The sequence below is a fragment of the Watersipora subatra genome, chromosome 6, assembly GCF_963576615.1.
Source record: "Watersipora subatra chromosome 6, tzWatSuba1.1, whole genome shotgun sequence".
Lineage (NCBI taxonomy): Eukaryota > Metazoa > Bryozoa > Gymnolaemata > Cheilostomatida > Watersiporidae > Watersipora > Watersipora subatra.
In genome coordinates, this window is record NC_088713.1 from 30,286,077 (window position 1) to 30,429,981 (window position 143,905).

The 143,905-nt window shown below is 35.7% G+C and overlaps 2 protein-coding genes across 5 annotated transcripts; one reads left to right on the forward strand and one right to left on the reverse strand.

Annotated features, from left to right (window-relative positions):
- Positions 1 to 9,729: 9,729 nt before the first annotated feature.
- LOC137398520 (alpha-1,3-mannosyl-glycoprotein 4-beta-N-acetylglucosaminyltransferase A-like) lies at positions 9,730 to 93,127 on the reverse strand. Its single transcript, XM_068084639.1, has 14 exons — positions 93,046 to 93,127; positions 72,346 to 72,583; positions 61,127 to 61,262; positions 57,477 to 57,619; positions 54,654 to 54,837; positions 49,336 to 49,449; positions 45,168 to 45,243; positions 40,792 to 40,900; positions 39,616 to 39,734; positions 27,596 to 27,700; positions 21,421 to 21,635; positions 18,688 to 18,827; positions 13,855 to 14,003; positions 9,730 to 10,745 (listed from the first exon to the last, which is right to left on the reverse strand). Exons 2-14 carry the CDS (start codon positions 72,488 to 72,490, stop codon positions 10,728 to 10,730), a joined length of 1,653 nt encoding a protein of 550 aa, XP_067940740.1. The 5' UTR covers positions 72,491 to 72,583; positions 93,046 to 93,127; the 3' UTR covers positions 9,730 to 10,727.
- Positions 93,128 to 114,475: 21,348 nt separating this feature from the next.
- Positions 114,476 to 136,919, forward strand: LOC137398518 (zinc finger protein OZF-like). Of its 4 annotated transcripts, none has more exons than XM_068084636.1 (7): positions 114,476 to 114,582; positions 116,783 to 116,930; positions 119,867 to 119,938; positions 120,726 to 120,794; positions 122,399 to 122,590; positions 122,871 to 122,933; positions 135,384 to 136,919. In XM_068084636.1, the coding sequence occupies exons 2-7, from the start codon at positions 116,783 to 116,785 to the stop codon at positions 136,106 to 136,108; spliced, it is 1,269 nt and encodes a 422-aa protein (XP_067940737.1). In that variant the 5' UTR covers positions 114,476 to 114,582; the 3' UTR covers positions 136,109 to 136,919. The 4 variants fall into 4 exon arrangements, with proteins under 4 accessions (XP_067940737.1, XP_067940735.1, XP_067940738.1 ...); XM_068084634.1 differs by lacking the exon at positions 114,476 to 114,582 and adding an exon at positions 114,765 to 114,851; XM_068084637.1 differs by lacking the exons at positions 114,476 to 114,582; positions 135,384 to 136,919 and adding exons at positions 114,765 to 114,851; positions 132,420 to 133,542.
- Positions 136,920 to 143,905: the final 6,986 nt, after the last annotated feature.

Genomic DNA, 143,905 nt, shown 5'->3' on the forward strand with positions numbered 1-143,905 from the left:
TATGAATAAGCAGAGGCAGAAAATATGTCTTAACACATACTACAGTTAAAGAAAGATATTTACGATATTTAATCGCCTTGTAGCCTTCTTGAGTACTCATAAGGAATCTTACAGCACTCAAACTAAACTGATAAAAATGAGACGCAATGACGACTTACTTTTACATAATGAATTTCAGGCCTGTCACACAATTTATTTCATGTCTATAGCCTGATCAACACAGCTAAGGAACCTTTTTGCTTTAGTCAGGACGTAATCACAAAGTGTGATATTTCCCAATTACAGTGATACGATTTATTGCAGCCAATCACGAGCAAGATAACAAATATGGAGACAAAAACGCAGTGTAATGTTTCTATTTACTAGCATTACGAAAGTAATTTAAACAGTCGGTGCATAAAGTTATCTATCACTTTCTTGATCCTGATGATACAATGTATTGTTTGTATCGTACAAAAACGATAACCCCAGAGGCTTATTGGTATTTAGCCTGTCCTTCATTATCTGTGGCATCGCCCTTCAGTACGACTGCCTACATTGATAGTGATAGAAGAAAGATACTTCTTACTAAGAGAACTGAATCACTAACAGCAATTATAAGAAACATTGATTTGCTCTAAACTTGTACAGGCGCAGCAGTTCGTTCAGCAGTAGAAGAGAGACTTCATTATTACAGAGAGCTGTACCACTAACAGTAATTAGTATTATTAACTACAAGTTACAGGAAACATGGACTGTTTTGTTACTACATGCACGGTATGTCAGTATGTGAATATGAATATACGTGTATATTTTTTCCATAAATACAAACAAATAAATATACTTACATTAATATTTATATTTTCTTTGCATTATGTTTGTATTTGCATAATAAAATGAACAACTATTTATGCAACACAAAAGATCTGAATCGGTATTTAAATCGGATTATTTTTCGATGAGAATCAGTATATCGGATCAGTATCTGAATTAACTGATGAATTTAGAATCGGGGCATTTCTACCAGGGTTGCACGATAGCTCGATAGTCGATTTCGATAGTCGATGGTTGTCTTTATCGATATGAATATGTTGCCTATGTTTAGCCTATCGAAACATCCGAAACAAATATATCGTTATTGAATAATGAAAAATAATATAACCCGATAGTTATTGCCCTCGGATAGCTCGAACACATGGTTAACTCGAACGGATTTGTTTGGTTCGTTCCCACGCAATGACAAATTGCTTTAGATAACTCGACCTCAAATTGGTTAACTCGAACAGTTTTTTGCCCAACAGCAGCTAGAAATCTGGACCGAGGATGCTGATGAGCCTCCACTGTACGAGGTTGGAGATCTAGTCGGCTTGGTCCAAGAGAGAAGACGCAAAGAACAAAATGAGAAACTTTGCCCGAAGTTTGTGGGCCCTTATCGAATAATCGAGGTAAGGCCTAACCGCACTTACAAGCTATAGAACGAAACGGTCAAGAGTCGCTCCAAAATGAAAGCCGGTTGAAGCCATTCATAGAATGCCCGGAAGAGGTAGGCCAGGCTCCGCTCATCCCGGAACCTGTTGGCCAACCTAACGTGAAAGGTGCTAGGAAGCATAGAGAAAAGAAAGCGCCTGACCCGCTTTTCAGCCTGAAGGATTTTCCTCCACTGATACCGGAAATTGAAGATGGACCGGTAGCCAAACCAACACCACCTGTAGAAGCAACAGTGAAGCCTACTATCTTGGAAGAAAGACCAAGGCGGTCACTGAAGCACTACATGGTAAATTATGGGAGTAAGTGATGGATCGTTTCCATTACTAGGGGTGTGATCGTCTCACACGCCCTCGATGTGTTATAGATTAGTAGAAATTTTGTGCATACTCAGTAGCTTGTTCTTATACTTTATTATATTATTATCACCATGCCCAAAGAACTGAAGGAACCAAAATCCATTCAGCGTGGTCTCACCTCCAAAGTTGCTGCCAAAGAAGAAAGACTCCAGAGAGCATCAAAGGATACTTCAACCCACTGACTCTAATCTTTTATGCGCATTATTATTATTGTTACTCTTACTGTTGTATATTATCTCGATTTAAAATGCCTTTTTTTTAATTAAGTCATTTAAAGAAAGGGGCTGTGTAATGGATTTATAGCATACATTGTCTCTGCAATATGTTGGCCATTTTTGTTTGGCTGAGCGTTTTGCCTTCTTCATGACAAACCACCGGTAGACTGAAATTACAAAATGATGAATCATGTTGTTTGCTAAGATTGGTGGTCAACTTGGTATTTCTGCTGACTCCGGAACTACAGCCTACACGTGAAAGGATAATGATTGGGACAAATATATAGAGACTTTAAGTTTATTGGTCTACCATTTATATTTAGAAGGTATATAATAATGTGTTACCTTATTTTTACTCAGTATTTCTCCTGCTCTTATCTGAATATCATTCTAAGTCATAATCTATATTCAAGGTATGTCTTAGGTAGGTCTGCACATGCAAAGGTAGGTCTTAGTCTGAATTAGTAAATAAAAGGAATTATAACCTGTGAAATTAAGCTTGTTGTTATATCTATCAATCTAAATTGTGGATAAGAGATTTAAGTCACATGCTATGCTATTCTAGGCTGTAACGGCTTATCACTGAACAGCGTTAGTCTATCAATATCTGAGTTTGTACAACTTTCCATAGTCATCATATCACTATGTCAAGTTGATTATCCTATGTCAATTGATTGTCTCAATTACATAGGACTACGTTATTGAAGTGGCAATTATAACACGAAAGTTATCCTTTCGGGGTTATGGGGTTACACTAGTACTGTTCATCACAGTTTAGTGTAGTTATCTAGGCCTATTTAAATATTAGGGTTAATATTAATCTGACAGCATTTAAACTATAGCCCGTGAGTTCTTGAAGGTGTATTAATACGTAGGTATTAGGAAAAATCTTTCACACTATGTCTTGGGTACCTGAGGTCTGAAGGTTCTGTCCTCCATTGCAGATTAGGATGTCACTTGATACATAAAATCGATAATGGCTCGTTTTGTAACGCTTGAAAAGCTCTCAACTACGACAATAATATGAAGTGCCTTTGCTTCACCAGTTTTCTGTTAGTAAATGCACAAACCCAGCTCTAAATGACCTTTAGTCCCACTTCATACTGTGAGAACAGCAGGATTAGGTAACTATGTAACCTACTATGTAGCTGTAAGATACAGCCTTGTTTGAAAAATAAATTTCTCGCTTATAAAATTGTTGCTCTTGTGAATTTAGCCAATAGCCATAAATTTTAAATTTATGAATTACTTATTAAAATAATCTTCATTTTGTTCTGATTTTAAATATGTAAACCAAACGGCTGTAAAAATGTTTTTGAATAAATATGTAGGCCAAAGTCTGAATATTTCCATTTTTTAATAGTTGAAGATAATAATCTGTACAGCTATGATCATACTACATACATCTTTATTAGCTCATTTCAAATCATACAAGTATATTACTTACCGTACTTATATTTTGTCTGGTGCGTATAACTCTGCTTTTAATGTAAGCTAGCTTTTTGGGACAGGTAATTTTTTTGGGACAGGCAATTTTTTGGGATAGGCAATTTTTTGGGACGGGCAATTTTTTTGGGACGGGCAATTTTTTTGGGACGGGCTATGTTTTTACTGAAGTCAAACCTCTTATGATAGCCCATGCTGATACTTGCATATTTTTGGGACGGGCTATGTTTTTACTGAAGTCAAACCTCTTATGATAGCCCATGCTGATACTTGCATATTTTTGGGACGGGCAATGTTTTTACTGAAGTCAAACCTCTTATGATAGCCCATGCTGATACTTGCATATTTTTGGGACGGGCAATGTTTTTACTGAAGTCAAACCTCTTATGATAGCCCATGCTGATACTTGCATATTTTTGGGACGGGCTATGTTTTTACTGAAGTCAAACCTCTTATGATAGCCCATGCTGATACTTGCATATTTTTGCATAAAATTCAAGTATCAAAATTTATACTTTTATTTACAGCTCTGAAAGAGAAAGAAGGTGAAAGAGAAGATGTTACTAAAAACTTACCAAAATGCTTTTTGTTTGGATTTGTCTCCACTGCCGGATATGTTAACTCATTTTACTAAGATTATTAAATACAAAACACTGAATGGTTTAAACCTCTTCATACATCACTGATAGGTTTCAATACTCAAGTAACATATATCTACAACAAGGGGATTTCGTTTTGGACTTACCAAAGGATGTACTCAATAATTGTATTGCTGATAATTTTAATCTTTTGACAAAAGAAATAAGATGTAGGCCTAAATTTAGAAGTTTCGGAATATTTTTCAAATTTATAACTTTAGCAGCTATAATTTTTTCCTTTATGACATGACAATCCCCTTTTATTTATTTATTTTTTTCTGGTACTGTACATGTATGTAAAAAAAAATTCTATAAAGTAGATAATGAACTCCTCAATCTAGCTATCTTCTATCTCTATCTATATATATATTTCTCAAAGTCCGTGAGTCGTCTGTTGGAAATCCGGCTATAGCTATTATTAGAACAGCTGAGCTGGACAACAATACAGACTCAAAGTCATGGCTTACAGTCATTGGAAGCCTAACCTTATTAACTAGCCTAGTGGAGTTTTCCATTGGCAAAATGCCAGGCTACTAGCTTGAGAGGTACAGTTGTTTAACAAAGTTTTAAAACCTTTTCAGTTGTTTTTATTTTTCTCCTAATTTATTTCAACTACACAAAACACTTCTCTCATGATATGTACTTTGAAAGTTAGAATGCCAAATGTTGTTATATGTTAAATACAAATCAATTTTCTGTCCAAAGACTCTTCTATTACACGGGCAACGCCGGGTGGCGCAGCTAGTTTATATATATATTTCAAAGTACGTCTGTCTGCATTACGGCTATAGCTATTATTAGAATAACTGTGGCTGGACAACAATGCTGATGTAACGTCATGGAGTACAGTCAATAGAAGCCTAGCAGCTCACGAGTTTTCCATTGACAATGTGCCCGGCTAATAGCCTGAAAGTTACAGTTGTTTGACAAAGATTTAAAACCTGTAGTTGTTTTTAATGGACTAAAATCATATAATTGTTAACCAAATAATGTGTCATTGTAATCATAGCAAAACAGACTATATTTATCCATTACTAGCTAATCATTTTATATTTGCATTCAAACACCTTTACATTTTTATTTGTCCTCCTAATTTATTTCAACGAAGCACTTCTTTCAAGTCATGAAGTTTGAAAGAGGAAATTTCATGAGGAAATGATTTTATTATTATAAAATCATTTCCTCATGATATGAAGTTTGAAAGTTACAGTTGTTTGACAAAGTTTGAAAACCTTTACAGTTGTTTATATTTCCTTTTAATTTATTTCAAATACAAAAAACACTTCTATCATGTTATGTACTTTGAAAGTTAGAATGGGAAATGTTATTATAAGTTAAATACAAATCAATTTTCTGTCCAGACTATTTATTACCCAGGCAACGCCGGGTACCACAGCTAGCAAAAACTATTTATGGATTTTTTGACTGAAACTTTGCATTCGGAGGTTTGACTGTAACTCTGCATACAGAGGTTTGACTGTAACTCTGCATGCAGAGGTTTGACTGTAACACTGCATTCAGAGGTTTGACTGTAACTCTGCATTCAGAGGTTTGACGGTAACTCTGCATACAGAGCTTTGATTGTACCACACTGCAGAAATGTAAACTAAGGAAGTACTTTGTACTTTGTACACCTTCAGTTGTTTCATAGCAATAATTTCATATTATATGATAACTGATATTTGTAACTAAGTGTTATAACGCAACTGTGCATTCGGTCTATTCGCATATTCTTACTGAAGTTCGACAGACAATTACTATCATTTACTGTCAATCTCAGATTCAAAACTGCTTCTGCAAAGAACATTTGTACGCTGCACTGTATGAGTATTATATATTGTATATATGTACATATATGTATGCATTGTATGTGTATTATAAACAGTGAAGCAGATGGAGGCAAAATTCATGATTTTCTAAAAATATAAAAGTTAAAATGTGAAGAAACTGGAGCATCAACCCGGCAGCACTTTGTACTTTGGTATATGTACAGTAGATCCTTGGTACATGTACAGTAGATCCTCGGTACATGTACAGTAGATTCTTGGTATATGTACATGTACCAATAGATCATTGGTACATGTACAGTAGATCCTTGGTACATATACAGTAGATCCTTGGTACATGTACATTAGATCCTTGATATATGTACAGTACATCCTTGGTTTATGTACAGTAGATCCTTGGTACATGTACCATAGATCCTTGGTACATGTACAGTAGATTCTTGGTACATGTACAGTAGATCCTTGGTATATGTACAATAGATCCTTGGTACATGTACAGTAGATCCTTGGTACATGTACAGTAGATCCTCGGTACATGTACAGTAGATCCTCGGTACATGTACAGTAGATTCTCGGTATATGTACAGTAGATCCTTGGTACATGTACAGTAGATCCTTGGTATATGTACAATAGATCCTTGGTACATGTACAGTAGATCCTTGGTACATGTACAGTAGATCCTCGGTACATGTACAGTAGATCCTCGGTACATGTACAGTAGATTCTCGGTATATGTACAGTAGATCCTTGGTACATGTACAGTAGATCCTCGGTACATGTACAGTAGATTCTTGGTATATGTACAGTAGATCCTTGGTATATGTACAGTAGATCCTTGGTACATGTACTGTAGATCCTTGGTACATGTACAGTAGATCCTTAGTACATGTACAGTAGATCCTTGGTACATATACTGTAGATCCTTGGTACATGTACAGTAGATCCTTAGTACATGTACAGTAGATCCTTGGTATATGTACAATAGATCCTTGGTACATGTACAGTAGATCCTTGGTACATGTACAGTAGATCCTCGGTACATGTACAGTAGATCCTCGGTACATGTACAGTAGATTCTTGGTACATGTACAGTAGATCCTTGGTACATGTACAGTAGATCCTCGGTACATGTACAGTAGATCCTCGGTACATGTACAGTAGATCCTTAGTACATGTACAGTAGATCCTTGGTATATGTACAATAGATCCTTGGTACATGTACAGTAGATCCTTGGTACATGTACAGTAGATCCTTGGTACATGTACCATAGATCCTTGGTACATGTACAGTAGATTCTTGGTACATGTACAGTAGATCCTTGGTATATGTACAATAGATCCTTGGTACATGTACAGTAGATCCTTGGTACATGTACAGTAGATCCTCGGTACATGTACAGTAGATCCTCGGTACATGTACAGTAGATTCTCGGTATATGTACAGTAGATCCTTGGTACATGTACAGTAGATCCTCGGTACATGTACAGTAGATTCTTGGTATATGTACAGTAGATCCTTGGTATATGTACAGTAGATCCTCGGTACATGTACATTAGATCCTTGGTATATGTACAGTACATCCTTGGTTTATGTACAGTAGATCCTTGGTACATGTACCATAGATCCTTGGTACATGTACAGTAGATTCTTGGTATATGTACAGTAGATCCTTGGTACATGTACAGTAGATCCTCGGTACATGTACAGTAGATCCTCGGTACATGTACAGTAGATCCTCGGTACATGTACAATAGATCCTCGGTACATGTACAGTAGATCCTTGGGACATGTACAGTAGATTCTTGGTATATGTACAGTAGACCCTTGATACATGTACGGTAGACCCTTGATACATGTACAGTAGATCCTTGGTACAAGTACAGTAGATCCTTGGTACATGTACACTAGATCCTCAATTTTATGACGGTTGCAATTTACGACTTTCCATGGTTACCCCGCACCTCATGAGAAATATAAAATAACTTGAAATGCATTTCCGTCTTGCACTGTCTAGCATCGTGAGAAACGTAACCAATTGCAAACTAGTTGACATTGCACAGCGGATAGATACGCTGTGATGGTAGTGCACAGCGGATGGATACGCTGTGCACTACCACACAACGGATGGATACGCTGTGCACTACCACACAGCAGATGGATACGCTGTGCACCACCACACAGCGGATGGATACGCTGTGCACTACCACACAGCGGATGGATACGCTGTGCACCACCACACAGCGGATGGATACGCTGTGCACCACCACACAGCGGATGGATACGCTGTGCACTACCACACAGCGGATGGATACGCTGTGCACCACCACACAGCAGATGGATACGCTGTGCACTACCACACAGCAGATGGATACGCTGTGCACCACCACACAGCGGATGGATACGCTGTGCACTACCACACAGCGGATAGATACGCTGTGCACTACCACACAACGGATGGATACGCTGTGCACTACCACACAGCGGATGGATACGCTGTGCACTACCACACAGCGGATGGATACGCTGTGCACCACCACACAGCGGATGGATACGCTGTGCACTACCACACAGCGGATAGATACGCTGTGCACTACCACACAGCGGATGGATACGCTGTGCACTACCACACAGCGGATGGATACGCTGTGCACCACCAAACAGCGGATGGATATGCTGTGCACTACCACACAGCGGAAAGATACGCTGTGCACTACCACACAACAGATGGATACGCTGTGCACTACCATACAGCGGATGGATACGCTGTGCACTACCACACAGCGGATGGATACGCTGTGCACCACCACACAGCGGATGGATACGCTGTGCACTACCACACAACGGAAAGATACGCTGTGCACTACCACACAACGGATGGATACACTGTGCACTACCACACAGCGGATGGATACGCTGTGCACTACCACACAGCGGATGGATACGCTGTGTGGTGGCGCTTAGTTAGGAAGACTGAGTCACATAGTTTCACCGTTACGCCATTTTGGTTGTGCTTGGCCATTCTTTTTTCTTTCGTGTTTTATCATTTTTGCGAACCTTTTGCCATTTGTTATGGCTCCAAAACGGAAGCCAAATTTTTCATGAAATGGCCAAAAAGGCCATTTTCATGGAAGTCAAATTAAAAATTATCAAGCGATGGAAAAACTTTACAGTATTTACAGTACAATGTACTTTACTGTACTTTGCAGTACTTTATTCGTGGTGTTCCGATTTACCCTGAAATTCGAATTACATTTACATGTGTAAGAATGGATCAACGACGCAAGCCGGTGGCACCCTTTGTACTATTTTTTTCTGACAAGAGATTCATTCTTGCCGAAAGGATAGACAACCAAATTTTGTTAGAAATATTAAAATATAGTTTCAACTTATCTTCCATACAGTGGCAATTTAATTTGCTCGATATAACCACGTGAAATTTGTCTGAGACACTACAACGTAATACGACATCACTCCTAACTTTTACCAAGTTAACTAAAGCAGCTGCCTACTTCAAATCTTAGTAATTAGCCTCTCCACTTTCTAGCTAGTGTTTTCCCCACTTCTTTGTAAATGGCGTCTCCATCTTGGTAATTGTCTTCTCCCCATCTTAGCAATTATTTTCTCCACATCTTAGCCCTTGCCCTTTCCATATCTTAGCATATGCTCTCTCTACATCTTAGCAACTGCTTTTTTGATATATTAGGAATTGCCCTTCTCTGATTCTTAGAAATTTCTTTCTATATGCCTGTTACCAACTGTCTACCAACCGCCTGTCCAACAGCATGATTAAACAGCAAGAATTGACAAAACATAAATCATCAGCCCAACGAACGTATTATTGCAAAAATATTTATAATAGGAAATGAAAACTTTGAAACTAACATGAAAATGTAACGAGAAGGATGTCAAAGGAAGTGAAAAACAGCAGTTACGCTATCAGCTAACACAAACACAAACAAAAACTTGCACCATTTCATGCAGCAGTGAAAATTACTTGAACTTTTCAACTTTGATGCAATGGAAACAATCAAACCATCACAAAAACAATCATATATAAATAAAATTTTAATGGAAATTTTGCAGAAAGGAAAGATGTAATGACCCGCTATAACCAATATAACCAGCGCCCCAATACCACACTGTGTGCCTTAATTATCACTCATCAGCATTAATGAAGGAATCATGCAGTTTAATCTTTGCAAATCATGGCACAAACAAAACAAACACTAGAAACAGGTGTGTAATTGGAAAACAGAAAATGTCTATCACTAGTTATGGTCATCAATGATTATCAATTGATACGAAAATTGCAATATGACTATTGAAATCAGATGATATACAGCATAGCGAAGCCCTAATAAAAATGTGTATTACTAGTATTTAATACTCTATGTGTCAGGAATATACAGTGAATAGCATTACCTGCGACACCTCACTAACTTTGAATGGGCCAAATTACCTGGCAAATGACTGGAATGAATTGGAGTCGTTCCACATAACATAAAAATATAAAGATTGACTCTCGCGGATAACAGTCCCCTCAAGGCCACTTATTTCTAACAACACATGGAAACTAATATTAATTTTAATTCACTTGCAACAAAATGCATCGGCAATGATCGTAACTTCTGAGTATTTCGGCTGTGAACTCCGATATATAGAAAGATAACAGTTGAAAGAGCTGCCCACGTCGTATGTAGGTGTAATCAGAGAACTGAGATGTAGAGAAGGTAATGCAGAGAAGAAAGAGGTTGGGAGAGAACAGGAATCCTTCCTTGAATAGATGAGCTGAATGGGCAGAGACCCAGCTGCCATGTCACGTTGCGAACCACAGCTACAACCAATAAGTCATAAGTAAATTTGAGAAAAGCTGATCGCTACAGGCAGTTGGACTGAAGAACTCGATGCGCAGAGCAGCGAACAAACAATTTTTATTGATACTGTTCAAGTTTTAAAAAGTGAAGCAGTTTTATCACATGGCAGAGCAGCCTGACGGCAGCGGAGCCTGAAGGCAGCGGAGCCTGAAGGCAGCAGAGCCTGAAGGCGGCGAAGCCTGAAGGCAGCGGAGCCTGACGGCAGCTAATTACAAGCAGTTCAACCTCTGTACCAGAAACCACTATCTCTAGATTCTAGAAGCTAAAGTTTCAAAAATAAATTGTTACAATTTTGAAGCCATTCTGATTGTTACGATTCTGATTGTTACGATTCTGATTGTTACGATTCTGATTGTTACGATTCTGATTGTTACGATTCGGATTGTTACGATTCTGATTGCTACGATTCTGATTGTTACGATTCGGATTGTTACGATTCTGATTGTTACGATTCTGATTGTTACGATTCTGATTGTTACGATTCTGATTGTTACGATTCTGATTGTTACGATTCGGATTGTTACGATTCGGATTGTTACGATTCTGATTGTTACGATTCTGATTGTTACGATTCGGATTGTTACGATTCTGATTGTTACGATTCTGATTGTTACGATTCTGATTGTTACGATTCTGATTGTTACGATTCTGATTGTTACGATTCTGATTTTTACGATTCTGATTGTTACGATTCTGATTGTTACGATTCGGATTGTTACGATTCGGATTGCTCCGATTCTGATTGTTACGATTCGGATTGTTACGATTCTGAATGTTACGATTCTGATTGTTACGATTCTGATTGTTACGATTCTGATTGTTACGATTCGGATTGTTACGATTCGGATTGTTACGATTCGGATTGTTACGATTCTGATTGTTACGATTCTGATTGTTACGATTCTGATTGTTACGATTCTGATTGTTACGATTCTGATTTTTACGATTCTGATTGTTACGATTCTGATTGTTACGATTCTGATTGTTACGATTCTGATTGCTACGATTCTGATTGTTACGATTCTGATTGTTACGATTCTGATTGTTACGACTCTGATTGTTACGACTCTGATTGTTACGATTCTGATTGTTACGATTCTGATTGTTACGATTCTGATTGTTACGATTCTGATTGCTACGATTCTGATTGTTACGATTCTGATTGTTACGATTTTGATTGTTACGATTCGGATTGTTACGATTCGGATTGTTACGATTCGGATTGTTACGATTCTGATTGTTACGATTCTGATTGTTACGATTCGGATTGTTACGATTCTGATTGTTACGATTCTGATTGTTACGATTCTGATTGTTACGATTCTGATTGTTACGATTCTGATTGTTACGATTCTGATTGTTACGATTCTGATTGTTACGACTCTGATTGTTACGATTCTGATTGTTACGATTTTAGTATAAATAATGAAATAATTATGATTTGTTCCACAACTTCAAGCATTTTTACAAAGATATATATTACAAAGCGTATATTGAGGGAGTAGATAATATATAAAGTACATTGACGATTTTGTAAACAATCTAGGAGAGGCTAGGCTGGCGAATGTACTGCTTCTGTAACAATTCGTAACTAAGCCTTGTTTCTTTAGATTTCTGGTATATAAATATCTTGTGTGTATTATTGCAGCAAAATATAAAAATACAAAAGTAGCTTACTTAATGCATTGTGCCAAAAAATATAGTCAGTATTTCACACAACCAACAGTAGAAAACTAAGGTTGGTAACCAGGCGGCAATGTCAGATTTCCTTCGCTAATCTCGGGGTTTAATGTTTCGAACTGTTGTTTGGGGAAACAAAAAGGTCTACAATCATTTGTTCAAACTGTGACTTATTCGAGGTCAAACTATGACTTATTCGAGGTCAACTGTGACTTATTCGAGGTCAAACTGTGACTTATTCGAGGTCAAACTGTGACTTATTCGAGGTCAAACTGTGACTTATTCAAGGTCAAACATGATTAAGAACTGAGATTTGACTGATCTCTGTTAATGAAGTCTTAAATTTCCAATAGCCAGCATCCGTTGGACCAGCACTATCAGGCGGTGAAACTTACTTTATAGTTTTGTTTCGGCTTGGTCTAATCGTCTAGTCGTAATCTGATCATGTAACCCATTCTTGGTGAATAATTTCTGCAGCATTTTTCGATTATCACAGGTGACCAACAGGCTCGTCCTGTTTATCAGACAATGATATGTACTCCTTCGAGCTAAGGTTAAAAAATTGAACAAATTTTCATGGTAGGTTAAAAGATATCAGTGACAGCAGTACGATGACGATGAAATAGACGCGCAAGAACAATAGACATGGTTTTATTGAGTGCGTGAAGTATATTTGTGAAAATATTTCGACGAATAAGGTTGCATGAAAGTGTAAAGAGAAACCATCTCTCACATTTACGTCCCACTTGAGCCGTTTTGAAAAGAGAATCCAAACTACGGCGGTCTCGCGTGGCTGCGATTAACTGTTCGTTTTTAAATGTAAGGACAACGTCAGAGAAATAAAGAGATTCCAATCTACGACGGCTTTTCGTTTCTGATCTTTTAAGAGCTTGTAATCACATTTCCACATATTTGGCACCTACAGCACAACAGAGTAAGACATGGTGAATCTTTTGATACCAAATAACTGTAATGTGAATTTTGTTGCAAGTCAACCTTTAAGTTTCCAATAGCCAGCATCCGTTTGACCAACACTATCGGGCGGTGAAACAAAACGATTGTTGGAATACTTTCTACTCCATAAAAACCATGCTCATCGACGACGGAGTACATTAGGTCCAAGATTTGACCAAAGGTTTTACACAGACGAAATACTCTTCTATTGACTTACATATGTGAACCTACTTGTAGGTCAACCATAGGATTGTAAATCAATCAATGGTTTTGAGCAATTAGCTTGAGTTCCTAAGTTAGATATTTTAGGAGAGCCATTACATCTTTTGTATATGTATACATTCTTACCATGTTCTGTTAAAATTCATCACTACGCTATGGAAGATTGACAAGAGGAGACCGTATTTACTTTGCTTGGCATCAATAGCCACTCACCTCACTTATTATAAGCCAGTTCTGGCTCTCTACATGATTCATTATGCGGGCTGCTGTGATGAGCCCAAAGTTAGAGGGAATCACTCCCTCGGCTATAGTATATATGACATCATCATCGGCTTCCCTCTTCCCACTCGTGTTGAAGTATTCTATCAAATAACAAACAACTGTCTCAACATACGATGTTTAAAGGTTGACTTGCAACAAAATTCACATTACAGTTATTTGGTATCATAAGGTTCACCATGTCTTACTCTATTGTGTTGTAGGTGCAAAATATATGGAAATGTGATTACAAGCTCTTAAAAGCAAAAAACAAACATTTAATCGCAGCCACACGAGACCGCCGTAGTTTGGATTCGCTTTCCATAATGGCTCAAATGTGACGTAGTTGTTACAGGATGGCTTCTGTTTACACTTTCATGCAACCTCATTCATCGAAATATTTTCACAAATATACTTCACGCATTCAAAAAAAACCATGTCTATTGTTCTTACGCGTCTGTTTTATCGTCATTGTAATGCTGTCACTTTTCAGCACTGATATCTTATAACTTACCGTAAAAAATCGTTAAACTTTTTAACCTTAGCTCAAAAGAGTACATATCTTTGTCTGATAATCATGACGAGCCTGTTGGTCACCTGTGATAATCAAAAAGTGCTGCAAAAATTATTTGCGAAGTATCGGGTCACATGATCAGATTATAACTTGACGATTGAATAATGCCGAAACAAAACTGTAAAGTAGCGAGCATCTATATTTAATACGGGGACTTCGGTAAAACCCGAAGTGTTTGTCATAAACTAGTGCTACGATGTTTTATAGTGAGCTTTTTATTGGCCTTTCAGTACACCTAAGAACATCGCGTGACAAGACGATAACCACACTGTAATGACTACGTCAGATTATTCAACAGATTCCAATCTACAGCGGCTTTTCGTTTTTGAGCTTTCAAGGGCTTGTAATCACGTTTTCATGTATTTGGCACCTACAACACAGCAGAGTAAGACATGGTGAATCTTTTGATACCAAATAAATGTAATGTGAATTTTGTTGCAAGTCAACCTTTAACGTCTATCCACGAGTGGTTACTCTCGGTTAAAGGAGGTAATAACTTATGACCTCTACAAAAGGTGTTTAAGAGATGGCATGTTGCTCTGGAGTTTGACTGAATCGTACAGTAAAAACTTATCACATATTTTGCGTTTGTTAGCTTGTTTAAAATTAATTCAGACCAATCTAACTTACAGCTGACCTTAAAGAGCCATTCGTGTTAAAAATTAAAAGAACTTATCAGAAAGTTATCAGTTATTTTTCTATCATTTGAGATTTTTGTTGTTTTCACATGACTGACTACAAGGAAGTTTCAAGATTAAAATTGAAAAAACTTCATCGCGATAAAAATGTTCAGAAGAAATGGACTTCTCTAAAAATGCTGTCACTAGTGGCACTTCCTGTTTGTCCTTCTCATTAAGATATCAGCTAATGCATTCAAGTTGCAATATTAAACGTCTCTATGTACTTATTCTTATTCATTATTGTTGGAATAAAACTGATATTATAGCCTTTCAGGTGAATAAAGAGTTAGTTTAAAGGTTTAGCTAGAAATTGTGCCCCCTTGTGTTTCCCTCTAAATGCTCTACAAAACTCCAATGCCGATAAGATCGAATATTTATCACATATAAACAATATGCATGACTACTAACTTATAATTTTGGAGAAGTCTGGGAAGGCATCTTTTGTTTATTTTTCCCAAAGCATGAATATGAAACCAATCAAACTTTAGTTTTGGAACATTTTGTAAACAACACATAATCAAACAAATATTGTCTACAACTAATATTTAATGAATTTTACTTGGAGCTTTGTGATTGGTCAGCTAGGAGGAAATGATGTTTTCCCACTTCACTTCAAAGCAAACTTTTATTTTCATTGCCATAAATTATGAACTATTATATTTTATTATTAGTTACACATACATGTACATATTATATATACTGGCTGAATGTCTGGTATTGTTTGGGCAATAAAAGTCTTTGCACAGAAAGCTTATTTTTATATAAAATATGCAACATTTATTATTCTAACTTTTAAACTTCATACCATGAGAAAAGGGTTTTGTGTACAGTTCAAATAAATTAACATAAAAATGAAACAACTATAGAGGTGTATAAATGAAACAACTATAGAGGTGTATGAATGTAACAACTGTAGAGGTGTAATAATGAAACAACTGTAGAGGTGTATAAATGAAACAACTGTAGAGGTGTATAAATGTAACAACTGTAGAGGTGTATAAATGTAACAACTGTAGAGGTGTATAAATGTAACAACTATAGAGGTGTATGAATGTAACAACTGTAGAGGTGTATAAATGAAACAACTGTAGAGGTGTATAAATGAAACAACTGTAGAGGTGTATAAATGTAACAACTGTAGAGGTGTATAAATGTAACAACTGTAGAGGTGTATAAATGTAACAACTGTAGAGGTGTATAAATGTAACAACTATAGAGGTGTATAAATGTAACAACTGTAGAGGTGTATAAATGAAACAACTGTAGAGGTGTATAAATGAAACAACTGTAGAGGTGTATAAATGAAACAACTGTAGAGGTGTATAAATGAAACAACTGCAGAGGTGTATAAATGAAACAACTGTAGAGGTGTATAAATGTAACAATTGTAGAGGTGTATAAATGTAACAACTGTAGAGGTGTATAAATGTAACAACTGTAGAGGTGTATAAATGTAACAACTGTAGAGGTGTATAAATGTAACAACTGTAGAGGTGTATAAATGTAACAACTGTAAAGGTGTATAAATGTAACAACTGTAGAGGTGTATAAATGTAACAACTATAGAGGTGTATAAATGTAACAACTGTAGAGGTGTATAAATGAAACAACTGTAGAGGTGTATAAATGTAACAACTATAGAAGTGTATAAATGTAACAACTGTAGAGGTGTATAAATGAAACAACTGTAGAGGTGTATAAATGAAACAACTGTAGAGGTGTATAAATGAAACAACTGTAGAGGTGTATAAATGAAACAACTGTAGTGGTGGATCAATGAAACAACTGTAGAGGTGTATAAATGAAACAACTGTAGAGGTGTATAAATGTAACAACTGTAGAGGTGTATAAATGTAACAACTGTAAAGGTGTATAAATGTAACAACTGTAGAGGTGTATAAATGTAACAACTATAGAGGTGTATAAATGTAACAACTGTAGAGGTGTATAAATGTAACAACTATAGAGGTGTATAAATGTAACAACTGTAGAGGTGTATAAATGTAACAACTATAGAGGTGTATAAATGTAACAACTGTAGAGGTGTATAAATGTAACAACTGTAGATGTGTATAAATGAAACAACTGTAGAGGTGTATAAATGAATCAACTGTAAAGGTGTATAAATAAGAAATATCAGCAAGTAATGGCTAGATGGTCTATTCTACTACAATGGTTACAATGATTTGATACTGATACAATTAATACGAACTGAGAAAACAAAATAAAATCATAAAATATGCTGAATTAACAAAAACAATTAGCGTGTAGATAGAAAACACAGAGGAATTCCTACTCAAGAAAATACAATTGTCCATGTGAAAAGTATTAGCCTTTACAGATTTAGCGATCAAACCTTAGGAATAACCAAAAATAGCAGTGTAATAACACATTTGAAATTGAAATGGCACATTTGAAAATTACAAATTAGTAAAAAAAATTAGCTTTTAAAAATATCAAGCACAAAAGGTAATATTAATAAATAAAAAGTGCAGATTTAGGGTGAAAAGGATATAGAGTGTACGTAAGAGCAATGGGAATGATAAGAACGGCTTAGCCTTGGGCTACGTATTACGGCTACAGCCTTGGGTGCGTAGTGTCACAACTGGTCCGTTGTGTCACAACGATGAACATGTCACCAAAAGGTCAACAAAAGGTCACTAAAAGATAACAGCCCTGTCTGTGCAAGTTGATATACAGTGGAACCTCGGCGTTCAACCATAATTCGTTCGGAATTGGTGATTGAGTACCAGTTTATTCGCAAACCAAAACATATTTTCTCCGTAAGAAACAATCTTAAGTATTTTAATCTGGTTTGACAAAAAATACCTGATATATTAGAAGAATAGGTTTTTTGTTATTACTAAGAGCAACACAAAGATGTTTGAAACTGGCAAATATTACAGCAAACAAACTGTCTCCGTCTGTTTACTGTTTACTCCGTTACCGATCCGAGTTAAATGGACACTTACTAAATGATTGAGAAAGGCTGACGAGTGCGTATCGGCTCGACTCAGCTCATTTCTTTCTCACCATTATCCTGCTTGACTCAGCAAATTCGAATGCTGAAAATTGGTTCGAATTCAGATGAATATTCTACTTGAATTTTTTGGCCGAGCACTGCATGGTTCGAGTGAAGAGGAGGTCGACCGGCAAAGAGAAGGTCGACCGGCAAAGAGGAGGTCGACCGGCAAAGAGGAGGTCGACCGGCAAAGAGGTCGACCGGCAAAGAGGAGGTCGACCGGCACAGAGGAGGTCGACCGGCAAAGAGGAGGTCGACGGCAAAGAGGAGGTCAAGCGATAAAAAGGTCGAGCAATAAAGAAGAGCTCGGCTGAGTTTCACTGTAAACTTAGGCTTGTAAAATTCATGCTCTAATTACACTCCTTAAATTATCATAAATAATACACTGTAGACAATTGCAGGGAAATTTGCAACACAACTTTGCATTTCACGACGAAAATCACCAATAAGATCTACAAAAGTAAAAATGAACCAATAAGACCAATAAGCACCATTAAAGTAAAACAACTTACGAAAGCCAACAAAACCACTATTGTCCAACAGGAAGCTGTCCTTAGGTCTAGGAGCTTTGCCAAACACGGGCATAAATTCTAGAGACGAGTTGCCCAGTCGGTCATCTTTATGCTGCCTGTCCCCGCTGACTATTTTATAACTACAACAGACACGTATAGATTCAAAGACTTTTGATTGGCTAACCAAGATGCATCAGATGACTAAGATACCTGTAGACACCTAAGACACCTGTAGACACCTAAGACACTTGTACTGGGAGTAAGTGCTCTGACATCGCATCCTGAATCGCTGTTTCTCTAGAATGGTATGACTGATATAATATCGAAAAGAATCGGTACGTTTGCTTTTCTATGTTTCCAAGAATCTGTCACTTTAACCTCAAAAATATTGAAACTGTCCATTACAGTTGACAAGAGTAACTTTCACAGGACAACAGTAGTTGTAGTAGTATAGGTAGTTAGCAACAAACTACACCAGGTTAAAAAACCTTGACACCTCGATGCTGTTAACTAATCTAGAAAGTGACATGTATCACAGGTCTATCACACATGTCATTTGCTGTGTCATATATAAAATGCGTCACTTGTCAACTGCGTCACATGCCAAATGTCTCAAATGTCTCACATGTCATATGCTGAATGTGTCACAGATCAAATGTATCACACGTCAAATACTGTACAGGATGAATTTATTCGCGGAGTTACATTTCGCGAAAATTGTCTTTTCATGCAAGTTCGCGGATGAATTTATTAGCGGCTGAAAACTGCCACTCTCTAGGAAAAGTTAACTCTATTACGACTAGCAATAGAGTTAACCTTACACATGCGCGACTACGCGCATTGCGCGTTTTGTTTTCTATTTAGCTTACAACTATGGGTGGATCGTGCTAAGCTATAAATTTTTTGCTGCGTTCAGAGGTTTTCACGAATATTCATAGATTTGGAGGCCTTTGATGAACCAACAATTTGTGGTAAGTAATGAGTTTTTCACATTTACTAAATTAGTTGAATTTTACTTTGGTTCTTCGGTAAAACGCAATATTTATTTTTCCATCCCTACCGCTTCATTATTTGTTTTAGTGTGAGAGAGAAATTTTTCATCATACACGAAAGAACAATGAATGCAAGGGTGGTAGATGTCATTCTTAAAAGGTCACCAATCATTCAGGGAGGTCTTGAAATTGAAGTAGAAGTGGCCACAGCTTCTAACGAGGAGAATATATCTGTTTTAAAAAAGAAACAAAAATGCCTTTACGAGCACAAATCTTTGGCCAACCGGCAGAACTTTACAATAGTAAGCCACGAGGAGAGTTCTGATGATAACTTCCTTACCAGTCATGTAGTAGCGAGAGAATCGCCTTTAACATCTACCCAAGAAAGTGACAGAGCTGCTATTACCAAAATAACTAGTCAGAGAGCACCATTACATGCTAGTATTCACTTATCAAGAGTACCAGTTTAATTTTATTGCTAGATAACCACCATAATGACTAAACTGTTTATATTTACTCCATTCATCGTTTGTAAAATTTTATTTGTATTTGAAATATTTTATTTGTACACTCAAGTTTGTAATAAATTATAATATATCTATACATGAAATAAAATATATAATCTAATCATGTTTGCTGCAGCGATATCAATGAGTTGTTGTCGATGAAGGGGTCTAGGTTGACTGGTTGCTTCTCTGCCAATATTCCTGCCTTGACGAATATTATATTACTACTTGTCTCTAGTTTTTGTACTCGGATTAGGTTGTTTCATTCTCAATCTGCAGTAAACACAAAAAAGAAAAAAATATTAACAAGCGTCAAGGAAGTACAAAAACAATAGCTGAAGTATTTAATGAAGGCGATCAGTTTTTAAACAAAAAAATTAACTAATGCAGTTAATTATGGAAAAACCTATCTGCACTGCAAATCAATTACATACCATAATGTCCAGATCAGAATCATGATCGTCCTCAACTTCGGTATTAGAGATTGATGGAGTTGATTTCAATGTAAAAAGACTAGGAGAGATTTTTTGCGATGACGAAGCCATGCCGAATAACTTGTGAAAACCTTGAATAATTTTGTAAAGTGATGCAATGGCAATAAAACTCGAAGCCTGGCGATGATTTTAAAGAAGTTTTGGAGCTCGGCTACGTTTAGTACTTCTGCCTAGTGGCTATTTTGCGATGACGCGATTCTGCATATCTTGTGACAACCTTGAATAATTTTGTAAAGAAAAGTGATGCATTGGCAATGGTGTTAGCTCAAAGCCCAGGCAATGATTTTAAAAATGTTTTGAAACTCAACTACGTTTAGTACTTATATTAAAAACCAGCCTAGCGGCTAGTTTGTAATTTGATGCAGTAGTTATTCTCCCTTGTGATTAAAAATAGAACTAATTATTCACGGAATTTTATAATTCGCGGAGTTGCCTGTTCGCGAAATCGCGAATTTTTATAACCAACGAATATTTTCATCCTGTACGGTATGTCAAATGTCAAATATGTCATACATCAACTGTGTCACATGTCAAATATGTCACATGTCAAATGTATGACCTGTCAAATATGTCACATGTCAAATGTATGACCTGTCAAATATGTCACATATCAAATGTATGACCTGTCAAATATGTCACATGTCAAATGTATGACATGTCAAATATGTCACATGTCAAATGTATGACATGTCAAATATGTCACATGTCAAATGTATGACATGTCAAATATGTCACGCGTACCTTTTTATACTGACAGGCTGATTAAAGTTGATCATCATGTAATCATTAGGCTGAGGATTGAGGGCCCAGAATACTGATTTGCCCTCGTAGCACTTGGCCAGAGTATACTGTTGATATGCTTTGAGCGAACTGTTGACAGATGCTGGCGGGTTCGGGTGAGCAAATATAACAGGATCGGTCTGACCTGCAGCACCCTTCTTATTAAAGTCTTTATCCTACAAGTAGAACAGAGTGTATCAAGGTCTGATAAAGGCCTTAGTTCCTTTCTAGTATTCATATCGTATAAGATAAACACTCCATCATGCAACTACCGCATCTAGACCAGCTACAGGCGGTCTCTAGACAAATCGCTACATTTCTTGAAGCTGTCTGTTCTTTTGAGGATCACCCGGTGGGGTTTGAACTAAAAACGTCTCATACCCTATGGGCAATATTATTCACGAGTTACATTTCACGCAATTTGTCTTTTTATGCATTTTTGTGAACTATTTTATTCGCGGAAGAGAACACATGCGAATAAATTAATTGTTAATAATAATAAATCATTGTCAATGTCATCAACTTGAGTGTTAGATGCTTTGGCGGTGATTTCACAGAGAAAAACTGAAGAAAAATTCTGAAGAAATTGTGACAGCTTTGAGTAATTTTGTGAAAGATTGTGCTGCATTAGCCGCAATTCTAATCCTCTGCAACGGGTTTAGTTTGCAATCCGCTACAAAAGAGTTTAGTACTCAACTATATTTTCTGATTACGCCTAGCAACTAGTTTTCAATTTTGTGTTGTAGCTATTTTCTCTGTTTTTCAAAGAAGCCAACAATTCTAATTATTCCCAGACTAACATTTTGCGGAACTGTCTGCTTGGGAATTCCCGAATTTTTAGTTTCGTTAAACAATATCATCCTGCAGGATATGCGCGATGAATACAGTCAAGAAACAAAGCTAAGCCGTATTCTGTTGTGAATATGATGCACACCAATCCTTACACGAACAGCTTATGCTGAAGGTAAATACGGAAAGTCTTAACATGGAAGAAATAAAATTTGGATGCACCAAGTTTATACGGATTGAGAAACTGAACTGATTAATCACATATTAAGACATATTAAATATTCAGACAGAGATCGCCGCTAGTGACATTAAGTTGCTAAGACTTTAAGGTTAGACATGAGCTCTAGTATGTTCAGCATGTTCAGCGTGTTCAGCGTGTTCAGCGTGTTCAGCATCACAAAGTAATGCTTAAGCAACAAGATTAAAGATAGACATTATTTGAGCTTGGCAACGAAACAGAGCTGTATTGTATTTCACTGAGGCTCAGTTCAAAGCGAGAAAATATCACACATGGTCTAGAAACTACAACTTTGACTCTATTACCAATTAGATTATTGTCATAAAATAATAGAATATATTATTATACAATATTACAATATTAGCATGATTATTATTTGTTATTATTATTGCAGATGAAGTAGACCTTATCACAAATAATACTGTATCTTTTTTAGCAACTTTAAAAAGAGGGAATGAGTTGTGGCCTCTAAAAGAATTAATTATTAATTTAATTTTAATCCAAATTAATTTTTTTCAGAGACTTAAATAAACATTCGTAAACGCTAATATTTGGGGCACGTAGGCTGTCATACCTTTTAAACCGCAAGGTCTATGAACAGATAATTTGATAACAAATTAAACAGCATCAAATTTTACATCAAGCGATGCCATAAAACAAGTCAAACCTTTTTTCGTCCTTTCTGTTGCTACGTGAATAGTAAGTTAAGCATGTTTCGAGTCGGATGAATCACTATTACTATAGCATTATTATTATTGTTAACAATAATCACTGTCACTGGGACTATTACTCAATAGATAATCATGAAAAGTCGATTGAATTACTATCAGTAGTATCAGACCTACTTAGCTGTAAAGAGTCTGACACAGCTGGTCGTTGCAAAGCAGGAATTGTGATAAAAAACTAGTTTTTTATAACAAAGCATCGCGGACACGTCGGAAAAGTTTGCAGCTGTCAAACTTTCCCGATGCTTCGCCAAGCATTGACGACTGCCTTTCAAATGTGAACCATTTCGGCGATAGTAATTCGCGGTCATGGATCGCGTGATTTATTCATATCCGTTTAAAATAGTCGCTGCGGGACTAGTTTTTGTTCTCACATGCGGAAAAAAAGAGGTTTCTTCGCAAAAATTTAAAAAGATAAATGTCACGAAGTATTTCCTGATGCAAACACAGATGGGTTTGTTAGGGTTTGTGAACATGGTTATCATCGACGATCACTGAAGTATTGCGGCATCAATGTCGAGATACAGCGATATAGTGTGAAACAGCCTTTAGGCCATTTCCATGGCATAAAGATGCCGCATCACACGGGTGTTGCGGTTCCAAACAACGACCTTGTATCATGACAGAATGAGAGAGACAGCTGTTTCCATGATGTCATTGCATCACCATATGGGGGTGTGTCGTTATAATATCTACTATATAAATGGCAATCGTTGTCTGTCTATCTGTCCGCTTTATAGAGTACCGTACTTTTCGGACTATTAGCCACTACTTTTTCCCGATGGTTTGTGAGCCATGCGGCTTATATAAGGGCGCGGCTATTCTGTGGTTTTTTCTTTCACCGCTAGGGCGCATTAGCGGGAATATCCGGTTAGTACACGCCTCTTTACATAACCTACTATTCATCGTAGGGATGGACGATAAATACTGATATGCTAATAATATTGTATCTTTTGGAGTTGTCTTCTCAATATATCGAGTTACCAATAACTCCCCAATATGAGTCGTATAAATAGATTATAGAGCGGTCTTTTCTTTTTCGATTCGGTCGTACGGAGCAAACTTAATTAATATGAGTAAGTAGTAAAATTAAATTAGTAGTAAATATTAGTAGTGAATTAAATAAAATTTACTAAACATTAAATAAATTAATGAGTAGTAAATCTACTATATAAACGACAATCGTTGTCTGTTTGCTTGATTGAGTGTCCGCCTTATAGAGTACAGTATTTTTCAAACTATTAGCCGCTACTAGGTATCTAGGGCGCATTAACAGGAATCTCCGGTTAGTACACATCTCTATTATACATAACCTATTCATCATTTGCCGTTTTCACACAAAAATGACGTAATAAATACAACTCTATGGCTTTCTTTTAGCTTCATGACATGCGATACTTTTTTGTCCTCGACATATTAGGGCTAATTTGTTTTCGGCAAAACGATATCGACAATAGACTCTCTCGATATTAGAATTTGGCGATTGAATTTTATTAACTCTATGAAACACGATGCCATTTTTGTGAACCTCTATTTCTGGCTTATCTTAAGGTTCAAGTGCTAAATCATTGTTAAGGTCATTACTTTTTACGCAGGCAATTGTATTATCTCGAGTAGGAATAGCATTTACATTCTTTCACCTTCGATCGGACAAAGACACTACAGTATTTTCTTTTTACATAACAGATCGTCGTACCAGTATGTCATATTCAGAGTTTTGATGGATAGCTGTTGGTGAAACTGTAACTTTTTTATACACTCAATTCTATGCAAGAATTGTTATTATTAATTCAACATATTCACGAATTTTATTTTGTTTTCTCAGTTCGTATTAATTGTATCATTACTGAACCATCTCATATTGTATTCGTAGAAATGCAGACTCAATTTAGCTATTACTTGCTAATTATTTTACTGTTACATCTAAATCTTTTTATAGTCATTTTATTTTTAAAATTTATTTGACCTGCACGAAACATTTTTTCCATGATAGGAAGTTTAAAAGTTGTTTGATAAAGTAAGTTTGAAACCTTCACAGTTGTTTTAGGTAGAATGGCAAATGTTGTTGTTTGTTAAATACAATTCAATTTTCTGTTCAGTTTTTTTTATTACCCGGGCAATGCTGGGTTGTACAGCTAAATGTATTAGCTTACACACCTTTCCTGTTAAATCTAACCAATTAGTTTTTCGTAGTTAATTTCACATTTTACAACAAACATTTGTAAGATTACTGTAAGATTTATCGTGTAGGATTGCAAGTATCAGTTATTCTCCACTCTCTTATATTTACACACATTTACATACTTTGAGAAATATATATATATAGATATATAAATTTAAATTCTGTTATTACATTTATAAACTTCTTATGACTTTTGAAATTTATAATATAAGTTTTTTAAAGTTTGTTTCATCGTTGTTATTATTTCAACTTACATTCTTTTAAACATAAATTGAGTATCGTGTTTGAAGTTAAAACATTATTCATTTTCCTATCACTGTTATTATTACTTGATTAGCTTCCAATCTTCATTATTAATATTATTCTTTTATTCAACCATTTTTGGCAGACATTGTTCTAATAAAATTTCAACTACAAAATACTATGATATTCTGTCATATTTTTAGTATCATTGTATTCAAAGAAGTGATGGATAGTTTCTGGTGGACAGAAACTATCCCGTTTCATCTGTTAGTATCTTTATTATTGTTTGATACTTTATTATTTATCATTACCGTATCATCTTTTATTGTAATTGTTGCAAAACCGACTTAATTTAGCTATTTCTTGCTAATTATTTGAAATTTACATCTAATCCCTTTTACAATTGTTTTATTTTTTTTTAATTTATTAGACTGGCAGAAAACCTTATCCTCATGATATGAAGTTTGAAAGTTACAGTTGTTTGACAAAGTTTGATAAACTTTACAGTTGTTTTTATTTTCTCTTAAATTATTTCAACTACACAAAACACTTTTCTCATGATAGGCTACGTATCATGTTTTCTCATGTTACCTATGTAGTTTGAATGTTAGAATGGCAAATGTTGTTATATATGTTAAATACGATAGATTTTCTGTGCAAAAACTTTTTTATTACCCGGGTACAAGTACAGCTTATGGTGTAAAATGTTTAAAAAATACTTTACCAAAGTTGTTTTCTCGCCTTGAAGCGGATTAAAATTTACATTATTTTATGTTAATGGGAAAAATTGTTTCAGATCTCGAACTTCTGGAACTGATTATGTTCGAGAACTGAGGTTCCACTATACGTTGTCGAAAGATATAGATCACTGAAAGGTTTGAAATTTTAAATTTACATTGGTTTAAAAACCTTTACAGTTGTTTTATTTATTTTTAAATCAGTTGTCCTGCCCAAAACCTTTTCCCCATGATATGATGTTTAGAAGTTGTAGTTGTTTGGAAAAGTTTGAAAACCTTTACAGTTGTTATATTTTCTCTCTTAATTTATTTCAACTACACAAAACACTTCTTTCATGATATGTAGTTTGAAAGTTAGAATGGCAAATGTTGTTATATGTTAAATATAAATCAATTTTGTGTGCAAAGACTCTTTTTACTACCCGGGCAATGCCGGGTAGGACAGCTAGGCTTGGGGCCGTGGCGTCACGGGATGCGCGGGAGACCTTTTTCACCCCGAGTACAGCGAGAGTCTCCAGGCGCGGCTTTCTGGATGAACGAGTTGGCGAGTGCGAGGCGATTGATTGCAAAGCGATAAAGTGCTAGGCGAATGATTGCGAGTACGAGGCGATTGGTTGCGAGACGATTGGTTGCAAGTGCAAGGTGATTGATTGCATGGCGAGTGGGAGGTGATTGCAAGGCCAGTGCGAGGCGATTGATTGTGAGGCGACTGATTGCGAGTGCGAACCGATTGATTGCGAGGTGAGTGCAAGAGCGCGATTGTCAACTGCTCGGCGGGTAAAGACTGGTCAGGCGAGACGGGGGCTCAGCAGCAGAAGTGCGCGATCGTCAACTGCAAATATAGACGGGTATGAACGGATGCATGAATCTAGAGACATGAATCTAAAATATTTACTAGATTTTACACACATCTAGCTGTAAGACACATTGCAGATTTCCATTGTTCTCCCCAACATCGACATGTATATGTGCATACATACTCTGATCAGGACAATTTCAGTAGACTGCATATTTGGAGTTGTTTGACAGTATGAAAGACAACTCTCAATAAACCTTATGCTGCACGTTAATCTGCTCTTGTAGGCGGGTAATGCAGCTAGTGTCGCTCTATAAAAACTTTGTGTAAATGACGTCTGCGTCAGCAGCCGATAACGAATAGCGTGTGAGATTCAGCTTAACAACTTACCTCAACTTAACAACTTACCTCAACTTAACAACTTACTTTCAGCTTTTGGACTTTTCCAGTTAGCGAGGAATAGTAGCCATCGTGTTGAAACAAAGATGGCCGGAATCGCTTGCGTACTTTCGATAAGTCAGTACAAGATTTCTAAAACGTAGAATAAAGAATGAATGAGAGACATCGGTGAAAACTAAAGGGAAAAATCAACGGGAAATTGCCAGCACTGAGGATGCCAGCGCTGAGGATGCCAGCGCTGAGGATGCCAGCGCTGAGGATGCCAGCGCTGAGGATGCCAGCGCTGAGGATGCCAGCGCTGAGGATGCCAGCGCTGAGGATGAAGAAATGCTACTAGCTACATACTACTACTAGCTACATACTACTACTACTACTACTACTACTACTACTACTAGCTATGCGCTTATCAGATGAACTTGCACAAAATATCAAAATATTTTATTAGAAAGTATCAGTATTTTTCTATCATTTGCGATTGTTTTTTCTATGTTTAAGGTTTCTATGTTTAAGGTTTCTATGTTTAAGGTTTCTATGTTTAAGGTTTCTATGTTTAAGGTTTCTATGTTTAAGGTTTCTATGTTTAAGGTTTCTATGTTTAAGGTTTCTATGTTTAAGGTTTCTATGTTTAAGGTTTCTATGTTTAAGGTTTCCATGTTTAAGGTAGTCAGACTGTCGGATGTTTCAAGATTAACACTGACAAAACTTGATCACACCCTAATCACAACTATAGACGCCCTAATCACACCCTAATCATACCCTAATCACAACTATAGACCGCCTAATCACACCCTAATCACACCCTAATCACACTGTCGCTTGAATTTGAGCTGCTTTAACCACAACAAATTTTTCTCGATTTTATTCTCGAAACATCCTGGCAGTCAGACCTCAATTATAACAGCAGAACGCAAATGATAGAATAATATTGATAATTTCCGAAAAAATCTATTAAGATTTTGTGCAAACTGGTTATCAAAGGATAGAAAAATGTGGACATAGGTTCATTGAACAAAAAGTATTAATACTAAAAACAAGCTGATCTGATATCATTTACCAGATTTGGTGCACGATATTTCGCTATAGGAAAGTCCGAATTAGCGCTCAAGCTAAGCAGTCGAAAGCAAAACCCGGTAAGTGACCTGTATGACGTTTATGTATGAAACCAAAATGTATGAAACCTAGATATATATACATATTAGGTGAATGGCTGAATGCACAGGCAAGAAAAAGGTTTTTGCATCAAAAATGTATTTTTAATCAACATTTGCAGTCGTTCAAAATTTAAAACAGCTTATAAACAGTGGCAGGTAATATAGTTGCCATTGACTAAGTCTCTTTACTCAATGAACTTGATTAAGTTAAACGACTTACTATAATAAGAGCCATGCTTATAATTGGCTTTATAATTGTTAGATTACACGTCATGATCTCTCATGCAATCATGATCTTCAAGCGTGCTAGTAGTAACCAATAATATTTTGCAAACTTTTTAAGCTTATGTATATAACCAGTGTATAATTATGTGCACAATTATTCCATAGTATGATAACTAGGCCGTGAGAGGTTGTGGATAGACACGCAAATCGGACAAGCAAAATCGGTGTTACGAGTTCAATTCAAATCCGAAGCATTTTTTCGTTCAATAAAACTATCGCTACAAATGGACAAACGAACAACAGAAATGTATATATACATATGCAGATATAAAATATATATATATACAAAAAAACTAAAAACGTTTTAGGTATTAAAATTATGCCAACAATCCATTTATAGAAAAATTAGGGGATTCAAATCCACAAGACAATAAAGGGACGTCAGATAGGAGGAATCTGGCTAATCATATTGGAGCAAGACTGACGCCTAAAAAAAGTGGCTGTGAGGGCTGCCATATACACTTACATATATGTATATTATTATATAATGGATTAATAATAATATTATTACATTAGATTACTGCTATTGGTCAAATAAATTAAATGAGACAGCACTCGATGCTAGAATAAGTAGAGTTGATGAGTTAGCGAACATATAAGCAAGCGTATGTTTCGTCAGCAAGAGAAATCTCTAGCGCTACAGAAAATCAAGTGTAACTAATCGACCAATAGAGAATGGTGATTATTTTTGGTGAGTCCAATCTTCAAATTTATTTATAAGCGTTATGGTGAGACTAGTCATATTTTGGACCTCTAAAAGGGTTAATCATGTCATGTTTTAAAAAAATTGGTCAAAAATTATAAACATTTTCTATCATTTAAGACTTCGTTTGTTGTTTTGTTGATCCGTTCGGCACAAAGTTTTCAAGATTAAAATCGTCAAAACTTGATCACAATTCAAACCGAGAAGAAAAATATGTCTCAGAAAATGACGTCATAAAATATTCTGGGAACCAGATCTCCTAAAACAGCAAACAAAATCTTAAAAGTTAGGAAAAATATCTATTCTTTCTGATAAAATATTTGTCATTTTGATGTGAGTGACCCTTTCACCCTTTGAGCCCTCTATGTAAGGAAGGAAAAGGAAGTTAAAGGAAGTTGTCTCTATGTACCCTTTAAAGGAAGGTGTCTCTATGTACCTTTTAAAGGAAGTTGCTCTATGTACCCCTTAAAGGATGGTGTCTCTATGTACTCTTTAATGGAAGTTGTCTCTATGTACCCTTTAAAGGAAGTTGTTTCTATGTACCCTTTAAAGGGAGGTGTCTCTATGTACCCTTAAATGGAAATTGTCTCTATGTACCCTTTAAAGGAAGGTGTCTCTATGTACCCTTTAAAAGAAGATGTCTCTATTTACCCTTTAAAAGAAGGTGTCTCTATGTACCCTTTAATGAAAGTTGTCTCTATGTACTCTTTAATGAAAGTTGTCTCTATGTACCCTTTAAAGGGAGGTGTCTCTATGTACCCTTTAATGGAAATTGTCTCTATGTACCCTTTAAAGGGAGGTGTCTCTATGTACCCCTTAAAAGAAGTTATCTCTATGTACCCTTTAAAGGAAGTTGTCTCTATGTACCCTTTAAAGGAAGTTGTCTCTATGTACCCTTTAAAGGAAGGTGTCTCTATGTACCCTTTAAAGGAAGGTGCCTCTATGTACCCTTTAAAGGAAGGTGTCTCTATGTACCCTTAAAGGGAGGTTTGTGTAAGTGACAGAGTTTAATTCCACAAAAATCCTTACAAGGCTGACAATTTTAATTCCCTAATCGAACATTTTAGCGTCTCTGCCTTTTTCAGCAAAGAGCTGCAGAACAATGTAAACACCAATTATTGCTGTCAATAGCTATTAATGATCTACTCAATTAATCAAAATAGTCTATTATCCTAAGAGTTTGTAGAACTTTGTCTAGGATAACCCAAGATTTTTCTCAAAATACAAATAAATATACAGTCACACATGGAGAACTCAAACTTCACAGGACCGAGCAAAAGTGTCCAAGTTATCAGAGCGTTCAAGTTATCAAAGCACTGTCGCAAGCCCATGTATTTATTAAGAGATACATGTACATATACAAACTATATATAAATCAAAAGCATAGATTGCCTGATCTAAAGGTATGTGGTTTTCTAGCAAATCATCGCTACCAGCAAATGTCTTTCAAATGTGACTTGGTCACATTATTTTTGACAGCATGCTAGAAGGTTTTGGAAATACTTCACTCATCGACCCTCTTATACGAAACACTAATTTTGGAATTGAGCTAAATCTCGCAAAACCTATGCAATTTTTAAGAATTCCTCAAGATTCAGCTTGTCACAAACAAACACATTTGGCCAATTATTTAGAAGCGAATCTTAAAAGTTGAAATTCAAACTTGACAATAATAAGAATAAGAATGTTAAAGAATTGCGGATGGGTTAGTCTGACAAATAGAGACACACAAGCAAGCGAAAGGAGACAACCTCTAAAAGTCACCCCTGTTCCATTTTCGATTAATAACAAACAGCCTGAGAGTGTTTATAACTCCGACAGGAAGTGAACCAAGTGGTGCTTGTACAGATCAACTAGTTGAAGGTACACTGACAGCTGACAGGTCTAATTTACATTTTATTATAACAGTATTTTTCATTTCATAGCAATGATATTTATATTAGAAGAGCAAAAGACAGATTGTAGGATTTTTTTATTTTCCAAAATATTTCATGTTTTAAAATAAAAACAGGCTTTCGAGCTATTGGCTTTGAAAAAAAGAAATTTTTTTCTGAAACATAAACATATGAATCACCGATGTCAACACTATGGATTAGCAAATGTTTGAAATCGAGACAAATTGACTTCTGTTGGTCACTGTTTATGCATCATGACAGGCTTTTTAGAAGATTACAAACAGTCTGGACAATGAAAACTAAGAACATCAAAAATGTAATCAACACGAATAATACTTCCTGTGTTATAAGTTAACAGTTTTACTTAAGACAGAAGCCTGGTTAAAAGTTTGCCATCTGATAGCATCAAATTTTCTGCTCATGCGGAGCAAGGTCGAAGCAGATTACACCGTGGAAAAAATTTCTATATCATATTTACTCGTCCCACATTAATCTTTGGGTGGTCATTTTAGGATTACACCAATCAACTTGCGCGTTTCATCTTGTAGAGTGTGCCAGCACCATAGAGTTATCTTCCCCTAGAGTGATAACAACACGAGCATTTCCAGTTCCAACAAGGAGCGTTTAGACCACACCCTTTTTTGTGCTAGTCAGTCGTAGTGATTGACTAGATCAATAACATCAGCCATGAGAAGGGTTAAACAAGGATCATGAATTTCCAGTTAAGATAGTAATTAATGCTCATATTAAAGAAATGATGATTACAGTTTATTACTCTAATATATGCTTATTATTTAAAGCAATTCCATACCTACATGACTTGCAAAGGCACTGAATAGATAGTGTTAAGTAATTGGGTTAATGCAATCAGTTACTCATAGATAAGATAGATAGTCATACTGGGGTTGTATTACAGTAGTGTGATGGGAAGCTAATTGACTGCCATCAACTATGAGCTGTACTACCCGGCGTTGCCCGAGTAATAAAAAAGTCTTTGGACAGAAAATTTATTTTTTATATAACATACCGTATACAACATTTACCATTTTAACTTTTAAACTTCATATCATGAGAAAATAGTTTTAAGCAGTTCAAATGAATTAAGAGGAAAAAGAAAACAACTCTAAAGGTTTTCAAGCCTTTTCAAACAGCTACGATTTTTAAATTTCATATTATGAAAGAAGTGTTTTGTTGAAATAAATTAGGAAGAAAAATAAAACTGTAAATGTATTAAATGTAAAATAACTAGCAAGTAATGGCTAAACATAAACTGTTTAGCTACGATAACAAAAAAATTTAATAAATAAGGTAATAAAAAAGTCTATTTTATTTTTATATAGTTATAATTTAGAATAATCAAGTATAATTTATTTGTATTAAACATATAACAACATTTGCCACTCTAACTTTCAAACTTTTTGCTTTCTTACATCAAGCAATGAAACTGCAAATGTGTTTAAATGTAAAATAATTAGCAAGTAATGCTAAATATAATCTGTTTAGCTATGATTACATATACAATAAAAAATTATTGTAATCATAGCTAATTTTTATTACTTTATTTAATAATAATTTAATTTAATTTAATAATTAATCAATAAAGTAATTCACAATTACTTTTTTATTACTTTATTTAATAAATAAAGTAATAAAAAGTTTATTTTATTTTTAAATAATTATAATTTAGTATAATTAAGTATAATTTATTTTTATTTAACATATAACAACATTTGCAACTTTAACTTTCAAACTACATATTATGAGAAGCGTTTTGTGTAATTGAAATAAATAAAGAGAAGAGAGAAAATAAAAACGACTGTAAATGTTTTCAAGCTTTTTCAAACAACTACAACTTTTAACTTTCATATCATGAAGTTTTTTTGTTGAAATGAATTAGGAAGAAAAATGAAACTGCAAATGTGTTTAAATGTAAATGTGAAATAATTAGCAAGTAATGGCTAAATATAATCTGTTTAGCTATGATTACAATAAAAAATTATCTAATAAATAAAGTAATAAAAAAGTCTATTTTATTTTTAAATAATTATAATTTAGTATAATTAAGTATAATTTATTTTTATCTAACATATAACAACATTTGCCAGTCTAACTTTCAAATTTTTTGCTTGCTTACATCAAGCAAAGATGTCCACTAACTAGTGGACATCTTTGCTTCAAGCTAGTCTATGTATTTGATTGATATGTATTGAAATCTAATATTACATGCAAGGGGTGTTTGTGAACTGAGGTGTCAATGAATCATTATATCACCATACAATGTCAATACTTTCAGTTGATGGCAGTCAATTAGCTTCCTATCACACCAATGTAATACAACCCCAGTATGACTATCTATCTTATCTATGAGTAACCAAAGATATACTGCCCCCCATGTGTGGGGGCTGTATATCATTGGAGTAACTGATTGCATTAACTCACTTACTTAACACTATCTATTCAGTGCCTTTGCAATGCATGTAGGTATTGAATTGATTTAAATAATAAGCATATATTAAAGTAATAAACTATAATCATCATTTCTTTAATATGAGCATTAATTACTATCTTAATTGGAAATTCATGATCCTTGTTTAACCCTTCTCATGGCCTCTCATGGCTGATGTTATTGATCTAGTCAGTCACTACGACTGACTAGCACAAAAAAGGGGCGTGGCCTAAACGCTCCTTGTTGGCACTGGAAACGATCGTGTTGTTAAAGGCACTGTTATCACTCTAAGGGAAGATAACTCTATGGCCAGCACTAATGTCCGCTTTTACATAAATAGGAAATTTAAAATATTGTTTGCAAAAATTAGTGTTGAAATTTATGGACAGTTTTGGAATAAATCAGCTAAAAACCTGAGCAGTTTTAGGATAGCACAGTTGATCCAATTTCCCCGAACCTTCAATTGTCTGCATGATTTTTCGATGTCGATGCGTTTGTACAAAGTATGAAAAATGTTTGAGTGATAGGTAACATCGTGACAACTAGCCGGCATGACCCAGTTTAGTTGTCTGGTTTCTGTCTTGCCAGTGTTTACAAGCGATTCTATAAGAATTAGCGTCATTACTTTGAATTTATACCTGAACTTTTAAGATGTTCAGACATGACCCAGTCTGTATTAGTCGGAACAAATGAGGGTCGACTGTATATACGGTCGACTGTATTTAGCGTAGCTGGTGTTTTCAGTAATTATTTTGCAAAGATCGCAAATCTTTGTCCATTTTCACGACTTAAAAATGTTGGCAACACCTAGTATTCAGTCAAAAGCTATTATTGAAACCACAATTGAAGATGTTATGTGTTCTTGATAATCTATTATGTAACTTCGCTATGAAAAGCTTTTATAGGCTTAGTACCTAAACAAAAACATGGATCACGGAGCAAACATATCCATCCACCATTTTATCACAATAAATTTAAGATATTGGGTTATAATTTTGTCAAAAAACAAACCATGTAGTTTTCTTTTTACTTGCAACTCGCAACATAATATCGCCGTTTCCAAATCTTTCAAATTTCAGTTTAGGATGAAAAGGAAAATTGCAAACAGTGACCTACAGGTATTTCTGCTAGTGAACCTCTTCATCCGTGGGCCTCAGCTATTTCTGATAACTATCTTTTTATATTCATATAAACTTTAGATTAAAGCTCTAAGCTATATAAACTTTAGATTAAAGCTCTAGGCTATATAAACTTTAGATTAAAGCTCTAGGCTATATAAACTTTAGATTAAAGCTCTAGGCTATATAAACTATAGATTAAAGCTCTAAGCTATATAAACTTTAGATTAAAGCTCTAGGCTATATAAACTTTAGATTAAAGCTCTAGGCTATATAAACTTTGGATTAAAGCTCTAGGCTATATAAACTTTAGATTAAAGCTCTAGGCTATATCAACTTTAGATTAAAGCTCTAAGCTATATAAACTTTAGATTAAAGCTCTAACTATATAAACTTTAGATTAAAGCTCTAAGCCATATAAACTTTAGATTAAAGCTCTAGGCTATATCAACTTTAGATTAAAGCTCTAGGCTATATAAACTTTAGATTAAAGCTCTAAGCTATATAAACTTTAGATTAAAGCTCTAGGCTATATAAACTTTAGATTAAAGCTCTAAGCTATATAAACTTTAGATTAAAGCTCTAGGCTATATAAACTTTAGATTAAAGCTCTAGGCTATATAAACTTTAGATTAAAGCTCTAGGCTATATAAACTTTAGATTAAAGCTCTAGGCTATATAAACTTTAGATTAAAGCTCTAAGCTATATAAACTTTAGATTAAAGCTCTAGGCTATATAAACTTTAGATTAAAGCTCTAACTATATAAACTTTAGATTAAAGCTCTTAGCTATATAAACTTTAGATTAAAGCTCTAGGCTATATAAACTTTAGATTAAAGCTCTAGGCTATATCAACTTTAGATTAAAGCTCTAGGCTATATAAACTTTAGATTAAAGCTCCAAGCTATATAAACTTTAGATTAAAGCTCTAGGCTATATAAACTTTAGATTAAAGCTCTAGGCTATATCAACTTTAGATTAAAGCTCTAGGCTATATAAACTTTAGATTAAAGCTCTAGGCTATATAAACTTTAGATTAAAGCTCTAAGCTATATAAACTTTAGATTAAAGCTCTAAGCTATATAAACTTTAGATTAAAGCTCTAGGCTATATAAACTTTAGATTAAAGCTCTAGGCTATATCAACTTTAGATTAAAGCTTTAGGCTATATCAAAATATATGCTCAATAATAGCTCTAACTTCACAGCAAAAATAACGAGTACGCGTCAGCAAAAATAACGAGTACGCATCAGCAAAAATAACGAGTATACGTCAGCAAAGATTTTATGTTTTCAGCATGGATTAATCCAGTAAGAACGAGCAACAAAATTCAATAGTGAAAGAGTTAGTCTTTGAGCATTAATTAGTTAAGCTTTAACTAAGAAAGCTAGTGAAGGTAAGAAAGTGTCTGGACATGAAGGAGGCTAAGACTAGATGAAAGGAAGTGACAAGAAAAAACATGCTAAAAGTATTTGCTGCCTTACTACTTGAACTAACACACTAATAGAGGTTCTCGGCAGCATAAAATGTGACCTTTTGCACTTTTAGCTTGTCTATTCTGCATTGCATAAAGACCAACCAATAAAAAGCGTTAGACGATATACACTCTCCTTACTGGTTTCAGTGGGTAGGGTATTCCCTGAACGAAAGAACAAGCAGCCATCTACAGTCATTCACAGCAATGCATGTTATTTTAATACAAAAAGACTAAACTGATAATACGGGTGATAGTAACAAAAAAGTGCAGCGACAATATGTGCGCTATTTAACAAGTCGAGGCAGCGGCTTGAGCTTGAGGACTTACGGTATAGTTCTGATGATTGTGTATATACATATATACACATTGTATATGATTGTATATGATTGTGTATGATTGTATATATATAGGGCCTATATTCAGAAAGAACTCGTAGACTGCCAACCAAATAACGTAAGCTTGAAAGATCTTAAAGATTGACTTGCAACAAAATTCACATTACAGCTATTTAGTATCAAAAGATTCACCATGGGTATTGCTGTGAATGACTGTATACTACAGTCATTCACAGCAATGCATGTTATTTTAATACAAAAAGACTAAACTGATAATACGGGTGATAGTAACAAAAAAGTGCAGCGACAATATGTGCGCTATTTAACAAGTCGAGGCAGCGGCTTGAGCTTGAGGACTTACGGTATAGTTCTGATGATTGTGTATATATATATATACACATTGTATATGATTGTATATGATTGTGTATGATTGTATATATATAGGGCCTATATTCAGAAAGAACTCGTAGACTGCCAACCAAATAACGTAAGCTTGAAAGATCTTAAAGATTGACTTGCAACAAAATTCACATTACAGCTATTTAGTATCAAAAGATTCACCATGGGTATTGCTGTGAATGACTGTATACTACAGTCATTCACAGCAATGCATGTTATTTTAATACAAAAAGACTAAACTGATAATACGGGTGATAGTAACAAAAAAGTGCAGCGACAATATGTGCGCTATTTAACAAGTCGAGGCAGCGGCTTGAGCTTGAGGACTTACGGTATAGTTCTGATGATTGTGTATATATATATATATATATACATTGTATATGATTGTATATGATTGTGTATGATTGTATATATATAGGGCCTATATTCAGAAAGAACTCGTAGACTGCCAACCAAATAACGTAAGCTTGAAAGATCTTAAAGATTGACTTGCAACAAAATTCACATTACAGCTATTTAGTATCAAAAGATTCACCATGTCTTACTCTGTTGTGTTGTAGGTGCCACATATGTGGAAATGTGATTACAAGCTCTTAAAAGCTCAAAAAGGAAAAGCAGCCATAGATTTGAAATTTGAAAGCCACCAAATGAAATTTGGTTATCGCCTTGTCATGTGATGCTCTCTGTTGAATTGAAAGGGCAATAAAAAGCTCAATATAAAACTTATCGTAGCACTAGTTTATGACAAACACTTCGGGTTTTACTGAAGACCCCATATCAGATATAGATGTTCGCTACTTTACAGTTTGGTTTCTGTTTGGTTTAATCGGCAAGTCGTAATCTGATCATGCGACCCAATACTTCGCAAATAATTTCTGCAGCACTTTTCGATTATCACAAGTGACCAACAGGCTCGTCATGATTATCAGACAATGATATGTACTCCTTCAAGCTAAGGCTAAAAAATTAAACGAATTTTTATGGTAAGTTATAAGATATCTCTGCTAAAAGTCACAGCATTACAATGACGATAAAACAGACGCGTAAGAGCAATAGACATGGTTTTATTGAATGCGTGAAGTATATTTGTGAAAATATTTCGACGAATAAGGTTGTATGAAAGTGTAAACAGAAACCATCTCTCACAACTGCGTCACACTTGAGCCGTTTTGGAAAGAGAATCCAAACTACAGCGGTCTCATGTGGCTGCGATTAACTGTTCGTTTTTGAGCTTTTAAGAGCTTGTAATCACATTTCCACATATTTTGCACCTACAACACAATAGAGTAAGACATGGTGAATCTTTTCATATCAAATAACTGTAATGTGAATTTTGTTTCAAGTCAACCTTTAAAGTGAAGCGTTGGATTGTGTTAGGAAACAAAGTGTTTGATGTCCTACAAGCCTTTCCATCAGAATAACAAAAAACGCTAAGGTTTTTCCTACTAGTTATATGGATAATATTTTTAATCTTGCTCCAAATAGCAGCAAATTTACTAGATGACTTGCAACATGTTTAATTCGGAGTCAATATATACATGTACAATGACTTGCAGCATGTTTAATTCGAAGTCAATATATACATGTACAATGACTTGCAGCATGTTTAATTCGAAGTCAATATATACATGTACAATGACTAGGATCAATAATCTCTATAAAGCCGTAAATAAAACAGCCTCATATTTTTCGCTAATCTGTTAGGAAATGACTCGAGGGTCTATAACCAGAGTGTATTAGAAAACCAAGCAGCATAAAAAAAGAGCAGAGACTATCCGTAAAGTGAAATTACAATTATAAATTTGAATTAAAAAACCTACCATTGTAAATCAGGATAAAATCATCACACCTCCTATTCGTAGAATATCTATTACATTAAATTCCATTGGTAGAATATCTATTATATTAAATCCTATTGGTAGAATATTTGCTATATGAAATATATATTATCTATTGTCTCATTTTTAGTTCACACCAAGTCTTAAATCCATTAAAAGTACATTCTATAGTATAGAGTAACAGTAGGAGGATAATTCCTAAAATTTTCTCAAAACATTGATTTAGGGTAAAAAATATTAAAAATAAACACTAGCGAGCGCTCACAAAGAGAACTAGAAATGTACAAGGAAACCTTTCACTTATCTATTGTTGACCTACATGTAACTTACATTCACCATCTACTTATTCAAACATCTGCACGATGGACGATGGGACTTGAGTGTTCCGACTCGACTTACCCCGTGACACTCCTGCACCCAGAAATAGTTGTCAAGAAGCCAGTCCACAGGCTTATGCTTGTAAAACATAAGGACAAATGTGACAAACTTTGGCAGAGTCTCAGTTCTGAACATCTTCCCTGTAATAAAAATCTTCCCTGTAGCAAGTAAAATATGAAGTTATCATCTCTACTTTTAAACGGACACATAGGCTAAGCTCCAACCATTTTTCTTTTGAAGTATGCTAAGCTTTTGTTTATTTTTTGGAAAAAAGAAATTACAGGTGCAAGACACTAATCGCTTGACTAGTGCAAGTCAAGCGACACCGATTTTCCTACCGACACATTCCATACGGCATCTGGTGACATCCATGAGGCATCTGGTATGGAACAAACGATCCCACATGTCGCTAAAGTGGTGAGCCATAGCGAAAGAGTTAGCTAGCAAACTGTTTCGAACTTTAGTTAATTCGAGATCATATTCTGTCTCCTAACTATTACTCTAAGCACAAAAGGAAAGAAAACTCTTTAATATGGGGTAAATATAACTGGGCCACATGGCCATAACAAGAGGATAACTCCAACATATAGTTACATCTGGGAGGGTAACTATAAATTATAATGACTTTACTGAGCACTACAGACCACTTTTGCACTTTGAAACGGCAATAGACAACTCCTGTGCAAATAGTGGCAAAACGGCTGAGTTTGCTGCTGAATCGTGTCACTGATGATTTCTGGCCCAGCTGATGATATCTAGCAAGAACAAAGAGCTGATGAAAGATTGAGTAAACTGTGCATACCTTGTCAGCATTTATTTGTAACGGTGCCCGGTCTAGTGTGCTCTGAGAGATCATCAGGTGTGCTGATAAGGCAGAGAGAATGAGTATGCGCACAATAATTCTATTACTACTGAAGGTAAAATAATAGAGCAGGAAGTAACTAGTCAGGAAGTCAAACACAATTGCCGCGGGTTTGATCCTTGTATGGTGTAATCTTCTTTTTCAACTCCAACTTCTCACAGACGGACAGCTCTTATTATAGTAAAGATTATATCAAAAATTCTGAGTTTGATGCCTCAGAGAAATATTTTAGCAAAGAGATTAGCAGGCATCACTTTAGAGACCTTAGAAGAGTTGTCTACCCTTGTCTGCAAGGTTGGGCAAACACTCAAAAGCTGTGAACAGACGAGACTAACCTATGAAACCGAGCTGAGAGAATTCGAGAAGCTCCCAGCGGTCTTGCGATGAGGCATACTTTTTCATTTGAGCGATATACTGCGGCTTGGCTGTGATGTCATCTTCCAGCTAAAAGAGCAGAGTTGCCGGTTACTAATTAATACAGTCATGCGCTCAAGTATCGGATTGTCTACAATAATCTAGTTTTTCTGAAAGATATAAAAGATTTTAATTTGCCTTAAAAAATGACAACATACAATACTTACTACCATCTTAATGCTCGTGCTATCTCTATCTCTAAGTCTTTAGGAGCACTACTATGGCTGGTACATTGCTAAGCACCATGAAATGTAAATATTTTTTTCCTAAATGCCGCTTTAAGAAATGAGTGTTTTAACTGTCAAAAATCACTGAATCTGTACTGCTAGTAATCTGTACTGCTAGTAATCTGTACTGCTAGTAATCTGTACTGCTAGTAATTTGTACTGATAGTAATCCGTACTATTAGTAATCCGTACTGCTAGTAATCCGTACTGCTAGTAATCCGTAATGCTAGTAATCCGCACTACTAGTAATCTGTACTACTAGTAATCTGTACTGCTAGTAATCTGTACTGCTAGTAATCTGTACTGCTAGTAATCTGTACTGCTAGTAATCTGTACTACTAGTAATCTGTACTGCTAGTAATCTGTACTGCCAGTAATCTGTACTGCCAGTAATCTGTACTGCCAGTAATCTGTACTGCCAGTAATCTGTACTGCTAGTAATCTGTACTGCCAATAATCTGTACTGCCAGTAATCTGTACTGCCAGTCATCTGTACTGCCAGTAATCTGTACTGCCAGTAATCTGTACTGCCAGTAATCTGTACTGCCAGTAATCTGTACTGCTAGTAATTTGTACTGCTAGTAATCTGTACTGCTAGTAATCCGTACTGCTAGTAATCCGTACTGCTAATAATCCGTACTGCTAGTAATCCGTAATGCTAGTAATCCGCACTACTAGTAATCTGTACTACTAGTAATCTGTACTGCTAGTAATCTGTACTGCTAGTAATCTGTACTGCTAGTAATCTGTACTGCTAGTAATCTGTACTGCTAGTAATCTGTACTGCTAGTAATCTGTACTGCTAGTAATCTGTACTGCTAGTAATCTGTACTACTAGTAATCTGTACTGCTAGTAATCTGTACTGCCAGTAATCTGTACTGCCAGTAATCTGTACTGCCAGTAATCTGTACTGCCAGTAATCTGTACTGCCAGTAATCTGTACTGCTAGTAATTTGTACTGCTAGTAATCTGTACTGCTAGTAATCCGTACTGCTAGTAATCCGTACTGCTAGTAATCCGTACTGCTAGTAATCCGTAATGCTAGTAATCCGCACTACTAGTAATCTGTACTACTAGTAATCTGTACTGCTAGTAATCTGTACTGCTAGTAATCTGTACTGCTAGTAATCTGTACTGCTAGTAATCTGTACTGCTAGTAATCTGTACTGCTAGTAATCTGTACTGCTAGTAATCTGTACTGCCAGTAATCTGTACTGCCAGTAATCTGTACTGCCAGTAATCTGTACTGCCAGTAATCTGTACTGCCAGTAATCTGTACTGCCAGTCATCTGTACTTCCAGTAATCTGTACTTCCAGTAATCTGTACTGCCAGTAATCTGTACTGCCAGTAATCTGTACAGCTAGAAATTTGTACTGCTAGTAATCTGTACTGCTAGTAATCTGTACTGCTAGTAATCTGTACTGCTAGTAATCTGTAGTGCTAGTAATCTGTACTGCCAGTAATCTGTACAGCTAGAAATTTGTACTGCTAGTAATCTGTACTGCTAGTAATCTGTACTGCTAGTAATCTGTACTGCTAGTAATCTGTACTGCTAGTAATCTGTACTGCTAGTAATATGTACTGCTAGTAATCTCTCCTGCTAGTAGTCTGTACTGCTAGTAATCTGTAGTGCTAGTAATCTGTACTGCTAGTAATCTGTACTGCTAGTAATATGTACTGCTAGTAATCTCTCCTGCTAGTAGTCTGTACTGCTAGTAATATGTACTGCTAGTAATCTGTACTCCTAGTAATCTGTACTGCAAGTAATCTGTACTGCTAGTAATCTGTACTGCTAGTAATCTGTACTGCTAGTAATCTGTACTGCTAGTAATCTGTACTGCTAGTAGTCTGTACTGCTAGTAATCTGTACTGCTAGTAGTCTGTACTGCTAGTAGTCTGTACTGCTAGTAATCTGTACTGCTAGCAATCTGTACTGCTAGCAATATGTACTGCTAGTAATCTGTACTGCTAGTAGTCTGTACTGCTAGTAATATGTACTGCTAGTAATCTGTACTGCTAGTAATCTGTACTGCTAGTAATCTCTCCTGCTAGTAGTCTGTACTGCTAGTAATATGTACTGCTAGTAATCTGTACTGCTAGTAATCTGTACTGCTAGTAATCTGTACTGCTAGTAATCTGTACTCCTAGTAATCTGTACTGCTAGTAATCTGTACTGCTAGTAATCTGTACTGCTAGTAATCTGTACTGCTAGTAATCTGTACTGCCAGTAATCTGTACTGCTAGTAGTCTGTACTGCTAGTAATCTGTACTGCTAGCAATCTGTACTGCTAGCAATATGTACTGCTAGTAATCTGTACTGCTAGTAATCTGTACTGCTAGTAATCCGTACTACTAGTAATCTGTACTGCTAGTAATCTGTACTGCTAGTAGTCTGTACTGCTAGTAATATGTACTGCTAGTAATCTGTACTGCTAGTAATCTGTGCTGCTAGTAATCTCTCCTGCTAGTAGTCTGTACTGCTAGTAATCTGTACTGCTAGTAATCTGTACTGCTAGCAATATGTACTGCTAGTAATCTGTACTGCTAGTAGTCTGTACTGCTAGTAATATGTACTGCTAGTAATCTGTACTGCTAGTAATCTGTACTGCTAGTAATCTGTAGTGCTAGTAATTTGTACTGCTAGTAATCTGTACTGCTAGTAATTTGTACTGCTAGTAATCTGTACTGCTAGTAATCTGTACTGCTAGTAATCTGTACTGCCAGTAATCTGTACTGCCAGTAATCTGTAATGCTAGTAATCTGTACTGCTAGTAATCTGTACTGCTAGTAATCTGTACTGCTAGTAATCTGTACTGCTAGTAGTCTGTACTGCTAGTAGTCTGTATTGCTAGTAATCTGTATTGCTAGTAATCTGTATTGCTAGTAATCTGTACTGCTAGTAATATGTACTGCTAGTAATGTACTGCTAGTAATCTGTACTGCTAGTAATCTGTACTGCTAGTAATCTGTACTGCTAGTAATCTGTACTGCTAGTAATCCGTACTGCTAGTAATCCGTACTGCTAGTAATCCGTACTGCTAGTAATCTGTACTACTAGTAATCTGTACTGCTAGTAACTTGTACTGATAGTAATCCGTACTGCTAGTAATCCGTACTGCTAGTAATCCGTACTGCTAGTAATCCGTACTGCTAGTAATTCGTACTGCTAGTAATCCATACTGCTAGTAATCCGTACTGCTAGTAATCCGTACTGCTAGTAATCCATACTGCTAGTAATCCATACTGCTAGTAATATGTACTGCTAGTAATCTGTACTGCTAGTAATCCGTACTGCTAGTAATCCGTACTGCTAGTAATCCGTACTGCTAGTAATCCGTACTGCTAGTAATCCGTACTGCTAGTAATCCGTACTGCTAGTAATATGTACTGCTAGTAATCTGTACTGCTAGTAATCCGTACTGCTAGTAATCTGTACTGCTAGTAATCCGTACTGCTAGTAATCCGTACAGCTAGTAATCCGTACTGCTAGTAATAGTACGGATTGTTTCTGCATTTATCTTACAGGCTTCAAAATCCTGCGTAAACTATGCCCAGAATATTTGTAGTTATCCTCCCTCACATATGACAAATATTTTCTATTTCGTGACACCAACATACTACATCCATCATCAAATGTTTCAGTTTATAAACTTTCTGTTACTACAACGTACAATTCACTATCCCGACTCCTCTGCAGTACTATTAGATTACCAGCCTTTTAAAACATTTGGTTAACTCACTCAACTCCTCGTTTGTCTTTTTATTTCGTTTTTTGCTCTTGGTACGTAATGAAAAACATTTTTGTTGTTGATTACGGAAAGTCGTTGTTGTATGCTTATGGAAAGTACATACATCATCATCTTGTCACTTGAACACTTGTTTTCTATTAAGCGCCTCAAGCATTTGACAATTAACAAACTTTTCATAAAACATTTAGTCATCAAAACAGGGTACAAAATAAAAAGAGGTTCGTTCAGCACTTTTTTCCTTCCAACTTAAAACTTATCTTCAGGTTACAAAAGCTCTGATTAGACTCGCTTACTTTTTAATACACAAGCTTATCCTCACCTGCACATACAGCTCCCCAATATGACTGCAGTATAACATCATAAATGCATAGTCTAAATTTTGCTTGGTCCTCCACCTGCAAACACAGATACCTCCCGTACTGTGAGAAGAATTTGGGAGAACTGAGGATAAAATATTTTGGTAAGAATGGCAAAGGTTAGAAATGATTTTACTGACAGTTCTGTGGAGTCAATGACAGTTCTATGGAGTCTATGACAGTTCTATGGAGTCTATGACAGTTCTATGGAGTCTATGACAGTTCTATGGAGTCAAGCAGATAACAAGCATCAATGCATTAGAAAAACTTGAATCGCCATTATGTTCAGTTTGACCAAAACACTGACACCACTCTCTAATGTAATAATATAGTTATTAAAAACTTTTGAATCCAAATGTTGAATAGTTTTACAAGCAGAAATCTGATTAGATCACTGTTTTACAATTTTCTTTTTCATCTATTCTGAACTGGAAGCAAAGAAAATTGGAATCTACGATTTTATTCTGAGTAAATTCTGAGCAAAAAGCAAACTGATTAGTTTTTGTTTGGCAAAATGATAACTCAATTGTTAACTACGTTAACATTGTTCATTGCACAATTAACAAATTTAATTGTTAACAAATTTCAATGAACATTTGGGAGTCATGGATTAACATTAGTGGTAAAAAGAAAACTAACTGGTTCATTTTTTTGCAATATAATAACCAATACCCTAAATTTATTGTGGCAAAAATTTGTGTTGATCTGTTAACTCTCTAATTCTTAATTATCATTGATCAAGATCATTGTTAACATCATTGTTAACTCTGTTAACAATGATCCTATGTAAGTACTCAGGCCAGTATAAAGGATTTCCGTACGGAAATAGTTAAACTAGCAGCCGACAGGTAAAAGTTAGGATCCCAAATGTTATTCAGTGAGACTAAATTGTCATCTGTTGATTGGTGACATGTCTTCAATTTGGACCTCAATTTTAAAAATTAACAGTTGAGCCTTTGAAGATCATTCGCGATAATAATTTAGTTGAAATTGAAAAGTGGACGTATTAGAGTCTCTAGCAAAATAGAATATATATAATATAATAGTACATAATACAATATAATAGCACTATACAAAATGGCAGGCTTCTACATGAATTTGAAAAAACCCTGACATTGTTACTCAGCGGAAATGCCAACTAGACTCAATCAGAACAAGAGAAAGAAGAGAGCAACTCCCAAAATCTATTCGTTGGTAGCTAACATGTTGAATATAACTCAAAGCTCATATCGTATCGCTAAATTTTGAATTGTATTCAGTACTTGAAACTATAAATTTATACAAAAGGGCCGTTTGCATGACATGACCATACATGACCGTTTGCATTTCAATAGCTGACATAACCGCCAAGTGCTCGCCAAGTATTCCTTTCTATTTCTGCCAACCAAAAAATGAGAGAACAACTCCGAAAAATACTACAACAGTCAGATACCCTAGGACACTTATGTATTCGCGTCATCTAACTTTCGCATTTTCGCGGTGTCATCCTCTCGCGAAAATTTCATGAGCGAAACTAAACTATCATAATGAACGAGCGATAACGCGAAATTAAATAGCTTTGTTCATTGATATCCACAATAAAATCTTCATATTAGAAATGCAGACAATTTTCGTCTGTGATTGGGCTCAATGGGAAATTTCTGGTAAACTCATTATAGCTAATACACCGACTGAGCAGCATGGCAAAGCAAATTAAGATGATATCAGTTTAGTCACTGAATTTGTAACTGATGAGGATGAAAGTCTGGTAGGTGAAGTCATAAAATTGAAGAATAATTATTTTAATGATGAATTTTATTGCCAACCAAAAAAATATCAACCCTCACCAGGTCCAACCACATTATACAGTTTTGGTTGTGAACAGACACATTAAAGACAGTGCTGCTACTTTAATTATCTGTATAATCACAAAAATCTAAATATTGATTAGCTATAATGTCATCAACAACTAATTACCTGTTTTATGACTCGAGCATGGTAGTTAATGAACTCACAGAAAGATGTTCGTTTTTAGATTAGAAATTCTCAAACAAAAGTTTAAAATTGCTTCGTTGTTTTAGGCTGATTTTATAGCGAAATCTTCGGACAACACAGTCAATCTCATAAAACTCGTAAAGACCGTGGGTTATGTGGTCAACGAATAATAAAATCAGGTTACCACGCAATTGCTGAGAAAGTCCCAAAATGCTTTTATAGCAGTGGCCCCTAGAAAACGCATAAATGCGTTTATGGCAGCGAAAGGGTTATACAGTTTTGGTTGTGAAGTTGGTTGTTACCTATCTATTTTCTTCTTCTTGGGATTCGAGTGTGAAAGTCACGGCGGGAGGGACCTAGACATCGTTGATAGTCCAAGAAACAAATGGCAGCAAGTGATCAAATTGAATTATCGATCTCACCCACACATTTCAACCTGCGGTTTACAAATACGAACTAGTCCCAAATTGAATTTTTTTTCTTATTAGCAAACTGGACCTGAGGAATACAATCTGTTTTTTCCACTGCATCTATTTTCACATCGCTATATTTTCGCACTCATCAGAGCCGCGAAATTAAGTTGCAACGAAATTTTACTCTGTGTGCTACTCACGAAACTAAATACTAGCGAAATAAATGTGTCCTAGGGTAAGTGAATAATGATTTTTGAGTGCAAAAAACCGGAATGGAACTCGGTAACGGTTTTTTGACAGATTACTTGAACTAGAAAATAAACCACCATTTGATACCGAGTTCTGTTCGAGTTGCTGTGCAACATCAAAGGATTCATAATAGTTTATGTATCGGATGATTCTGGTGTTCTTGTTGAGCAGAAGCTAAAGAATGCTTGGTATGCATGCAGGGTTGGCTTGGTTTAAACCAATGGGTTAAACCGAGTGGTTTAAACCAGCCCGAAAAAAACCGGTTTTTATAGTTTTTTCAGTTTTTTCATTATTTTTTGTGAAAAACATAATATTTTAAGCTCCTAGTGGCTCATGTGCGGTAGAAATGCAATTATATGTAATTATCAGCTGTGGAAGTTTATTTAGGACACAGTAATAAATTGATGGCAGAGCTCAAGTTGAAACTACATGAAATCCTAGCACAACAATGAATCAGTGAATTTCATTTTCAATTGGTTTTATCAAGTGATATGATGATCTCTTTACTGATGAAATATAAAATCCATGTGAAATATATTAATCCAATCATCGTCTCTAATAATGTATGAATACTTTCTCAAGTCTGGCCAGTGAGAAAGGATTACTTATAATTAGAAATTAAAACAATAAAATCCTTTTGGGCAAAAGCTTCAAGTTTGCAAACTAATATTTCATTTATTGGGCACAAGCCAAAATAGTTGGACTGTTAGAATTTAGTTTATCAAGTTTTTGCTCTTTGAAAAGTTAAAGTTGTGCCTCAAACTTCCAACATGTCTTTCAAGCCGGATCCCGTTTGGCAGTTTTTCACTCAAACTGCAAAAGGCAAAGGTTTTAAGGCAAAATGTAGTAGGTGTGCTGTCGAAACGCGAGGTCACGCAGATAGGCTTAAAGCTCACGTAGCAAAATGTCAAGCTGAAAACACCAATTTAGACAGTGATGCTAGTATTCAGGTGATAGAAGTTGAGTCATCTGCCACTTCTCCAAACATTAGCAATGCATCTGCATTATGCTCTGCTCTACACTACCACACGACTAATCACTGGGATTAAAGTTGCTACTCATACATAGAGCTGCATGTAAAATATTCACTTTATGTGACAAGATTTTTGCTCTGTATTTCATCGATCATGTTTGATTTAAGACTCATTCTGAAATTCCATGTTTTCTCTCTTTTTTCCCTTAATAACTCCCACAGTACCATCTTTAACAGATGATTCTACATATGTATGTTCAATACTCAATCATGCAGCTATAGTAAGTGATGTTAATTAGACTTAAAATTGCAAAAACCTTGGTAAAATTATAAAAACCATAAAAACCGGTTTAAATCATAAAAACCGGTTTAAACCAAAAAAACCTGGTTTTTTCATAAAAACCGTGGTTTTTTCCAACCCTGTATGCATGGGAATCCAATGCTGTTGGCTGACAGCATTGCGCATGGGAATGATATATATTAACAAAAACATATGCAGCCAACGTGCAGTCAAAAACCTACTTTGCACGTGTAGCATCATCTCCCCATTTCTCAGGCAAATGGTCAAGATCAGGGTACCACTTGGCAGGTGGGAGGATAACTTCCAAGTCTCCCTCTTTTATTTGTGATGAGAATCTAAAGCAAAATTACTTGGAGATGAATAAAGAATAATAAATTGAAATACATTAGTCATTTTTTGTATATACAGTATATTAATTATATATAATATGAATATATATTGATATATAATAAGTCAAGTTTGCTGAACGCTCAACTTGTACAATAGACAACCACAACAGGTAAACAAATGTGTAAAATGTACTTGCCACTACATTAGCCTGTGATCCAACAATGATTTTGGATGTATAAGATCTTCAGTTACTTTAAGGAAATTAACTACCAGCACAGCTTTAAAGGAACCATAACTCCTACATCAGCGCATTAAGCCACATTGATTGGCTAATGGTAGGATAGAACTGTTCTTAAGGATGAAATAACGCCCTGTTATTAACGTCACCTCATGACCCTTTTCAATATAAAAATATTAACTAGCGACTCCAGGATATTTATTTTCGCTTTGGTATTAAGTTGGTTCAATAATGAATTACTTGCAAACTCACGGACATTTTCTCTTAAGACTTAAATCAACATTATTATCATGAATCAACCACTTATACATACAGTTATGCTATTAATGTTTAGCACTTCTTGAGAATTCCTATTGTTCAATAGGCTCCAAATATGGCTTGTTGAAAATGATATCATCAACTACCCATCAAATCCAATTGTATCAATCTATACATCTACTTGAACCCTACAAAACGTTCTGTCTGATGACGTATAGTTCTCATCTGCGGTGCTGACCTGCCAAATTAAAGCCAAATCTTTGAGTGACTGAGAAGTTGCCTGCTTCCGAGATATCCTTGATTTTTGTAATAGGATTATAGTAGAAATGAAACAATGTGATGCCCTGAGTTATACGCCATGCAGACGTATAACCTCGCAGACGTTGTGTAGACAGCGATGGAGTTTTAAAGTTTTTATTGGCTGTAAAACGCCCACTGCCATGCCGCACATATTGTAAAGACTTGGTTCCAGTATAACCAAATTGAACTGCTCAGTCACCCGACCTTATTCCTATAGAGGATTAAGGACATAGTCAGCAGAAACAAGCCAGAATCTGACAGATGAAAGAGTCCATCTTCAGAGCCTAGATTATTGGCTCCAAAACCTTGTTGAGAGCATGCTGTGCTCCTAGAGAGGTAGAATACAATCCTTCAACGTATGATATTCTCTTCTAACCCAAACAGCCTTTTTCAAAGCCACGGCTGATGCCAAGTAGTTTGTTCTTATCTGTCCGATAAAATTAAATACAAACTTCCGTATGTCAGAAGTTGTCCATGACTGTAGTTGTTGCATTAAATACATTATTGCACTATTAAATTCATTAAATGAACTATTAAATTCATTAAATGAACTATTAAATTAATTAAATGAACTATTTTGCGAATAAAGTATTTAAAAATGATTTGAAAAAGATTCTCTGTATCATAAGCTTCACCATGGCGCTCTATGGGTCAATTTAAGGTGGCTCTATGGGTCAATTTAAGGTGGCTCTATGGGTCAATTTAAGGTGGCTCTATGGGTCAATTTAAGGTGGCTCTATGGGTCAATTTAAGGTGGCTCTATGGGTCAATTTAAGGTGGTTCTATGGGTCAATTTAAGGTGGCTCTATGGGTCAATTTAAGGTGGCTCTATGGGTCAATTTAAGGTGGCTATGGGTCAATTTAAGGTGGCTCTATGGGTCAATTTAAGGTGGTTCTATGGGTCAATTTAAGGTGGCTCTATGGGTCAATTTAAGGTGGTTCTATGGGTCAATTTAAGGTGGCTCTATGGGTCAATTCAAGGTGGTTCTATGGGTCAATTTAAGGTGGCTCTATGGGTCAATTTAAGGTGGCTCTATGGGTCAATTTAAGGTGGCTCTATGGGTCAATTTAAGGTGGCTCTATGGGTCAATTTAAGGTAGCTCTATGGGTAAATTCAAGGTGGCTCTATGGGTCAATTTAAGGTGGCTCTATGGGTCAATTTAAGGTAGCTCTATGGGTAAATTCAAGGTGGCTCTATGGGTCAATTTAAGGTGGTTCTATGGGTCAATTTAAGGTGGCTCTATGGGTCAATTTAAGGTGGCTCTATGGGTCAATTTAAGGTGGCTCTATGGGTCAATTTAAGGTGGCTCTATGGGTCAATTCAAGGTGGCTCTATGGGTCAATTTAAGGTGGCTCTATGGGTCAATTTAAGGTGGCTATATGGGTCAATTTAAGGTGGCTCTATGGGTCAATTTAAGGTGGCTCTATGGGTCAATTTAAGGTGGTTCTATGGGTCAATTTAAGGTGGTTCTATGGGTCAATTTAAGGTGACTCTATGGGTCAATTTAAGGTTGATGTTTAATGCGTTCAAATAGAAGTGAAGTTCAATTAGAGGTTTTCACGGTAGTTTAGTTTTTCTTCATTACTTGTTCATTGAATAATTCAAAAGTTAAAACCTCTCCCTATGCGCATGAGAGCTAACAGCCAATAGCATGACGGCATAATCCCGTGTTTAGAATGTCACAGCACATCATAACTTGATAAAAGATATCTGAGACCAAGTAAGTTGTGGTCAATATACAATAGATACTAGAAACACGACAGAAGTTTTGTTCTGTTCAGAAGGTCGATGGGTCATGTTGAAGGTTCTTACTACGTGTTATGCAATGTCCTGACTATCACTATGTTTCCATGACTCGCTTAATCTGCATGATTCACATAATTGAACGATCCATCCAGCAAGTTGAGTTACTTAGCAATCAAGTGTTTCAATGAACACCTGGTGATGTGGATTTAACACCAGTACTTGACCCCGTAAGTCAAGTATTAATGACTCCATAAATAGCTAAGCAGTCTTGTCAGCTTAGCTTAGCAGCGATCGTTTGGAACGTTGGCCATTGAGACTGCTGAAATCAAAATAAAAACGACTGAAGCATGAAAATGTTTTTAATGTAATAGCCAACGATATTCTAATGCGCATTAATCGCTAGTACCGTTTCCATGATTCGCAAGCACGATGGATTCGATAGAGTTTTGCGGATCACAAAACTCGCTTAGCTTGCGAATTTATGCGGATAGCTTGCGGATTTATGTCGTTTCCATGACGCGGATATCTTGCGGATTGGCTCTAGTTTGCGAATTATGCGGGTCATGGAAACGCAGTGTATTCTGCTCAAGCTAAATACGAAACCGCTGTTCAGTTCAAATCTCAAGTGCAGCTGCCATTGACATCCAGCAGCGGTCAGTGCTTCCCAGATCAATATCAGTAATAAGCTGGCAGTAGGTACTGTATACCGGTCAAATAAGTAAAACCTCTAATTGAACGCCATGGCACTCTATTTTTCAACTCTTCCCCTAGAGTGGCGCTTTATTAGAGGTGACGGTCGAATAAAGGGAAGTGTTGTATTTTTCAAACACCCCGTAAGAATGCTGAGAAGATAAATTCAATCCTTTCACAGTGAATCGAATGTCCTTTTCCTTCAGGCGCTGCAACATTAACCATTTTGAATGCAAGAAATTTGTTGATTTACCTCCAGCTTGCTGTAGACCATTAAATAAATATACACGAGGAGGCTGATACATGTCTCTGCCAGTTGATATCTATAGCCTACAATTAACCTGTGAGGATCTTTCATTTTCTGACTATAAAGAGTTACAAGCTGAACTGAGCCCTAATACGAACACTCAAAGTAAACTAGCCTTCAATTCCTAAACCCTCTTCAGAGCCAACATCTGTACAAAGAGTTCAGTTCATATTTACCCTTACTTGAGCAAGAACCAGCCTTAAATTACCCTCAACACTTTCTCTATACTCATGCTTTGTCCACAAACTAAAGACATACATCAGGTTTTTGTTGATTAAAAACAATAGAGTTGAAATATATTAGGTTTCAATTTCAAATTTGAGCTACTCACAAATTCTGAATAAAAATGATGTATAGAGTTTCTTAATTCAGGTGATTTTAAACATTGCAACCATAAATGAAGCAGCATATGTCATACTTTTTAGGGGGTTGCTATAATTTTGCGCTCAGCCACTAATATAAAAAAGTACGTGCAAAAACCCCCATTTTAGCTGTGTAGAAGTGTAGGAGTTAATAGACAGGCCTGCAGTAGTTAATAGACAGGTCTGTAGTAGTTAATAGACAGGTCTGTAGGAGTTATTAGACAGGTCTGAAGGAGTTATTAGACAGGTCTGTATGAGTTGATAGACAGGTCTGTGGTAGTTAATAGACAGGGCTGTAGGAGTTAATAGACAGGTCTGTAGTAGTGAATCGACAGGTATGTTGTAGTTAATAGACAGGTCTGTAGGAGTTAATAGACAGGTCTGTAGGAGTTAATAGACAGGTCCGTATGAATTGATAGACAGGTCTGTATGAGTTGATAGACAGGTCTGTATGAGTTGATAGACAGGTCTGTAGGAGTTAATAGACAGGTCCGTATGAGTTGATAGACAGGTCTGTATGAGTTGATAGACAGGTATGTATGAGTTGATAGACAGGTCTGTATGAGTTATTATACAGGTTTGTAGTAGTTAATAGACAGGTCTGTAGGAGTTAATAGACAGGTCTGTAGGAGTGATTATACAACTAAGAACTGGAGGGACCAGAATGTGGTTTATATCAATGCTAAAACCTGGTCTCATTTTACTAGTTGGATGAATAGAATTGGCTAGGCAATCACTGTGTTTGAAATGGATTTAGAGTTGCTTTCGTTCCAATCATAGAAATCCAAATGCATTTGACGCCATTTGTTTTACTAAACTTTTTACTTTACTAAACCTGTGCAAAGGTAGATACTGTGAGGGTACCATTCGACTCATTGAAACACTCACTGCTGATGCATCCGAATCGCTAATACTCGGTTAAGCTCTCCCTAGTGGAGGTAGATCAGGTAGATCAGGCATCCTGGCTAAGTGAGTACAGCTAGCTGCCAACACATGAATTAAAAAGTGACGTTGACCCAAATCGCGTCTAGTTTAACAAGTTTTGTTTTGATGGATACATCGCGTGCCTGGGAAAGATCTATAGTGCTACTCTCGTTGAAATGGTAAGGAAATGGTAGATGTGTCCATGAGTTTAAACGCTGCGAATTCACCACCAGCAGGCAACTCCGAGCCTATTCGAAGCATGAAAAAACAATGCTACACTACCAAGTAGCTAGTACCAAGTCGAACGACTCCACATGAATTAATGGTTATCAGCGGCAGCAACTGCTGCCTAAGACATGGTGTCAGCATCTAGAAAAGCTTACTTCTCCGAGACTTCTGCAACAATTTCATCGTAGATGGACTCGTTGAAAGGCTCAGCGACCATGACCACTATCACCGTCTTGGATCGCTCATCCTTGGACATCTGAGTGAAGAGGGAGGTGAGTGTGCTGATAAGGTAGTCTTCCTTCTCCCTATGCACATGGGGTACTGCTAACACCATGTCAGCTACAACACATGGGGTACTGCTAACACCAAGTCAGCTGCAACATATGGGGTACTGCTAACACCATGTCAGCTACAACATATGGGGTACTGCTAACACCATGTCAGCTACAACATATGGGGTACTGCTAACACCATGTCAGCTACAACACATGGGGTACTGCTAACACCATGTCAGCTGCAAGGTATGGGGTACTGCTAACACCATGTCAGCTACAACATATGGGGTACTGCTAACACCATGTCAGCTACAACACATGGGGTACTGCTAACACCATGTCAGCTGCAAGGTATGGGGTACTGCTAACACCATGTCAGCTACAACATATGGGGTACTGCTAACACCATGTCAGCTACAACATATGGGGTACTGCTAATACCATGTCAGCTGCAAGGTATGGGGTACTGCTAACACCATGTCAGCTACAACATATGGGGTACTGCTAACACCATGTCAGCTACAACACATGGGGTACTGCTAATACCATGTCAGCTGCAACATATGGGGTACTGCTAACACCATGTCAGCTACAATACATGATAAGGCACTGCTAAAACCATGTCAGCTGCAACATATGGGGTACTGCTAACACCATGTCAGCTACACATGGGGTACTGCTAACACCATGTCAGCTACAACACATAGGGTACTGCTAACACCATGTCAGCTGCAAGGTATGGGGTACTGCTAACACCATGTCAGCTACAACATATGGGGTACTGCTAACACCATGTCAGCTACAACACATGGGGTACTGCTAATACCATGTCAGCTGCAACATATGGGGTACTGCTAACACCATGTCAGCTACAATACATGATAAGGCACTGCTAAAACCATGTCAGCTGCAACATATGGGGTACTGCTAACACCATGTCAGCTACAACACATGAGGTACTGCTAACACCATGTCAGCTACACATGGGGTACTGCTAACACCATGTCAGCTACAACACATGAGGTACTGCTAACACCATGTCAGCTACACATGGGGTACTGCTAACACCATGTCAGCTACAACACATGATAAGGTACTGCTAACACCATGTCAGCTGCAATAAATGGGGTACTGCTAACACCGTGTCAGCTACAACACATGATAAGGTACTGCTAACACCATGTCAGCTACAACATATGATAAGGTATTGCTAACACTAGTATATAACTAGTTGATAATATATTGCGGTTTACATATAACTAGAGCTTCACGATTTCCAAAAGTAACCAGGCGATTCGATAGACTGATTGTATTAATAGATTGCAAATAGACGGTTCGTGATACATCGCGATATTGCTATGATTGATTGATTGATTGATATTGCTATGATTATCATAGCAATATCATACATTGCTATGATTTTGTAAAAGAAAAACTTGTAAATTTTTGTTAATACTTTTTGCATGTTTTAACATAAAAAGTAATTGTTTTGTGTTGGTGATGATTAGAAGCATGTATTTAATGAATGCCCCATGTGTGTGCGTAGCAGGCCATGGGATCAGCTTATTATAAGACTAGAAGGCCCATGCATTTTAGTTTCAGTATCGCTCATTCTGAAAATCATTAGTTGTGAGATAAATCGCCATTACATGATTATATCGTTTATACGTTTGGCGATATCTTTCTAAATGATGCGCTTTTCCAACCTTCTATCTTAAAGATCCGCACCAAACAATTAAATCGCCATATTGTAAAGATCTAACTGGCTGTAACACGGCCTAAACTGACGAAGATAGAGATAGTAATAGAGAATGACTGTATATTTGTTCACACGTTTATCTCTGAGGCAGTCAGGCGGCTATCATGACTGTCTATACTTGTGAACTCATTGTGTCATGTCCAGCTGAGCAGTCAGCTAGAAGCGAGTCCAAAAGCAGCAAGAAAATTAAAAACATGAGAATGAAACTTATAATGTAATAATAATAATTAAATTTAGTGAAATGTAAGATTAAAATTTATTTCAAGTGTGTATATACTAAGCTAAGTTCGTTTAAATTAAATTTAAAGTTTATCGTGTTACGTAGTTACGTGTTACGTAGTGTGGCAACAGAGTGTTGCTAACGTAGTGTGGCAACAGAGCCAAATGTGTTGCTGTCAGGTCTCTCTCCCACCAGCGTTAGTCGCTACCGTCAGTCTCAAATGTACGACCTTCAGACTGTACGGTACATAATAATGTTACATTGCAGATCATAACCGCTAGATGGATATTTGTTACTTTGTGAGGATAGGCGACTATCCTACACTACATTCCAATTGTTCATCAAAACAATTGAAACATGTTTTTCCTATGTAATATCCTGTGTTTAGGTGTTAATTCCTAGACTGGATGAAGATTAATTTGTATTTAGTTGTTATATAAAGGATAACTAGGTGAATGCTCGGCGTTGCACTGGAAATAAAAAACGTGGCTTATAAACAGTGGCAGGTAATGTAGTTGCCATTGGCTATGCTGACTAATTAGCCAACTGACCTTGAACTTAACAAAGTAAGATGACAGGTTTATATCCTACCCCCTACCTAACAAGATATCTCGAGTCAACCAACCGCGGTAGAATTTGCAAAATGCAAATAAGCGTTGTAGTAGACCCTCCCACAGAGGAAATAGAGTTTACAACTGGTCTAGAGAGTAAAAAGGTTACAAACCGTTGTGCTTAAAATGACCTAGGCTTCTGTGAGGCATCAGAGCACGAGGATCCTTGTGTATATGGGGCATCAGTTTGAAGAGGTTAGGAACTAAGTCTATTGCTTGAGAAGAGTTAATGCTATGTATGGGATCACTCTCATGTCTGTAAGCAGAGGCACTGACCAGGTTAGTTACTAGTGGAATAAGAAAGGGTCATGTCCTCTCTCCTAAGTGTTACATCCACAGTAGTATGTATTGGAGTCTTCCGGAAAACTTTGTAAATAACAAACAGAAGCAAATCAAATGAATTTACATATAAAGCAACAATTGGATGCTTGTAGCGCTTCCAGGAACTTGTACTTCTAACTATAAAACAACAACACTCAGGAACACGCACAATTACAACAAACTTTCGGAGTGGTACATTCTATTATTATATATTGTATTATTATATAGTGTATACTCTTGACAATTACAGGCACCTTTCTATTTTTCCATTTGTTGTCCACTGAAAAAATGACAGAGAGTCTATAGAAATACCTGAAACCTTAGCAAGCAGTCTGACACCTATCATGCATGAGACACGCTTAACAGGTGTCAGACATGCTTGGCAGGTCCTAAAGGAATGACTGCACACACAAATTACACGCCTGAAATACCCAATTCGCCTTTCCAAAGCAACCAATGTCACCAAAAACAAACAATTGCCAATATATACATTTCTTAAATAAGTTTCATCAGCTGCCAGCAAGAGCTGATTTCATTTGGAAGTCGCTTTCGTCCTCACTTGGACACGCCCTCACTTAGACACGCCCTCACTTAGACAGGTCCTCACTTAGACAGGCCCTCACTTAGACAGGCCCTCACTTAGGCACACCCTCACTTAGACACACCCTCACTTGACACACCCTCACTTAGACACACCCTCACTTAGACAGGCACTCACTTAGACACACCCTCACTTAGACAGGCCCTCACTTAGACAGGCCCTCACTTAGGCACACCCTCACTTAGACACACCCTCACTTAGACACACCCTCACTTAGACAGGCCATCACTTAGACAGGCCCTCAGTTAGACAGGCCCTCACTTAAACACACCCTTACTTAGACAGGCCCTCACTTAGACAGGCCCTCACTTAAGCCTGGTTCCCATATCGATTGCGAGACTCCGGCGGTAACATGCGCAGCAAAACGCTTGCGACGCTAGGCTTGGCGACAACTGTTCACATAAAAGCCACATCGTTAATAATATCATAAACATAATTGCGTAATCAAATAAAATGTTCCCTTGCCATGCCGTTTCTCTAATGGTGACCTTCACCCGTACAGTGCATTTCGGGAAGGTTTTGCCTGCGCGTTTGCGAAATTTGAACAGCGCTCAACTATTGCGGTGCCGCCGGCAACTACCGGCGGTCTTCGGCGGTACCCGGCGCATACGTTCCCATTTAATCGCTAATAGCCTTCGGTGCTGTGCGACGTATATGAGAACCAGGCTTTAGACAGGCTCTCACTTATACAGGCCCTCACTTATACAGGCCCTCACTTATACAGGCCCTCACTTATACAGGCCCTCACTTAGACAGGCCCACACTTAGACAGGCCCACACTTAGACAGGCCCTCACTTGGACACGCCCTCACTTAGACACGCCCTCAATTAAACAACTATCTATATAGGAACAAAGATATACTCCTAGCCAATTCATAGCCACTGGTAGAAATTGGAACTGCGCAAAAAATTCAGTAGGTATTTATATGAATTCAGACCTCCATATTTTCTTTAGTTTTATTGATTTAAAGAAGCCGAATAATTTTTATATTTGGCTGATTTTTATCATTAACAAGCACGAGACTAAAAGACTATAGGCAAAAATATATGACCGCAACCAGAAGACCAAATGTTACAAAGGTTACTGTTGATAACTCATCAGCGATATTTAATATTTTGTCTATACTCCAATATAGGAAATGAGCAGTATAGGAGTATAGCAGTATAAGAAATGATGTCATAGCCTTCAAGGACTGAGGCCAATTCTCATTGGTTAATGTATTTGTCAAGGGAATGTATCATTTATCAGCGTATGGTGTGTAGTCACAGCAAATATTTGCACTTTTCGTAAACTATGCATTTCACCAGAGCATGCAGTCAGGCCTTACAATACTCAACATATATTTAATTATTCAAATTGCACTGATTAGATTAATTTAATTAATTAAACTAATAACTATAACAGCGAATTTGGAGTTGTGCGCACGTTGAGTACTGCGCAAAAAGTGTTTCAATAGACATTCCCATGATGAATATTAAAACTTGAATCGAAAACATATTTGAGAATTTAAAAGAATTTTATTGTCTCTTTCAGCTACTAAAATGATGCTCATCAATTGTGATTGGCTATCGACATCAAACAGTTCGATAGCGACGAAACAGCTTTGTAACGACTAAAAGCCAGCATTATTTTATCTTTCTCATATACTCCATGTTTCCGTCACGCGGTCAATCAGCAAGTTTGAATCGTCCATGAAATGGAAGCGGCGAAACCCGCAATTCGAGCGGGTTCTGTTACGCTCAAACTGTCATCGAATGGTTCATGATTGTGAAAGATGGAAATGGTACTTACGAATGATGCGCAAGTGAATGCCGCACAAGCTATTCCATTTTATACATTTTTCACACTTCACTCGTTCTTGTTTCAATTTGAGTAGTTCTGAATGCTCCATGAGTAGTTCTGCTGAGTTATGACTTACGACTTATGCTGCAGATACCCCTATCTTTTGTAACGCTTGTCACTCGGTAACCCCAAATGCACACAACTCCAAATCATCAACATAATAGACGCATAGTGATTAGGTGGCCTACTACATGGTGGCCTACTAGTAGGTGGCCTACTAGTGATTCACTCTTTTTGACACCTATCATATTCCCAAAGTGTTCCAACACTAATTAGCAACTTATCATTGACATGCTTAAAGGTTGACTTGCAACAAAATTCACATTACAGTTATTTGGTATCAAAAGATTCACCATGTCTTACTCTGTTGTGTTGTAGGTGCCAAATATGTGGACATGTGATTACAAGCTCTTAACAGCTCAAAAACGAAAAGCCGCCGTAGATTGAAATCTCTTTATTTATCTGACGTTGTCATTACAGTTTGGTTATCGTCTTGTCACATGATGTTCTCACATGTATTGAAAGGCCAATAAAAAGCTCACTATAAAACATATCGTAGCATATCGTCATTGACAGCATTACAATGACGATAAAACAGACGTGTAAGAACAATAGACATGGTTTTATTGAACGCGTGAAGTATATTTGTGAAAATATTTCAACAAATGAGGTTGCATGCAAGTGTAAACAGAAACCATCCTGTAACAACTATGTCTCATTTGAACCGTTTTGGAAAGCGAATCCAAACTACGGCGGTTTCGTGTGGCTGCGATTAACTGTTCGTTTTTTAGCTTTTAAGAGCTTGTAATCACATTTCCATATATTTTGCACCTACAACACAACGGAGTAAGACATGGTGAATCTTATGATACCAAATAACTGTAATGTGAATTTTGTTGCAAGTCAACCTTTAAAGGGCTAACAAGCATGGCTCATCCAAAGTGGGCAAGCGATTAATTGACCTCCTCGTCAACAAGGAAAACGTAGAGTATACTCACACATGCTTTTCCTGTTCGTTCTCAGTTTGAGCCTGCTGCAAGCGGTCTCGGAGACTCTTCAACTCATAGTCCCTCTCTATAAGTTTTCCATTAACAAACTCGAGTTTGCTCTGCAACCTCTGTAGCGCCTGTGGATCTATGGAAAACAGACAACTCCAATGATAATGTATTTTGTACACATAGTTTTTGTTAAAGGTCGCTCGTGTCAAACTTTGTGTAGTTATGTGTAGATGCAAGGGTAAATATTTTTCTATCATTTGAGTTTGTTGGTTTAAGTGATCTGACTACCAAGATGCTTCAGGATTAAAATCGATAAAACTAAGTCACAGTTAAAACGCTTAGAAGAAAAATAGTTCTCCAAAAAAACAGCCAATAGTCATACTCCCTGTTTGTCCTTTTCATTATGACATCGGCTAATGCAATCGAATTGCAATGTTATGCGTCTCTGTTGACAGAATTGATTTTATATTTGCTTATAGTTGTTAAACTAAAACTGCAAATATAGCTTCAAACAAATGTTTTCAATGATTTAAAGATAGTTTGGTTAGAAATTGTCCAATTGTTTTTTCTAAATGCTGAATAAACATATAAGTACCCGATGGTGAGGAGAACATATACCATAAACCATCACTTATAAACCATACGTAGGACTATTGACGTCGCTATTCACGTAAATACCTTCGCGAATTACGCAGTTTAAAAGTAATAAATTTTAAAGGTTTAAACTTTAAAGGTCTAAACTTTAAACTTAAAACCCATTTTCCCCGTAAGAAACAATGTTAAAGGTTGATTTGCAACAAAATCCTCTAATTGAACGCCACCTCTATTTGAACGCCACCTCTATTTGAACGCCACCTCTATTTGAACGCCACCTTTATTTGAACACCACCTCTATTTGAACGCCACCTTTATTTGACCGCCACCGTGAGAGTAGGGGTGAAAAATAGAGCGCCGCCTTCCATTTAAACGCCACCTTCATTTGACCGCCACTTTGACAATCATTGATCTTTACGAGCCCATTATATCAAGGGATCAGAAGAAAAGAGCCCACAAAATCGTATTAAAGGTTTACTTACAACAAAATTCACATTACAGTTATTTGGTATCAAAAGATTCACCTTGCCTTACTCTGCTGTATTGCAGGTGAAAAATATGTGGAAACGTGATTACAAGCTCTTAAAAGCTAATAAACGAACAGTTAATTGCAGCCATCACGAAAACGCCGTAGATTGGAATCCCTTTCAAAAACCGCTCAAATGGAAAGTATATAAAAACGATGGCTTCTGTTTACACTTCCACGCAACCTTATTCATCGAAAAATTTTCAAAAATATACTTCACGCATTCAATTAAACCCTGTCTATTGTCCTTACACGTCTATTTAATCATCATTGTAATGCTGTCACTTTGAGCACTGATATCTCAAAACTTAGCCTAAAAATTAGTTTAAGAGATTAACCTTAGCTGGAAAGAGTACATATCATCCTCTAATAAACTTGAAGAGCCTGTTGATCACCTGCGATAGTCGAAAAATGCTGCAGAAAGTGTTCGAGCTATTTGGCAGGAAGTATGGGTCACATGATCAGATTACGATTAAATGATTAGACCAAGCTGAAACGAAACTGTAAAGTAGTGAGCATCTATATTTAATAAGGGCTTTCCGGTAGAACCCAAAATGTTTGTCATAAACTAGAGCTTTGAGAAGTTTTATATTAAGCCTTTTATTGGCCTTTCAATTCACGTGATAACAGCACGTCGAGTTGAGTACGTCATCGAAATAAAGAGAGTCCATCCTCCGGCGTTTTTGTGATGGCTACGATTAACAGTTCATTTTTTAGCTTTTACCAGCTTGTACTCACATTTCCACATATTTTGCACCTACAACACAACAAAGTAAGACATGGTGAACTTTTTGATATCAAATAACTGTAATGTGAATTTTCTTGCAAGTCAACCTTTAAGTTTAAACTAAATAGAAACTTAGCAAACAATTTCCAGACTTGTAACTGATCACCAAAGTCGAGGTTATCTTGTTTGTATCTGCCTTGGTCATTAGCAAAGGGCATTGTGTCTGACTTGAAGTTGTTACATAGAATATATTTACTGTTTCTAATATTGTTCTTAGTTTCCATACAGTGATAGAGACACACCCCCATATGGTGCTGCATTATCATCATGAAAACAGCCATATCACCCTCATTCTGTTGGCATTCAGTGTAAAACACCTGTAAACCCCTGTGCGATGTGCTACTTTTGTGCCATGGAAACGGTCTAGGTGACCACCGGCATCGCACTTGTCCAGGCACCCAGGCACATACGTCTTCCTTTCCTGTTGCTTCCTTTGCAAACATGTCTTGACATGATAGGTAGCGCAACCATCGCTCTACTATGACACCCTATGAAATCATCTGCTTGTAGGCCCAGCGTAGTGTGGCGCTTCGGTACTGGTGCATTGAGATGTCGCTATAGTATTACTGTATAAAAACTTAGTAAAAGTCTGAGAAAAAAGAGATATCAGTGGCTCAGACTTTGAACTATTGTCTGAGAACTGATCTCAAATAGGCCTGCGCCACAGATCTAGGCTTTGTCCGCGTTTAGCAGGAAACAAGAGTAATTAGGGTTACTAGTAGACATAGGGTTACTAGTAGACATGGCTTCAAGCGAGTTTTAAGTGAAACTTTTACAATTCTTTTTTTATAAAATTAATCGTACATATTGTCGTACATGGTAAACCATATTACCATTACAACTGCACATAAGAGCGTAAATGATATCCTAGGTGATTGGTAAGATGTGCAGTTATAAAAGTGGTAGATGACTCCCAAATGGTGCTAAATATAGTTACCTCGCTGGAGATTATTAGACTTTCACATTTTAAGAGAAAATATCTTTTCTGCCTCAGCCTTGCTATAAACTCCGGTTACGTAGATTTAAAATTTTCTGGCGATTTCTAGTATTTCATCATTTCTGCGACTGACTTTTGTCATGAGAACGCTATACCGGAGACTATTCACTGATGCCAACGGTGAAGGGTTTGTGATAGTGTGAACAATGTTATAGCAGACGACCACCCAAGTATTGCGGGATTAACACGGACATACGGCGATACAGTGTGAACCAGCCTTGAGGCGGAGAACCTTTTAAGTAGAAGTGAAGTGCATTAGGAGAAACTGGCCTTCCTGTCAAGTGCTTACAAGTGCTCTAGCGTGCGAGTAGTTTGGAGAATGCTAATGTTCGCAGACTAAATTGTGTGAACAAAAATAATGCATTGATATAAGTAACTATATTGAATAGACCAAACGCCACAATTGTATCGGAGTCAATAGCTCGTGTGCGTGCGAACAGGCACCATGGTTCATAACTATACATTGTCGATATCAATGGAATTCCTCACGTGTCACTCGCTGTGATACATTAATACTTCTCACAAGGCTACGGAAAAACTCACTTCAAATCATCTTTTATGAATTAAAACTTTTACTGTGTAATTGCTATGTACCCTAGGGACTAAGGCTATAGGTACACTATGTACCCTAGGACACTTATATTACAATAGGACACTTATATTTCGCTAGTATTTAGTTTCGTGAGTAGCATACAGAGTAAAATTTCACTGCAACTTAATTTCGCAGCTCTGATGAGTGAGAAAATATAGTGATGCGAAAATAAATGCAGTGGAACAACCATAATTAGATTCCTCAGGTTCAGTTCACCGCAGGCCTGTATTCACTGGTTGCAAGTTGGGGCGGCTAATGTTAGGCGACTAGTTATGAACACCTGGGGGTGTTGAGGGGGTCGGTGTAAGCCCCAGCAGGTTTTTCTTATGTAGGGCCTCAGCCGGGCCTCTCGTGGGAAATTTTAAAAAATTTTATCGGAAAGTATCAACATTTTTTTATTTTTTGAGATTTGTTTTGTTTTAGGTGATGTGACTGACGAGACGTTTTTGAATTAAAATAGGCAGAACTTGACCGCAGTTAAAACGCTCAGAAAAAAGGACATCTTCTTTCGAGCGTTTTAACAAAGATCAATTTTGACGATTTTATTTTAAGTTCATAGTTTTCGTAACCAAGCGGATGTTTGGTAAAACTTGATATTTTGCAAACCTTTATAAAGGTCGTTAACAAGAATATTTTCCCACTGATGATGATAATAATGACGCCTAAGATCTACTAAAAGTTGAATTTTGTCTCTATGGCTTCGAATAAAGTGATATTCTACAGCGATAAAAACCGTCTCTATAGCTGTTGGGCAAATAACTTTTCAAATAAATGATGTTGATGTCGAGTTATCTGAAGCAATTTATCATTGCGTGGGAACAGACCAAACAAATCCATTCGAGTTAACATTGTGTTTGAGATAAAATGTTACATTTTAACCGAGGGCGAGTTATCCGAGTTTGACTGTACTTGGCCGTGGAAAGTTCCTAAAAAGTTGGGATGGCTCAGCCAGCCAGCCGCCCCAGGGAATAGGCCTACGGGCCTGGTTAACCGATAAGAAAAAAATTTCAATTTGGGACTAGTTTGTAATTGTGAACCGCAGGTAGAATGGCGTGGGCGAGGTCGATAATGCAATTTGATCGCTTGCTGCCATTTGTTTCTTGGACTATCAATGAACAAAGCTATTTAATTTAGCGATTTCGCTCATTCGTTATGATAGTTTAGTTTCGCACATGAAATTTTCGCCAGTCAACTAGCCATTGATTTTTTGGAATAATTGTATGTATAGTTATTACACCTGATGACTACTCGCCATACACTAGACTGCAGGGTACTTGTAGTGAATAACACTACACCCATATTACAATCAATTTCAATACATATAGCATGCTCTGTTGAATTAAAAATATATCTTTATGAAACCTGTTATTAGCGTGATTTCGCATTTGATAAAGAATCATGACCTAGAGCAGAGGTTCCCAACTTTTTTTGGCCTAGGTACCACCTTGGGATTCATATTGCAAAAAATGTACCCCTTTAGAAAACACAGTTTAATCAAGGGTATTATTGGTCTAACTTCATGAATATGACAGGTGTGCATTATTGAAATGTGTCACTTAAACGGGTAAAGAAATGTGGTTTGGTATGAAATTGCTATTTATTAAAATAATGATAACTATGCGGCACAATTTTTATACATGGCAGTGTTTTGTTACTTTCCCATTTATTTAGGCCAGTCTAATGGGAAGGCTGTGCCTGCTTTGCATCAGTGATCTGTTTGATGTTCAGTTCAGTAACAGATAATGAAACTCTGAGGTCGTCATCAACATCAACATCTTCATATCTATCCCAGAGTGCACCAGAGTCATTGAGAAGGTCAATCAACTCTTCTTGCATGTATCAATATCAGCTACATTTAACTTAAATGGGTTTCTAGCCAACTTCAAATCTGTGTCATTTAAGTGAGGAAAATATTGTTGAAACTAGCAAACCAGCCAAGAGAGGTGGTCTGCAACCAGATCTTTCATGAATAAAATTGAATCATGTGAAGGCAATACTTCTGACAAGCTATGAAACATATCAAATGATCCAGCATTGACTTTCTCCACATCTCTAGTTTCATGATAAATGCTCTAAGCTCGTCTGTAAAATCAATTGTAGTGGTAGAGTTCCCTTGAAGAGATGCGTTGACCGTGTTTAATCTTAAGAAGATATCTCTCAGATATGCAGCTTTCCATTTCCATTCTGAGGTCCTTAACTTCTCACTGAATCTTAAAGCTTTCTCAGAAGTCTGTGTAGCAAAGAAAGCTGCAATCTCATCAATCAGTCCCACAAAACGATTCAAGACATTGCCTTTAGAAAGCCATCTCACTTCTGTGTAGTTAAGGAGGTTTTCATGATCTGCATCGAAATCTTGACATAATTGATGAAACCACCTTGTGTTTAGGGCTGATGCTTGCCTAAGTTTGTTTGAATGGCAAAACTAATTGGCTTTAAAATGATACCAACAATAGCTCTATAGCAGTGGTCTCAGCAAAGTTATTAGTAATTAGAGCCAAACAAACCAAAGATTTATTAAGCTTATAACTTGTATTGTACCCCGAGATTTCTAAAATGTACCCCTAGGGGTACTTGTACCCCAGGTTGGGAACTCCTGACCTAGAGGCTTATGGAAATACAGCGAAGACCCATGTCGTTTCATTAGAAGATAAAGCAACTCCCAGGATAGTCGTAAACATAAGATGATAGGCTACTATATGCAAATATGCAGCATTTCTGACTCTGACACTTTTCCTAACCAATCCAATTGAAACAACTACTCACAATTAGCAGTAGATATAAATATAGCTGTGAGCTGTTTACTGTTCAAGGAAATATAGTCTTTACCTAGGAACCTACGCGTTAATAAACGCTATTGGCAGCTAGCCAAGCTGCCAATAGACTAGACTCTGGCAGCAGATTACTAGCAGCCTCTGGCTGTATCGGAAACAGTAAAGATATTCCATGTTATTTGCTAAGTTTCTATATGGAGGTGTAGCGACACTTGGGTGCACCTGAGCCAAAGTGTAGCGACACTTGGGTGCACCTGAGCCAAAGTGTAGCGACACTTGGATGCACCTGAGCCAAGTTGTAGCGACACTTGGGTGCACCTGAGCCAAAGTGTAGCGACACTTGGGTGCACCTGAGCCAAAGTGTAGCGACACTTGGATGCACCTGAGCCAAGTTGTAGCGACACTTGGGTGCACCTGAGCCAAAGTGTAGCGACACTTGGGTGCACCTGAGCCAAAGTGTAGCTACGCTGACACCTAAGTACGCTGACACCTAAGTACACTAGCTCGGCAAGCGGATAATGTTTTCATATAGTAGAGCGATGGTTGTGCAGTGCCATATGCCGAGGTTGTGCCTTTAAGAAGTTGGTCGCAAGGCTGTTTCCATGGCACAAAAGTAGCACATCGCACAGGTGTTTTACACTGAATGCCGACAGAATGAGAGTGATACGGCTGTTTTCATGATGATAATGCAGCACCATATGGGGGTGTGTCTCTATCACTGTATGGAAACTAAGAACAATATTAGAAACAGTAAATATATTCTATGTAACAACTTCAAGTCAGACACAATGCCCTTTGCTAATGACCAAGGCAGATACAAACAAGATAACCTCGACTTTGGTGATCAGTTACAAGTCTGGAAATTGTTGTAAAATAACCCTGGTCAGCTGACAAGGTCTTTTGCATGTTGGTATTATTCATTATGTATCCATGACACTGTTCATCCGCAAGTGTGTCTCATCTGCTAGATGGAAATAGCGGAAACCCTAAAGTCAAGCGAGCTTTGTTACTCATAAATTTTTATCGAGTGTTTCATGAATGTGAATGATGAAAACGGCACTTGTGAATGATGCGCAAGTAAATGCCGTGCAAGCTATTCCATTTTAAACATTTTCCATACTTTTAGTCATTCCTATTTCGATTTGAGCAGTGCATTATGTCTCAGGTGTAGAATTCCTCATATTTTTGCAAAGCATGAAAAAATATAAGGAATTCTACGTTAACCCACAGCATGCGAATGTGCGTTGAAATACCTATTGCACAGTAACGCAACGTGTACACAACTCCAAATCTCCATAATCCGCACAATGGAAACATACGCCATGCATTACATCAGCAGTCAGGAAACATATGCCATGCATTACATCAGCAGTCAGGGAACATATGCCATGCATTACATCAGCAGTCAGGGAACATATTCCATGCATTACATCAGCAGTCAGGGAACATATGCCATGCATTACATCAGCAGTCAGGGAACATATGCCATGCATTACATCAGCAGTCAGGGTGGCTCAATGTTGATTCCTTCAAATTTCTGGAAATCCAAAGAAATTTTGTGGATTGACTTTCCATTAAAGAGTTTTGTTGTTTCAAGTCAGCGAAAGCTGAATGATAAAAGCTGAATTGTTTTGCAGATGACTCGTGGATTAAACTTGCGTCAAGAAATCTTAGTTATGGTGTGCTTCTACCTTGATGAGAAATCATGGGCTGTATAAAGGTCTGGCTAGGTAAGTTAGTAGGAGAACATTAGGCTTCATTCACAGAGCTCATTGTTCTCTTATCGTGTATTTCTAAAGGAAAGCTTATCGTAAATCATAGAGTGCCGAGAACAATCTATTCTGATTTAATAATGACTTCAAAGAGTCCATATTTGCACATTAATTCCACTTGTATCCCGATAACACCATGAAAGCTCAAGGACACTAGAAAAATATCAAGCAAACTCGCTGGCAAATCTATAAGTAATGCTAATGGTGCAGACACAATAGGCGATTTTATCATGTGCATCATGAGGAGAGCGAAGATATCGCCGGCGTGTGCCTAAACACACTTAGGCAATTCACCAGCAAACGATAATGCGGGCACACTCACAACCTGCCTATGAAATTCCATATCGTTAGTTTCCTCGTAGCTGTTTATAAATTTAAGTCAATATGGCGCCTTCCAGGCAACGACGTAAACAACATGCGCGTTTTTTATTAGTCCTGTCTCACTTTCATGGATTGCTCACTACCAGAAGACAGAAGAAAAAAACGATTCTTGTATTTTTAACAGCAATATTTTACGATTGTTATATGTAATTTATTTTCGAGTAGTTTTTTTATTTTTAATATAATATTTACCATTCTCAAGATGGTCAAGCTACGCAACGATTGACTCCCAAATGTTGGTTTTCAACTGGATTTCTTTGTAATTTTGTGTGTTGTGTTGTACATGATTGGGTGTGCTCTTATTAAATCTATGAACAATTCAGTGTTCATTTTGATGATACTTCAATCATAACAAAATAGCAAAATGTTGTTGCTGCACGTTGGTGATCATCGATACAAAAAATTACCAGTCATAGAAATGCATTCTGAGAAAAGCCAAGCAAAGTGTATCTCGCGCTCGATAAAGTTGTGATAGAGATTAGAGAATGTCTAACGTTATCGCTCTACATGAGCTCGCTAAGCGAGTTCTAGCGCAGATTAGCGCCACACAGGGTGATACCGCACTAAATATCTCCTAGTGTGTTTGCACCTTAAAGGTCCAAACACACTAAGCGATTTTATCGCGAGCGTCATGAGGAGGGCGGAGATATCGCTGACGTGTGCATAAACACACTTGAGCGATTCACTAGCAAACGATATAATGGGCACGCCCACAAACTGCCAATAAAATTCCATATCATTAGTTTCTTCGGAGTTATTAAAAAATTTAGGTTAGTCAATATGGTGCCATCTAGGCGACAACGTAAACAACTTACGCATTTGTTATTAAACCTAGCCTGGGCATGGCTCTCGTGGGGGATTGGGTGAGAGGGCCTGGGACACATAGCAACACGCGGGGAAGACAACTCTAAAAGTCGACTTCTGCAGTCGCTAATATCACAATCGTTATTTCCGAAGGAGTATCATGTGACGGTCTTTTTTATGATCTTCGCGAGTATTATGTATTATTTTTAATTTGAATTGGCAGCAAACAAACGTTGGTTGGTAAGTATGAAATGTTGGTTACATAATAAATCAATCACGGGGGTTATATCATTTCATACGTTTAATTAATTAGGTTTTGATTTAATTATAATCAAAAATTAAATCAATTGAATAAAATATTTTCACAATAACAATACAAACGAATAGCAATAGAACAACAAAAATGAATCACACGCTGCTAGTAAAGAAAAGTTTATCTAGTAAAAAGTAATCTCAGTTTTATTTTACTCGCGAGTATTGTGATTACTCGCGACAGTTATTATGAACAACTCGGACCTACCACTGCAAAACGGTGCTATCTGAAAGCAAATACTCTTTCCGAAGCTAGTAAGATGAACTATGAATTAGTCAAAACCTACGATAATATGTTGTAAAGCTTGAGACTGTTTTGGTCTCAGCGTGACTATGCCTAGCTTTGATAGATGATTTTTGAATCGCTCCATTTTTTATCAGTAAACGAAATGAAACCGCAAACGTGAAAACGCAAGAGAATAGTAACCTATGGTTCTTATCGTTTTGTTATCAAACGGGGTATTGCATAAGTACCTAGTCTATCAAAAACATAGGGCCTTTCACTAGATCAAGTCACGTTACCGTGACGATAGGCTTTTAAACGCGCCACATCTAATACATCGTGAGATCGGAATCTATCGACAAGCTTTCATTAGTATCAGTCTGAGCGTCATATGTAACATATGTCGCTCGTTTTGCCGAAGTTATCTTACCTTTTTTTCGCTATGTGTCCCAGGCTCTCTCTCCCAATCCCCACGAGAGCCATGCCCAGGCTATATTAAACCTATCTCATTTTTACAGATTGTACACTGCCTACACTACAAGAAAACATAAGAAAAAATGATTATTGTATTTTTAACTGTAATATTTTTTACTATTTTTATACATATTTTATTTTGTAGTGGTTTTTTATATTAAATATTCACCGTTCACAAGATGGTCAACTTGCGCAACGATTGACTCCAAACGTTGGTTTTCAACTCGGATTTTTTGTAATTTTTGTTTGTTATGGTGCACAGGACTGGAAGTGCTATTATTAAATTTATGAACAATTCAGTGTTCGTTCTGAAGATGTTTCAATCGTAACAAAATAGCAAATTGTCGCTGCTGTACGTTGGTGAACGTCGATAAGAAATAATTACCCGCCATAAAATTGCATCCTGGTAAAAACCAACCAATCGAAATGCATCTCGCTAGTGATAAAGTTGTGCAGAGAAAGTCTAGCGTTATCGCTCTGCATGAGCACGCAGAGTGAATTCTAGCGCAGATTAGCGTCATGCAGCGCAATATCGCTCTAAATATCGCCTAGTGTGTTTTCACCTTTAGAAAGTGTTTGATATTCGTGGCAGCTGCTTTGTCGTGATTGGCTAGCTAATGTGTTACATAATGAAACTGAAACCAACACAGTTATAAGTATCTCTTATTGCATTGATTATGGTTAGTTTCGCCATTTTGTTTCCTATTATGTGTTACATTTTCCTCAACTTACAGTTTTCTTTATTGTCAGTTCAACTTAACTCGTGCGCTGCTTGCGATGCATTTAATAGTAAAATTAACATTGTAAACCTCTAATTGAACGCCATGGTGCTCTATCAGGTAACCTTTCCCCTATAGCAGTGTTCAAATAGAATAACTGTCCGTAATCGTCTTCCAAAAAAGTGACAAAAATCTTACAAAATATACAAAAATAAAAGGGAAAGGTTAAGGAGTAACACAAATGTACCGGAGGTAAAAATAACTCACCTGTTAAATTAGTGTCAATCGGCTGAGCACCGTCGTAGGTTTGATGAGGATAAATAAAATAGAGTGTCAGCAAACAGGTCGCCCATAGGGCACCAATGAGCAGCGTTTTTAATGAGATCCGAGCCATGCCTCCCACACTTGACATGAAGCAACCCAAACGGGACGACGTCTCGTTTAAGCTCACCGGCCACTTTAAGGTCACTTTGTGTTAGCAAACAGATTCATGGTAAAGATTGACCTGCAGCGTAAGATAAAGGCTATATATAATGCATATATATAATATAGAATCTCGCACAATTATCTAACAAATATAATATAATTGATATAATCTATATATAAATCTTCAATTTTTGTTGGTTTGTTAAATTGTTGGTCTGTCGTACGTCTAGTTATAGCGACAAAATACACACGCTTGCAGCGTGATCTATCCATCGTTTTTTTTATGTCACCAAGTCGTTTGTACATGCGCTCGTTCACGAAAAAGCCGCCAGTTTTGTAGAAAACAATCATTTTTCTTTGATTTATTAGTACTTTTAAGTGTTATTTTGATACTATAATAAAAAATTGCAAACAAAAACGCCGTTTTCAAATTATCATTGCAAAAGCTTCATGTTTCTAACGAAAAAATTGTCTATAAAGATGGCCGACAACGATAAAATGACGTCACGAAAAAACAAAGGATTGTCTAGAAAGTGTAGGGGTATGCGATCTAGAAACCCCTGGCAAAGTAATGAATTTAAAAAATCTTATGTGATTAAATTTTAAGCAAGTATTTGAATGATGTGAAGCTATTTCTGTTCAGATGTTCCAGGTTAATATTCCTTAGCTGATACTCCTTTGCAATAACCTCAAAGTTGACTTGCAACACAATTCATACTACAGTTATTTGGTATCAAAAGATTCACTATGTCTTACTCTGTTGTGTTGTAGGTGCAAAATATGTGGAAATGTGATTACAAGCTCTTAAAAGCTCAAAAACGAACAGAAAATCGCAGCCACACGAGACCGCCATAGTTTGGATTCTCTTTCAAAAATGGCTCAAATATGACGTAGTTGTGGTAGATGGTTTCTGTTTACACTTTCATGCAACCTTATTCGTCGAAATATTTTCACAAATATATTTCACGCACTCAATAAAACCATGTCTATTGTTCTTACGCGTCTATTTCATCGTCATTGTAATGCTGTCACTTTCAGCACCTACATCTTATAACCTACCATGCAAATTCGTTCAATTTTTTAACCTTAGCTCGAAGGAGTACATATCATTGTCTGATAATCATGACGGGCCTGTTGGTCCCTGTGATAATCAAAAAGCGCTGCAGAAATTATTCGTGAAGTATGGGTTACATGATCAGATTACGACTAGACGATTAGACCAAGCCGAAACAAAACTATAAAGTAACGAGCATCTATATTTGATACGGGGTCTTGTATCATATTTCTTGTCTTATAATTTTATGTTGGTTGTTATTTTATCGTTCATTGTTCCTTCAATTATCTTATATTTTAACTTCATGTCGAATGTTATGTTATAGTCCATTATTCGTAAATGAAATTTAACTTCTCAAATCTTGAGCAGCAAGTTGAAAAATTGAATGCCACCCTTTTATTGAATGCCACCCTTTTATTGAACGTCATCTTTTTATTTATTGAACGTCACTTCTAATTAAATGCCATCATGAAAGAATGGTTGAACAATAGAGCGCCATGGCGTTCAAATAAAGTTTTTACGGTAATTAAGCACACTTCCTGTTATAAAGGTCTTCCACTCTATTAATTAGTCCATCCTCTCATCAAAGAGCTACAATTTTCACATTTTACAAGCAAACAGAACAATACAACCCTGTATAGCTAAAGACAACAGCTAACTCTGGATCCCATGCATGTCTAGTTAATGATAAATTAGACTTTCAATTGGCATTATGGAATAGAAATAAAAATTATAAAATTCATTTTTATACAAAGAACATTATTTTGGATATAAAAGTAGCTTGTGAATTAATAAAGCAGCACTTGAGGGGGGTAGTAGCTATGTCCTAGCCAGTCCAAGCACTGGCTAGGAAGTCATCATACGTTTCCCTGCAGTTACCACCTATAAACCTGGGCCAGAGATAATTCGGGAATTGTCTTCCCACTTGATCTTAAACCTGAGTAGTTTCGCATTCTTGTACTTCCGGCTTATGGAGCATTATGAGATTTGGGCCACTTTTTATAAAATACTTTTTCAGTATAATTCCGAATTTTCAAGTCAATTGGAATATTAGTTCTTTAGATATAGTCAAAATACCGAGGGCATTTGTAATCAAATGATAAATGGGCACTTCTAATCAAATGATAAATGGGCACTTCTAATCAAATGATAAATGGCTGCAGACTAAACATTAGTTGCTAACGACACTCGGACTGAAATTCTTGGTAATTTGGTAATGAAGGATCAAAAATAGACAAAACTAGAAAGTTTCTCAGCACCAAGGGCTCTACACTAAAACTTTTAGTTTTTCTATTCATAACAAATACACACTCTATCAGACTCGGTATACAATCAATATGTTTTATCAGTTACCTCTGAATCACGATTTCTTTGATAGAGCATGAGCAGTTTATTTACTCCATTTGATTTGTTTTTCTATTGAGTTCTACAAACTTGAATCTTCAAAATGGCAGTCAATTCTAAAGGAGTTGTGCTATCCTACGTACTTTAACAGTTTATAGAAATTTATTAATATGGTTCAAAATCAGGGGACCCGCTTCTAAAGCACTCTAAAGCAATAGTCTACAGATCGTGGTGGGCAGAGTTCAGCGAGAGCAAACTTTTGAACTATTCAGCATAAGCTACGTCAACCTGTGGTGCAGCAAATTATTATGACACAAAACTCCGACATATTATCTACACTTATCCGTAGATTAGTCAAAAGACAAAAACATTGGTTAGACAATTGAGGAAGAAGGTTATTGCTCAATATCATAAAGAGATCAAGGAGAAGTCATAAATCAGTGACTTGTCAAAACTTACACCGCAAAAGCAAGTATGGCATACAGCTTGATAACTGACATTGCTATAAGGAAAGACCGTGATAGCAAATTTCTATTTGAACCTTGTCAAAGAAAATCTTAGACTTTCAGAGCTATAAATGCAAATTCTGGGTTTTTCTTCGTATGTTCTTCTGACACAATAAAGGAACGTAATAAATTGTACTATTTTTCCCAAATAAAGTTCATGCTATAAATGGCTATGAACAAAAATTGGCATTTGAAAACCTCGTACACAAACTTGTACATGTAGTCTTTCGTAAAAAGATGTACACGCATTTAGATAAGATTTTTGTAAGATAAGGTTTTCTCACTGATCAATACAGTAGACACTCTTACAACATAAATAATCCATTCTGAGAATGTTCATCTTGTAAGGATTTTACATTATGCGAACAGTAACATACATGTAAATTGCCTAATCCGGTGTAAGATCGTCTCAAAATCCCTTCTTTGGTTATTCAAATATGAAAAACTAAACTTGACTTTTTAATTCAATGACTGCACAGTAACTGTAGTATTATTAGTTTGTATCAACAACATTTCTCCTTTTTCTTATCACTTTCACTTGGTTTATCGTCTACGATTATAGTAATTTTATGTTAAATTAATGAGAACGCACACCTTTAATGCCAATTTAAATAGATTGTTTTTCCTTTTTTTCTTTTAGACATATTTTTTCTTTTAGGGATATAAAATACTGTATAAGTCTAAAATAAAGTAAAACAAAAATATTTACTATTGTAAAAACGGTGCCTGTCTGTATGTCCTAAGCAATGTTGGCAGTTGGGATCAAAGATCGCTTCTAACGAGACTGCAACCTGTGACATTCAGCTTGATAGACAGACACTAACACCAGCAGCAATCGACTGCCTTTAGAGTTTTCTGAATATCTATTCAGCTTCTTATTCTCTGCACTTGATTGGCAGACAATCTGACAATCTCTCATGACACATTAGACTTCTAAGGTACTAGTATATATAAATATACCGTAAAACCTCTATTTGAACGCTACCTTTCTTTGATCGCCACTCCTATTTGACAGCCACTAAAGGGTTAAAAATAGACCACCTTTAATTGAATACCACCTTTATTTGACCGCTTCTTTGACATTCTATGAACAAACTAGCCAAATGTCTGGTGTTGCACGGGTATTATAAAGCAGCTTATAAACAGATGCAGGTAATATAGTTGCATTGACTAATTTGAGTAAGCTAATATACCGTAGCTAATATAATGTAGCTTTAATGTTAAACTTACTAATAAGAGCCCTGAGAGCAAGCTTTAGCAACCTTGCCCACAACAATGAGTCGCTATGCGCATTCTAACTCAGATAATGACTATCTGCCCAATGAGTTGTATCCTGTGTGGCTTCATAGGTTAGCTGGTCGCCTTGCGAATCATAGGTTCCTAGATCGAATCCTCAGCGATACGGGTTTTTCATTGCTAAATTGTAATCCCTATAACTGGACATAGGGTGTACAAAAGTCAAAAGCACAAACATTGAGATTTACATATATGAAACCAATACTAGCAAGTGATCAGTAGAAGTGTACACAATATACTACTAATCATTACATAGTAAGATCCATAGTACATCAGTAAGACTCGGTTACATCATTAACAATTAATTCTTTCTTGCTGCTATTAATATCAAAGTCCATTTTCTAACTCCAAAGCTTACAGTTTTTTATTTGATACTTGATAGAGCGCTACAGCGTTCAAATAGAGGTATTTATGGTGTATATACATGTATAATATATATGTATATATATTATACATACGTGTTTGTACATGTACGTATGTATCGAAAATTCCGGCATACAAGTCGACCAGGTGTATTAGTCGAGGTCTAACGTTCGGTTTATAAATCTTGGTTTGGACATGTAACTGCCGTGTAAGACTAGGCCCTGGGGCACATCTCTTGAGCCCATCTCTGGCTTCAATCATTTGCTCGTGAATATGTAGTTCAGTTGGCATCAGAGGCTGGAGATGCGTAGCTGAGGTATGATATTGAAAAACGCGATCAGCAAAAACGCCAAAAGTTTCTGTGTGCCGTCGTCGGTAATACGTACAACAATTAACAAAGGAAAGAGAGTCGACAGTTCTAGTGAAGACCACAAGGCATGAAAAACAATACTCAATGATCATATTGGCCTGCCTCGGCAATAAAACAAAACTGCTACCTTTGAGTCTATGTATGTTTTATATATAGATTTATATACAGTAAACGCTCCTATAACATATACCCCTGTAGCGCAATTTTCCGATACTGTAAAAAATTACGCAGTTTTTGCTTGGTACTACGTAAAAAATTCCATATAACGTAGTGTCAAATCATGCGAGTTCTCAAATTCGATTTGAATAGTAAAATATCTTGTGAGAGAAAAAATGACACGCGTTTGTTGTTGTATTTATTGATATATACGCAACTTCCATGACATTTCAGTTCGTTGTGATCATTAGATGTGCCGACAAAGGAGGGAATATGCTGCAATTGCTCATAAATACTTGGAGGCGATTGATTGGCGCAAGTGTCTAGCAATTAGCGTTTGTCTAGCAATCAGAATGTCACGAGTTAGAGTATTGTCAAAAATTATCTTTTATCTCAACCTTAACCCCTAAATACAAATAGACCACAAACGGGTAGATACCGCTTTTTTATAGCAGGCCTAACAATTACATTTTCGTTGTGCTTCATTGTAGACGTATAAAATATTTGTCATTAGTTTTAATTTCCAGATTAGACTAAATAAAGTCATTGTGAATGGACGTCGAAAATGTGCATTTTCCATCAACTTATTATGAAACTACCGCAATCATGGTCTATAAAACCAGAAAAAGTGATCAGAAAAAGAAGAAAAGTTGTCGATGCAAACTAATAATACTGCAGTAATTAAACTAAAAAGTGAAGTCTAGGTTTTTCTTTCTGTTGGGCCAAAGCGGTGAGTTTGGAAAGATCTCGGAACGAATTTGGCAATTTACATTTATTTTACTGTTCGTATAACGTAAAATCCCTCTATTGTAAATGTTCCTGAAATGAATCATTTACGTTGCAGGAGCTTCTACTGTAGAGAGAAACCCATGACATCATTTTCTCTCCCTTCTGTTCGACTAAATAAAAAACAATGCTTTCAAGGCTAACTATAGGACTTTCAAGGCAAACTATAGAACTTTCAAGGCTAACTATAGGACTTTCAAGGCTAACTATAGGACTTTTAAGGCTAACTATAGGACTTTCAAGGCTAACTATAGGACTTTCAAGGCTAACTATAGGACTTTCAAGGCTAACTATAGGACTTTCAAGGGTAACTATAGGACTTTCAAGGCTAACTATAGGACTTTCAAGGCTAACTATAGGACTTTCAAGGTTAACTATAGGACTTTCAAGGCTAATTATAGGACTTTCAAGGCTAACTATAGGACTTTCAAGGCTAACTATAGGACTTTCAAGGCTAACTATAGGACTTTCAAGGCTAACTATAGGACTTTCAAGGCTAACTATAGGACTTTCAAGGCTAACTATAGGACCCTCAAGGCTAACTAAAGGACTGTCAAGGCTAACTATAGGACTTTCAAAGCTAACTATAGGACTTTCAAGGCTAACTATAGGACTTTCAAGGCTAACTATAGGACTTCGCGTTATTCAAATCCGTTCTCCGAGAACGTGCACCGCCTTGACGCTTTACATTATACGCAATTTCTTACATAATATGAAGCAAAAACTTTCCATAAATTCTTCAAGTAAACTGGAATTTACATAAAAGGACGTGTACATTATTATAGGCGCATCTATTGTAGTTCAAAATGCAACTGGCACATTTGTTTTGAGAGCCTAAATAATCTTCAAGACATATTATTCCAATTTCTCAAGACACTCAAGGTCTTTAAATCAGCTCTCCTACACATAGCTGAGTCGGTGTAGAAGATTAAACAGTGCTTCACCTTTCATGGCTGCTACGTGAACCTGCAACCATGGTTAGTGTGTCGGTTTATAAAGCGAATGGTCTTGAGTTTGAACCCTGTACAATGGAATTCATTTTCTAATTTTCAACCATGGTTTAGGACAATCGAAGCGGCTCTTACTATGGTAAAGAATAAGCAATGCAAGGGCCAATCTCGATTGTTGTTTGCGGTCTGTTTCAAACGGCTGTTTGAAAAGCCATTTGTTTGAATTCTGTAAAAGCTTTTCTCATTACAAACAATGTAAGTAATTTCAATTCACTCTAAAACGAGCAAATAACATTTTTTTAAACTTTATACTCTTTCACAATAATATAAAAATTTTTACAATCTTTCACAATAAATATATATTATTGTATACATACAATAATATATATAATATGTGTAACGAGTACAAAAGCAAAACATTATAATTAGAAATAAAATATGAAAACAAAGAATAGAAATAAGTTAGGTTAATTTAAGGTAGACTGGCTGGTTATCATCCATCTCCTGTCATTCTAAGACTACATCTCCATTCGTTCTCCTGTTTCTATTGTGAAAACGACTTCACAATTAAAAACCTCTTATCGACTAATATTCTAATTGTTTACATAAAACTTAATATACTGTAACATAGTCACACACCTTTGTTTTAGCGCTGTATTAAACTACTGCATTATTAATCATGCTATGTTTGAGTTGTCGGACAAAACAGATATAGAATATTCCTGTGATATAATATTAACGCCACCGTACCAGGCTATCAGCAGTTCAGCATACACATCAAATTTCGAAACAAACTTACTTTGTATGGCCTGTTCTGCTATACATCTTACAATATGAAATGAATATTTTACTGCATTGAAGCATTTACTGTCTTGTACATCCAAGCGAGTCCCCTCATCCCATATTAACAGCATATCAACTGGTTGTATCTTTTTTTTTACATAATTTTTTGGGCTAATTCCGTTATGATTACCAATGGAGCGACCGACATAACAGCATCACAGCCAAGCCGCATAGACAACTTCCATCTAGTGCAGTTGATGCATCAGGTGCAGTGCGTATTGCGACAAGCTGTTGTTTTGCTCGTTCCACTAAACGGGGGAACAACTCCGCAAAAACAGCAGTTTGTCAAGACAGGCTAATCTAGAGTATTAAGTCGGAAGTTTCTAGAAATATCATTTGAAACCGATTTATCTTCACCGATGATCGTTTGAAACTGAAATCGATGTTTCATCATTTAATGTTTGGGACAATCGATTTATCTTCGATTGTCCCAAACATTCACCCATGAAACATCATTGTTTCATCTGTAAAGGTAAATATATTGGTAAAAAGTAAAATCAATATTTTGAAAAATGCTAAAAAATAAATCGATAAGATACGGTCGTTAAAAACTAGCTCATGTAAAAGTAAACTACACCAAGTACGACCAGCTTCATCTTTCAGACTTACTCATTATTAAGCCTATACTTCTGTTTGTATTTCTCTATGGTAACACCTACATTACAGCTAAGTAGGTCTGATACTACTGATAGTAGATCAATCGACTTTTCATGATTATCTATTGAGTAATAGTCCCAGTGACAGTGATTATTGTATTGTTAACAATAATAAAAATGCTATAGTAATAGTGATAGTGATAACTCGTGCGACTCGAAACATGCCAGCTATTCACAGTAGAGCAAGAAAGAGCCATAAATGTGTTCGAGCATCTTAAAATGGAATAAATGCCAAACAATTTATTCCATTTTAAACATTTTGACACCTCAGTCGTTTTTATTTGAATCTGAGCAGTTCCGAACGCTCTGTTCCAAATGCTCTAATGTTCCGAATGCTCTAATGTTCCGAATGCTCTGTTCCGAATGCGAAAGTGTTTTGTGCAGGTTAAATAGATTAAAAAAATTAAAAAAAATTGTGAGTTTTCAGTTTGTCAAACAACTGTAACTTTCAAACTTCATATCATGAGGAAAAATTTTTGTGAAAAATCAAATTAATTTAAAAAAATTAAACAACTATAAAAGGGTTTAAATGTAAATTTGAAATAATTAGCAATAGCTAAATTAAATCCGTTTTGCTATGATTACAATAAAAGACGATTTGGTAGTGATACAATTAATACCAACTGAGAAAACAAAATAGAAATCTTGAATATGTTGAATTAATCATAACATTTCTTGCTTAGAAGTGTGTGTATAAAAAAAAGGTTACTGTTCCACCAGAAACTATCCATGAAAACTTTGAATATGACGATACTGGTGCCTCTCGACACTGTTACAAATGTGAAAATGGGATATCGGACTGTCTTTGTCTGACCGAACGGTGAGAGTGTGTAGAGGCTATTCCTACCCAAGATAATACTATTGTCCCATGAAAAGTATTGACCTTCACCGCGATTTAGCAATTGAACCATACGAAAAACCGGAAATAGAAGTTCACGAAAACGCAATAAAGCATCGTGTTTCATAGGGCTAATAAAGTTAAGAGTTTCAAATAATATGTCATTTAGTGTGTGCCTACACTACCCTACAGGATGAATTTATTCGCAGAGTTATATTTCGCGAAAATTGCCTTTTCATGCATATTGGGGGACTAATTTATTCGCGGCTGAAAACTGCCACTCTCTATGAAGAGTTAACTCTATTACGTCTAGCAATAGAGTTAACCCTACGCATGCGCACATTGCGTGTTTCGTTTTTTATTTAGCTTACAACTACACGTACGGGCGACCGTGCTAAGCTATAAATTTTTTGCTGCGTTCAGAGGTTTTCACGAATATTCATAGATTTGGAGGCCTTTGATGAACCAACAATTTGTGGTAAGTAATGAGTTTTTCACATTTACTAAATTAGCTGAATTTTACTTTGGTTCTTCGGTAAAACGCAATATTTATTTTTTCCATCCCTACCGCTTCATTATTTGTTTTAGTGTGAGAGAGAGAGTTTTCATCATACACAGAAGCACAATGATTGCAAGGGTGGTAGATGTCATTCTTAGAAGATTACCAATCATTCAGGGAGGTCTTGAAATTGCAGTAGAAATGACCGCAGCTGCTAACGAGGAGAATATATCTGTTTTAAAAAAGAAACAAAAACGCCTTTACGAGCACAGATCTTTGGCCAACCGGCCAAACTTTGCAATAGTAAGCCACGAGGAGTGTTCTGATGATAACTTCCTTACCAGTCATGTAGTAGTGAAGGAATCGCCTTTAACATCTACCCAAGAAAGTGACAGAGCTGCTATTACCAAAATAACTAGTCAGAGAGCACCATTACACGCTAGTATTCACTTATCAAGAGTACCAGTTTAATTTTATTGCTAGACAACCGCCATATGGACTAAACTGTTTATATTTACTCCATTCATCGTTTGTAAAATTTTATTTGTATTTGAAATATTTTAATTGTACACTCAAGTTTGTAATAAATTATAATATATCTATATATGAAATAAAATATAATTTAATCATGTTTGCTGCAGCGATATCAAGGATTTGTTGTCGATGAAGGGGGTCTAGGTTGACTGGTTGCTTCTCTGCCAATATTCCTGCCATGATGAATATTACTACTTGTCTCTAGTTTTCGTAATCGGAGTAGGTTGTTTCATTCTCAATCTGCAGTAAACATAAAAAAGAAAATTTTAATAAGTGTTACGGAAGTACAAAAACAATAGCTGAAGTATTTAATGAAAGCGATCAGTTTTTAAACAAAAGAATCAACTATTGCAGTTAATTATGGAAAAACGTATTTTCACTGCAAATCAAATACATACCATAATGTCCAGATCAGAATCATGATCGTCCTCAACTTCGTTATTAGAGATTGATGGAGTGGATTTCAATGTAAAAAGACTAGGAGAGATTTTTGCGATGATGAAGCCATACCGAATAACATGTGAAAACCTTGAATAATTTTGTAAAGTTTGATGCAATTGCAATAAAACTCGAAGCTCGGCGATGACTTTAAAGAAGTTTTGGAACTCGGCTACGTTTAGTACTTCTGCCTAGCGGCTATTTTCGCGATGACGCCATTCTGCATATCTTGTGACAACCTTGAATAATTTTGTAAATAAATGTGATGCGTTGGTAATGGTGTTAGCTCAAAGCCCAAGCAAAGATTTTAAAAATGTTTTGGAACTCAACTACGTTTAGTATTTATATTAAAAACTAGCCTAGCGACTAGTTTTTAATTTGATAAAGTAGTTATTCTCCCTTGTGATTAAAAATAGAACTAATTATTTACGGAATTTAATAATTCGCGGAAATGACTTCGCGAAATCGCGAATTTTTTCAACCAACGAATATTTTCATCCTGTAGGGTATACTGTATATGATAATGTGTTTGATCAATATGCCTTGCGTAACTTAGTGGTAGAGCGCGCGGTTCGAAAACTTGCGGATGCAATCTTCCTAAGTTCAAATTCATCAAAATGCAGATTTTTAATTCCAAGATTTTAATAGCTATAGCTGAACATACCGAAGGTCAAGGAGAAACAAATCTGAACTGAAGCATTATCAGTCAATTACTAACTGTCCATATAATGACAGCGACAACCCCCCCCCCCCTACATATAACACTGAAATGTCATCACAGAAACACAGCCGCGTCGCATTCATTCTGTTGTGATCCAGTGTCGGTCTTTGGAAGTGAAACACCCAAGCGACGAGCCATTTTTGTGCTATGGAAACCAGGGTTTGGTACTGTTGTAACTGGGTGGTACTGGTTTTTGCATTACGTAAAAGTGTAGGATGAGAAAAGCCTAAGTATCACACGAGCTAAAGATACAGGTTTAAGACAAAGACAGGCATAATGACAGTAAAAACTAATGACAGACCCGGACGGAGGTGTTAGGTTACATGTATGCTAGGATAACCAAGAATGACTCAGACCAGCAAAGATTGCTATTGAATGGCTATGACCGGTGCTGTCAACCAGCTGTCAACCTTCCTTCGCATAGTTTTCCACTACACATCTCTAGATTTCTAGAGACATCAAGCTAGATTTCTATTTCAACTCAGTCTCCCGTCGATGTCATTGTTGTAGGACATACTTCAATATATTAGGTATTTATAAATATAGTTTATTTATAAATACCCCTCCACTTCTATAACAATATACATCTACAACTCATGATACAACCACTTTATAGAGAGTATGAAGTGGCCCCTAAAATAATTTTTTCAAGTTTTGCTCCGTTTTTACCAGTTTCGGACGGTATTTACCAATTCGTCCCAGTTTTTCCCGCTTTCCTGGTAATAACTGTATTTCCAGGCAAATTTTACAGCCCTGATGAAAACGGCCTTAGCAACCAACGGAGTCGATTCGCATTTGTCCATGTGCATTAGGTCTATGAACACAAATGTATCTTAAAGATACAGCCTTGACACAACCTTCACTCTACAGCACCCTAAGGAAACATGATCCGCTTGTCTGCTACTACACTGGCACACTTGCATCTGCTTGTCGGCCTATCATATCTCTACTGCACTGGCACATCGAGGTATTGCTACACTACCCCTGTATGAAAACTTAGTGACAGATTCAGTATCCTTGAGGATGCGTTTGCATGAGGTATGTAATAATCAGATTTGGATAGCAAGAAAAATGGGTGCTAAAACACATTTACACTTGACACGCTTTTTATAGTGAATGGCAATACAAAAAGGCAAGTGATAAACCTACTTAATTATTAATTAATAATGCGAAATTTGTATGCTTTTGTTGAATAAAAATCAATATGGAACAGCGTTGAGTACTAACAAGTTATGAGCTGTGTCATTGAGCTCGGTGTCATTGATCAGAAGCAAATATGAACAGCTACAACGATAAAAAATAAAAAACATGAGTGCTGAAATAATTGTCATTTAATATTCAAGAGTCACTTCAACCTTACATGGATGGCTTACTATCATAAATGTTGTCTCTCAACTCACATTGAGACATGTTTAGACGCACGATAATGGTAGCAAGCAACTTTAGATTGGACGATGGCTTCATAGAAACAGTATAGTCGGCCAACGCTTCTTCGGACTTCACTGCCCCGGACAAGATCCAGAGTCCGGACAATGCGGCCATGTCAGTCCAAAGAATAACAGCTTTGCCCAAAAAGTGGCTCTCTTGACAAACGGCGCGAGCTACGCATTCGCTCGGCTGACTTGTAATTTTCATTTATTATTGCTACTGCTATTAATAATAAATAATAATAATTTGACAACTCTCAAAATTTATACAAAGTCAACAAGCCGATTCCTTTCCAAATCCCATTTCTCATTTTGTCTCACAGCAGCATAAAATATTGTTTTCTTTGGCCATTTTAACCACTTCGGAATCTCTAGTCGACAATCGCTTCTTCAAACTTCCCTTTTCTAGACTTTTAAATGCCCGGGTTCTATTTAGACGATGGTCCGATGCGGCCATGTCTGTCCGATAAATGACAACTTTGACCAATAGGTGGCTCTCGTGACAAATGACACAAGACACGTACTGACGTACAAGACATGTCCATGAATTTGCCACCAGAGTGTTGTGATGTACTTTTCATTTGTTATTGTTAATATAATACTGTATTCTGTTGCAGATATAACCATATTTTACTCTCATGTATATTGGTATATGCATATTGTACCATAATGCAACCTACGAGTATGTATGAGAGACAATATACAATGCTTAATGTACAGTACTCTACAGTACTCCATTTACAACGTCCGGATTTTTTCAAAATCCAAATTTGGCCCAATCTGTATTAGTCCGAACAAACGATGCTTTTCTGTATAGCTTGAATATGCAATGAGAACTCAAGTATTACAAAACTATCACCAGGAATATTTGGTTGGTACATGTCTATAATAAACTGGGGGTCACATTTTTTTCATACTAGGGTTTGTTTTTTGCCAGAGCAAAATTAATTTTTGCCAGCTGGCCTGCAAAGATTGTAAAAACCAATTTATATACAAAAAATTGAAATACTTTCATTGGGCATTTATATATAGACATTTAATATATATATATATACAGTCAAACATGAATAACTCGTCCTCGGATAGCTCTAACACATGGTTAACTCGAACGGTTTCTTTGGTCCGTTCCACGTAATGATAAATTGCTTTAGATAACTCGAGCTCAACTCTTTTCGTTTCGGCGGCTTTTCATTTTTGAGGTTTTAAGAGCTTGTAATCACCTTTCCACATATTTTGCACCTTCAACACAACAGAGTAAGACATGGTGAATCTTTTGATACCAAATAACTGTAATGTGAAATTTTTTGCAAGTCAATCTTTAAAGGCCTGAATGTGACAATGATGAAATGGATAGACAATACACAAATAACGTTTACATTGTCGCTACACGCATTGAAGCTACTGACCGACAAGTCTAGTAGAAACATAGGTTGATCAATGAAGTTGACGCCAGTCGTGTGAAGGCCATGACGTTCTCTATTCCATGACACCAACATGGAATAGAGAACGTGTGTTCCACCATTGTGCGTTTCAGTCTATAATTTTTTTACTACAACCTTCAATTCACTATCCTGACTCTTCCGTAATACTATTAGATTACCAACTTTAAAGACACTTTGTTCAACTCACTCAATAAGTCCTGGTTTCTGTCTTTTTTTTCTTCTTGCATGACACGAAAAACATCATTTTGTTGATGACTATTAATGCGAATAAAAATTTATTCATACACGCATGTTCTTGCTGGATTTCCTATTACTGTTATTGAAGTATCATCAGCATATTTATTATCTATAATGAACCATCATAAATATTTTATCATTTCCATGGTCATGTTTTTGCACTTGGAAAAAGTGTCAGATGTTAAAGATAAATACTTGCCAGCTACAAAAATAATTTGGGCCTATAAAATGAATAAAAATGGAGAAAATTTTCAGATTTCAAAGGATTTAAATGCCTAAAGAATTATACTTCCAAGACAGTTCTCAGTGCAGCTCTGTCTTGTACAGCTCTGTCTTGTACAGCTCTGTCTTGTACAGCTCTGTCTTGTACAGCTCTGTCTTGTACAACTCTGTCTTGTACAACTCTGTCTTGTACAGCTCTGTCTTGTACAGCTCTGTCTTGTACAGCTCTGTCTTGTACAGCTCTGTCTTGCACAGCTCTGTATTGCACAGCTCTGTCTTGTACAGCTCTGTCTTGTACAGCTCTGTCTTGTACAGCTCTGTCTTGTACAGCTCTGTCTTGTACAGCTCTGTCTTGTACAGCTCTGTCTTGTACAGCTCTGTCTTGTACAGCTTTGTCTTGTACAGCTCTGTCTTGTACAGCTCTTGACTTGACTTATGTCTTGCACTGATGAGCTAATAGAGGACATGACAAGTGATGATGGCCATAAAGTCTGTAAACAATTAATTAAGACCATAAGAGTTGTTGAATTATCTGGGAAATGTCAATATAAGACTGTATATGTGACAGTATGCAGAGCCTTATGCAAAGTCTCACCCGACATACAGTACAGTAAGCTCTTTTCCTTCGAGGTTAATCGTCACCGGTGCCTCTTGCGGTGCTTCTAGCGTTTCTAGCAGCGTTTCTAGCAGCGCTTCTAGCGGTGCCTCTTGCGATAACTCTTGCGATGCCTCTTGTGATACGTGTGATTATTCATTGTTTATTATAGGTTAATTAGACAATCTTGTGAATTATGGAAGCATGATGAAGGGCCGATGAAGGCGTTCACAAATATGTTTACACTTCACATAACCAATAGAAAAATAACTGCGGCTGCTGCTAGCGCAATGAAGGAGCCCAGAGTATGAGAGTGATCTATGTATTCTATTTTGATTTAATTAATATTTCAATATTTTAATAATTCAATATTTATTGAATTTTAATATTTTTTACCTCGTGAAATACTGAAGCCTCGAAAGGTGAACCACAAAGCAGCAAAGGATTGCTTTATTAGAAATGGTTAAAATTGAAAATGTTTATTCATAAACATTGTTTCATTGGATGAATCTTACAAAAACGCATAAACTGCAAACTAAACAAAAATTAGACATTCTCTACTTGATTAGTTTTTTTATTTTTTCAAATCATGTTTTTGAGCAACAGACATTTTCACTAAACACTGATAGCCATAATAATACAGACCAAGGCAAAGATTTTGTTCTGCTTTGCATTGTTTCATTTGTCAAAATTTACACAGCAACATCTCCATAGTTAATTCCTTCCCTCACATCAGCTAGCCAAGTAAAAACAACGACTGCAAATGATATGAGAGGTGTCATCTTATTTCATATGAAGTTATCGAGCCATCCCATAACTGACAAAGACACTGTAGTCCTCACATATCAATTTTCTGAAACAAACATTTACACTCTCTACCATGGTAAACCGATATCCACTGTTGTCTATGAAACAGATTTGATCAACAAAAAGGTCAATACATTAGGAGAGCAACAAAATTATAGCAATGGGGTGGTATTACACCGACAAATATGGATCGGGCGATCCTGTCAAGAGAATATTTCTATCGGCAAAAATCAGACATATGAATCGACTTAATAATGACAAAATTTAGAAACATCGCAAAACAATAAATTATATGGTCTACGCAAAGCTGAATCAGCTATTGTTCCGAACAACCTTGACACTTGACCCCAGGCTTGAGTGTGATCGTCCATAAGATTTTTATAAAGTTGTATATGTGCTTTAAACATATACATCCAAATTCATCAATATTCCTGATTATACAGAATGAAAGATCATGCATGGAAATATAGTAAGATCAGTTCCGTATCGAGTTCCATGGACCAACCAACAAAGATAAATATTTTATGACTATGGCTACATAGGAAAACCTATATATCTAAACCGCAGAAAAGAAACAAAAATGTTTGTTTACAACCGTGGTTAGCTGTAACGCCCTACTAGCAGGAACTACTAGTAACAATTACTAAATCTACTTGCACTGTATTTGTCAACAACTTGGCATGTAAAGCCTTAGGCAAATATTTATCTTGACTGCTCAAGATGAAACGGTCCCTAAATAGTAACTTCCTTGTAGTAGTACTTAGATTAAGCGTACACGTTGACAGCTACTGATTATCAAGCATCCTGTCCTCTTATCACACCAAACCTACCAGCCAACAAACGCGCTCACGCCACTGAGGCACAGCACCTACCAGCTCACAAGGCTAATCCCATCTGTGTCATGTCATCTCAAGGCATAAGACCAATGCTGCAAACAGCTTGCACTTCTGCTGGAGTGGCTAACGTTCATTTGGATACAACCACTAACAAATGAAACCTAGGCAGTGTTCGCATTAGTGCTGAATTTGAGCGCAGTGTGGATGCTAAGCATGAGCGTACATGAAGGTATAGTTGAACCTAGTATGGTTAAACCTACTTATTTGGCTGAAAATGATTGAAACTAAACAAAAAGTACTCATATGTCTATATGCAAATGTCATATTGAAATTTGATGAATAAAACACAAAGTATTACAATAATAAGAGGAGTGTCCATCTGCAGCCACGGTTTGACGGGAAAAAATTGCATAGAACAGAATTTGAACTCGCGACATTCAGCATGTTAATCCGACTAACGTCTTACGACTACACAAATCGAGCATTCACAAGGAATCCTGAATAATTGTAAGTAGAGCTATTACGTCTGATGATCTCTCATGACTGCCAGGGTACCAGTAAAATAAAAATGAAGACGTCAACAGGTCAAAAGAAAACTATTGTACTATGTTCTACTGGTCTAAATGGCCAAGTATGACTATAAAAAAGATGAAAAAATGGGAGTACAAATCCGACAAAGTGGCTAACCAGTAAATTAAAAAACTGGTAGTCTCACCAATATTAACAGAAACCTAATGCAATCTGGTTTTCATAATTTTTTATGCCCTTTAAAGCACAGAATGATACAAAAATACAGTGAACTGTCATTTATGATCTGATGATTGTTTCGCGGTCATGGTATAGGATTGAAATGTATCATAACACACAAAATGTGAGTGTCCACAGAAATTATATAAATATGCTAACCGACAACAGCAATATTTGGGTAAATGGCATAACAGAGCGGAGAAGAATACGAAGTCATATTTCTACCAACTGGAAGTGTTGAAACAACTAACCTTGCACTGCCCTAGTTACAGAAAGAAAAACTATACTTGACACGAGAGTGAGGCTTCATGTTTAGGGAGCAAAAGGTTAAATTGAAATGTTAAACTACACAAGGGATATCAATGTAAGAAAGAGCAAACTGTAATAGAAAACTTAGAATACAAAATGCCAGGCACCAAATAGTACACTAGACGCTCCTGCAACGTAAATAATCTGTTCCGAGACCGTTTACATTATAGGGATTTTACTTTATAAGAACAGTAGAATACATGTGAATCGCCTAATCCTTTCTAAGAACATCCTAAACCCTTCAAAAAGGCCCTTCAAAAAGGAAAAAACTAAACCTAACTTTTTAACCCTTTCGCAGGCATAGCAACATTATTGTCGTTTTGCGATACTGATGATTATTATTTCGCCAGAGCGACTATTATTTCGCCACACAAATGTTTTTATAAATTGATTTCTGGTAGGCTCATTACCTATTTTCCGTTTAATTTGTTTACCAATAGTAAACTACAATAAATTATCTCTGTTAGCAACAAAAAATAAGCCATTTTGAGAAAAAAAAAATGATCGTTTTTGTAATACTAAGCGATCTCGTGTGGCTGCGATTTTCTGTTCGTTTTTGAGCTTTTAAAAGCTTGTAATCACCTTTCCACATATTGTGCACCTACCACACAACAGAGTAAGACATGGTGAATCTTTTCATATCAAATAACGGTAATGTGAATTTTGTTGCAAGTCAACCTTTAAGGGAGTGTCTACTGTACTAGCAAATAGTGCATAGAGCACATCACTAATCAGCTTGTCATCTTACAAACAAAATGTAAACTTGCAATAACATATGATTATTAGAGTTGTGCAAATTTGCAATTCAGTAAAAGATGAGTTAAAAGAAGACCCTATAAAGTAACTAGTAGAGTATTCAATGAGCTTGTGAAAAGATGAAATAATGGAGCTCATGATTGATTCAAATTGATTGTTTTGCTTTGATTATTCAATTCTGCTATTTGAGATGTTTGGTTTTTAGTTAGACTAAATGTTCTTCAACCATTAATACATACAATAACTGTCAGAGTTACAGATCTATAATACAGGTCGAGTGTGTAGCCAATAGATGTTGGTATATACGGATTTATTAGCCAATAGATGTTGGTATATAGATTTACTAGCCAATAGATGTTGTATATATAGGTGTATATAATTATATACTAATACATGTTGTATAATAGGTGTATAAATCTATTAGTCAATAGATATTAGTATATAGATCTATTAGTCAATAGATGTTGGTGCTGTTTTGTATTACAAGCAATAAGAGTTGAAATATTACAAGAACTTCAATGACCTATATGACCTTCAATGATTACCAATAGGTATTACATTGTAGCCCTATACGTAATTATATACGAGTTCATATATCAAGTTATATATCGAGTTCAACAACTCTGCTGGAGAACATGGAACGCGAAGCACTGTAAGGCGTCATACTAAACAACTCATCATTTCATTTTCTCTAGCTACCGTATATTTTTTATATGGAATTTCTTTTGGTGCATCAGTAAACGTCCTTGATATAATTTTTATGTTTGTTCATTTTCGGTATTCATTCAGTTTCTTGTCAGGTTTTAGAAAGAGAAATCTTTTTTTTTCATTTAAAAAAGAAGTGACCCGGCTCCCACATAGATTGTTTTTTAGTTTGCTTTTTACATTCTACAATTGTTTATGTCTCTTTACATTTAATTAAATAAATATGCGCAAATATCACCAATATATATAATTTAAATATCTATATTTATATTTAAATTACTGTTATTAATCAATTATTAAATCTTATATAATATGCGCGAATGCGGTTCTGTAAATGAGACACCCCAATTACTCTGCTTTTTACAAACCCGAGTTAGTTTTGCGTAACATCAAAAACGAGTTGCGAGTTCATCAAAAACCCAGGCCGAGTTCTTTGAACAGCAACTCAGGTTGAGAACACGGAACGCGAGACACTGTAAGACACCATATCTACCAAATATCTATATCGTATCAAACACCAGCTAGTGTGTTCTTCAATTTCTATTTACAGTAGTAAAGTTGTCTTCCCGATTTGAACCGGCCAAGATGTTGACACACCTAACAATGTGACAAATTCAAAGCAGAATGCGTTTAGAAACCTTTGAAAAACGCTTGGGTCCAGCTAGGGAATAACACACCTGGATTACAAGAAGATGAGCGGAACATACATTCTGATAACCCCATTACACTGTTGAAATTAGAAAAATGTTATAATATACATATCACTTGCAGCCAGAAGGAATAGCTTAAAAATAAAAAGGGTTGCCGACCATCTCTAAATGTTAAAATTCGGTGAATTCTTATTAATGTAACTAGTAACGAAAATAATGAGAAAGAAATATCCCATAACTCAGAATTATTACTATTTTTCATAGCATTAGTAAATGGAATCTGAACATATTCAAAGTCTACCGACAAAAGCTACTCATCACTCGTTGCTGATCAACAACGCCAGGTTAGGTACGGATGTATTTATTATGTAATAATATAATTACTAATATTACTTGCTAGTTCTTGTAAGGCACAAACCAACCGTTTGCGCATATGTTATTAAATATTACTTACAGTCAAACTATGCAACAACAGATTCGTAGAAATATATCCATCCCTTAGTGCACAAAAATGAAACACGACACCAGTAACATTTTTAACCGCGGCTCTCGATGCACAAAACTTTAACGTCGTTTACGTCTACGTTCACGAATAATCGTAATGCGGTGAAATCAGTTTATTAAGAACTCCAGCTATAGTCTGTGCTCGTTTTATGTCACACAATAGCCGCTGTTGGAAACTGACTAAACATAATTAACTACGGGATAACAGAACTACGGAAGCTACACAAAAACCACCACAGCTAACTTCGAAAACTTGTTAGACTGTTCCTTTTTTAACACCAACATTTTCAACGGATTTATAAACATAGCCTTCAAGCTTTATAAATTATAATGATTCTTGTTTAGTAAAAAACACATTATTTTATGCTTAACTTTGAAGTCAATTGGTTAGGTGTCTGTCTAAGCAATCGACTTAGCAGTAAATCATAAAATATTTTACATTCGTTAAACATCGCATTTTTATATGATTGCTGAACAGAAACGTTTGTTTAACATCTGAGACGATACTTGTAGTAAATTTACCCTTTATTACCTATTTGGTGGCCAATTGTTGAATTTAAGAATATATTTTGGAATATACGTGTACGTATTAGCCATAGATTTGCACGCTTGACTAATAGGGGAAAGTGGGGTAATATGGGCCACCTCACCTAAAAAAGACTTTAGAAAAGTAAATATTGGTGGGATCCAAACAAAATTATGGCTCATCATGTGGTAGACTTGAGTTTATAAAACACCAAAAAGACAACCTCCTAGCTGTTCATCCTTGAGACTTATCAGCAAAACTTTCAAATCCGAAATGTGGCCCATATTACCCCAACTACAGGGTAATATGGGCCGTTTATAAAATGAAGAAGCAATGATTTAATTGATAATAAGAATTGTGTTGAGTGCATAGGGAATACATTTATATTTACTGTAAAATGTTACTACACTTTTCAAGCAGATTTGTAGCTTAGAAACATACAATACAGTTAATTAAAAAAATGACCATAGCCAAAGATGTTTCACTAAAAAACATTGTTTATACTGAAATAGATTTTGTTACACTATTTATATAAAAAGAAATTTGTCACAGAAACTCTGATGAAACTATCAAATTACATGTTTACAAAGAAAACAATGAAAGATCTACACCAAAAGAGAGTCTGTCACCAATTCTTGACCCTCTGCCGATGAATGCTGGTTCTGGCAACTTCATGACAATATCACACATCTCAACGAATCCGGTATTCGACTGGTCAGGAGACAAAAAATGCTAACCACTTCGTTTGAAGAATGTAACCTGAGCCTCCTGCTCATCTTTTGACAAGACAAGCCCTACAAAATGTTTGACACATTTCTTTGTAGCAAATTTGACTACAACGTAATCACCGGCGTTGATATCTTTGGTATCGTCATACTCCTTATCATCCAGTATGTCATCCGACGCATCATCTAAAGGAATGGGTTCATCATTAGACTTGCTGTCACTCTCTGGTGTAGGAGCAGCTCTCTTACATTTCACAGTTTTAGTTATTACAGAATTATTAGAGCTCATTTGTTTCTGAGGAGTTACAGTAAGAATCTCATTTTTTCTGGTTACACCTCTAGTTGATCTTTTTCTTTGACCAGCTTTAGGATGAGGCCTACTCTGCTCCGGTGTGATTGTATGGCTAGCTGCAGGTAGATGAGAAGTGGTTGCTGCAGATGAGATAGATATATTGGTAACTTTGGCAGTGGTGGTGCTTTGTGAAGCAACCAGCATGACTTCTGATGAGCTAGGTGAGGTAGCTTCTTGAAAAGGGCGATTTGTTACGAAGCTTGATGCTAGGTCATCATCAGCGAGGATGTTGCGATTAAATGGATAGATGCCTGAAGCTCGAAACCCTGACTGGATGTTTTTCGGAGTAAATGATGCTGGGAAAGCAATATTAGTAAGCTCTGCCATGTTGTAAATTGTCAGAGTTTGGCCTGGGTGAGTTAATTGCCAACCATTGCATGCATCAAAAAATGCTCTTTTGAATGGAGAGTAGATGGCAACATCAATGGGTTGCAGACGATGTGTGCAGTGAGGTGGAAAGCTAACCATGACAACTCCATGCTTTCTAGCAACCTCTATAGCCTCAATGCTGACATGGCTGTCATGGTTGTCTAACAGCAGAAGTGCTCGATTTTCATTAGTGGCTCGGGTGTAACTAATGAATTGTCGAAGCCATTTAATGAAGATCTCCCGAGAAGTCCATCCTGATGGGCTTGCTGCACCAGTGGTGCCAGAAAGGGCACCTGAAAGCATGTAATTTTTAAAATGGACTCGTGGGAAAATTATCATTGGCGGCATAAAGTTTCCTTGAGCGTTTACTGAACCAATCATTGTACACATCTGGCCTCTTTCTGCAGAAGTAATTTGCCCCACTTGCTTCATTGATCTGTCGGCGATGACTTTTGGTGGACGGTGAGATGTGGTTATGGCAGTTTCATCCATGTTCCAGATAGCATTAGAATTGAAGTTGTATTTGCCATATACAACTTCTAGGTTATCGTAAAACATGTTCAAATTATGACGATTAAAACTGGTAGCTCTACCAAGGCTGGTTCTCTGCGGCTTACGTATAGTAAGCTTTTGATGTCTTTCCATAAAACCTTCAACCCAGTCTATACCAGCTTTTTTACACTGATTCCATGACTCAGGGTATTTACATTTATTTCGCTTAGCATACTCGTAAGCCAAGTCTCTGAGATTGGACTTGGTGAGACCATGTAACTGTTGTGAAGCTTTTAGTAAATACAGCTGAAGATCGTCTTCCATATTGTCAGTAAATACTTTGTCTTTGGTGGAGCCAGCATTATAATTAGTTATAACACCATTCTGAATGTTACATTTTGTAGCCGCTAGGTAGCGCTGTAATGTAGTTCTAGGTTTTTTCAAGTCGCGGCTGACCTGTCTCAGTGGAATGCCTTTTTCTATGATGCATTTCACTGCTTCTTCTACCATGGCAAGAGAGTTAGGCTCAGTTTTTCTTTTGTAACTTCTAGGCATTGTAGCTGTAATAACCTACAAAAAGTTATATATGATTGCTCACATGTTTAGAATCCAACAAACTTTGATTTACTTAAGATTTAATTTGTATGGGGTAATATGGCCTAGGCCCACTTTACCCCAAATCTGCTGGCCCATATTACCCTTTTCTTAAGGTCTCAAACTTTTTTTAATTTATTAAAGACTATATAGATAATTTCACTATTTTCCTTTTCATACTAATGTGTACACATACATTGATTAACAGATGCAGAATTGTATCAACAGAACAAATGTGTGGCGATTTAGCTTTCACAATCGCATTAAAAGCCAAGTTAAAATATATTTTCCACCCACAGACAATCAGACTGATAATACTCACTGATATGCACAAATACTCATATATATATATATCATTTATATCACCTTTGGCCTTAGACAATCGGACTGATGATACATAAATACTCGTATATATAGTTTTTACCACTTTATAACCCTCATTTTATGCCAACAACTATACTTGATTCACTTTACTCAGTTAATACACGGTGATACAGGTTAATATACCTTTATATATGCCTTGAACTGGCGCTGAGGATCAATTGGAAAGTAAGTAAGTAACTCGAGTTTTTGCTGAGCATTAAACAGCGATTGTTACAAATTACTTGACATTACACCCCAGGTGTGGGACAGTCTCTAAATCAGGGCCTGATTTAGAGACTGTCCCACACCTGGGGTGTAATGTCAAGTAATTTGTAACAATCGCTGTTTAATGTTTAACCATGTGCACACCTAGGTTTGGAATTGGACCCATAGCCTATTTTCCTAGGGTTTTAACAAATGACCCATAGCGCATAGCCTACCAACCATTATTTCACAATTAACCCTTTTTGCATTACATGTTTTATTGTCTTGTTTAGACCCATACCTCGTTTTTCATCCATTTCTATAACCACCCTTTTCCCACTCTAAATACTTCCCCTAGTGATGGAGCTATGTATAGTTTTATAAACACATCAGGGAGGGGGTATTGAACTTTGTTGTGAAGCAATGTAGCAATGAGCAAGTTTTTTCTAGTAGTGTGATATGCAACCAATGCAAAAATTTGACAATAATGTTCAAGTTTGAGTATGGTGGGCTCCAACCAATTGTGCAGAAGTGAGAAGAATCACCTCACTAGCCAAGTGATAACAGAAAACAAACAAATGTGGCTCGATGGTTGGAGCAGGGGCAACCTGCTATATGAGTACAATCAAGGAATAGACAATGGTTAGCCTTAAATTGTTCATGGTGTGTATTAGATCAATTTAATAAAACCCAGATTTTTAATAAGAAAAAGGGCAATGATGAGAAATAATACTTGAGAAAGATTTACCCAGAATATAGGCTTGTGCTTGTTACACCAATGCCCATGAAGAGCCTGAGAGCTGTAAATAATTCATAGTTAGGACCGTATGCAGCACCAACAGCAGTACTAATAGTCAGAAGACCAGAAAGTCACAGTAATATCCTATCACATGTCAAATGCCGATGTAAGTTAAACATGGTAATTGATAATAGTAATTCGGATAGAGATTAAGGTTCATTACTATTTGATGCAATTACAAAGGATCTTCAGTTTAAAAAATATATAATGTCAAGTCTATGCCTGCAACTGGGCAACCATGCACAGGGTGTGGCTAACTGGGTTTGGGGGAATGAGTCCTGATAGGTATGTGCCGATTGCTTTTTTTTCTTTAAATCAACAGCATAAAGTTTACCTATTCTCGGATTCTGATTATTATTAAAGAATATAAAATATTACAGCACCAACACCTATACCTTGTTAGCAATCAAAGCGTGTGATGACTCTCCTCCGTCTCCTCGACCTTGCACCTGGCTGGGGCTCAATTTAAGTCACAATTGTACCACTGTCATTCTCGCCACAAACTGTAGATGTTGATGTAGAGCTGTTGTACTTTGACTTGTTGAGAGAGCTATTGTAGCTACCGTCTGACTGTTGGTTTCGAGCGTTTGAATGGTTTCATGATTAGCATAATACACACCCTCATCAAAACGTAACTCTGCGGGTCCAATTATAGACTTGACTTTCACTCTAGTGGAATCAGAAGTATATCTGAACTGTATCTGAACTATATCTGAACTCTGTTCTATCATATTTGTTTATGTCACAGAGTACATCCTCATTGCATGGTAATACAACAGTGTCTTGGTCTATTTTTCTGCTGTTGGAATTTAGAATGTAGATGCGCTGAAGTCTTCCTACATTGATTGCAGAACTTTGCTTATAGATGATGTCCGTGAATAGAGGAAAAGTTTTATCGGGCATCTCACATTTAATTGATGGGATTCTACTACGGACTGCTACCTACTACTACGGGCTTGTACTCTTATGAGCCTGTCTGATGATATGGAACCACCATCATTAAGGAGTGATACAATGGTTGACTTATATACATCACCATGTCCAGTAACAGGTAGCGTTAGCGAATGTTTCAAAGTATGAACATCGTCGTCAGCTTCAAATAAAGTTCTCAAGTGTGTCTCTACTTGTAAAGTTATAGTGATATCTTCAGTTTCTTCTGGTGTATTGCTGGCGTTGCTGGCTAATTCAGACTGAGTGAATGAATCAGATGAGATTATTGGATCAGTGAATTCAGGCTTAGAGAACTTACGTAGATTTGCATTTAGACCTAGTTCAAGCCATTGCTGCTGGGCTTTTCTCAATCCATTTTCCCACCACTGGGTTAGAATGTCATCTGATTGAACTTCTTTACCAACAGGATAGCTTGATGTGGGGCTTGATGTATCATCGGTTGACCAAATGATCTCTTGTTTGGTGTGAGCTTTAGAAGTTTTTGCTAAACTTATACTGTGTATGGAGTTAATAGAGTTTATCTTTCCGGAACATGCTAGCATATCAGCTAATGAATACGTATGGCGGTTCATCACAAAGGAGCCACTGAAAAATCTCACTGAAAAATGACTCGCAACAGTCTGTTCCAGTTAGTCCGAGCTCGAACACCAAATCAGGTGAATGATCACGAAAGAATCTTAGAAGCAATACAACATAGTGGCAACCTAGTATTGTGTTCAGTATTGCTTCTCGGCTTATGATGTTCTGCGTGTTAAGGTTGAGCTTACTATCCACAAAACTTCTTCATAGGCGAAGAAAATTACATACATATGCCGCATTCACAAGTCTTTCTTCCACTGTCATGTTGCAGGTAAATGCTAGTTCACCAGTTTGAGATAGACCAGTGTACCTTGAACTGCTGGTTCTGCTTGACAACCTTAAAAGTAATAATGACAATGAGGTTAAAATAATTAAGAGTCATCTTGTCTTTTCCATTAAAAGGAATAGCAACTCCAAATAGCAGTAAAACCTTTGGTGAATAAGACGGCATGATATAGGCAAATGTTATGCACAAGTGAGGTTTATTGACACACCTGATAACCTTAGCTGAATGTGTCCCAGTAATGAATAATCCACTAACAGGGCATAAGGTTTGTAGCTTTATGATTATTGGTAGACTAGGAGGGGTAAGTAAAATTAATATCAATGACATCTCATAGCTACATGGAATAACAGTTATTTTATGACCTGAACTGAAGTGTACCAATTCAAAGTTATTATATCAGTATCCCTTGAAAACGCAGCAAAAGCATCACTAGTATAGCAATGATGATGTAAAATCAAACTTCAAATAATGTCATAATTTCAAATAACCACAGATAAATAACCACCACAAATAGTCACAGATAAAACAAACAACATGTTGTTTATATTTTAAGATACTTACCTTTGCCTCTTGTAATGTTTTCTAAACAAGTGAGAACTTTTGGTAGTATTGATCTCTTTGCAGAAGCAAAGTTCTGGCGATCTGTTCTGTAAATGTCTTCATTTCTGAGGCCATGTACTAAGGGTTCAAAGGAGGACTTCACCAGTTTCAAGTGGTTCAAGGATGTGAAGTTCTGTGTGCACATGGTGCCTGTTAAAGCGACTGTCTCACCCCTGGGCATTACACCAACCATTGATTCATCATTCTGTACTGTTTGGTGTTTTAACCAAACAGTACAGATTACAGTACAAAGTATTTAGTAAAGGAAAGAGAAGACGAAGAATAATTACGTGTTTGTAAGATCTATAGCCTTGAAAGTCATTCGTCATCGACAATGATCAGCGGGTGGTTGTCTGGTTGTCACCGGCTAGAATGGAATGATTGATGTTAAATGAGCTGCTTTACTGAAAAGCAGAAGTAAATTCCAAAAGTGGCTTCATTGTAGCGATTCAAACACAGATTAACTAATCAAAACTCGCATTTCAACTTGTATTTTTACTTTTGTGTGTCATAAGTTACTAAATATGATATTATATAGCAATTGGTACATTCAAAAGGGAAGTTTTGAATAATCCATAAAAAATTGAAATTAGATCACTGTCAAACCTCTACATACAAATTTAATTTTTCTTTAGTCTTTCTTTGTTTGATAAAACAGGCAAGTTTTGGATTACATGTTTCCATAAGGAAACACTGCAATTTATTTAACTTGTTCCATAACTTAAAAATACTACTTTAACTTATTAATAAAAACTTTGGATAATTATATTGTATTTAATTATATTGTAATAACACAATGCAATATCAGATTGCATCGTGGCGACCACAGATTGCATTGCATGGATATTGCATTGTACAGCATACAGATACATTGTACAGCATACAAAAATTGTGCAAAAAACTTATTATACTTATTATTATGATGATGTCACGGCTCACTTGGCTACTACTCTTCCATCTTTATATACACTAGTATTTATATATATTATTTATTATTGTTTAAATATATTTGTATATAAAATATAAATATATTTTGTATATATTTATATATCTTTCAGCGTTTGCTTGTTTGTTGGCTTTTCTGTTTTCATCCTTGTGTCCAGCGATTAAAATGTAGCAATGAAAAATTCATATTGCACTGGATTTTATCTTCCAGAACCTTCCAGATATAATGGCGGCTAGCTTCACCATTAGACTAGGTGTCCACCTGAGCATAGCAATAAATTATAGTCAAGATATTCATTACATCTGTTAAAACATTCAGGGCTTATTATCGTGTGTTGACCGTAAGAAAAAGAAAGATTGCTTCACACAGGAATCAAACCTGGCTCACCATCCTGCACAGCAAGCACCACTACCACTACACCACTCAAGCATCTCATCATTTCTATAGATACTTCTCGATTTACTCAGTACTTATGATAATCTCTCACAGTGTACGGGACTGGCAAGTGTACTAGTGATAGTACTATTAAAATGCGGTTGTTATTGTTCATAGAGAACTGTACCAAAGTTTCTGTACCAAAGAAACATAAAATCGTTGATGGAGATTGTGACTCAATATAATATAACCTGCTTAAGCTGCTCTTTTTGCTGCTTTACGAATACAAACCAAACGCTCCTGTCAGAGATAAAAAACACCACAAATCTGTAAACAAGAGTATCTATGTTTAAATTTGAAAAAAGTACTGTCCATGGCTCATGCTTTAATAATAAAAATATTTAGAGCATCCAAAGATTTGATTAATTTCTATAACATCGACGTGTTAAGTGAGTTATACGGAGAAGGTTGATTGTATTATATATTGTATTATAACTATCTACTATTTTCAATATTAGCACTTTGAATATTTTTACATCATCATTTATGGTCTGCTGTGATGAAGATTTGGTTGCAAAAGCATTATTACATAATATTGTATAACAGTATATTATGTTTTGTAGTATATTATGTGTTGTATTATTATATATTCACTTAACTTGAAAAAATAATACTTAAATTATTCAATATTCGTAAAAATAAGGGAACATTTTTAAAGTTAATCTATTACTCTGTTGTGGTCGGTCATTTCAAGAATGACTGTTTTATGGTTTAATCACTGAATTTCCATGCAAAAGGTATCAAGGAACACTGGCTTGTGCATAGCCAGAGTTTCTCTCTTGGCAGTGCAGAGAATTAATCTCACGGGTTGGAAGAGGTTCTGACATACTGGCACCTGTCTATCTTTAGGTTATCTTTATTCTGCTGCAGCAACCTAAACCAGCAACTAACCAAAGGATATGTTTGTCTAGCCCACCCCTCTAGAGTGTATCCACAGCACACGTTTTAGGAAGTCTAATCAGACCCTTCGTTGTGTATTTTAATATTTAGAATATTTTAATATACGTTTTACTTATATTGTAATATATGTTTTAATATCAACATAGTAATATATGTTTTGTTATACTATTTATTTAAAGTACATTACAAAAAACTCAATTATTTTTGAAATATTTCTTTAAATGTGTAAGTGTACGTGATAATTTTGACCAGTACAGAGTTGTTGGCTCTTGGCGTGTGGCAAGATGACTCCACTTTTATATATTACTGTTTTTGACAGCATGCGGTGTTACGCTTCCTATCTATACCAGCATCTATTTGAACATCATCTCCATTTGACTACAAAAGAAGGATTGAAAAGTGGAGCCCCACCCTGTAATATAACGCCACCTTTATTTGACCACTCTTTAGACATTATTTGACACTCGCCCATAATAGCGAGTGATCAGTAAAAAAGTGTCCACAAAATTGTACTAACAATGACTTGGTTACATCAATAAAAATTAATTCTTTCATGGTTATTGTTGGTTTCAAAGTCCATTTTTTAACTCCAAAGCTTACAGACTTTTTTTTTAACTTTGAAAGCAACGCCATCGAAATAATTATAACTGTCACGCTAATAGTAAATCTTTGTTTAATGCGGTCTTAACATGTAGCTAAAAAAATCCCATATGTCTTCGACGTATGTGAAAAGCGGTTTACAATTACAATAGAATCTGCACTACTATTCTCAGAGTATAACTTGTGCTAAGTGTCTAAAAGTTTATTATTATTTTCGTGAAAGGCTTTTCAAATAACACGGCGTAAAAACCTTGCTCCGCTAAAAGATTCGTTTGGACACTAATATTGGCTAGTTCAGCAGTGTAAAAAAAGAGTTGAGCTCAGCAGATGAGTAGTCAGCAGACGAGTAGTCAACAGACGAGTAGTCAGCAGACGAGTAGTCAGCAGACGAGTAGTCAGAAGGACGAGTAGTCAGCAGACGAGTAGTCAGCAGAAAGTATTAGACAGCAGACGAGTAGTCAGCAGAAAGTATTAGACAGCAGACGAGTAGTCAGCAGACGAGTAGTCAGCAGAAAGTATTGAACAGCCAGAAGATAAACTCATTCCATATGGAAGCAACGATCAGAACGCAATCTGCCGAGCAAACAATGCAAATATTTTTGATTAAAACGTGGTAATTTTTGTCTTTGTATGTATTATAATAATGGTTTGTTCATGTCACTTGTTCTTGAATAATGATGTATTTGTAGCTCTAGATAGATTATTATCACATAACTGATAAACTTGCAGATTTATAGTATATATCATTTGATAACATCATAGTGGTTACCTAAACCCGGCTTACAATGGATTGACGCTCATAACTTCTCTTTTATTGGGCATAAAAAGCCAGTTTTAGCTGCAAAGTGTAGTAAGTGTGTCGATGAGTGCAATGAGCTTTAATGTAGCATTGTTAAATATAAAATGAAAATATGTCTTCAAATTTAGAATGAATGAGCAGTATCAGTATATATCAGACCATGTATCAGTACCTGCTGCCTTGTGGATAAGGTCAACATGGCAACCAATATCCAGGCTAATAAACTATCAAATCTGCTGCCTTGTTGGTTTATACTCTATAGAAATGGTTCCTAACCTGTGTTTGATTGAACCCTAGGGGTTTGTAGAGTCAGCATGAGCATTATGGAGGTCTCTCGAAGACAACAGGAGAAGTCAGTCTCATGAGCATTATGGAGGTCTCTCGAAGACAACAGGAGAAGTCAGTCTCATGAGCATTATGGAGGTCTCTCGAAGACAACAGGAGAAGTCAGTCTCATGAGCATTATGGAGGTCTCTCGAAGACAACAGGAGAAGTCAGTCTCATGAGCATTATGGAGGTCTCTCGAAGACAACAGGAGAAGTCAGTCTCATGAGCATTATGGAGGTCTCTCGAAGACAACAGGAGAAGTCAGTCTCATGAGCATTATGGAGGTCTCTCGAAGACAACAGGAGAAGTCAGTCTCATGAGCATTATGGAGGTCTCTCGAAGACAACAGGAGAAGTCAGTCTCATGAGCATTATGGAGGTCTCTCGAAGACAACAGGAGAAGTCAGTCTCATGAGCATTATGGAGGTCTCTCGAAGACAACAGGAGAAGTCAGTCTCATGAGCATTATGGAGGTCTCTCGAAGACAACAAGAGAAGTCAGTCTCATGAGCATTATGGAGGTCTCTCGAAGACAACAGGAGAAGTCACACTGATTTGCAAGGTCATGTATTTATGAGAAGACATGACCTTACGAACTTCCTGTAGATCCATAGTAGATTGGTTTCTTTTAAATTCGTGCCAGTTTTAGAATTCCTTTTACTTGTGTTATTCTTTTAACAGTTTTAGAAGGTCTAATTCAGTGGTACCTAGCCCTAGGGGTTCGTAGAGTCAGTCATAGGGTTCAGTGAAGGTCTCTCAAAGGCAACAGCAAAAATTAAATTAGTATGCAAGGTAATGTCTTTATGAAAAAATATGTAATTTGTTGTGAGTTCATGCATCGTGTTGATTTTGTTCTTTGACCACAGTGAAGATAATGTGCAGACATTTTTGTGTACCAGTGAAACATACCTATAGATATAATTATATATATATAATATATATGTATTAATGTAGCAGTAAAACATATACCTGTGTTTTGAATTTAAAAAACAACCTATTTTATTTTTAATAAAGAAGGGTTTGATGAAAGCGCATATGAAATTGGTGGATTCAGCCCATCCAACAAGGTTAAGAACCACTGAGCTCTAGAGGAAAGCCTATAGAAGATCACTGTGATCAACCAGAATTAGCTCACAACTTGCGAAAACTGCAACGGAACTTAAGGCTAAGGCGCAAAGCTTGTCAACTTTTGACTGTCAGCTTGCCTGTGGATGACTGATTAGAACGAAGTCGTCAATCCGCCCCATTTTATCCTGATTTCAAATAAGATTTAGCTCTTGAATGATTACGCATGCAAATTTTGAACAATTCATTCTTTTAATGGTTGAAGATAACAATCTGTACAGATATGCTCACAACCATACATGGCTATTTGCTTACTTCAAGTCAAACAGTCATTTAAGCTAATGAAAATGTATGTGATCATATCTGTACGGATTGTTATCTTCAACCAATTAGAGAATGATGTGTTCATAATTCAGCCTACATAATTATTCAAAGACAAAGACATATGTCTACAGCTGTTTGTTTTGCATATTTAAAAGCCTGACAAAATGAGGATTAATTTAATATATAACTTATGGCTATTGACTAAATTAACAATGAGTAACGTTATTGTAAATGAGAATTCAGTAAGACAACGAAAGAGCCCAGTTCATATTTCACACCACTGTAGAAAGTTTGCTAATAGAGAAGAACAGATAACAATACAATGCTTTTACTTGAGCCAGAGAAGAAAAAGGAGAGGATTTGATTGAAAAAAAATTCTCAAAAGATTTGTCAGAGAAATGGAAGCTGTTTAGTTGACTAAAGGACTGCTGGCCAAGTTCTAGTTAACAGAAGTTAACCCTAGAAGGTTAATTTCTGCTAACCTTCTGGTGTTAACAGATGGTTAGCACTGGAACGTTGACAAAAGCTACATAGTTAACATTAGGTAAACATAGTTACCACGTTAACATAGTTAACGTGGTAACTATGTTAACTAATGTTAGTTTGGAGTGAGAAGAAATCAAGAATACGTAATGGTTTAACCGCTTCATATAACACTGATATGTTTCAATTCTCTACTACCAGATATCCATAAGTACCAGATATCAATAAGTACCAGATACCTATAAGTACCAGATATCTATAAGTACCAGATATCTATGAGTACCAGATATCTATAAGTACCAGATATCTATAAGTACCAGATATCTATAAGTACCAGATATCTATAAGCACCAGATATCTATAAGTACCAGATATCTATAAGTACCAGATGTCTATAAGTACCAGATATATATAAGCACCAGATATCTATAAGTACCAGATAACTATAAGTGCCAGATATCTATAAGTACCAGATATCTATAAGCACCAGATGTCTATAAGTACCAGATATCTATAAGTACCAGATATGTATAAGTACCAGATATCTATAAGTACCAGATATGTATAAGTACCAGATATCTATAAGTACCAGATATCAATAAGTACCAGATATCTATAAGTACCAGATATCTATAAGTACCAGACATCTATAAGTACCAGATATCTATAAGTGCCAGATATCTATAAGTACCAGATATCTATAAGCACCAGATGTCTATAAGTACCAGATATCTATAAGTACCAGATATCTATAAGTACCAGTTATCTATAAGTACCAGATATCTTTAAGTACCAGATATCTTTAAGTACCAGATATCTATAAGTACCAGATATCTTTAAGTACCAGATATCTATGATGTGATGATTATATTCTGCACTTACCATAAGATGCACCCAATTGTATTACTAATTCTTGTCAGGAGAGAGAATATGTATATATGATATATCATATATGTATAATGATAATATTACCTAAACGTAGTAGTTTCAAGTCTTCTTTGTATAAACTGTTGTGTTTGCATTTACAACACCTCATAGCAATAACTTTTAATTTTATTTTTGGTGGTACTATATGTAATACATTTTTATATATTTAACACAGAATATATAATATATAAATATATATTATATATACTACATAAATATATCATATATACTATATATATTATATAGTATATATATATTATATACTATATATACTATATCTGTATTATATGAATGTATATATAATATAGTATATGATATACATAGTATATACTGTATATATTATATCTATATATATCATGTAGTATATAATACATGTATATATAGTGTATAATATATACTATATATGTTATATACTACATATAATACATAGTATATACACTATATATTATAGTATTATATATATACTATTATACATAAAATATATAGTATATGTATTAAGTTTATTAAAAACTACAGGTTAAAATCATTACTACTATTAGTTTCATACAATCGCGTTGCAATCTTCAGGTAGAATGATTAAAATGTATAATGTACAAGCTATAAAATTACTTAATAAAGCTGAGGGCTTAATACTATTGTGTGATATATATACTAGAGATTTCACTGTCATACAGCCTACGACCAAAGTGATATTGGAAAAAGAAAGGGTACTGATGGTTGAGAAATGCAATATTAGCAGTCAAATAGGATAACTGCAATGGTAGCTGTAATGTACTGGGTGTTATTATATACAACAAATAGCAATAATGAAAGGAAAAAATTATATGTTTATATTATATCTCCCCTGCAAAAAGAGAAATGCAATATTGGCCAATATTAGAAGTAATATGCACTGATATTATTAGGATAACCAATATTATTTATATAGTAATAATATAAAACCAAAGCACAATTTTTTTTACATTTCAAAACGGCATAGCTAACAATATCACAAAGTTGTGATATTTATATAGATTTTTAGAAAATCTGTACTACGTAGTCATTGTTCCGTAGTCATCCAAACTTATAATTAATTATTGTAATAGTCTGATAAGAAACATTAAAAAATATCATCGTCATTTGCTTTACTGACACTGCGTTGGACATCAGTTAGAATGCGAAAGTATTCAAATATGTCGGCAAATGAAATTGAAAATGAAAAAATTGAACTCGGCAAGAATGAAACGATTTCTGTACTCCTATTATGTTAATTGCCGAAACCTTCGGCAATTCGACAATGCTATAGACTGGTGAAAAGTGCACGTTTTTTTTGTGAAACGCGCAAGACTTTATCGTTCTATTCTCTGTCGCTCGGCGTTTCAATTTCCGGTTTTAACTTTTATTAATATAAGCTTTTTAAGCGTTTTGTGGTGACTTTCGTCCAAAAAAATCTGTCTATTTGTGTAAAATCCGATCAGATGGGTTAGTTTTAGGAATTTGCGGTAACCTTTCAAAGGCTTGGTAACATACTTAAATAGGTTTATATGCGTTTTGTATCATCATTATACTTAAACGACTTTACTAAAAAATAGTTAAATTTGTTGATAGGATTTCGTTGCAAGGGTTTGGTGACGGCCATTAACGGATCATTTTTCGGGAGTTGTGTGCACATGTGCATTTATCATAATTCTCCCAATCGTTTCACTTTTGTTTGGTTGTGGGATTATAGTATACAGCAAATTATGTAGTCAAATTATGTTATTGAGCTAATTAGGTGTTTTCTGGCATGCCGGCATTTGGATATCAGCTCACTTCTAGTGTTAAGGCTGGCTAACTTCGGTTCGAATATGATGAAGTACTTTTCCTATAGACATAACTGGCAAGATTTTGTTGATGTGTTGTAAGACCGCGCTCTTTTGATGATCTTCCAGGTTATATTATAGCGAATGTTCTTGTCCTTTAAGTCCCATATGTATTTACTCAATTCTGTTTGTAGCCTTTTAGTAGGATATTTAAAGGATGTTTTGTGGTTGACTAGTCTTGTTTTAAAAGTTGTTTCAGTGAGGCCTACATACGTTTGTGTCTCTTGCACATCGCGTTTTTCAGACTCTACGGTTGCCTGATATACTATACAGTTTGAAAGGCATTCTCCATTTAGAGGGCAATTTTCCCGATTTTTGCAGTTGCATTTCCTGTCGATGTTGGGTGGTTGCGATAGTGCTTGTTTGTTGTGCCAGCTAATTATGTGGTTGATGTTTGAAGTACAGCTATAACTTAGTTTTAAGGAGTTTTTGTTGAAGATTTTGTGTAATTTGTGTTCTGGTGGAAATTCACTCTCCAGGATCTGGAAAAATTGTTTACCGATCTTGGTGTTAACAGCTTTGTTGTATGGGGGGTTGTACCATATTGTTTGGCGTTTTCTGTTTCTGTGTTGACTGGTGTCTTTGTTAGGGTTGTTGCTCTGGTATTTTAAAGAAAAGTTGTATTTACTGTTAGAAAGTGCATTTTGAAATGGGGATTTTGTTTCCTCGAAGAGTTGCTTGTTTGACGAAATGTTGGTGAGTCTATTGTTGATGGATTCAGGTATGTTTCTTATGATTGATGGTGGATGATTTGAGTCTTTGTGTACATATGTGGTTGTGTTGTTAGGTTTACTATACGGTTTGAAGCTGTTGTTGTTAAGGTTCAAAGTTACGTCTATAAAGTTTACTACTTTCTTATTTGCTTCGATGGTGATACGTAAGCTGTGTTTACTGAAGATTTCACATAGTTCTTTTTTAGTGCGCTCGATGTTTCGTGCAGTATCTTTTAGTAGTCCTAGACCATCGTCTCGATATAAGCCAAAGTTTTTGCCAAGCTTCTCAGTGATAAGGTGTAGCATGAAGATTCCGACAAGTTGGCAGCTTTCTGCTCCGTCATAAGAGCCCATTGTTATGTCACACAAGTTTGCAATCAATTGAGCGCACTAAAAAAGAACTATGGGAAATCTTCCGTAAACACAGCTTACGTATCACCATCGAAGCAAATAAGGAAGTAGTAAACTTCTTAGACGTAACTTTGGACCTTAACAACAACAGCTTCAAACCGTATAGTAAACCTAACAACACAACCACATATGTACACAAAGACTCAAATCATCCACCATCAATCATAAAAAACCTACCTGAATCCATCAACAATAGACTCACCAACATTTCGTCAAACAAGCAACTCTTCGAGGTAACAAAATCCCCATTTCAAAATGCACTTTCTAACAGTAAATACAACTTTTCTTTAAAATACCAGAGCAACAACCCTAACAAAGACACCAGTCAACACAGAAACAGAAAACGCCAAACAATATGGTACAACCCCCCATACAACAAAGCTGTTAACACCAAGATCGGTAAACAATTTTTCCAGATCCTGGAGAGTGAATTTCCACCAGAACACAAATTACACAAAATCTTCAACAAAAACTCCTTAAAACTAAGTTATAGCTGTACATCAAACATCAACCACATAATTAGCGGGCACAATAAACAAGCACTATCGCAACCACTCAACATCGACAGGAAATGCAACTGCAAAAATCGGGAAAATTGCCCTCTAAATGGAGAATGCCTTTCAAACTGCATAGTATATCAGGCAACCGTAGAGTCTGAAAAACGCGATGTGCAAGAGACACAAACGTATGTAGGCCTCACTGAAACAACTTTTAAAACAAGACTAGTCAACCACAAAACATCATTTAAATATCCTACTAAAAGGCTACAAACAGAATTGAGTAAATACATATGGGATTTAAAAGACAAGAACATTCGCTATAATATAACCTGGAAGATCATCAAAAGAGCGCGGTCTTACAACGCATCAACAAAATCTTGCCAGTTATGTCTATGGGAAAAGTACTTCATCATATTCGAACCAAAGTTAGCCAGCCTTAATAATAGAAGTGAGCTGATATCCACATGCCAGCATGCCAGAAAACACCTAATTAGCTCAATAACATAATTTGACTACGTAATTTGCTGTATACTATAATATATATATATATATATATATATATATATATATATATATATATATATATATATATATATATATATATATATATATACTCATGCTACAGACAGTACTGTTTCGGCTATTGAAGCCTCATCAGTGCAGCTCAGAGCTTAGGCAAGGGACACAAATCCCATTACCAATGAGAGTTGACTTCCTGCCACGAAACAACTAAGTTGCTTCACAGACTTTAAGAAAGTCAATGTGCTGGCACCAGAGTGCTCAAATCACAAAAGTGATGAGCTTTGCACAAAGGCTAGTAGTGCCGCACCTCTCACAGAGCGCTCAACCAAACCGAAGTGAGGGAGCATAATACTCATGCTACAGACAGTACTGTTTCGGCTATTGAAGCCTCATCAGTGCAGCTCAGAGCTTAGGCAAGGGACACAAATCCCATTACCAATGAGAGTTGACTTCCTGCCACGAAACAACTAAGTTGCTTCACAGACTTTAAGAAAGTCAATGTGCTGGCACCAGAGTGCTCAAATCACAAAAGTGATGAGCTTTGCACAAAGGCTAGTAGTGCCGCACCTCTCACAGAGCGCGTGATATATATATATATATATATATATATATATATATATATATATCACAAAATAGTATTAAGGCCTCAGCTTTATTAAGTAATTTATAGCTTGTACATTATACATTTTAGTCATTCTACCTGAAGATTGCAACGCGATTGCATGAAACTAATAGTAGTAATGATTTTAACCTGTAGTTTTTAATAAACTTCATACACAGCTCTAATTGACTCGATTATTGAGCACTTTACTTTACAGTGTAAACCACATATAGTATATGTATTATATATTATTAGTGAATATATATATTATTCACTATATATAATATATAGCATATAATATATATACTATATATTATATATGGTCTTTTTGTATTTATATATCTGCAAAAATACCACTACAACAGAAATGCTTAATTATCTACCATATTGAAAGGATGACTCTAGTTATAAGAATTGTTCTTAGGATTTTAATTTTGTAAACTGTGCTGACGAATGCATCTCGTTTTGAAATACTAATAGAATTTGTGTTTCAAAAAGTGTAATTATAAATAGCAGTAAGACTGTTTTTATTTCACTGGAGGAAGGCATTTAGAGAAAAGCAAACATCACAGGAAGGTGATTGGCAGTTTGAGCAAATTTAGTTAACATGGCTGTTTTGTTACTACATGCATGGTATGTCATTATGTGCATATATACAGTCAAACATGAATAACTCGAACTTCAAGGGACCGAGCAAAAGTGTTCGAATTATCAGAGCATTCAAGTTATCAGAGCACTGTCACAAGTCCATATATTTACTTATTTATTAGTAGATACATGTACATATACAAACTATAATATAAATCAAAAGCACAAATGGCTTGTTTCAAATTAAATGCTTCTAATGTAAAGTTTAAAACGTTTTCATGAAAAAGTATAGAGATTTTTCTATCACTTGAGATTGGTTTGTTGTTTGAGGTGATGTTATTGCCAGGACGTTTTTCAGATTGACATTGGCAAAACTTGATCGTTGTTGAAATGCTCAAAAGAAAAGACATTTTTTTCTTTTGGGGTTTTACCCACCATCAATTTTGCCGTTTTTTCTTGAAGTTTATGCAGATTACTTTACTTTACCTGGGATTCGTTAAGAGCAACACTCCGAGGCAGTTCAATTAGAAGTTTTACGAGGTTTTACGGTACATTCTATATCACTCACGCTTTTTTAATAGATACTTATTGAATGTACACACGTATTGTGTTTAGGTCAAACGATGAATAGTTTTTTGTAGCTCAGACAACGTATACATTTAATTATGTTGTAGCTTATTTTGTTGTAAATGAGCTATCTACCTTCAGTATTAGTATGAGTCCAAATCTCCTTATATATGGATAGTCTTCACTTCAGTTGTGTTTGTCGTTAGGGCAGAGGGCTCTGGTTAGCTGGTGCTATAGTGTTATTCACCGTCTATGTGAGTGTCGATGCCGATAGGTGGGAGGTAGTCTAGTGATGGTCAGGTTACGGTTCTACAACAAGGCTAATCCAATGCTATAGTTCATGTAACGATGCCTCATATATACGCCAATGTACGTACACCTCCAACCAACCCTCTAAAGACTGGGTTGGGGTTAGATTAGCAGTCTAGACGTAAGATATTATGATATAATATACATGTTGATCGATCAACTATTAGTATACAATTAAATGATGTTGCTTCCTTAGTTGCTAGACATGGAATGAATATAACTATAAAGCTACTTCTATATAAATGGATAGACTGAATAGGAGTTGTGTTCCTACTATAGTGTTGCTATGGACTGAGTAAGTAATTCCCAACTCCACAATCAAATGGTAAGAATATTGTACACGTATGCAGCATGTAAACAATGGTTGTTGATGCATACTTGTTTCCGTTAGTGGGAGATAATATATGCTGTAGGAATGTATTGTAACTGCTAAGTTTCCTACCTATTAACTAATCTCTTGACATTTACGTTTGTGGGAACATTGCTAATATACAGCTATGTCAAAAACATGATTTTCAGCTATAACAATTACAACATTTTTTAAGACGTTTTAAACATTCAACATTCCGACGTTGATTCAACACGGAATCAACGTCGGAAAACTATTCATCACGGGCTAGCCGAGTCACGCACTCAAGGATTTTCGCCACGCACATACAAAACAACATGCGATTTTTGTTTTGTATGTGCGTGGCGAAAATTCTTGCGCGTGTGACCCTGCTAGCCCGTGCTATTCATCGTATCGCAGTATAAATCAAATTTCACCAAACTTTTAGAAAAGTCGTTGACAAAAATATTTTGCCGATGGTGGTAATAACGACGCTTATGAATTACGAAAAGATGAAGTTTACCTCTATGGCTTTGAATAAAGTGATTTTCTAAAGCGAAAACAACCGTTTCGGTAGCTGTTGGGCAAAAAAACAGTTCGAATTAACAGTGTTGAATTCGAGTTATCTATAGCAATTTATCATTACGTGGGAACGGACCAAAGGAAATGTTCGAATTAACCATGTGTTCGAGCTATCCGTGGACGAGTTATCCATGTTTGACTGTATGTATAAAATTGTGGAAATTGGGGCAAAAATCTCACGCATTTTCATTTTTTCTTTGGGGTGATTGCGTGAGTCTCACGCCCAATGCATGAGAATTGGCAGGTATGAATGTCCTCTCTCTTTTCAGAGTTTTCAGATGTTACACTTAAAAGTACATTATTCGAAACCAGGAATGGGTGTTGAAGGATTGTTTGTCTGGCTTCTGAGAGTTCTACAGCTTGGCAACTACTATGATGATGCCAACACTAATGGAATTTTTATGCTGTTCGGGGAATACCAGTCCAAGTTCAATGGAATCTCAAAACTATAAATACTTGTTTATACTTTTGTGATCATTAATAACTCGGCCATTTTTTCATTTAGGCTTATTTCTTTCAGGCGAAATTATGAAAAGGTTGCTGTTTTTATAATATTATCGGACGGGAACTATGTTTTAGTTGTATTTGGTGTATGGGTACATAAAGTTATTCTGCAGTCATGGGACCATCCTATGATGGATACAGTTGAATGTTTTATCTTGCACATGTGAGTTTTTTATTTATAGGTGGAACGAGTGATTCTCGTTACAAGGCTAACTCGAGCATCGTGAGATATCAGTGTGCAGCTTCCAGTTACGATGATATCTGACAACTACTAAACATGCTGATCGAGAAACTCTAAGAAATTCTAATACTACCTCTACTATAACTTAAGCTTCTATACTGCACGCATTCAGAGTTGTCGGTTCTAAACGGACAAGGTAGGTAGTTTGCTCTACTTATAGCCAATCACGAAAAAACCCGCGAAACTAGTACTTGTAGTCGATAACCAATACTTAGACCGTTCATTTTACACTCGTTTTATCGTAACTACACGTTAATTTAACAATCTACGATAAGTGAACCGTCTATCAACGCTAATAAACCGGAATCAACCTCCATCTTAGATGTTTGATCAAAAGCTATATAATTCCAGATCTTGCTTAATATTCGAGCGGACGCCAGAATAAAACACGTTTTGTGCTCAGATGTAAGGATAGTTTTCTAAAAATAGAATAACGATAGGTTTATGATTTTACAGATAAAACAAATTATTGATTGTTTAAGATCCGTATCTTCTCTGTCTAGGAAAAAATAATTCTATTGCATTTGCAGTCAAAATAGAGTTATAATTTTAACTCTTTGGGTTTGCGCGATATCTTTATGAAGAACGAAATTACTTGCATAGAAGTGGTCGCTCAACATCTCCACCGTAACTTTGCACTGTCTATGCAGTGATTTAGCGGGTTTTGGGTAGTAAATTTTTTATTAGCCTCACGTTAGTTATGCAATAATCTTACTAATATATTAATCATGGCGACACCCATAAGTAAGCTACCGTTCAAGGTTATCTTATTTACCTGTATCTATGAAATTACACTCATGGCGATCATAGCAACAAAATGTATTCTTTATTCATGATCACGCGAGCGCCTGGTTGCCGGTCTGGGTTATTCATGGCATCGTTCTGCCAAAAGTGCTATGCTGCGGCTATCTCAGCAGTATGAGAGTGTGCAATCATGGATGCATGAAGCGTTAGGTAATTCATCACGAAAGATCTGGTCATTAATACAATTATAGGTGCACTTTTCTTAGATACACTATACATGTACAAGTTTTCACACGTAACGACCGTTGTGTCGAAAACTGGTCATTTACTATTTATAGCACAAATTATTTAATGCCATTTGACACAACAAGATTTGGATAGCTCACCAAGAAAACTGAATTTCTAATAGATTTGTTATGATTGAAATGTCAGACAACAAAGTATTTTCATAGATGCAAAGGTGTGCATTTACTTGTTGTAAACGCCCCAAACTTGCACAGGGTTTGGATGCCTGTTGCTTGTACCTAGTGGTCTTCTAAAGTCATGCATAGATTCTCTAAGACATCTTATGCTCTCACAAGAAAGCCTTGTCATATTAGTTTGGTCATGACAAAGACAATAAGGGGAGCTAGAGGTGGCTAAGATTGAATGCTAAGATTGAAGTTGAGAATGTTAAGCTTTGCAATGGGAGTGACTAAAATGGATAAGATCAAAAACAAGTATATCAAAGGAACTGCAGGTATTGAGAGAATTGGCAAACTGAAAATTGAGGGAGAGGAGGCTAAGGTGGTTGACTAAAGCTCAGGGTAATAAGGCTAAAGGACGAAGAGAGAAGGGGTAAAGAGTATGTAAAAAATATAGTGTTGGGCATGGCAGAAATAAGGAGATGAGGAAAACCCAAGAGAAAATTCATGGATGTTGCGAGGCAGGGTATGAGAAAACTGAGGGTGACAGATGAGGATGAGGAAAATGAAAATAAATGGAAAGACTAACAGAAAAACCGCTACCAGAAAAAGCTGAAAGAAAATGAATGTATTCAATCTCTATGCATAGTTTCGCAATTGCATAGAATCATATCATTCTCATATCATATAGAACCATAGAATCATATAATTCTCATATCATATAGAACCATAGAATCATATCATTGTCATATCATATAGAACCATAGAATCATATCATTCTCATATCATATAGAACCATAGAATCATATCATTCTCATATCATATAGAATCATATCATTCTCATATCTATTAGAACAATAGAATCATATTCTCATATTATATAGAACCATATAATCATATCATTCTCATATCATATGAAACCATAAAATCATACCATTCTCATATCATATAGAACCATAGAATCATATCATTCTCATATCATATAGAATCATATCATTCTCATATCATATAGAACCATAGAATCATATCATTCTCATATCATATAGAACCATAAAATCATATCATTCTAGCCAAACACATTTATTAGATGGAGTTTATAAGGTTATAGCTTATCAGTTGTCTTGAGTATAGACCACAACCTAGACATCCGTAATGCTCTGAGATTATTTTACCATTTTGTCAATTCAGATGCCTGGAGAGGAATTGGAAGGCTGTAGAGGCCTAATATTTCTTTATCATGACGAGAGCAAGCGGGTGACAGTGAAGTGGATTGGCAAAGAAATTGGTAAAAAGGAAAAGTCTCTTGCTGAGCGGACTCTTCTCTCGTTGTTTGCCGGTACAAAATGTTTCGTTGTTAACTTCATGCTAAAAAATGTGGTGAAAAAAGTGCATCATTAGCGTTTAACGCCTGGCAGATGGCCAGATGAATGTGGTTTTTTTTTAAAGACTATAAAAGATTGGCCGTGCTGCGACCAGATCGAAGTTGCAGAAGTGGGCATCGTTATGATTTGCTGGTAAGAAAGCTCAGTAACTGTTTTATCATTGTTTGGCTGTGATTGGTTTCTCTGGCTGGGTTAGAAATTACCATCTAATCTTCAACTTGCGATCAGCAGTTTTTTTATTCCATAAACTGGGAGTCATATGCTTTTGGAAATGGATAATTTTGCAAAAAGTGAGCTTTGTATGTGTCAGTATATATATATATATATATAGATATATATATGTATGTATGTCTATGGTGAAGAGGCATCTTTGTATGTGTCAGTATTAGTGCTGGGACGATATCAAAAATTCATTTCGGTATGAGATGATGGCGTAGCCAACCGATATATCGAAATATCGGTTATGTTATTCGGGGTTGTCTTACCTGTCAGAAAAGGCTGCCATGGGAGAACAACTCCTTAATTAATCAAAGTATCAGTATAATTCTTTGAAGAATCGGGTATCAAATAGAATAGATTATCCTTCGTTTTTCGTGACGTCATTCTATCATTGTCCGCCATCTTTATGGAGAACTTTTATCGTTAAAACGCGAAGCTTCTGCAATTAATTATTGCGAACAATGCTTTTGTTTGCAAAGTTTTATTTTACTATCAAAACAACATCGAAATATACTATTAATTATGTAAACATCAACGATACTTACGCAGTCAGATGGTACAGACCATATTATAGTCACCAAATTATTAATAACAATCAATCTTGCCACAATCAATACTTATAGAAGATCTATTCTTCAGACATGAACTCTTGTATACAGTATCAATCAATTTATTTTTGTAAAAGTTATCCTGCATTACTTATTTGAAGTCATCACCTCATGTAAATTTTCTTTTAATTTTTACACCAATAATCTCAAACGAAACATGAATTGTTCACTACTATCTTGCATTCAGGATACTTTCACAGTTTCCATTTTATTTGATAATATACCTGCAAATAGAGGCTTTTTGTTATTTTGTTATCAGCAAAATTAAATATTACAAACTAACATTCTAACTAATCAAGAATATGACCATAGTTTTCTACAAAGATGGCGGCGGCTTTTTCGTAGACGAGCGCGTATGCAAACAGGGCGATGACGTCAAAAAACCTTATGTATCTATATTATCGTCGATATCGTTGGTATCGTCAAATATCGACGATATCCGATATTTCGATATGGGCAGAAAGCACTCGGTACAGTCGGTATCAGAAAGTGATATCGACGATATACCGAAATATCGTAATATCGTCCCAGCACTAGTCAGTATATATATATATATATATATATATGTCTATGGTGAAGAGACGTCTTTGACAGCGTTAAAGATGAACTTACTCAAAATTTTAGTAGATTTTATCAGAATGTATCAGTATTTTTCTATTGTGATTATTTTTGATGTTTGAGACGATCTGACTGTCAGGATGCTTCACGATATATGTTTATCACATAACCCTCCCTACACTCTGTCAATCCACAAAACTTAATCAAGGTTAAAACGCTCAGCTCAAGCGAAAGTGTGATTTTGATGTCTACTGTTTGAGTTGCAACTATTGAAGAGATAGAGTAATGCTACTTGGACACAATAGCCGACAACTAGTGATATCATTTTTAATGATGTCACTAATGAGTGACATCAAAACGCTTTTTATTAGCGTTTTAACCATGATTCAAGTTTATGGGTTTTAATCTTAAAATATCCTGACAATCAGATCACCTCAAACATCAACAACAATCGCGAAGGACAGAAAAATGCAGGCTGATTTTCTGATAAAATCTACTAAAGTTTTGTGTAAGTTGATGTTTAAAGGATGTTTTGCTCCCAAATTGACTTTGAAAGGTTGTTACTCTAGTGACAAGCTGTGGTATATATACTTTTTTTCTTGTTTGTTATAGTTTGCCGTATTGTTCTTAGCCTCTACTGTGCTACTTGCAATCTGTGGTACCTGACTTTTACCACTGTTCTTATTGATACTGAATTGCTTAGCTCCGTACCTCACTTAGTACCTCACTCTGGTGCCAGTTAGTTTAATTTAGTTTAGCGTCATTCAACTGTTGTAGACAATCATGGTTGGACACTATTAAAAGGGGATCAGTGCCTCCATGATATAGATTTCCATCTACTGTATTTCTATCTGTTCCATTTATTTCATTTCTTATGATTGCGCATTATATTTGTTTAATTAAACTTTAATGAAAAGTTCATTGATTTTTGTTAAAAAACTGGTTGCTATAAATGACCAAATTATAATTGTAAATAATTATTAATTAAATTATAAATATAATATAAATATCTATTGAATATAATTATTACATAATTATAATTATAAAAAAGCTGATTGATATATCGTTTCCGCAATTTGATTATCGCTTGCAACCAAATAGCTGCTTCAACAAACTTGCACCAATCAGAGGCACAAACCAACCAGAGGCACAAAATTGCATCACACGACCACTTGGCTATAAATACTTTCTTCCCTACAAGAAATATCCATTTCTACTCGAACCGCTATAACAAAGTTATAGACTAGTAATAGTTTTTCTTTCAGCTAAAGATTATTCACCAATAATATTCAATATAATCAGAGATTCTAATCTACGGCGGTTTTGTAATGGCAGCGATTAACTTTTAATTTTTGAGCTTTCAAGAGCTTGTAATCACATTCCCACATATTTTGCACCTACAACATAACAGAGTAAGACATGGTGAATCTTTTGATACCAAATAACTGTAATGTGAATTTTGTTGCAAGTCAACCTTTAATTATGATCCATTACTTCCTATTTAGAATGTGCTTGTGAAGAAGATGACGACTATGGCTGTGCTTATGATCCCCTTAGTCTAGTACCAACTCCAGCAGGTAACTTGTTCTTATAGTAATCAGAACTGTGATTCAATGTTTTTTCCGTTCAATCTACTGTTCTATGAAGTTATGATCGCTGGTTATTGATGATGGGTTTAAATCCTGTACGATGCATTCTTTTTTCTCGAGTGCTAATCATGGCTTCGGACAGACGGACACAGCTTTTATTATAGTAAATACTGGCTGTGCTACAGTAACGATTGTAAAATAATCAAGTTAAAGATGCTTTCTAAGTGCTAAATGGTTGGTGGTTCACTTTTGGTTTCAAATATTGGGATTCAAATAAATACAAAAATGTATTCAATTATTTGACTCCAGTATAATTTGTCTCTATGGATTTTCTCATTTTATGGTTGTTTTTTTTGCTTGACAACAAATATTAAGGCCAGAGGGTCATGAGTTGATGGCATGTTTTTTTCTTGATCCTAAAATGTAATCTGATTTGCCTAACCTATATATACACTTTTGTTTACAAACTTGTCACTATCTACTAGTTATGATAAAAATGATTGAGTTCATATCTTGCTTTTCTACTGGGTAGATATGAACTCGGTCTGTGAACTCTAGCTTTTAGCATTTGTGTTTGTGTTTGGATTTTAATTGTTCTGGATTCAGAATTTAGGAACATCTCGATTGGAGTCAACTTGTACGTAGGTGAGCTGCTTTAGCAAACTGGTTCGTTTATGGAGTGATTAGCTTTTTAGCAGCACATTTAAACATATACATATACTTTGACAGAGTCTAGAGAGGGTTATGTGATAAACATATACATATACTTTGACAGAGTGTAGGGAGGGTTATGTGACTGAAGACAGTGAATCCGAGGCAGAACCTTCCATCAACAACCTCTCAGGTATTTGAGCCTTTGAAATGTGATCACTTTTAAGCACATAAATAATATAATTTTTTTATTATATAGTTCAATATATCAGTCTTGGCTTTCGAATGAGCCATTCTCGATGGCCACTATGCGAGTAAGGTGGTCGTTAAAAACAGCTTTTGTTTTCCATGGCCACCATCCGGAACTTTCGCTGTCACTTTTAACGGATATTTATTTTTGCCACGAGTTTTATGTCTATTATAGATGCGCTGTCGTGTGACTTGTTTACTGTACCGATTATCGTTCATCGTCTATTTTTACTTTTCAAAAGCTCTGGCTGATCCAGGTTTGTTGTTAGTATTGTTATTTTATAAATAAATTCTCAGTTATTGATTGGCCAACATCCTTCTTTAAAGAACATAAATTACATAATTTTTTTATTATATATTTCAATAAATCAGAGTCTTGGCTTTCGAATGATAAAACTACGGCAATGACGCTAGTGTCAGACGAAGACAGAACAACTCAAGAGAACCAATGAAGATGACAAAGGAGTTCGTGTCATTAGCTCTCCTTGTACAGATTATTTCTATGATGAATAACTCAGATTCCAAGCACCGTACTATGTTTTTCCGATGATATTATGCACTAGCCTTCTCTTTTTATTGTGATGTTGAGGGGCGCGACTGAGACTAATTAATTTCAAGCGTTGCGTGATCTCGCGAAAGTGTGATTGACATATAGTCCTAGGGCCACGCAACTGTAGGTCACAATTTGATCGATGTGACTTGATTACCTTTATCGACGACAGTATATTTATTGAAGCATAATTAACCCAGAACATGTGATTGTATTGGTCAGACGTTGGCACTATCCCCGGGCGTTCTTGATTATCTAGAATCCTAGTTTATTATTAGCACCCTCTGGGTTTAACAGCACCGATTGTCACATCAAAACGCAGCCTCAACCTAAGACTAAACAATAATTATGACATCACATTGTGGGAACCGCAACCAGGTCTTTTTTTATTGCAGGACATACTTTTGACACCCTGTTTTTCATAGTTCTATTATTCTTTGTGTATTGAATATAGGCTCATTCGAAAGCCAAGACTCTGATGTATTGAAATATATATTTAAAAAATTATGTAATTTATGTGCTTTAAGCAGAGATTTTGGTACCCTAGAAATGGAGGTCATGATATTGAGTCATATTCCCCTTTTGGTGGAGATCATTGTACATTTTTGGCGATGGTTGTGCGACGTCTCAGCAACATTCGTTGCATAGTTGGGCTCCGAATCGTTATCGCTTGTACCTTTTTCATAAAAACATGAAAATACATGTAATTCTGTGAGTATTGACTCTGCATTATTGAGTATTGATTGAGTCTGGTGTTTATGTATAGAGTTCAACAATGTTTGACCCCTGAACTGTATGGACAGGTTATTGGATTCTCGGTGTGTTCTCACAACTTATATTCCCACATTGCGAACTCCATTAAAATGTAATAGTTATCACTATTACATTAGTTACATTAGAATACCTTGCCTGTGGTGTATGACTGTCTTATCTGTGTGGTATACTAGAGATTATGTCTAGCTCTATAAATGCTGAGCATTATGTTTGGTGGTTTGCAGACGACGATGGCGATTCTATAATGGATGAGGAATTTTACATGAAGGAAAGCATGGAGAGGCGAGAGAAGCTCGAGGACCATGAACTGCTATTCGAGGCACTCTCTAAAAGCGATAGTCGGGTCATCAACTTACACGTAGACCCATCTACCGGGGCTGTTGATGTCGAGGGCTCTGACGAGGACTCTGATGAAGGTATCAGTCGATACGCTACTCCATGACATATCAGACTAGAGATGGTCTAGAGCGCTTGACCTGCAAACAACAGGTTGGGGGTTCAATTCCCTAGAAGGCAATAATGGTGACAGGAATGACATCAAACCATATATTGTTCTCCGTAACTGGGCATGTCTCCAGTTACGGAGAACTATTACGGATTAACTATTACGGAGAACAGTTATGGTGTATTTTAGTTGTACACCAATATGTATTCATAGTAGTGTTCATACATAGCATGTTGCTTATTGTTCTATAGACATGGAGATTATCAGAATGCTGCGGAAAACCAAGCAGACGACACCTCTCCAGGGTTTAAAGGGTGAGTCAAGTTTCCCATTTTTAAAGCGAATTATTATTTCGGATGTTCTCAGTTAACTTTGCTTGATAGAAAAATTTCAAGTTTTTAGTTTGTTTTGTTATTATTGTAGTTTGATATTTACAGTCACATTTTACATCTATTTTTTCAGCGATTGCTAAAATCAAATAAACTAGAAATTCCACTGTCATACAGCCCACGACCAAAGTGATATTGGAAAAAAGAAAGGGTACTGATAGTTGAGAAATGCAATATTAGCAGTCAAATGGCACTGCAGTGCAATAGGATAACTGCAATGGTAGCTGTAATGTACTGGGTGTTATTATATACAACAAATAGCAATAATGAAAGGAAAAGATTATGTTTATATCTCTCCTGCAAAAAGAGAAATACAATATTGGCCAATATTAGAAGTAAAATGCACTGATATTATTAGAATAACCAATATTATTAATATAGTAATAATATAAAACCAATGCACAATTTTGTTTACATTTCAAAACATCATAGCTAACAATATCAACAAGTGATATTTATATAGATTTTTAGATAATCTATTTAAAAAAGTGTTTTGTCATGACAAACAGCAATAATGAAAGGAAAAGATTATATGTTTATATCTCTCCCCCTGCAATAGGAGAAATGCAATATTAGAAAAAAAATGCACTGATATTATTAGAATAACCAATATTATTAATATAGTAATAATATAAAACCAATGCACAATTTTGTTTACATTTCAAAACATCATAGCTAACAATATCAACAAGTGATATTTATATAAATTTTTAGAAAATCTATTTAAAAAAGTGTTTTGTCATGACAAACAGCAATAATGAAAGGAAAAGATTATATGTTTATATCTCTCCCCCTGCAATAGGAGAAATGCAATATTAGAAGTAAAATGCACTGATATTATTAGAATAACCAATATTATTAATATAGTAATACAGTAATAATAGAAAACCAATGCACAATTATGTTTACATTTAAAAACGTCATAGCTAACAATATCAAGAAGAATATCCAAACTTATAATTGAATATCGTAATCTCATAAAAATCGTTAGAAAAAAATATCATTGTCATTTCCTTTACTTACACTGCGTTGGACATCAGTTAGAATACCAAAGTACTCAAATATGTCTGAAATGCCAGCTATTTTGAAATCGGCAAAAATGAAACGATTTCAGTTCTCCTACGTTAATTACCGAGACCTTCGGCAATTCGACAATGCTATAGACTGGTGAAAAGTGCATCTTATTTTTTCGTGAAATTCGCACGACTTAATTGTTCTATTCTCTGTCGCTCGGCGTTTCAATTTCCGGTCTTAACTTTTATAAAAGTGAGGCTTAACAAGTTTTAATAACGATTTTCGTCCAAATAAATCTGTCTATTTGTGTATAATCCGATCAGATGGGTAAGTTTTAAGATAATGCCGACGGTTTACAAAAACTTGGTAACATATTTAAATAGGTTTGTATGTGTTTTGTATCGTTATTATACTTTAACGACTTTACAAAATGATGGTTAAATTTGTTGATGAAATTTTGATACAAGGGTTCGTCTCATTGTTGATGAATAATTTTCGGGAGTTGTGTGCACATGCATTTATCATAAAAACTCCCAAACTTCGCATCTACTCGTTTGGTCGTAGCAATATCATATCACTGATATATATCACGATATTTATGAAAAAGATTTTTCATAAATATTTTAGTATAATATTTTCATAAATATTTTAATATAATATTTTTGAAAAAGATTTGAAGCTAAACCAGAATTTAGATTTAGAAATAGATTTTTAGAAAATTGATTTTAAAAAGTGTTTGGTCATGACAAACAGCAATAATGAAAGGAAAAGATTATATGTTTATATCTCTCTCCTTGCAATAGGAGAAATGCAATATTAGAAATAAAATGCACTGATATTATTAGAATAACCAATATTATTAATATAGTAATACAGTAATAATAGAAAACCAATGAACAATTTTGTTTACTTTTAAAAACGTCATAGTTAACAATATCAAAAAGTATCAAAAAGAATATCCAATCTTAGTAATAGTAATACAGTAATGATAGAAAACCAATGCACAATTTTGTTTACATTTCAAAATGTCATAGCTAACGATATCAAGAAGAATATCCAAATATTTCCTTTACTTACACTGCGTTGGACATCAGTTAGAATACCAAAGTACTCAAAGAGACGAATATCATGAGACAATGAGACGAACCCAAAGGGTTCGTCTCATTGTTGATGAATAATTTTCAGAAGTTGTTTGCACATGGGCATTTATCATAAATCTCCCAACCAATCACTTTGCTCTGTTTGGTCGTGGGACTAGGAGGGTGTTCGTTTATTGGTTAATAGAAAGTATGAAACTTTCAGATGATTTTTAATTATTTAAATATCTAACATGTTTTAAATTCTTGAGTACAAGGATAGAATCATTTTGACCAGGTTAACATGCTAGTTGTATGCCAGTCTTCCATTGCCAGTCTTCTACAGTAATTGCCAGTACAGGTGGAATTCATAGTCCTTTAGTAGATGACTTTCTGTTTGAGATATTTTACCGGCATATTTTATGCTGCAAATTTCAAGGTGCATAAAGAGTTCTTAAATTTCATCGATCATATAAATTGTATAGGATCGCATTTTACTCGCATTAAGGTCTGAAAACATGAGCACGAAATGAACAAAAACTACTTCGAAAGTTTCTGATATGAACTTTTGCCCAGAATTTTCATGCAAGGTCATCACAACTTGTTATGATACAACGCGTAGTATACTATGTATACTACGCGTTGTATCATACTATGTATACTTCCTATACTATGTATACTATATAGTATACATAGTATAGGAATCATAGCATATCATACTATAGTATACTTCCTATACTATGTATACTATATAGTATAGTAACACATAGTATAGTAACACATAGTATAGTAATACGTAGTATAGTAACACATAGTATAGTAACACGTATTATAGTAATACATAGTATAGTAATACATCGTATAGTAACACGTAGTATAGTAACACGTAGTATAGTAATACATAGTATAGTAACACGTATTATAGTAATACACAGTATTGTAACACGTAGTATAGTAACACATAGTATGGTAACACATAGTATAGTAACACATAGTATAGTAACACGTAGTATAGTAACACATAGTATAGTAATACGTAGTATGGTAACACGTATTATAATAACACATAGTATAGTAACACGTAGTATAGTAACACGTAGTATAGTAACACGTAGTATAGTAACACGTAGTATAGTAATACGTAGTATAGTAACACGTAGTATAGTAACACGTATTATAGTTACACATATTATAGTAACACGTAGTATAGTAATACGTAGTATAGTAACACGTAGTATAGTAACACGTATTATAGTAACACTTAGTATAGTAACACATAGTATAGTAACACGTAGTATAGTAACACGTAGTATAGTAATACATAGTATAGTAACACGTATTATAGTAATACACAGTATTGTAACACGTAGTATAGTAACACATAGTATGGTAACACATAGTATAGTAACACATAGTATAGTAACACGTAGTATAGTAACACATAGTATAGTAATACGTAGTATGGTAACACGTATTATAATAACACATAGTATAGTAACACGTAGTATAGTAACACGTAGTATAGTAACACGTAGTATAGTAACACGTAGTATAGTAATACGTAGTATAGTAACACGTAGTATAGTAACACGTATTATAGTAATACATCATATAGTAACATGTAGTATAGTAACATGTAGTATAGTAACACGTAGTATAGTAACACATAGTATAGTAACACATAGTATAGTAACACATAGTATAGTAACACATAGTATAGTAACACATAGTATAGTAACACATAGTATAGTAACACGTATTATAGTAACACATAGTATAGTAACACGTAGTATAGTAATACGTAGTATGGTAACACGTATTATAATAACACGTAGTATAGTAACACGTAGTATAGTAACACGTAGTATAGTAACACGTAGTATAGTAACACGTATTATAGTAACACATAGTATAGTAACACATAGTATAGTAACACATAGTATAGTAACACGTAGTATAGTAACACGTAGTATAGTAACACGTATTATAGTAACACTTAGTATAGTAACACATAGTATAGTAATACGTAGTATAGTAACACATAGTATAGTAACACGTATTATAGTAACACATAGTATAGTAACACGTAGTATAGTAACACGTAGTATAGTAACACGTAGTATAGTAACACGTATTATAGTAACACTTAGTATAGTAACACATAGTATAGTAATACGTAGTATAGTAACACATAGTATAGTAACACGTATTATAGTAACACATAGTATAGTAACACGTATTATAGTAACACATAGTATAGTAACACATAGTATAGTAACACATAGTATAGTAACACATAGTATAGTAATACGTAGTATGGTAACACGTATTATAATAACACATAGTATAGTAACACGTAGTATAGTAACACGTAGTATAGTAACACGTAGTATAGTAACACGTAGTATAGTAACACGTATTATAGTAATACATAGTACAGTAATACTTCAACTTACGAGTGCTCCAACGTACGAGAAACTTGAGATGCGAGCCAGCTTTCAAGCAAGTTTTAGCACTAACATACGAGCCATGTTTGAGATACGAGCACTTGAGTCAGTTGCCAAGTATGCCGGAGGTGTTTTATGAGAACAGCATCACTCTGTATTTTTCAACTGCTCAGGTTATACTGTTGTACCGTGTTTTTGTGCATGATTTTCTGTGCAGAATTATGTGAATTAAACGTACGGTGCGTAGAAGAAAAGTTTGCCAGTAAAATGAAAGATAATACAAAGAAAAAGCAAATGATAACAATTGATATTAAACGGGAAAATATTGAAAAATATGCGAAATGTGTATGAGTGATTGAGCTAGCTCGGGAATATGACAGAAATACATTCATAATTATCAAACAGAAGGATTATATTCAGGGCATTTAGTTCGCAAAAGGACTAACCATAGTTTCTAAACGGTGCAGCGATCTTCACGACCGCTGATGGCATTGGACAAACAATTGGCCGGTGACAGCGTAACTGAAACGATGCTATGTGAAAAGGCCGGCGCTATCTATCCAAACTGTTTAATAGACATTCGGACAAGCTGGCTAGTGGTCGTGCATTAACCATTTGTGACGACACTTGTGTTCGTCCTAATCGCAACATGTTGCAAGGGCGACAAAGGCAAACGTCCTTAGATAGGTTTATCTTAACACGGCCGGCTAGTCGTGAAAGCGAAAAAAAGGAAAAATTTCTCGCTAACCAGCAAGAAACTTCAAACTATGAACGCCGAAGAAATTTTAATTACGTTTAGTTGAAAATGAAAGTTTGCTTTTAGGTTTGCATCTAAGTTTGTCTTTTAACACTTCGATAAAATCCAAATTTATCAAAGTCAACTGTTGTAACGAAGGATAACTTATATCTCCCTCCCTGGCAAACGCGAGTGTTAACTGCTATTGTATGTATTTAATTTTACATTTTAATTAATCACATTTCCTTGCATCATTATTTATTTGTTGCTTTTGGAAAGCATGTAGTACGTAAGGAGAATAACCAACATGTTCTTTCCGTTACAATATCTTGTTTTGAGTGTTCTATTTGCTTATTTTAGAGTATGGAAACCAATCAATATATATTTAATTGTTCTATATATAAATAAATTGCACCAACATGCGAGTAAATTGACATACGAGCTCAGTCTCGGAACGCATTAAGCTCATAAGTTGAAGTATGACTGTATAGTAATACATAGTATAGTAATACATAGTATAGTAACACATAGTATAGTAACACGTAGTATAGTAACACGTAGTATAGTAACACGTAGTATAGTAACACGTATTATAGTAACACGTAGTATAGTAACACGTAGTATAGTAACACGTAGTATAGTAACACGTAGTATAGTAATACGTAGTATAGTAACACGTAGTATAGTAACACGTATTATAGTAACACATATTATAGTAACACGTAGTATAGTAATACGTAGTATAGTAACACGTAGTATAGTAACACGTAGTATAGTAACACGTATTATAGTAACACTTAGTATAGTAACACTTAGTATAGTAACACATAGTATAGTAATACGTAGTATAGTAACACATAGTATAGTAACACGAATTATAGTAACACTTAGTATAGTAACACATAGTATAGTAATACGTAGTATAGTAACACATAGTATAGTAACACATAGTATAGTAACACGTATTATAGTAACACGTAGTATAGTAACACGTAGTATAGTAACACGTAGTATAATAATACATAGTATAGTAATACATGGTATAGTAACACATTGTATAGTAACACGTACTATAGTAACATGTATTATAGTAACACATAGTATAGTAACACGTAGTATAGTAACACGTAGTGTAGTAACACGTATTATAGTAACACGTATTATAGTAACACGTAGTATAGTAACACGTAGTATAGTAACACGTAGTATAGTAACACGTAGTATAGTAACACGTAGTATAGTAATACAGTAGATGCTGAGTTGGGATTTTATAGGATTTTACTATAACCTTGTATAGGAGCTGATAGTCATCTTGGTAACAGGTCTCTTTGTCAGAAGAACGGATAGTGCATCTTATTTCTCATCTTTTCTGTTAGGAATCATATAGAGAAGCCTGTGTAGCGAACAGAGTGTCTTTCTGTCTGTGTTGTCTACTGATTTTCTGTTTCAATTGATTCGTTGTTTCTTTTAACTCCCATCCTGTTGAAGCTTTGGGATTCTCTAGACTTTCTCTAGGAAATCTTAGAGGATGACATCAACTTGAAAACATGACTGGGGTCTCCGACTTTGACTGAGAGTTATAATTTGCGTGTCTTTTTTAGCTATACGTGACTAACGCTGTATAAATTCTATCGATGACCGTCATTTTAAACCAATATGATGTTTTTTATTTTGTAATAATATTTTTTACCGCTTTAGTCAGCTAATCTTGTTATTGAATGCTGTATGAATATGAATCCTTAGATTTATGTAGGATAAATGGTAAATTTAAGGTCAAGAATGTGCTATTGGTTTTTGAATATTGTTGTTCTCGGATTCGTCTGCTCATGAAGAATGTTAAATCGTAACATCAAGCTACTAATTGGGAAGGTGAGTTAGTTTATGACATATTGAATGAACATTGTCTTTTTCTGCCAGGATTTCTTCACGTATTTACATGCAGTTTACATGATAACACAACTACTCACTTCCTGTAGGTCTTTACGTGTAGCTTGTTTGTTCATGACGGAGAAAACATGAGTATGCATACTTGGAATTATAGTGTCATATTTGTTGCTATTTTATAAGCCTGATGTCTTATTGTAGCCTGGAATCGATTTCAACTTTCGCAAGCGAAAGAGACGAGATAGAAAAAGGAGAGCCTAATAAGACATACTTATTACAAAGATAGTTGTTTTGGTATCGCATTTTACATGCGATACCAAGGTCCAAAAACATGAGCACCAAATAGAACAAAAACAATGTGAAAAGTTGCGGATTTGAACATCTGCCCAGAAATTTCATGCAAGGTCAACACCGCCTACTTTATCATCCATTCATCTTGCAAGACGAACTGAGTAATGGTCAAACTGAGAAAATGCTTACTTTTTTACTTTGGCGCATCCAGCAAAGAAACTACTGGATGAATACACTCTAATTTTTAGTTATCATGCACCCTTTTGGTCAAATCGGAAGACTGTAATTGTTTATGATACGCTAATGTTGAAATTGTAATAAAATACGGTCATGTTTTTTAAATATTTATTTGCGGATTCTCTGGTCCACTAAAAGGATAAAGGTTTTTTGTAAGATTTTGTAAACCATTCCAAACCTGAAAGACTTGCAACATAAATGTAAATAGGTTTCTCTAGTAACTTCGTAAGAAGTTTTGAGATGTATGAACTACGTACAGTGAAGAAAGTTTCATATTCATCATTTGTTGATATAGAACCACAGTAACTTTTGTATTGCTGCTTGGATTGATATCTTCCGCTGGGTCAGAAATTGACATCCAGTCTTCTACCTACGACCAGAGCAGTATGCAACAGTATTCTAACAGAAGACATTCGCGCTTTAAAATTCTTTGAATAATTCTGCAAAAATAGGCTTTATATGTGTCAGTTCTACCGGTGACCTTTGATACTGCTGGAGGGACGAGCAACAAAACTTCAAGATACATTATTTTTATATATTATTTGACAGCATCCAATTATTTGTTTGAAAACTCCCAAATTGATTGTAAAAATTTGGTAAAAACTTTTGGTATAATCAGCGGTATATACTTTTGTACTTGTATATCAAGTATTTTGCAAGTTGTAACTGTACTTGATTTTTTCACTGCACTGATTGCTCCTATATTGCTTAGCTTTATATCGTAAGTTTTTTGTGAGGTAATTATATTTCATTTAGCATCACAGAACTCTTGTGTATACTCGTGATTGAGCACCAGAAAATCGTGTCACAGAAGAAAGTCTGCTCTGTAAATGTCACTAAATGCTTGCATTAAAATCTTTGTTTTTATCATTTTGTTTTTTTTAGCTAACACTATTGTTTATGCATGAAATTTGTGTTATGATATCTTCCTTTCAACTCTGGTTTATAATATTTGCTATCATAATAAACGTCTTGCCTTGTCAGTGTTTTTAAAACAATTTCTTTGGCTTCACCACTATCACTGTTATCATGCTTTGAATGGGTTTAGAGTTGCCACTGCCAACGGATTCACATCCTACCATTTTAACAATTCGCAATTTAGAGTCGCGCTATATATCAACGATTCGAAGTCGCGCTATAGTGACCTTTTCAAAATTGGTGATTTAAATTCTTGGAGTAGACTCACTTCTTGGTCACAGTCACTTCAATTCGTGCTAGTTAGCTAGTTGTACAGAACTAGGATGTATGATCACAATTTTACTTTTGTGTTCCTCATTGCTGTGCTCGATGTTACAAGATATCAACAGAGTTTTCTTAGAATACAGAGGTCAAAAGTCGCATGAGCCAAAGTCGCTTCTAGTAAGAAACTTTTAAAACATAAAGAGTTAAGTCTTTTTATCATCTGGGAATAGCTTAGCTGAGTATTATCCATTCGGATCCACCGTTCCACGATTCTACAGTGAGTGTTGTAATAATGTCGAATAGTACTCTCACCGCCAACACCTTCACACAAATTTAGCTTTTTTGGATTTGGAGTGGAAACAACTCCGAACTCATTCGAAGTATGGAAATGCACTGTATATTATGAACCACACTGCCAATCGTTGTAATTGTGTTGATTAATTCATTTGAAACTTAACGGTTGTACTCATTGTAGTTTATGCTGACTTTTTTTGTTAACCGATTAACAGTTGATCGAAGTACATTTTTGCTTTTTTTCTACCAGGATCTAGGATGCATGTGTGCCACATTTGTGGTAAGGCCTTCAGCAGCAAGCATTATCTTCGTGAGCATGAGTCGATTCACACTGGCATCACACCTCACAAATGTTCAGTTTGTGATAAGCACTTCACACAAAAGGCACACTTGCAAACCCATATGCTCACGCACACGAAAGACAAATCACACATATGCGCTACATGTGGTCAAAGTTTCGCATTGAAAGCCACCCTCGCCTCTCATGAACTTACTCATACTGACCCTATGCTTCATTTTTGTGCGACATGTAGGCATTCATTTAGTAATAAAAGTGATTTGCGACGACACGAAGCAATGCATGAAGATTTTCTTCATGAAGATAGACCGAAAGATGAAACAAGACCTTACATATGTGCTGTCTGTGGTAAAGATTTTGCGCTCAAACGAACATTGATGAACCATGAACTTATTCATACAGGAATAAAAGCTCACCAGTGTGCTTATTGTGGCAAAGCATTTGCGTTGAAAGGTAGTTTAACAACGCATGAGTTAACTCACACCGGAGAAAAGCCTCATCAGTGCCTAATCTGCGACAGACGCTTCACACAGCTTAGTCACCTTAAGGCACACACTCTAACCCACACAGGCGCTCGACCGCATGAATGTAGTCTCTGTGGAAAAGCCTTTGCGCTGAGAGGGAATCTGCGAGCTCATGAACTAACACATATAAAAAGAGTGACATAAAGAGAAATTGGACTTAGCCCGTTGGTTGTCTCGTTCTTTAGATGCATTGATGATGTTCTTTTCCAATACAGCTCGCATGACTCAGTTGTTAATTTAGTTTATTTTGTTGCTCCATTGTATAAGACTTGTTTTCTCGTGGCATAGTTCTTGTTCATAATTATGTATGGTGGTCACTGCTGCTCACGCTAGCTCTCCAAATAAATTTAATCAAATTGCTAGCATTTCTAGTCTTGTATTTCAGCTATCAAGATTTTTTGTTTGTGAGCTAGAGCTTACTTTGAAAAAGAGTAAACCTTTAGCTCATTTCATTAAAGAATTCAAATGGTTAGTGCGTCATTATGTACAAAAAATCAATGTGTCTCAAATGGTTATTTAACACAATCGAACGAGAGCTGCAATAGTTTTTAGGAATGTGGTGTACAATGTGATGCATTTTGATGTAGAGGCCATGCTGACGGTGGGCATACAGATACCTTTACTATGATCTATTAAAGAACATGGGGTGCTATCTTCATTAATGGTTAAAGTTGTAGGCTACTTTAACCAACATCTTGCCATATGCCGATGTGTAAAATGCATATTAAAAATTTTATTAATTGACGTTTATTCAAGTTTTTCGTTGTCTTAACGATTAATAAGCTCACGTATCATTTATCATGCCATGCAGAAGCTAAATTCAAATTTATGGGTATACCCTCAACAATTTTTATATACTACCAATCAATGAGCGAGTGACTTTTTATACCCATTCATAAGCGAAATCTGAATGCATTAGCCTAAGAGCTTGTTAATGGAAAGTGTTATGGGAAAGTTTTTTTGTTAAACTGCAAAATGCAAAAACGTCAGGGATATCTTATATATTAATATAGTAGGTGTGGCAAAGCTAACTTATCACACATTTGTCCACAATACTATAAGAATCAGAGAATTATAAAGGCAATTTGAAAAGGGTTTCAAAAACAATTATAATCAGCACCAGCTTCACTTTGGCCACTATCCAAAATCACTAAAGCAGAAACCTAAGAAAGAATTTTCATCCTTGCTGTGCTAAAAATTTATTTGTGTTAAGGCATTCGGTAATGAAAACTAGTAATTTGATTTGATAGAACACAGTAATTTGATTTGTAAACCATCTTTTGCTCCAGATACAGTAATTATATGTTAAATCCATAGATAATATGTGCATTGTGAAAGGTGACAGTAAGAAAAAACAGAGAAGGGCGTATTCCAAAAATTCACACTTTATCTCATTCGCCCTTGCAAACGCTCTCAACAGAAAAAATACTTGAAATAACCTAGAAACCAAAGGGTTTACCACTCGAAACACTCACCTTTTGCATTGGTCCAGAACTTTTAAAAGGTGGTAGTAAGGAAATGAAATTGGGTGTAGACCTTTATATATTGGACTTCAATATGTAGCGTCTGCGGCAAAAGATCACGCAGTGAAATTTTTATCTACGCTGGATTGGCTATAAACATCCATTTGCCTTAATGTAAACATCAAGGCATTGAGACTTCATGCTTTTGTTTCCAGCGGAGAGATTAAATTTCATTTGAGTAGTCTCTTACCCCAGCCGCTATATTAAGGTCTATAATTGACTTCATTTTCACCTTCAAATTTTAAAATTGGAGCTCCATTGAAAGAGGTAAGTGTTTTGAGTGATAAAACCTTTGGCTTGTAGGTTGTTGCAGGTCTATTTTCTGTTGAGAGCTTTTGCAAGGGTGAATGAGATTGGGTGATTTTTTAATACGGTCTTCTCTATTTCTACTCAATGTCAAATTTCGCAACACGCGTGAAAAGTATTCATTAATAAATCCAAATTACTGATAATAACAGCAGTGACAAGCAACACTGTCAAGTGTGTTTGTCACTGCATGGAAGGTTTATGTTGCTCCTTGTAGCTGTATATAACAGATTTACTGTGCTCTGATTTGGGCAGTATTTTAGGGTTCTCAAGCATGTTGCCCAAAAAACATCTATTAACTAGTTTTGGTTCAAACACATCTGTGTCAAGGTTAAGCATTCTTTGAAGCACAAACTGCAATAAACAAATGTTATTTTTAGGCATTCTAGAGTTTATCACTTGACAAGTTTCTTGGTCTTCTGTGACTATCCACTTGATCCTGTCGAGAAATGGGATGTTGTTATTTTTAGTTTCAAACTATTGTCGAACTTCTTGTTTTACTAAAACCAGGTCATAATATTTCAACAAATGTTTTCATACATTTATTTCTTTTTCTTGGATAGGATTGGGAACGAGGTTATGTAAATACTGCGGTAAATACTTCAGCTCCAGTGATTCACTCACAAAGCACGAATTAACTCACACAGGAGAGCGACCTCATCCTTGCACTCTGTGCGATAAGCGTTTCACGCAGAGGGCCCACCTTCGTACTCACCTCCTGACACACACCAAAGAAAAACCCCACATCTGTCAGTATTGCAACAGAGGTTTCGCACTGAAGGCAACACTCATTTCACACGAGCTCACGCATACCGGCATCAAGCCTCACCTTTGCTCGGTTTGTGGAAGGGCGTTTACTAGCAAGAGCGAGATGAAAAGGCACGAGGCCCTTCACTACGAAGATGGTTTAGAGAGCACAAAGGAAATAAGGAAGAAGTTTATGCCAAAGATTCATGCTTGTACAGATTGTGGTAAAGCCTTTTCGCACAAGCGTACACTCGCCAATCACATGTTGACTCATACCGGAGTAAAAGCGCACAACTGCTCCTACTGCGGGAAAGCATTCGCGCTCAAAGGCAGTAAAGATACGCATGAGCTGATACACACGGGTGAGAAGCCTCACCAATGTCCCATATGTGATACCAGGTTCACACAGATCAGTCACCTGAAGGCACACGTACTGACACACACTGGCGCCAGGCCGCACGAGTGCTCAATATGTGGAAAGGCCTTCGCTCTAAAGGGGAATCTAAGGGCTCACGAGCTAATTCACATAAAGAAAGTATAGGATTGAGTTGAAGATATTTTATAGCAGATAAAGACTCTCATATAATTTGCTTTATTCTTTTTGCCATTCCGGAAATAATAGATTTCATGTTTTATGTAAATAGTGTTTTGTTATAGCTTGTTTTATTGTATATATTTGTGGATTTAGCTACTACTTGGCTTTCTATCATTTTTAATATGTTTAAAAGCTCTGACATACATGACTGTAAACTGATTTACTTTAGAAATGTTGTTCGTGTGTATTTGTAATGAGCTTTTACTTCATTTTTGTTCTATATTATCTTCTAAGAGTGCATAAATAAAATTTTAAAAGGATCTCATATACCTATGGTAATTTACGCTTGCACATAAAAACCTAGACATTTGAAACGCTAAAATGAATATGGTTTTTGCGTTATCCTTCTTTTCGTTGTTGCACAGTGTAAAGAACAGCTTGCAGTAACCTTTTTATTTACCGACCGCCGTTGTTGCTTTATCTTATAGGTCAGCATTTGTGTTTTATTCTTCTTCTCCTTTAACACTTTGAAGCTGGACCCAAGGTAATTGAGAGAGTTGTCTTCCCACCTGATCCTACACTTGAGTAAACTCAGCTGCGTAGTTTTGCTTCCGTTTCTCTTCACATCCAGTTACCTATGAATGCCCGCTTGTAATACAAGGTTGGGCTTCGATGTATTAACCAAAGCACGCAATGTACTAATACTAGCTAACTTGGAGTTATCTTTTATTGTAAGCTTTTTGCCACCAACATGATCAGTGCCTAGTATTTGTCTAACTGCCAATGTTATTTGTTCTTATGATAACGGACTTTCATTTTGCGCTTGTGAAGTTGATTTCAGATATAAAAAATGCTGCTTAGGCCTCAGCAGTTTCAATAAAATTTTTCCTTTGGTTGACTTGTTCAAATATTAACTTGGAAACCACTAATTACTGCTCGTAAGAGGTTTGCAGGGTGCTTTAGTGGTCAGCAAAGATGACAAGTTCCAACACTGCTGCTTTTACTTGTTTTGTTCATTCGTACTGTTGTTTATGATAAGAGTCAGCGATTTTTTTACAGAAGGTCTTCTTACAAAAACCTCTACAAAGACTCGTGTACCCTCGATCACATACTCCAGCTCACCACACTTCCACCGATCACAACACAAAGTTTGTGAATGCATGGCATTAGCATAAACTCGCTCGTAGGTGCTTATGTGTTACAGATTTCAACATTTTGACTAAACTATGCCCAGATTATTTATAAGTTTATTTATCTTTTCTACTGTGACAAACATTGTTTTTTATTTTTTGACACCAAAATAACATGTATACCATAACATATAGTGTATAACATATATACGGTACTTTGTGACACCAATATCTTCCGTTCTTTTCTGACTATTACCCACACCCTTATATAAGCCGCATGGCTCAAAACATCAGAAAAAGGTGGCGTCTAATAGTCCGAAAAGTGCAGTACATGTTTCAGTTTATGAACTTTTTATTACAATTTTCAATTCTCTTTCCCGATTCCTCCACAATACTATCAGATATATGTACATAATTACCTGTATACATACTTAATTACACCTGTATACGTATATAATTACCTATATACAGGCATAATTACATGTATACATGTAAAGTTACCTGTATACATACATAATTATTTGCAATAAGGTACAGGCTAAAACTCGGCATAAAGTGCTCGATACTAAAGTAGAGCTTACTATAAATTTGGTAAGAAATTTATTAAAATTTGACTAAGCATAAAAATTACTAAAAGTTTCATATTACACAAAAGGTGTGTAACACTCATCAGATAAAATACTTGAGGACTGTACACAAAATTCTGCATTAGCTGGTAAACTGAAACAAAAACTCAGGTATTAAAAGCTAGATGAAAGGGATCTATTATGTAGAAAGTAAAAGTATTATGCTATTTAGTAAAAGATGTTTCTTAGAATGCCCACACGTAGATATTAGTTCACTTCGTAACGAGTTTTCGAAATGCAAGTAGTTCGTTCTTCACTTCGTGCTTAGTCAAATTACACCTGTATACGTAAATATTTACACCTGTATACGTAAATAATTACACCTGTATACGTAAATAATTACACCTGTATACGTAGATAATTACACTTGTATACGTAAATAATTATACCTGTGTACGTAAATAATTACACCTGTATACGTAAATAATTACACCTGTATACGTAAATAATTACACCCGTATACGTAAATAATTACACCTGTGTACATACATAATTACACCTGTATACGTAAATAATTACACCTGTATATGTAAATAATTACACCTGTATACGTAAATAATTACACCTGTGTACGTAGATAATTACACCTGTATACGTAAATAATTACACCTGTATACGTAAATAATTACACCTGTATACGTAAATAATTACACCTGTATACGTAAATAATTACACCTGTATACCTAAATAATTACACCTGTATACGTACATAATTACCTATACAGGTACATAATTACCTGTATACAAGCATAATTACCTGTATATGTACATAACTACGCCTGTATACATACATAATTACCTGTATTATCTATTAGAGTCATCAAAGTTAATGGGATGTGCAGAGGTAAACTTAAAATCTTCTTAGTTTTGTTGAAATTGTGTTGTCATCTTCAAACCGGTGAATTAACGTGTACAATAAACTGTAAAATTCTTTATTCGAAATGTTTTCATTGAGAATTACATTGATCTCTAGCAACTCTCTAAATTACATTGATCTCTAGCAATTCTCTAAATTACATTGATCTCTACCAATTCTCGAAATTACATTGATCTCTACCAATTCTCTAAAGCCAAGTTATAAATGACTGACAGACTAGAGTAGTCCAATCATGCAAGAATTATAGATGGCATGCCGTAAGTAAATTAAAAAAAATTGAAATTCGTTGGAAGTTTGCAAGGCAGTTTCAGAAGTGAATGCATCCTCCAGCGACCGACCGTTTTAAAATGTGAATTACAATTAATATGAAATGAGTTTATAAAAATACTGTGCTGACTAAACACAGGAGCACGCAAAAAGCACCGCCTAGTTTTTAAGCTTTGTACAGAAATAGCTTTCAAGTTTTTACAAACAAAATTCCAATACTATATATGTTCGGATTCCTTATACCGTTAAAAATTTAATGAGTGTAATTGTATCACTTTTTAGTCAAGATTGAAACCATTCAAAGGCACACAACTACAAGTATCACCAATTAACATGTTTATCAAAAATACTTCTGATCAGAACCTTCTAATTTATTTTCTAGGGGTGAGAGCAGCTTTTTACAAAATGGTGGTCCAGAAAAAGGAAATTAGTTTTAGTATTTGATAGGCTAAACATCGAGTAGGTGAATTTTAACAATCCTTTTAAAACTTGAGTTAGAATGATAACGGCTCACAAGTGGAAAGACAATAAAAAAATTCGTTAAATCTAGATTAGCTGGACTCCTTAAAGTCTATTGATATACTCTATTCTATTAATATACTCTATTCTATTGATATACTCTATTCTATTGATACACTCTATTCTATTGATATACTCTATTCTATCGATATACTCTATTCTATTGATATATTCTATTCTATTGATATACTCTATTCTATCGATATATTCTATTCTATTGATATACTCTATTCTATTAATATGCTCTATTCTATTAATATACTCTATTCTATTGATATACTCTATTCTATTGATACACTCTATTCTTTTGATATACTCTATTCTATCGATATACTCTATTCTATTAATATACTCTATTCTATTGATATACTCTATTCTATTGATACACTCTATTCTTTTGATATACTCTATTCTATCGATACACTCTATTCTATCGATATACTCTAATCTATTGATACACTCTATTCTATCGATATACTCTATTCTATTGATATACTCTATTCTATCGATATACTCTATTCTATTGATATACTCTATTCTATTGATATACTCTATTCTATTAATATACTCTATTCTATTGATATGCTCTATTCTATTGATATATTCTATTGATACACTCTATTCTATTGATATATAATTATCATCATATCTGGATGAGAGACGAAAAATATGTTGTGGTAACAAATTCGGTGTATAATTGCTACTAAACAATTGCGTACCTACTATTTAGTCCTGCACTGTAATTCTTTAGGCATTTGAATTCCTTGAAATCTTAAGTTTTTCTGTAAAGTGAATCAACAGGTGTTTTACCATATGGCAGCAGAGATAGGAAGGAGTAAGCTTTGTGTTTAGAGATTCAACTGTACTTTGACCTTGCTGATTGAGAACACTATGGGAAGGTGGTATGGTATCAGCCTACTAATTGGCTTCATCAAGAAAAAGAAGACAACTCTTACAGTGTATAATTTGTTACTGAAATTTGAGCTATTTATTTAATAGATTAATACAAGTAGCTACAAGGAACAGGAGCTACAAAAAACATAACTAGCCTGCTGGTGATGCAACCATTTGGTGCTTGGTTGCAGCAGTTATACATAAAAGTTGAATACCATTGAATACCAAAAATAATTTGAGCACATTTCTTAGACAACAATATCTATTTATTACTTTTTTGCTTATTTATTTTTGTTATTATTGTTTTTATTTGGCATCCAGAGGAAATAATAGCAACTTTATATCAAACCAGGAAATGCCTAGATCAGGGATCATTGCACAAATAGAATTTAAAATTTGGAGTTGTCCTTTTTTCATTTCAGTTTTGCAGTAAAAAAGGGCAGACAAATTTTTTATGCGGTATCCTTCTGTCTTATTAATCTTTCTATATGTAGCAACCAGTTCCCAAAATCTGCTAGCGGATGTATAAATCTTCAGACGTTGTTGTATTTCAAGAGTTGTTCTACTTCAGGAGTTGTCCCATTTTAGGAGCTGTTCTACTTCAGGAGTTGTGCGGCATGACTTGAATTAATGGCTTCATCTTTTTTTATCATTGTAACAATTTTTATTCATTCAAAACATAATTATCCATTTACATTTATAAATATTATATTTATAATATCATATATGTCCATTTTTTACATAATTAGGCTATTATTCTTTTTGCTTTATAAAAACTATGATTATTTTAATATATTTTAGTTATATAAACCATTTTTTCTTGTCATCTGCCACTATCATGATAAATGACTCATTTTGATGTGTTCCAAAATTTGATATTCCGTAAAGCTGTATAATTTCTAAAGTCGTTTCATATCCAAGCCATTTGCCGTCAATGAGTGAACCGATAAGACAATCAATAAGTGAACCAATAAGATAATCAATAAGAGAACCTATGAAAGAAAGAATGTTCAATATGTTCAGCATTGATAATTGTTATACACACCGCGCACACCCTATTAGCTAATTATATTTGTGCTAACTGAAAACCTTGAAAATATAAAAAACATTAAAAAAGTATTTAATGTGTAACCTTCATGGCTATTATATGTACACTATGAAGGTATAAAAAATTTCAGCAAATTTCTCCAATTGTTGTAGAAACAGCAGACTAGTTGACATAATTTGTTTGGTGAAGGGAGCAAATTAAGGTTGGATGCCCTTTCTGTGACCTTTTTGGGAATTGAACCACGAGCTGTTGTTTTTAAGTCAGGCACTCCTTGAGCCAATATACAAATAATGTTGGCACTACTAAACAATAAAACCTTCGAAACAATTTGGTGATTGCGAAGAAAATATTGGAATATATAACAGATCAGTGTAGTCAGCAATGATGTCTTTTGCTAAGCATCAGCCTGGGTCCCTATGGCTGCCTGTCTATCCTTGTCACCTCATGCCGATGACATCAGTTACTGCTATTTGAAAGTACAAAACAGCCAAGTTTCAACTTACATATGTAAAAGTAATTTTTAACGAATGTTGCTTAAAAAATTTGTAAAAATTAAATGATAATAAAATAAAAATATATTCACCAAGTATAAAAATACAAAAAAAAACATGCAGTAAGCTAAGTTAGTTTAAAATTTATCTATTTAAAAATAAGTTAATCTGTGTATTTGGCTCCAACCTCCTACGTTTTTTAATTGTAATTTTTAATTTAATTTTGGCTCCAACCTCCACAATGCCCATAATGTTTTTTGAAGTAAAATAAAAATGAAGACCATTTTTCATTTTTATATTATCATTGGCTGTTGTCCATCGGTGTGTCCACTTTTTCTGACACAACAATCTCTGTTTTTTGAAAGCCACAATTATTCCATGCTCTCAGAGCGTGGCCAACGAGTTCAGTTGGTTAGAGTGTCTGATAAGATAAATGTCATGGGTTTGAGTCCGAGACTGGACCAAGTCTGCATCATCTTATTAATTGCTTGTATGGAATTTTGTGGTTGTATTTTGTTTGTCAATATAAACTATTTTAGTCTGTACTATAATAAGCTGACTGAAAACAGTGCCCTTCTTGTGACCTTTGCAGAAATCGAAATTTTTTACACATCTCATCTTAGAAATCAGAGAGAGTTTGCAGAGCATGTGACATTTGTCATTTATTTCATAAAACTGCATGCAAGTTTTGACATGATTTCCGGCGATTGCTGTACTAGATTCAACTAGGTTCAGCATTGTACTCTCTCAACAGAAAGGAAATGGTATCTAGATTGTACAAATGGTTGAATGAGTCGAGAGATATTATTATTTCCATCTCGTTGCAGTGGCTGGCCGATAAGTTTGTTTATCATCGGCACCATTGGTACCTGCTTACCGGTGTACACTGTGCTATACCAGCACCACTGGTATAGCACAGTGTACACTGGTACCTGTTTACCGGTGTACACTGTGCTATACCAGCACCACTGGTATAGCACAGTGTACACTGGTACCTGTTTACCGGTGTACACTGTGCTATACCAGCACCACTAGTATAGCACAGTGTACACTGGTACCTGTTTACCGGTGTACACTGTGCTATACCAGCACCACTAGTATAGCACAGTGTACACTGGTACCTGTTTACCGGTGTACACTGTGCTATACCAGCACCACTAGTATAGCACAGTGTACACTGGTACCTGTTTACCGGTGTACACTGTGCTATACCAGCACCACTAGTATAGCACAGTGTACACTGGTACCTGTTTACCGGTGTACACTGTGCTATACCAGCACCACTAGTATAGCACAGTGTACATTGGTACCTGCTTACCGGTGTACACTGTGCTATACCAGCACCACTGGTATAGCACAGTGTACACTGGTACCTGTTTACCGGTGTACACTGTGCTATACCAGCACCACTAGTATAGCACAGTGTACACTGGTACCTGTTTACTGGTGTACACTGTGCTATACCAGCACCACTAGTATAGCACAGTGTACACTGGTACCTGTTTACTGGTGTACACTGTGCTATACCAGCACCACTAGTATAGCACAGTGCTCTTACACATGATATTTTCGGTTCTCTAAGTGTGTCCAAGTCACCCCGCTTTTGTATGGAGGGGGACTGTTTAGTCGCCGTCAGTCTGATCCTGCAGGTGATACTGGATTACATGTAGAGCCCGACCTGAAAGCAATTCCATAGTTTGTTGCGGAGAAGCTGCTACAAAGGAAAACTAGCAAGGATTGAATTGATTGTACATCGGTACAACGGCACAGTGTGGCACCCGACAGCTTTGTGTTCTCGCTCCATTAGAGCCCTAATCGCTTGATCATTATGTCATTGTTACGTAACATATAAGCAATGCTATAAGGTAATAATGCGAAAAAGATACCATAAAATTTTTTGGATTTGAAAAGGTTTTTGTCCATAACATCAACATCCTTTATGTATGAGCAA

Coding starts and splice junctions, on each gene's coding strand:
- LOC137398520 (XM_068084639.1), bottom strand. CDS start 72,490: ATGTCAAGTGTGGGAGGCATGGCTCGGATCTCATTAAAAACGCTGCTC. Junction 45,244..49,335: donor GATGATGCTACACGTGCAAA/GTAGGTTTTTGA, acceptor CTGTGTTTGCAG/GTGGAGGACCAAGCAAAATT. Junction 27,701..39,615: donor GGGTGCAGGAGTGTCACGGG/GTAAGTCGAGTC, acceptor TCTACGTTTTAG/AAATCTTGTACTGACTTATC.
- LOC137398518 (XM_068084636.1), top strand. CDS start 116,783: ATGCCTGGAGAGGAATTGGAAGGCTGTAGAGGCCTAATATTTCTTTAT. Junction 120,795..122,398: donor TTCCATCAACAACCTCTCAG/GTATTTGAGCCT, acceptor GGTGGTTTGCAG/ACGACGATGGCGATTCTATA. Junction 122,934..135,383: donor ACCTCTCCAGGGTTTAAAGG/GTGAGTCAAGTT, acceptor TTTCTTGGATAG/GATTGGGAACGAGGTTATGT.